This window comes from Ascidiella aspersa, chromosome 2, assembly GCF_963924565.1.
Source record: "Ascidiella aspersa chromosome 2, kaAscAspe10.2, whole genome shotgun sequence".
NCBI lineage: Eukaryota > Metazoa > Chordata > Ascidiacea > Phlebobranchia > Ascidiidae > Ascidiella > Ascidiella aspersa.
In genome coordinates, this window is record NC_139448.1 from 37,678,206 (window position 1) to 37,808,570 (window position 130,365).

Consider the following 130,365-nt stretch of genomic DNA (forward strand, 5'->3'; position numbering starts at 1 on the left):
GATTTAATTATATGCTTAAGAAACTGGTGCTACCTCTCAGGGCTCAGACAAGTGATTCATTCGATATAACTAAGTCTGCAACTCACCTTAATTATCATGTATCAAGAACAGAAAAAAGTAAAGCCGACTGCGCAGTAAAATAAACGTTTTGGGGGCCATGTTAGTTTCACTCACATCTAACCTTTGGTCGATTTTGCTTTGCAGGTGACATTGCCTTATTGATAGTAGCCACTGTGACGTAATAAACATGCAAACGCTTTACGCAATTGTTTTAGTTCTGTTGTTCGCTGGACTCAGTAACTCGCAGTTCAGCGGAGATGGATCACGTGAGTAAATGTTAATATTGTCGGGTTTCAAATACGCACAGAAGCTCTTCCCTTAGGGTTCAAGGCAAAGACAGAATGGTAAAATCAAAAGCTATAGGTCAAGTTGTTCACCATGCTTTTATGATGTATTACAATTTGCAGGGAAAAATCGCTGCGTCTGACCTAAAAGGATGACTGATATTCCGGTATAACTTTTTGTTTTGAATCGGCACCGATCCCAGCCTAGTATCGGACGAGTACCGATACTATAATTTGAAATCGGTTATCAACTTTCATCCGATATCTTCGGACGTTTCTAGTTAAAAGTTATATTTTTTCCTAGTTAAAAGTTATATTTTTTCCTATTTAAAAGTTATATTTTTTCCTAGTTAAAAGTTATATTTTTTCCTATTTAAAAGTGATATTTTTTCCTAGTTAAAAGTGATATTGTGAAAATTTGATGAAGCTATTTGCACATTCATTCATACTTTTACTTCGATTGGTTCATGACCTGTATTGCATGGTGACGTAACAATAACGGTCGCGTGTTATTGCAGCGTTCGGGGGTGACCAGACCCCAGTAGTGGGTGAAACTTACAACGTGGGGTACCCAGAGTGCAGACGATACGAAAGCAACGGAACCCTTACAAGTGTGCTATACGATCAGTGTACTTCATACTGTTGTGGTAAGTAGATAGCAGATGTATGTAAACTGTTAAATAGCTGTACAAAGCTAATCATACGTTCATAAGGAGAAGCTGAACAGTATTTGTTGGTGAAGATGTTAATGCATCTTCTAGTAGTGTGGTTAGTAGACAGAAGGTGTTTTTGATGGCCGCGTATAAAGCGATGGGTTCATAACAAGTGGGCAACAATACATCACTGTTAACCAAGTCTTTTTTATTGACTGTCCCAGTCAATTCATTTGTAATATAGCTTAAGTAAAACTTGCAGTCCAAGTCCTCACTTGCCCAAGTCAAGTATCAGTTAATTTTAGTTTGACCCAACGACTTCAAGTAATTTACCTTAAGTTCAAGCCAAGTAATTTACCTAAACGACTTAAGCCAAGTCAGGTTAGTTGAAAGCAGTGACTTAAGTGCACTTAGGTCAAATCATTAATTTAAGTTAGTGCAACACTGCAATACATTAAGCCCAACTAAATTTTCTGTAGTTTAGATTATCATCGTACTTCATACAGTTGTAGTGGGTAGTTAAAATATGATTTTGACAGTCGAGTAAAATGTGATGTAGTCCACTAAAGTTAGAATTAATAAAGCAAACTTGTTTTTCGTGGTCAGCCAACTGTTGTTGTTTTTTGGGTTATTCAAGCTGTTGAAAGTACTTCCTTTTGCTGTGCCTAGTAGTTATGACATAGCATTGATGCAGGTACTAGGCGATATATCACTCATAGGTGTATTCATGAAGCCCAACTCATTTTTATGTGACTCAAATTCGCAATATACTTTACTGCTGTGGTGATTAGTTAGCAGGATATTTTTGACAATGTGTTCTACCTGGCGATGTAATATTCACAAGTGTGTAACAATGCAAAAAATTGTTTAGCGTGGACGAAAGTCGGTATGTATTTTTTTAGATACGACGTCATAATTTGATGTCACAGCAGTATAATTACTAAACCGGTTTGGTGACAAACTTAAACGTTGCTTTTGTCGAGTCTTCGAGGCCCAGTCCAATTTGTCAAAATCTACTTTTACCAATACTACCTTATTTGATTGATTGCCACTTTGATGTTGATTGACAGGCTTATGTTGATTGACAGGTGGCTACGTGTTTGACAACTCTTCCGCTTCGAAATGCTGTGGATCAGAGCTCTACGGACGTCCTTATAAACCAAAGTACGATCTTGCACTCTGTACATAACTGGTCGCTGGATAGTTTGAACAAACCTTGCATAACTGTTTACGTTAATTTGATATTGTGTATCGTGGATAATTATTTAATTAAATATTACCTAGGTCCTAGGCACAAGTTTACAATTTAGATATATAAACGTATTAGTAATATCTAACTAATATAGAAACTAAGTAGGTTGTTGAAAATTTCAAAACTCTTTAAGCAACCAAAGGTGTCCTACTACGTCCAACTCTAACTCCAAACAATTATGATCCAAGGGTATCGTTAAATAAATACTAACCCAAAAAAAACAAGTACCAGAGAGCCTCAAAATTGTAAGCTAAAGGTTACCATCATAGCAATGAAATTTCGTTGACTTGCTGTTAACTAACTTTTCGGATTCTATGTCTAGTGTTACGTCATAAACGAAAAGCTGGCTTAAATAAAGAAAAGAAAAAGAGAGAAACGTCCATAACTGTACTCTTGGTAGCCTTTACAATTTTTTTGAAATTTTACGAACAGCCACAAAAAACATGCCGGCACTTTGTCCACCCCTGCCATACAAAATTAAAAATAAAAGACATGTCGTACGTGTGATGTATAAACATTTGGAAATTGGAGTGTTGTATTGATGTGACGTAGCAGTGACGTATGTGGCCCAGGTACGAGGTGTGCTGCGAGTGGTGGACCGGACACGGCAAGGCGCACGTCAAGTGGTACAAGTCCCAGACTATTGACTGTTGTGGTGCTGAGAAGATAAGGTGGGGGGCTCAGAGCTGCTGCTACGGACACCCAGACCCACCAGAGGTGTTTAACAGCAGAAGGGAGATATGTTGCAATTCACACAGGGTGAGTATTATCAATTATCTTAAACCTTTTTCAAGTAAGTTTGGTTTTAAAGCTGTACTGTTCTCTTAAGTTTCACCATCAACATAAAAAATATATACACTAACTATGCTGTTGCCAGACATAGCGTATACTGAAACATAAGTTCTGGTATTTATTTGTCCATCTGGGAGGTCCTGATAAAGGCTTTACTTTTTAAGTAAGTTGGGTTTTAAAAGCTGTACTGTTTTCTTAAATTTCGCCAAAAACTTATTCCACTATCAGTGCAAATGACTTTAACCTGTTTGATAAATACTGAGGGCCTTGATTATTTAGTTTCATGTTCAACATATAGGCTTAGGACGGCCACACTATTTGCGCAAAATCTTCGAAATTGGCACGCTAAAAATAAAAGCTTAATTGAACTTCGACGACTACTATCAGTGATTGACTTTACCCTGTTTGCCAACCACTGTGGCTTTTTAATGTTTACTTTTCATCTAACAAACAAATAAAGATCACTCTATGTGCCAGATTTTACAATGCGCCTCTTTATTATTCAACCACTTTTCTTTTAACCCAGATTCGAGTTCCAATGGATGTTAAGTACGCTGAATGTTGTGGCGACTTCAAGGCTTTCGACAAACGACTGGAGTCCTGTCCTTGTGGGGAGGGAACTGTGCTTAAGGTACAATAAGTTTTTTTATTAAAACAGTATCTTTGGTTAGATTTACTTGAGTGCGTTCGTCGTCATTCATCCTGATTAACGCGATTTTGAGTAGGTCGTCGTCTACACCTTGAAGAATAAATACAATTGCCAGCTATTTTGAATAATGTCATGCCTATTAGTATCAGTTTGTATCAAATGAAATACTTGGACCGGAAATTTATTTCTTAAACATCAATAACGACTTGACTTGAACTTTTTTACAAATTTTCTAACTAGTATTTCAAAATGACTTGTTAGCAATGTTGTAATGACTTAAGTCAGTGACTTGTCTTAAGTGCACTTAAGTCACTGGTTTCAAATGACTTGACTTGACTTAAGTCATTTGGGCAAAATTACTTGACTTGACTTAAGTCTTTCGGACAAATGACGTGACTTGACTTAAGTCTTGAGAGACTTGAGTTGAATTGAAGTGTGTTCTATAAGTCTTTTTTTTATAACATTTAGCGATTTATTCACATTTTTCCGCATAAAACAATTTGCTTACTATATGTTACGTTTTTCTTATTTTTTTGTTCATTTTTTCACATATTCATCCAAGTTTAAAAATTCCAATTGTTTATCGTTTTAGTTTTACGACAAGGACATGACTTGAAGTTGACTTGCTCTAACTATGACTTGACTTGGACTTGACTTGTCATTTATTCAAAACGACTTGACTTGGACTTAAGTTATTTTAAAAATGACTTGACTGGGACTTCAGTCATTTTAAAATGACTTGTTAGCGACACTTGCATCTATACTTTTATGTGTATTTTTTATGGTAAGAGAGAACCGAGGGTCAAAGCGCAATTGTAAACAATCGATATTAAATCTAACCATGTAAACCAGTTGTTTTCAAACTTTTTTCTTCGACTTTGGAAATGCATTGTTAGACTTGCGATGCACCCGTAAGAAAATTATTTTCTTTATTTATTGCTGCAAAATTTGGCTTTTGATCGGGCATTAAATTGTTTGTATGTTTTTAAATTTCGTAATTATCGTTGCGGAATGGATTGTTTTGTGTTTCTGACAGGTACCAAAGTCACAAAGCGCATGTTGCGAAACAGTGGATGGATTCAAGACTCCGTATGACACAAAGACCCAATTCTGTTGCAATGGATATGTGCGAGTTGTTTCATTTTTGTAAATATAAGCCTACCTATATATTACTTTACAAGCTCTAAGGCCTATATATACGAATTTTTGTCATTTTGTTATTTAAGAAACTAGCTGAAAGACGCCGATATTTGTTTTTTTGGTGTTTGCTATGCGAAATAATATTTAAAATAGGACGAAACTTAATAATTCAAACGTTTTTTTTAACCCACTGACTTGGAAGTGACTTATTGTATGACTTGGAGTGCATTTCGTTCCTTTAAAAACACTATTCCACTTTTATACGTAAACCTTCTTTGTTTTAGCGGAACTGATGATGTCGTTTTTTCAGTAACTTTTTGACTTTATTCTTGATATGTTTTTACGCCCCTACGCCAAAACAAAAAATTGTGATAAAAATGTGAGGAATTGGGTAAAATTCATTTTGGCTAAAAATTATACTTTTATTGCAAATAGACAAAAGTTATGCTTTCCAAATCGAAATCCACATGTTCTGCTTTATTTCCAAGTCGTAATTTAAATATGGTACGCAAAGCAGTATTCTGAATTTTTATAAACCTTTTTTTGACATTTATGGTTCTTTAAAATTCATCTCCGTTTCTTCTAATTTCCTCCCAGGTTGGTGAACTAAACGTGGATTTCTGCTGCGGATCCAGCGGACTCGGAAAATATGGATCACAGGTTTGCTGTACGGACAAGCTCTTCCCGGTGAATCCCCCGAATGAGAACCTGACAGCATGCTGCAACGGCAAAGCTTACAACCCGAACTTTGACATTTGCTGTAATGTGAGTTATATCTGCTTCATCTTTTCATTCTTCAAGGCAGGAAAATATTTTCTCTGTCAATTTGTTGCTTGTATAATAGGATTTATTCAAAATAATTATATAGTTTGGTACACTATATACACGGATCTGTAATGTAGCTTGATAATGAATTCCAGAGCATAAAATGTTGAGTAAATCGACATCATCTTGGTAAAGACGTTTTTTCGAAAATTATAAACAAGTCTCCCTTTTAAGATAAATAAATAAATAGAAATAAACAAAATAAACTGACCACCTTTTAGCTATAGTCTTCAACATGCCAAAATATGTTTAAAAATAATATTTTCCAGTATTTTATATTTTTAAATTAGCGACTGATAATACAAATTTAAGTGCTAAAAGTCACTCAAGTATAGCGGTTGCGCACAAACATGTTTGATACTTTATTAACATTTAAAACACAGTTAAAGATAGTTTGGTTCTGTTATTGATATTCCATTGATATTCCACAGCTTGTAAGACTTATTGTAAAGTGGAATGACGTGTTAATTTTCTACTAGCTAACATTAGCAACACTAATTTTACTACAGAAAATTCCTTTTTAGTCAAATCTTCATTTTCTCATTTTTTTATCGTTTTTTGTTAGGATGAGATTACCGAGATTATCGAGGGTGCTGACAAGTGCTGTGCGGGATTCCCCTATAGTGAGGAGAAGTCCATTTGCTGCCAGGGAAACTTGCTCAACCGTGAAACGGAAGGAACGGAGTGTTGCACAACATACGCGTTCTTTCCCGATAAAGGTAAACATGAAAACAAAACTATGCGGTAAAATTAGGCATATCTCGATTTAATTTGCTGCGAAATTTCTTCCAAAAAAATTTCCTTTTACGAACAAAATTGGTCTTGTTTTTCTTGTTTTTCACTATATCCGAAAGCACGTTTCTTTACAGTACCTGACCTTCAGCGTATAAAAGCCTAAATTCAAGGTCACTTTTGTTTGGGCGGCGAGATGAGATACATTTCTCGTGGGCTAGGAGTTCGATCGCAAACCGGCTGCAATTAGGTCTAAAGTTTCGCCGCTTTTTCCTTTTTATTTCGTTATCAAACCCCGCTTAACTGCGCTCGGCTCATTATCGAGTGCAATTTGTTATTGTTGTTCGGTTGTTCATTGGCCCAGTTTTGCAACACATCAGTTGTACGATCTGCTCACAGGAAAGGTCCGTTCAAATATTTTAAAATGGGATCTCTGTTGTCATTGTACTTGAATCTAGATTTAGTTTTGGTCAGGCACATAGAGTGTCATTAAAACAAATTAAAAATATGAGCATTGTCTGACTAAACCTGTCAAAATTTTATCAAGAGACTAAATGTTTTTGTCTTAGGTTGAAAATAAAACATGCTTCTTTTAAGGCACAAGTAACTTTGCATATAATTTTCACTGTACGGTGCCATCTTAAAACCCAAAAAGTGTTTTTCAAGTCAGAAGAAAATCCCATTTTACCAAAAACTATTGTCAAAAATTTAATTTTTTAATTTAACACCCAAACTGTAAAATGGGAGCTTTCAAGTCTGCTATTCACTAAAATACTTGGTCAGAAGCGTTACCTATTCAAACCAGTGATCACGTGATACCAACCGCGTCCTGTGATTGGCAGGTTCATTTTGCTGCAACGATGTGGTCTACCAATCAGAGTCCGTTGGAGGTGATTCATGTTGTGGAAGTGGCGCCGTTATTGACTTCTACTATAAGGATGAAAGTGGGCTTCTCTGCTGCGAGTAAGCAATACAAGTACAGTAGCAGTGTTGTAAACAAATCATTTTAAATGACTTAAGTCTCAGTCAATTCATTCGTAAAATATCTTAAGTCCAAGTCAGGTCTTTTCAATAAATAACAAGTCGCAGTCCAAGTCATCGGTTGCCCAAGTTAAGACCCTAGTCATTGTTTAAGCAAGTCAACTTCAAAGTCCTTGTCACAAAAATAAAACTTTAAACTATTAAAAACTGCAAACTCCTCCGATTATGAGCAATAACTCAAGTAAAAATAACATTGACGCAACATATGGCAAGCAAATTGTTTTATGTGCAAAGATTAGGATAAATAACGCAATTTTATAAATAATTGCTTAATGAAAGCAATTTATTTTAACCCAAGTCATTTTTCCAAGTGACTTAAATCAAATCAAGTCATTTGCCCAAAATACATAATTTAGTCAAGTCATTTGAAAACAGTGACTTAAGTGCACTTAAGTCAAGTCATTGACTTAAGTCATTACAACACTGTATAGCAGTGTTTTTTGATATATGCGAACAAGATGTTTACCTGCTGTCATTAAAATAAAACGGCCTAAATCGAACCAAACTCAAAAAAATATTTTTAGCTAAAAATATAACCACCTTTGTAGTTGCAAAATAACCACCTTTTAGCTGAAAAATACCAAATGTTTTTAGCTGAGAAATCCCCACCTTTTAAGGTAAAAAACTAAAGAAATAAAGGATTAAAGTTGTTAACCTAACTGGATTTTACCTCGCAGGGGAGTTTTGCGTCTTCTGGGGCAAGGAGACTCCTGTTGTGGATCCGACGCTTACTTCGTCAACACATCAATCTGCTGCGATCGACAAATATCAGAACGGGCAATGGGTGAGAATTGTTGTACCTCATAACCAGCAGCATTTTGTTAAAGTTTGGTGAACGAAACATAATTTTGCGAACTATATAGATCAGGGGTGGGCAAACTGCGGCTCGCCGGCATGTTTTTTGTGGCTCTTCTAGTCGAATCGTAAAATTTCCAAAAAAATTGAAGGCTACCAAGATACCGTTTAAGAACGTTTCTCTCTTTTTATTTCTTTATTTAGGCCAGTATTTTCGTTTATGTCAACGCAATTTCATTGCTAAGGTTTCAGAGATTAGCAAATCAAACAAAAGACTGATATTGATAAATATTGTGCGTGTTATTTTGTTATAGTACAATTCTATTATTATATGCGGCTGAACTTGCATTATTTACGTTTTTGTATTGGAATAATTTTGAGGCTCTCTGGTACTTGTATTTTCTGCAAATTGCTCTTCGATTGAATACATTTGCCCACCCCTGATATAGTTAATGTACATACTATGTTACATTAAATGCTAATAAACTTTCAATTTTTTTTTTTCACTTTGGCGAAATTTGTTTAAACAATAGAGTTTTGCGAGTCTTTGCTTTATTTACCACTTTGGCATATTACTTCTCTGGTCTCCCTCGGTGCTTCCCCTTAACTCGACATTCTGGATGGAATAGACAACTAAATACAAGCCCAGTAGTCGGCTATCCACAATTATGATATGCCCTACATTCGCTCTCTACAAAACTCACAGGAACAGCTAACTCGTTAGGGATTAACCGGGCTGTAAAAGACATTGGTAGGCAGGGTGCAAACGGGAAAAGGAAATAGCCAGAACGATTTTAAACAGACTCAAGCACACACGTGAAACAAACACGTTAAATAATAAATACAGATGCTCGCTCTCTGCAAAGTCTTAACCCTCCTCTTGTTCCAGGTGATACTTGCTGCAGTACATAACATAATTTTGCGAACTATATAGATAATGCACATACTTTGTCACGCTAAAGATATGCTAATAAAGTTTCAAATTTTCCATACAGCATTTTCGGTAAATCTTAACCCTCTTTTTGTTTCAGGTGATACTTGCTGCAGAGGCCAGCCTTACAGGCCGGAAACAGTTATCGATGGAACCAAGCTGACTTCTATTTGCTGCGGGAATGGCCCTTTTGGCCCCTTTAAGAACCCCAAGTGCTGTGGGGGTGAGGGTTACGATATTGAAGGAGGTACAATCTGTTGTGGGGACAGGGTCTATGGGAAGTACAGGTAAATTACCTTTTTTGGAGTATATTGCGACTATTTCTATTGTTTGGACCACATTTTCATGCACTTCTGTTTTGTTTTTTTGATTTTTTTTTTAATTTTCCATTTTTAAGAAAATAAAAAATGCTGTATTTAATCACATAAATAAGACCTCTGTGTTGCTACATGGGAGTGTTTCTTTTTTTTTCCCAAAAGCGAACCTATGGACCACTGAAAACTTGGCGGTGCACAGGTTTAGCGAAATAAGCTCTAATTATTTTAGCTCAAACGATGTTTCACTTAAAATTTTCTGTTAAAATGCTTGCATGTTAGTATTTATAGATCTCAAAGTTGCTCTACATTTATATAATTGAGGGATGAATGAGCTAAGCCGAACGAAAAAACAATGTGTTATTTATTTGAGAAGATTTTTGTCCACTTTCTCGCGGTGTTTCTTCTTGGCAACATTTGTCCGATAACCGATATTTGACACAAAAAGTGTTGCGGTCCGATGCGGTACGAAATGACGTCATTACATCATTTAACGTTTAAGTAGCGCTAATGTAGTCATTTCCCAAAATTTGCAAAGGATTGCATGTTTTAATTTATTCGAAAAGGGTTTTCATTAGTATTTTAAACTGCACAAAAACTTAATGTTTGAAAATCACGTTTTTTGGCCGATTTGGTAAAATATTCATGTTATTTTGGCGCATCAGTGCCGCTGATCAGTGTCTCAAAGATTCGTTATTCAAATATTTTTATGGTTTTATGGATCACAATCATTGCTCAAAAATGAAAACAAAAACAGTTTAAAATACTGTCATTGAAAAGTAGGTTTGTCAAGCAAAACAACGTTTGCCTCACAAAGCATTGACCCTATCGAATGGCAGAGTACCTGCGATAGTAAATTAAAATTAAACAAGAGACAAGCGCCGCTGTGAGGTATTTGAATCCAAACAACGCGTTTATGTCGTCACAGTTATCCCTCTTGTTGCGTGGACGTGGGTTATGACGCGAAGACCCACTCGTGCTGCGGTTCCACGGTGCTTCCCCTACCCCCGGGAAGCGTACGCGCATCCTGCTGCGGGAGTGTGCCCATCGATGATAACAGCCAGCTGTGCTGTTCCGGAACCAACTTGACCATACCTGAAGGTATTTTAATCTGTTGAAAGTATGTGTAAGTTTATTCCAGTTAGTGAAAAATCTTTCTTTGAATGAATATGATATGATCCCATCCAATGTAGATTACCTTTCTTTTCAACGAAACCTAAAGGTAATTTGTTATGCTGAAACAAAAATCAGATTCTTAAAGATTCTCAAATATTTCTCTGCACCCTTGGGCATTAGAAATGAACCCGGTTGAGAACCACTGGTTTAGACTATAGTAGCATGAAATATACGCACATATATGTGTTCAAAAACTGTGATCTACAGCTCTCCATGACCCTACCCGAAGGTAATTTTTTGTGCTGAAAATATGAGTTTGTTGGTTTAGACCAGTGGTCGGCAACCTTTTTTACACTGCGGACCGGTTTAAAACTAAAATTTCGTCGCGGACCGGCCTTAAAAACAACAAATTTTCAGTAAAGGAACAACTTTTTTCAATGTCCTAATTAAAATGCATGCGTTTTTACTAAAATTTCCTGTCTGAACATCAACATTGTTTGTTTTTATAACATCAACATTGTTTGCATGATTTGATTCTATTGCTCTTTGGGGTGAGTACGCTTGAACATCAAAAAAACATTATATATGGCCCGTTTTCGATATATTGTACGTACGAGGAGTTAGATTTTCATCAAAATATCATTTGGAAACCCTTCTACGGACCGGTAATAAACTCCTCGCGGACCGGCGATTGCCGACCACTGGTTTAGACTAATAGACATCAAAGGTGTAAAAAAACATTTTAACATTCACAAATTAGATAAACACTTTTTTAACATAACGATTCTCGTGCAATCAACGCAAGTGAAAAAGTATGGAGAAATATAATTAATTTATGTTTCGTTGAAACATAATTGATTTTTACCTTTATTTTAACACTCTAAATATCGGTTATAAATTACCTACAAATGTCAAAAAGTTGTGCACTGCCACAAAAAACTGTTAAAAGTATTGTTTTTGGGCGAAAATATTGTTACATTTGTTACAGACCTTAGATATGTTAATTTTGTGTCTCATGGCCAAAAAGTTGCTGAATTTTTTATCACTAGGGCGAATAATTTTTGACCAAAAAAATAGTAAATTTTGACCCGAAAAATTAAAATTTTGACAAATTTTGGCCTGAAAATAATTTATTTTAACAAAATTTTGACCTGTTAGAAATACATTGATTTAAATAACCTAAGCGTCGTTGATCACGCGTTTTTTATACTGTATATTGCTCTAATAAAGATATAATACGGCAAAAATGACTTTGAACTTATATCAAAACTAAATTTTTTTGATAAAATGAAAGATAAATTTCAAAACAACCGAACGACCAATTTCAAAAAGCTGACTTTTATTTTTGACCGAACGTGTAAATTTTGACAAAATTTGGACTTTTTTTGACAAGTCAAAAAATATTCGCCCTACTTATCAGCATTACAAAACGTGGTATGCAGTCATCATTTTTTTCTTCTAATAATGTTAAAACCATCACCCGTTTACCACAGACGTGCCGAAATCAAAGGCGAGGTGCTGCGATGTGACCGGAGTTTACCACGAGGACAAGCAGCTCTGCTGTCTTGGAAAGATCTTCGACAAGACGAACCGCTGGACGAGCAAGTGTTGTGGTGACGTCATGTACGACAGCAACGAGCAGATATGCTGTGACGCAAACGTACGTATTCAACCCGGGTAATACCCTAAAGCAGTGTTTCTTAATCAGGTGAGTGGTTCACCCCAGGGTGAATAAAATTTTTGCAGGGGTGAACCAACCATAAGGACTGAATAAGGGTGAACGTCAGAAACGGATGATAGCTTGCGAGTAGGGCGGATATCCCGGGTGTTCAACCTGTTTACTAAACCCATATCGATATCATGAGACAAGGGTGAATGAAATCTAAAGTATATTTCTGCGAAGCTAGATTGATAGAATTGGAAGACGCTTGAAATATGACCGAGGTTATGAGTTCGAATCTCACCACAGGTTAGTTTTACGAACAGGATGCAGCACGGAATAGTGCGTTGGTTGTTTCTCGATTGCTTTCCTACTCAGCCTGTGTAGCTCAGTTGGTATAAAGCGATCGTCCCGGTATGACCGAGGTCGTGAGTTCGAACATCACCACGGACTAGTTTTACAAACAGGATGCAGCAGGCAACAGTGCATTCATTTTTTTAAAACAGGTCACAGTATGAAACGTTTAGGAAGCTCTCGTTTAGCCTATGTCTCATTTGCCGTTATTGCTCAGTTAAGAGTGTTTAACATTCACTTAAAACAATTCAACCTTATAGATACAGTTGTGAGTTAATCCTTGTGTGGCAACTTCGACTTCTTAACAATCCATTGTGAATATTTTGAGATTACAGTATTGGTGCTTTGCATAGGACGGGTTTAAGGCGGCTTTAAACCAATGACTTGTGTGCATACTTATGTTGAAATGGATTGTTTTTATTGTTTTTTTCATAAAATTGGGTAATTTATCTGAATTTTGGGCACACAAAACAATTTGCTTGTTATATTTTGCGTTTTATTTATTTGTAAGCTAAGTTATTGCTCACAATCGAATAAGTTGCCAATATGACCAGTTTTTACCTAATTTGAACTATTCGACTAATGAAGCAATACAAGAAATAAAATTGTCGACTTAACATACTTACCTTGTCTTTCCGCCCTTCCTGAACATAACTACGCGGGCCAGTAAGATTGTTGTAAAGTATTTTGAAAGAGGGAACCCAAACGTCGCTGTGTTGGTGGCCTTGCGTTATACACGTTTTACATTTTATAACCAGGATTTGACTTGGAATAGATTTTGCTCTAAATATGACTTGACTGGGATATTTATTTAAAAATAATTGACTTGGCTTGAGTAATTAAAAAATGACTTTTTACAACAAATTCCTGTCTGAAAATAAACCAACTCCTGAACAATCGAATGTAAATATTTTTGAGATCACTTCTCACTGTGTCTTGACGTCTTGCCCATAGGACGGGTTCGAGCCGGCTTTAAATGACTTTGAGTACGGGAAGGACAACTCAAAGTGCTGTGGGATCCAGCTCTACAACGCGAGCAGTGAGTTTTGCTGCGAGGGAGTTCTTGCAACCAAAGAAAACGACGAATCTGGATGTTGCGCAGGACTTCCGTTCGATAGGACCAAGCAGATTTGCTGCCAGGATAGACTGCAAGCTGTGAGTCTTTTTTTCTTTCTAAGATAACTAATATCGCATACCGTGATTTAAAAGTGTTGAAATTGATCTCTTTAATTTTAGGTTTTAAACTTAGAAGTTTGGCAATCGAGATTGTAATATTTAGTTTAGCTTTTAGCCGGTTTTACCAACTTGTAAGGTATCACTATTTAGATCAGGAGTCAAATGTAGGCTATCTCATGAAAACCCTAATATTTCTTGATAATGTAATTCTTGTCGCCTACCAAAAGAACATGTAAATGCCATCTTACAGTAACTTTTATGCTGAGCTCCAAACCGTAAACTGTATTTTTCTTTTTTACAAGTGTTTTTTTTAGTTGGGTTGAACATGCTATAGGTAAAAAGTTTTTACAACAGCCATTAAAAAAGTTTTGTGTTTTAGATTGGTTCCCGTGTTCCGTGGAGAAGGGCAGAGTGCTGTGGTGGAAAATGCTTTTTCAGAGGCCCGCAGCGTTGCTGTAATAACAGGATTTACGCAAGGAACAAGCTTTCAGACCTAACTTGCGAAGATTATAAGTGATCCACGAATAAAACGGCTTTTGTATGTTACAAATCGAGCACCAACTTTTACGAAAAACGCTTGTCATACGTTACAAATCTTCCAAAAGTCTACATTTCAACAATACAGCATTGGAACGAAGTATGACTTGTGCTTTTTGTGTGCTCGTTTTGTATATTTTCGTCAATTGTACTTCATTTAATGGCGTATTACATTAAATAAAGCAGTGTGGTAGTAGAATTGAAATAAAAGTAGTCCAAGGGTATTTGAAAGACATTTATAGCAGCTTAAGAAAAAGAAAGGCGTTCTGTAGAATCTTAAAACCTTTTAAAATTTAAATGGTTATAACAGCCTTCTCATGAACCTGACGTTTTGCACCTGACACTAAAATGGTTCCGCTTGATTGGAGCTGAGATGGCAATATTTTGTTTTGACTTTTGGTTTTGTAAAGAATCTTGCAAGAATGACAATGGTGGCTTTTTATCATTTAGAGAACTTTGGCAGTGCTTCTAATTTAAAAAAATCAACAAGTGTGTTTTAAACATTATAGAGTACATTTTTACGTTAAACGTATTGTTTAATTGAAGGAGTATATGTGTCAGTGTCAGTGTCTCTTTTAGGCGTTGTTTTTTAAATTGGTTTGTTTTAGCAATGAAATCGAAATGCAATGGTCTGTTGAAAAAATATTTGTCTAGAAAAACATTTATGAGGTCTTTTTAAAAATATTTTGACTTTTAAAGTTGTTGTGGAGCTTAACAGTTATTTATTACATATTATACAAAAAAAATCGGCGCTGGTCTAGAATCCTACCACAGCGTTAAAACAATTATTAAACCAACGCACAATATTTGGGTTAGGGTGGGGGTTAGCGTTTGGGTGAAGGTGGGTCAAGTGTTATTATCTATATTTAATAAAAATGCTTGACCTACGCAAAGTCAAACGCTAACTCAAATAATAGTGTGCAATTTGGTAGGATTCTAGACCAGCGCCAAAAGTTCTGAAAAATGACTGACCCATTGTGAATAGTATAGTAAGTAAGTAAGTAAGTAATGTTTATTTTTCCGTTAGCGCTTAAATTAAAATACTCAAGTAAGCTATAACAAAAAACAAATTCACGCGCGATACGGCCGGAGCAGCGAAGGGTCCAATGGACCTTCCAGTCAGCTGCACGGTAAAGGTAAAATTAAATTAACTTAAAATAAGGCAAAACTTTTTAACAAATATATAAATAGAGCACATAAAAATATAGCGATTGCACCTGCGAGTTTTTTTTACCAGACCCACCTGCACCCTAAGAAAACCAAATATAATATTTGCTATACATTACACTGGAAGATGCACAATTGCCTTTTGATGCATTCAGCCAATTTTTTCAGCTCGGCACCACAGAGATCTACTATACTTTCTACCTAGTAGAACAAAGGTATTATGCGAAGTAGCAAGAGCTTACACTTAAGCCAGTCTGTTTTCTGTGACAGGTGCACACCTGATTTTTTACCAAAGCTTTTTGTGTGCAGACCTGAATTGATATATTGCGTATTTAAACTTAAAAAAAAGTAAATTGTGATTGGATTTCCAAAAACACATGATTGCACACCTCAAAATAAGGTTTTGCACACCCGACATCTTGGTGTAAAATGTATGAAATGCCAAAGAAGTCAGGGTGACCCAGTGCAACTAAAGTCAAGAAGGTGCACCCGCTACTATAACATAAGATCACATTTATTTTCTAGCGGTACATGTCTAGTTTGTTGAAAAAAATTGCAGGTTAACTTGCCATACTTTTAATAAGGCCAGTCTGTATTCTGTGCCAGGTGCGCATTGAGATGTTTTTGTGTATATTCACGACTAGCCTTTGTCTTGAACGTTGAAATTCGATCATAAATGTAATACATTTGATTGGTAAATCTGTGGACAGTTCTTTGAATAAAAGTTCGATAGCATATATCCAAGAACTGTATGTTATTTATTTTGCCTTCAGAGATTATTTCACGAGTTACTAAAAAACATACTTTTTTGTGATAATTACATTGTATTTTAACTCAATGATTTAATAGGATACTAAATCTTCCGCATACAATATATGTAAAAGAAAGATTCTTTTTACACTTCTGATGAATATTTAGACACAAAATGTATATTTTTTAAATATTGTGTATGTACCTGTTATTCTATTACAATTCTAAATTTTCCCATGCATTTTTAGGCTTGTTTTGTAAGTTATGCTGATCAAATATAAATGACAAAACCTTCAAAATGTCGTCTGCCAATGTGATAGAACTACAGGAAATCACTTTAAACATCCACCAGTTTGTCGAGGAAAATAACCTTGTCGCTCTTCAAAACTTCCTCGTAGATTCAGATCTGGCCGATAAGAGAAACAGTTACCAGCAAACTGCTCTTCATGTCGCTTGCGAGAAAGGAAACCTCGAGATTGTGGAGCTTTTAATCAACAGAGGGGCAAACATTGCGGCAAAAGATGTCGATGATTTCACCCCCCTTATAACCGCTAGTCGCGCCGGCAGCTATGCGGTTGTCGAATATTTGGTGGGAAAGCACCAAAACATTGAAACCGCAGACAAGAACGGATGGACTGCGTTGATGTGGGCTTCGTACAAAGGCCACACTTTGATTGTGAGGTTCTTGCTTGGAGAGGGCGCTAGTATTCACACGAGTGTGGGATACAACATGACCTGCCTCTTGTGGGCAGCAGGGAGGGGGTTCGACTCCATCGTTGAAATGCTCTGCAACCAAGGGGCCAAGGTCAACCACACCGACAAGTTCGGGAACACTCCGCTGCTCTGGGCTTCTCGTTATGGTTGCGTGAAAACCGTGAAGTGCTTGTTAAGTCATCACGCCGACCCGAACGTTGTTGGTGGAAGTGGATCAAGTTGTTTGCTGATGGCCATGAAAGGAAAACATGTTAAATGTGTGACTGCCTTGCTTGAAAATCGACGCTTGAATGTAAATCAGACTGACAGAGATGGACATACTGCATTGAGTTACGCTGCAAAACTTGGTGCTGACCAAATGCTAATTCAACTTCTAGATCGTGAGGCCTTCCTTAACTTGGCTGACCACCATGGTGACACAGCTCTAATTAAAGCAACAAAGCACGGCCATTTTGGTTCTGTTAAGATTCTGTTGTCCAAGTTTGCCGATATTGACATCCGTGGAAAAGACGCCAAAACAGCTTTGCATCACGCCTGCGAGTTGGGACACGTTCCGCTAGTTAAGGAACTTTTAGCTTGCGAACCAAACCTAGAAGCCAAAAACTCTGAGCACGAAACTGCGCTGATAAGGTCAGTGAAGGAAGGCAACTATGGGATCACAAAACTGCTTCTTAACCACGGTGCTGATGTTGCTTCGACCGATAAAAACCATGACACTGCAATTCACTGCGCTGTCCGTTCGCAAAACATACAACTCCTCGAGTTGTTGCTTCGTGACCCGAAGAATGCTCAGCATTTGTACAGACACAACAAATTTGGTGAAACAGCCTATGATATCGACAACCAGCATAAAAAGCACATTTTACCAACCCTGTTTGGCCTTAAAGGTTTCTCAACTGCTGCGATATCTGAATCTTCAAGCTATGATATCTATAGTTCGGCACTCGCTGACATGTTAACCGACCCCGGGTTCGAAACTCCAATTTGTGTTGGTCTGTTTGCAAAATGGGGCAGTTCAGTTTCTTTACTCCTTGATAAAGTTCAGACTCAAATTGGTGTCTTTGTCGGGCATTCACCGTGGAAAAAATACCGCTTTTCTTGGATAACTTTGTTCATTGTGACTTTCTGGTCTATTTTCTTTGGTTTGTTGGTTGGTTTTTTAGAGCCGGAGAATGCTGGAGCTGGTTCAGGTGCGGCTTTCACAGTTTTCCTCTTGCCTTATTGTGGCATATTTTTGATCCTATTTGGTGTGAAGGTTGCCAATTGGAACTGGGCTAAGAGTGCCATATTTCGGCTGCAGCATCAAGAAAATTACATCAAACTACTCAGTCAGATCTGCTTCATGTCGTACAAACATTCAGAACCCTCAAAAATGAAAGTAAAGTTTATCTTTGCCGGCCGTTTTCACATTACATCGACCAGTAAACACCCAGTTGCCGATTTAATTTCCGTAATCCATAATTCTGTTGAAAAAAAGGTTGGAAGAGTTGCCTTTCGCCTGGCTCGCGGATTCAAGGATAAAATCAGAACTGACTCTCCGAGTAGTTGGGTTTTCCGCAAGTTTTGCTGCATCCCATCCATGATCTGGTTTGTCATTTTTCTCGGAGGCTTTACTGCCTTGCTTGCTATTGTAATCGCTTGCTACGGACCAAACCACACAATAGATGTTGAGGATTCTCCAAATCTACTGATAATCATCTACATACTATCATCAGTGTTGGGTGGATTGCTCTTGGTATTTCTTGTCATGTTTTCAGCAGTTCTAGCTTCTCTATTTATGACTCCTAGTGCCATCAAAGACAAGATTAACAAAAGCGCAACAATGGGTCGTACATGTCTCTGGCAAGTGTGCCGTGTTCTGCAGTACATCGACGCCATCAACAAAACCAACACTAGGCTTTGTGTTTTGATCGATTGCCTCGAATGTCGAGATTTAAAGCAGCTACAAACTCTCATGGAAGCACTGAGAATGAGTTTTGCAGTAAAGCCAATCATAACCCTCGTATCGGCGGATCATAATCTCTTGTCATCAACACATGAACCTTCGACAACGACTTTTGAAGAGCCGCATCACATCATTCAACTACCTTTGTTCTTTATCGAGCGAAAACACAAGAATAAAAAGAAGCTCATGATTAAAAATGGAGTTATGTCCTCCGTTCATGAAATGGAAGCTATTGATGAAATTCACTGGAGACAGAAAAAGCATTTTGATCTTACTCGTTGGTTGACCAGCGATGATAGGGTTGAACTTATAGATCCACTTCATGTGAAACGTATTGCCATTATTGTGTCCTACTCTGCCAGATTGATTCGCGCAGAGGGTAAGGATTTTTCCTGGCCTTCTTTATGCTGTTGGATTGTTTTGTCGGAACTGTGGCCGTACACTGCAACCTGCCTTGTGGCTTTGGTCTCAATAAGAAACTATGAAACAAACAAAGCGATAAAGGCTGTTTATTCTGAGGCATCTGGCTTATTTTCTTCAAGTCATTCTTTTGAGAAATCTACCGCCTACGCATTGCAGGCTTTTCTTAAATCAAAAGCTTTTAACTTAACCGTGAAAGACTTGAAGACCTTTGCCGGTTTAACAGTGAACCTTGACCCTAAATTACAAGAGTACGTTCCAAACTTCAACGAACTATCGGCAAACTTGCAGAAATCCGATATGCGTAGCGAAACCATTTCAATGGCAAGTTCGTTTTCAACCAGTGAGTCCCCAGTCACCAATTGGTCGGTGGATGATGTGTGCTACAGGTTTAAAGCAATCCCTGGGCTCAACTCACACAATTTTCCACTTTACGACTCCTTCATCAGAAAAAACAACTTTCACGGCCTGGCGATTGTCTCTTGTGAGCTAGACGAGTTAAAAAAAGAACTCCGTGCTCCGTTCGGAGATTGGTGCCTAATTAGAAAGTTTGTAATGGAGTCAAAATCCCACTCGGCCAAAGCGATATCGATGTCGTCCATTGATGAAAGTGAGCTTAAATCCAGTGATGATAAACCCTACGCGAAAACTCCCCAAAGTCCAGTTTCAAGCATTTTTGGTGGTTTATCGGTCTCTCATCGCGCAGCTTATGATGACGCCTTTAAGGAGTACTTGAAACTGCAAAATCCGAATGCGATATCGACTGAGAATATTCAGACGGCCGATGAAAACGACAATGGTAACTTCCCTTCATCTTCAATGAGAATGGATAACGAGGAATCGCCCTTAATTGCACAGCGTCAATTTGATATTAACGCAAATTAATACTTGTTTAATTAGTAATTATTGTGGAATGTTTTGTGTTTTAAACTGTTAAAAAAAGTATTCAAGACTAGCTGCCGAAATTTTAACAGCTACCCTTATAATTATTCACTTACAAACAACATGTAAATATAAATGGCAAGATAACAATCATATCATTATTTTTTTGCTTAACAACTTGTTCTGTAACCATACTTGCCTCTCGTTAACATTCTTTGAAATGGTAAAATTTGCCTAAAATTATAAATTGCTTACTGCGGATTTCAGTGGTGCTTTGTTTTTTTATTTTAATAAACAATACATTTCTTTATGGTACTTTAAGTGATTTATAATATTAAAGAGTACTGTTCTTTGTCATTTTTCCGTGTTGTTTTCAACCAAATATCCTTTATATGTGCCACCTTTAAGCAAACCAACATTTACAGTCAACAATTTATTTGTGTGTTTTCACTTCTGTATTTTGCATTCTATATTGTTGAGCATTTATTTGCTTATAAATAAATTCAACTATTTCAAGCCTAAATGCTTATGAAAAAACATTTAATAATGCAGAACATTCCCGTGATACAAAAATATATAATTTTATGTCACCAATTTATCATGTGCTAAATCTTCAATGCAAATTATTTTTTTGTTTTTTTTGCTTACTGCCATTTTGGTATTGTTTTTAGCATTGTGCTTTGTGCCTTTTTATGGCAATTTTCTCTAAATGGTCATTTTAAAATGTGCTTTATTTCTTACGCTATACCCTGTTAAGTAGATTTTTATTTAATTTATTTTCAGACTTGTCGTAAGTCAACTTTTTCCAATGGTGTTAAATTTGATATTATTATTTTAAAGATTATTGTATCAAAATGCAAAACTTTTGTCAAAATTGCTTTTTATGTTTATTGCAGGAAGAAAAATAATAATTTGATGGTAAAATAACCTAAATCTTTATAAATGGACCCGCCACCCTGGAAAGATGTAAGTTAAAAAAAGTTATTTAAAGCTTGCATTCTTTTGTATTTTGCATATTTTTGTATAGATAGGGAATTTAAATCCGGCAATTTGCTTTATTGAAACACCCGATTTTAGCAAATTATATAATTGCCTGTTCTATGTTTTTTCATAATAATATGAAGTATTTTAATATTGTTATAATATCCATGTCATTTTCTTTTTTGTCTAAAATAATGCTATCTTCTTTTTTAACTAAAATAGTGCTATCTAGTTGTTTTTTTTGTAGTGTACTATTAAAAAATTCAGTAACAACCTTTAAAAAGTTCTAAACGGAAATCATTGAAATCTAATAAAAAAAAATTTCAATTCTTCATTATATGTAATGCAATAATTTCTGTTCTCATAGGGGCTTTTTTTATTCTGCTTTTGGAGTTTGTACTATTATGCTTGACTTTGGCCACACTTGTGTTGAAATATTGATGTCAATGAATATTTTATGCTCGTAGAATGATGGTGTTGAGTTTACAACAGACCAGAAGGTTAAAGTTCCAAACAGTCGCCCTGCAGCCCATGCATTACTGTACTGCAAAACTGATGTTGTGCTGTTCGAGCGTATTCCAATGAATTATGCGATCATGGTAATTATTCTGATTTCTGTTAAAATTGAGAACCTAAATTTCAAGGTTAATTATTAAATACAGTCATAAATTGGGTGAGTTTTCCTACAACCTTATTGCTTACCCGATCTCCTGTGTTTTTTATCACACTGGTGTCAATTTTGTCATGCTTTTTTAAAACAAGATTTTACCGGTTCTACCAATTTTTTTGATTTTAGTATTACTGTTATCTAAAAATAGATATTATTTCTACAATAAGCTATTTATAAGAATTTGTATTATTGGAAGTGAAAATTTTGTATAACCTAGTCTTAATGAACAAAAGAATGTTTGTTTAATCTATTGCCTCAAAAAAAGTTATACATTTTAGATGCAACTGCGATTTGACGGCACACTAGGTTTTCCTGGTGGGTATGTGAGCAGCTATGAAGACAACACTTTCGGTCTCAACAGAGAACTTGTTGAAGAGATGGGACTCGAAGAAAAGTACGAAACGTTTTCCTATTTCTTATTGTTCCTATCTGGGTCATGGTTAAAAATAATATATATGGTCTTTATACTTATATACAAATAAAGGGTCACTTATTTAAAAGTACTGTACATTTAGTTTTATATTTTGTGTTTTTTTTCCTGAGCAATACTTTATGCAGCAATTACGACCTCATCTGATACTAAAGAACCATTTCAGTCAAAAAATCAAAATAGTTATTTGAACAGAGTTGTTGATATTAAAACATTTATCCAGTCATTTTAGACTTTCTAGTTTTCAACACATGTTATACACAGCGATGCAATGTGTACCAGTATTTAAAAGTTTTAACAACCACTTAGTTTGTCCAGTGTTGTAAACGAGGAGTCACCTAACTACCAACTGGTGCGAGATCCAGCCCGTTCGCTTAATGCTTGCAGCACGCTGCATATTTTATTAATGATTCCAAAATACTGTTATTATTGCTTCATGCAATAAATGTATTTTTGGAAATAAAACTAAGCAATGAATTTTTATATAACTTTAAACTAACTGACAATTTCGCTTTTCTTATGGTTCATACTTGAATTTATTGAGATTGTCGATGCTTAGATTTATTAGGACTGGTTGATGCGAAGTTGTGAAATATGCTGAAGCAATACAAACACATTTTTCTCTTTAATTAAATTATTTTTTTATTAATGGTAATGTCTTATGTTGGTTTGCTCCAAGTTTACAAAAATTCAGGGAAAATAATTGTGTGGATGTTTGATTTGGTTGGGTAGCCCACTGCAGTAGTTCACATAGTGAGATATATTGCGATTGGTTCTGAGCAAGATTTATACAATATTTATAAAATTGTCGAAGCAGTACAAAGAAAGACATGGATTATTTTAAATGAATTTCAACTTAGTTATGTTAATGTCACATGTTTTTTTTGTTTTTTTTTCTAGTTTTACACAATTGCCAGTCTTAGAGTTATTCGGTCCTTTTTTAAATAAGTTTAGTGATTCGTGTTTTAAAGGATGTTTCTAAACATTGTTAACTTTTGCACACACCATAAATTTACTGAGAATAACCGAAGTCGAGAATGACAATTATTTTAATGTACTTTTAGATATTTCTTTCAAGACTCAGATTATTACGGGTCGTGGATTCACAGAAAAATGGCGACTCCATTAATCGACCACTTCTATGTGAAGGAATACTCGGAGAAAGAATACAAGAAAATTGAGCAGCGAATATTGAAAGCACATGATTGGGGTGGAGAGGTGATGTTTTACAATTCATAACCTTTTTTTCTGATTTGTAAGTTTTTGAGGTCTATAGCTTGAATCAACCACACAAAATGTAGACAACTTGTAAAATGTGTTAATTTAGGACTAAAGATAAACAAGTTGCTTCAAAATTTGACATTGGTCATAAAAAGTATAATTTTAATACAGTTTATTCAAAGTTTGTTTGGTGTCAATTTATCAGTATGGGCATTTATGAAGTCTAAATGTTTTTTTAAAATGAATTAAATAACATCTAGAAACTACTTATACAAACTAATAGAACAATATGTTGTCAAACATAACAAAAATATATTGTTGTATGTAATGATTTGGCATAAAAGCGGATATTAATTTCTTTATTGAAAATATTAACCATAGCATTTTTGTAGTCGATGGGAATTCAAATTCTGCTTTTATGCTTGTGTCCCGTTTTTTTATTTGACTTTGAAGTTGCGTCATCTGGATTGCTTTGTCTCCGATTACCTTAATACTGGACGATATAGCACAGGGGTTCTTAAACTGGGGTCCATGGATCCCTTAGGGGTCCGTGAACTAGTTTTAGGGGGTCCGCGAAGGTTAAATTGAAATATTGGTGTATATTTAGGAAGTAATCAGTTTTTCTATGGAAAGAGTTTAATTAAAAATAAAACATTTTTGCACTGAAAGTCTCTATTTCTATTCTCCTTTTAACATTTTGTGGACTGAAAACTGCAGATTTCTACAGTCTATTTGTATTACGACGTCAATTTATGACGTTTACCGTGGTCCACGTGAAGCAAAAAAAAATTTGGGGGGTCCACGGTGAAAAAAGTTTGAGAACCCCTGATGTAGCATGTCGTTTTTTGCATTACAGCCACGTTTATTGAATAAACGTAGAGTTTTCTACTTTAGAAAAGAAATCTGAAAAAAAGCATTACAATAATAGTCAAAGATAAATTAGCTTCCAAATGCCAAAGCAAATTATCGCCCGACTGACAAGCGCAGGTTTTAACTCCATAACATTTCTTTTGTAGACGATGGGAATTATCAGAGTTCCAGTTTCATGTTACCCAGTCACCGATCGCCCGAGTCCATTTTGTGAATTCCTGCTGCAAAACTTTGTCGGCAACGCTCAACAGCAACTAGTTCAAGTCGCATTAAATCGAGAAATATTCACCGAAGAGGATCTGCTTTCGGTGTACAAGGAGAAAGATAGGTTAATTAAAAGGAGGTCACAGTTGAACGGACTTTTTTAGCATGTAGTGGCAAATTTACTGTGTGTGATTTAGTATTCCTTTAATGTAGTGGTCACTAAATTACGGCCTGCGGGCCAGATTGAGTTTAAATTTGTGGCCCGTTGCTCATTTTCTTAATGAATCTAAAAGAATGATTTTTTATGGGTATTAGGAGTTACCTAAAAACCTACCAAAATATTTGTCAAGTGAAAAAAAAAGTTAAATTTTGATGAAACATTAAACCAAAAGACAATTTCAAAAAGTTTGGTACATTAATTTATATGAGGACCGCAATCTCGAGTCCTTGGTATTAAATTGGTCCCCAATGAAAGAGTTTCATTACCTCGAATCTAATGTGATTGATTTAAAAAGAACTCTGCCAGGTTGATTTTTACATGGTTGTTGCTTAATCAAATATACAATTTAATTTATTTTATATAATTTTGGGTTTTCGGCCAATTCCTGCATGCCAAAACTTTCCTCAGTGTTTAAAGGTGTCCGGTTTTATATTGAAAACTCTTGTGTCTTTTGATTTATGTTTTGCCACTAAACACTGTTTGTCTTCAATATGATTTCTTTGTAAAAGTTGGGCCCCTAGTTGAACAAGTCAACACGCACTATGCACCAATTACCACGTTTAAGGGATTTATTGAACAAAAAATAAAACAGGTCTTCCTTCGTATACTGTGTTGTTGTTTTGGTATTTATAAATTGTTTATTTTTCAAGTTCACAAATTTTATTGCCTATTAAATTGATGCATTTTTAAATTTAATTTTTAAAATGATATTTCTGCTTTATTTGTTTTATTTTTTCATCAAATATGTATCCAGTGATTGTTTTTAGATACTGTATTTTCAGCCAAACATTTTGAACAAATATTTTTGTCGTATTATTTGTTTCAAAGATTAGGCAATTTTAACATTGTGCTGTTTCGCCAAAATTTCTATGTTCACTGTTTCATGCAAAGTTTTGTTCCAATACGCACTTTACAGTTATTTAATATAACAATATCTTGAAAATAACAATGTGTTGCTGATTTAGAAAATTTTAGCAAGTTTACTTGATTAAAAAGGAAATTTTGTGGCCCGTTTAAGATTGTAAAATAGTTACTCAATAGACAATAGGGTAAGCACAAAACACTACTAATTTATTATTAGTAAAACAAAAAAAAATTGTTCTTCAGCCTAAAAGTTTTCAGAAAAAACTTTTACCGCATGGAGGAAGTAAAGAGCGCCTACCATGAAAAAATGATTAATGTAATTTTTCAATGAAATCTAAGATGATTTCTAATTTGAAAGCGTCACATTAGGGTAACTCCCGAACTGAAAACAATAACACACATGTTTGTTTTGAAAACGTAGTTATTCGCAACAAAGTCAATGATCTGACTCTTTTAAATCAAGCAAACCGTAATTTGAGATCAAGAATAAAATATGCTTGTGTTTGTCTGTTGTGTTAATTGAATTTGGTGACAAACCTGGCGGAAGGTTGTTAACCTAATGCAAAAGCCCTGAGGCTATGCATTATTGAAAAGAGAAGCTGTCGGTTTGCTGTAAGTTCAGAATGAAGCCTGGTCACCTGAAGTGCTGTAAATAAAACAAGGTAAGTTAATACACAGTAGCCACCGTTACTTCAAATAAAAGCAGACGCTTTTTGTTTCTTGAAATATTTGTGACCTTTCACTAACAATTGATTTAGTTTCAGCTTACCATTGATGAAGCTTACTCAATAATTTAAGTTTGCTTGAAATGGTATTGTGTTAGCAATGTTTAAGTACCGGTATCTTAACAAAACTAACATGGTCAGATAAAGGCTCTGCAGACAACTTTATCAATGAACTCATTCCCGAAGTCTCATCTATGTTTACATAAAGGGATAGTTCTCATTTGGGTTATTTTACTTTGTATGAGTCGAGTAAAGGTCATCTGAGTGTTTTGGGAGAAATTATTTCACTTTATTTCATTTGCCGTGTTTAACTTGTATTTAGTCTTTGTCAAATAATAAACATATGTTTTATGGCAATGGTTAATAAATACTAAAGAACACCCTATGGATTTTTAATATCAATTTAATTTTTTTATATAAGTTGGTTTTAAATAGCTCATTATATCAGTTTGTGTAATTGTTATAAATAAGAATACATTTTGTCATAGAATAGGTTTGGAAAAAGGTATATTGAGCCCCCAAACTTATTAGGCAGGGTCTGTCACAGAGCTGTGTGTTTAGAGGTAAATCATTTATAGTATTGTGCAAACAATGCATTTTCTGGTCTGGCGTCGCAGGTCTGCGTTATATATTAATGAAGAAGGAGACCCTACAAGGTTGAGGAGCAATTAGCTCATTATCTCACTCAGTGATTTGGTGAAGTGTCAGCACATTGACTTGTTTTTCTCAGGTTTTGCTAGGTTAGCTTTTTGCAGCGTTTTTTTAGTTCAGGCCAAGATTACATTAGTGCGATTTTATGTACTAATCTTTTAGAAAGTAGAATAATGTTTTTTTTTTAAAAGATTGTGTCACCAATAATATTTTTTATTTGAATAAATATTAATTTTATTGGAAAGAGTTTATGTAATGATGTATTGTTTAGCCACATAATGATGTTATTATATTTTTGTGCCAATAAATGTTATATATACGTCCTTTATGTTGAACTAACAGAATATGTCAAAATAACATTTTCTGTTATAGCTCTCTCAATTAATAAATCAAAAATATGTACTTTTGTAATACTGGTTTTGTATTAATTAAGTGATTACATTTGTACTATTTCCAAAACTTTAAATAACTTGCGTTAAATTTCCTTTTTTTTTTAAAGATTTTTATATCAAGTGTTTTTAGTCCTTTAAATGAAAGATTATTTAAATATTTTTTTTTAAATATATATGTATTTTTATTTAGTTGCTTTTACAGATTGCTAGCAGTAATGCAAGCTGGGTTTTTGAAATTTAGGCTTTTTTCTCACATAAAATTTGTTTTTTAGGGTAAATGAACAATTATTATCTTTTTGTAAAACTTTTTTTTCTGTATGTCATTGTGATTGTGCTTTTACATCCTTTTACTGTTAGCTCTGTTTGCTTCTCGTTTTCCGGTAACAATCTGTGCCGATCGATTGAAGAGCAAAGCAAACAGAAGTTTGTTTAATTGCTTTCTGTAAACATTCACCCAAATTATCAAGCTGAGAATGGCAGAATAATGGCAAATAAGTTGGCAGAATAAGTTCTAAGTTAACAAAATCGATTTGTTTTCTTTGCAGTACAGCTTCCATTAACTCTTCAAGTGTTTATTTTGATTTGAAAACTGCATTCCTGTGTAAAAATTTTAAATTAATGTTGTGTTGATTTATATTTTCATCTTTTTTAATTAAATAATTTTCTGACAGGTTGAAATATTAATCAGTAGAACTCACCAAGAAATGTTTTAATATGAACTAAAAGAAAAAAACAAAGAAAACCACTATGGCCTTCATTCAACAGGTTTGTTAATTTTTTTACAAAGAATAAATAGTGTGTTTAACATAGTTATATACATTTTATGTCAGCTTATTAATATATAAATGATTTCAAATTTATCTACTTTTAAGGCGTTTTTTTTAAATAATTTTACTTTTAAGAGTAATTCCAAATTCTCTTTGAAGTAGTTACCAGACAGGTTTTGATTTATTGTAAACAACTTGACACTTGCGTTTCAAAATTATGCCTTGATGTATTAGGATAAATCAACAAGGTTATGGATTATTTTTATTTGTTTAAAAAAAATTAATTGTCGCATAAAGGTAAAAGAATTGTATCAATGACCTTTCTTTTTACAATATATATTATTTTTAAAGAGTAATACCATAACAAAATTGGTCAACAAATCATGTCACACTAATTACCAGATTAGTTACAAAATGTTTGCACTATACTTAAACCTGCAAGTTTCACAAAAATAAATTTAGAAGGCAATAATGAAAATCAATGGCTAAAATACATCAGCTTAAATTTAAAACGAAATGTATGATTTGCTTAAAAGTTTATCATTCAATTACTGGGGTTTATCTGATAAGCAAACATTGTCAACTATACATGAAAGGGTGGACCTCTATTTTTAGTTCAAGTTCACTTTATAACCAAAATAAAGGAATCAAACACAATTTGTTTACTAAGATGCGAGTTGGCTGTCACGTTTATCCATAAGCTACTTAAACAAGAAGTGACTGATTCCTTGTTGCCCAGCAACCAACTTGAGGGCTTTTGAAACTTGTAATTTCAAGTGTTTCAAAAGGCACCCATAAGTTTGGTGATGTGGATAGACAGAATAAAGCAGTAACAGGATTAATTTACATTTCAAAGTATTTAGTATAGTTCAGTATTTAGTATAGTTCTATTTAAAAGCCCTGGTTGCAAGAATCTTTAGGCTTTAATGCCATATAACCTTATTTGTCAGGGTTTATTGAAATGTGTACTTGAAAGAAAAGGTTTAGTTTATTCAAGGAAACGACATAAAACCATTGTATTTCTGTCAGCTGTAGAGCTACACATTAACATACTTATCCTTTACTGTCAATAAACAAAGAAAGTTTAATTTTGGTATTTGATATTGTGATATCCATGTATTTCTAATCCAAATATATCTGTAAGAAATATTTATATTTCTAAAGTAGTGAGATAAATTTATGAAGTTCACCCTACGCTAGTTACAAAGCATAATAAAAAATAGCAATGAATATTTCATGAATCATCACTAAATATTTAAAGCATAACAAGACATGTACCAAGACTCACACAGTGGCTGTTGAGCTGTTTTATATGGAACACTTGGAATAAAGTTAGGCGGATAGCGAGACATTTTAACACCATGTCACTTGTTTTATTGTAGACTATGTAAACAGGCTTAGATATTGTTTGCAGAGTCATTTAAGCAGTAGTTTATAACTAGAACTGATTTCAATTAAAGCTGTGTGTAGAATATTTATACTTTTGCTTTGCAAATTTAAGTAATAGTGCTTGCATACCTTTAAGTATAACAAACAATAGGTCCATTATTTTACTACTTTGGAGCAGCTATTAGTAGTGGAAAGTTCCCTTTGTTTACATTTCACCTTCATTGTTTGCTAATAGAAATCATTGTCCAGTCACAAAGAGGTGATCATTGTTAGCAGATTACATTCCAGAAAGCAGGGTTTTCGGTATAGAGGTTAAATTTTATTAGGAAATGTTTTAGCACATTTAAAATTATGAGTGGTTTCATACCAGCTGAATATCTGCGACTCTCAAATACCAATAGCTTCAGAGTGGTAAGACATAATTTTTTTTTGTTAATGTTGTAATATTTAATAATTAGGTTCATACATCATAATGTCAAGGCTGTTAAACAATTTTGATTTAGTCGAAGGAGGTGAAGTAGGAGATGATATATTTCAAAAATGTTTTTACTATTTTAAACTTAAAATTCATTTTCTTTCATTTACAGCAACTACAAATGCCATTTGGACATTCTTTTTTTTTTCTAATATTTTTATTTCAAATTAGCCCTGTATCCCAATTATCATAGATTGTGCAAATTTTGAAAAAATAGTTTGTCAATTTATATAAAACTGTTTTGTTATATATGGTCGACAATGCTCAAGGCATTATGTAGTAAATTTTTAGTTTCCATTTTTGAAATGACATTCTATTTGAATATGCTGTTGCTGCTGGAATTGTTTCAATTGTACAATTGTTCTCCAGCAAAATTTTGTTAAGTACCAACGTTTCAACCACCTATTTGGGCAATCTTCTTCAGGGCAATATAATTGCAACTAATATATGTTTTCGCCTTTAGTTGCAATTATATTGCCCTGAAGAAGATTTCCTGAATAGGTGGTCGAAACGTTGGTACTTTAATAAAATTTTGCCGAAAGAACAGTTGCACAATTGACATCCTATTTGTTTCTTCTATTGCCAAAATGCAGATTGTTATTTTTTTAACATATTATTACTGCACTATGTGTCTGGCTTTTTTACCCTCTTTTATTTTATTTACTACAGGGCGATTACGTTTGGTTGTTGGACAAGGAATACTTGAACGGGTGTGATGTTCCAATTGGAGCCAAGGTCAAATTTTCTGACTCAGGACAGATCAAGGTCATCGATGATGAGGGAAAGGTAAAAATATTGTAAATCCTAAAACTAACTTTTCATTAAGATTTTGAGTAAGATTTGAGTTTTCAGGTTAGTTTACTCACGTTAATAAATAAATATATTTAAAGTTTGAAAATTTTTAATATTTATGTTGTACCTTAAATTAAAAATTTAAATCGTAAAAAAGACTAAAGTTTGAAATAATATAACATGAAACCCAACCTAATTTAAAGTGATAAAGATCATGGATTGAATTAGGCTTAATATATATTATTGAACCTTTTCATAGAATTGCAGCAAACACTGTCCTTAAGAACAAATATAAGACAAGACAAATTATTTAGTGGTAAAATCCTTGCATCTTAAGTGCTTGTTGAAACCCACTTTTAAGTGTTTTACTGAATTGGCTGAGGAGGTACCAAGATGCTTATAGACACTTGTTAACCCGCCTTATATATCTTTGTATTCATTGGACCATGCACCCTCAAATACCAGTTCACTACTGTAGGAATGCAGAAACCTTGTTTTTAGGTTTTTTTTATAAATTTTGTTGTTGTTAAGTCTGATTATATTTGGCTACTGCCATTTAAAAAGTGAATACACAAAAATCTAAAAAAATAAGGGAATGTGACAACACCATGCAGAGTAAGATGACACAAATAGGAGAAATAATTGTGATAACCAACAAACAGAATAAAATGGCTTGTTCCTATTCTTAGGGCTTAAGGTTACATCTAACAGTGTATTTTAATATTTCCAAAAAACCTTTAAAAAAACTGTTGGATAAGATTATATTTCTTTGAAATAACTTTAACAATAACTAGTAGGTAAAGTTGCAAAAGAATCAACTTTCAGTATTTACTGCAAACTCCTACTTCAAACATTCTGTCCACAGTGCCCAGATTAGGGCATATTAGGAAAGTACCTTTTCATGGGATTTTTAACAAATTTTTTGTTGTTTTCTGTGAACAACAGGAGCACTGGTTGAGGCTCCCAGTGAAGAATGTCAAAAGGATGCCTGCATCTTCTGTTGGAGGAGTGGAGGACATGATCAAACTGGGAGACCTCAATGAGGAAGGAATCCTTAGGAATCTCCTCCTCAGATACAGGGAGAAAAAGATCTATGTGAGTTGGTGCCTAAGTATCTCAATATGCGTGAGCATAACAAACATAAAGCAAAATGCTAAGCACTGAATGTTGGTTTATATGTTTATTTTACTTTAAATATAGCTTGAAAATATTTCGATTCGTGTAAGACTTTGATATCATACAATAATATCATCCCATCATGGAATAACTCAATTGAGCATATAGCAATGTTCACCGTAACTAACGATATCGGCCAAACTGGGACAATCATTCTTTAAAATAAGTGGTGAGCAAGACGAGAAACGACCGTAACCTTTTTACCTGCTGCATTCTGATGGTAAAACTAGCCTGCAGTGAGGTTCGAACCCCAACCTCGGTCATACTGGGGACGTCGCTCTACCAACTGAGCTACACAGGCTCAAAGGGGAGCGAGTCGAGAAACAACCATAGCACCGTTGCCTGCTGCATCAAGTTCGTAAAACTAGCTTATGGTGAAATATCAAGAAGATACGCCATAGCATGTTTTTCGTAGCATCATATTTCTGCGACCGTTTTGTTTCCAAAGTATTCTATAACTAAATATTATGCCCAGACAGTCTAATTAGGATCGGTCAGTTTAACATAAAGTACCACAGATATGCTTATCAACAAAACAGATACCCTGGTATTAAATTATGAACTTCAGAACAAAAAACACCGATTTCATAAATAAAATAAAATATTCCCGACTGAACAAATGTTGTCTTCTTCAGACGTACACCGGATCAATCCTGAATAATAAAAATGCCCCCCCAAAAAAAAAAATATTCCCGACTGGACAAATGTTGTCTTCTTTAGACGTACTCTAGATCAATCCTGAATAATAAAAATTCCCAAAAAAAAAATATTCCCGACTGAACAAATGTTGTCTTCTCCAGACCTACACCGGTTCAATCCTGAATAATAAAAATTCAGGAAAAAAATTGAAAAATTAAAATAAAATAAAGCCTACTGACTGAATGTCTTCTTCAGACGTACACGGGTTCCATCCTGGTTGCTGTGAACCCTTACGAGGAACTTCCTTTGTACGAAACCGACTCCATCAAGCGCTACACCGATCGCAAGATAGGGGAACTCCCCCCGCACATCTTCGCCATCGCTGACAACGCGTACAACAACATGTTACGTAACAAAGTCGACCAGTGCGTCATCGTAAGGTAAGGGACGTCATCAAATTAATAGAAAATCAAAAGTATTTTTTGCTCTCTATCCAACCACGTCTTTATAATTAACTTAAAAAAATATATACATATATAAGACAATATTTGTCTACTTCTAATTTTACTGAGGAAAGAAAAATGCCGTTGGTCAAAGTAGCAGTTTTGGTGAAATCCGAATTAGATTATCCAATACCAAATTACGCAATTATTAATATGTTCGAACAAGCGAAATTGAAACTTTCAAACGTAATGTTTTTCGGGTTGTCAAGTAAAATGTTGCTTTGACGCAACACTTTTAGTGAAATCCAAATTAAATTAGAACTACAACTAGCCGCATTTTGCTCTAATTCATTGAACTATCTACTTGTCCAAGTCTGCATTGAGGTCTTAAGTTCCCTTGCTGCAATTCCCGTCCTTATGTTTAGTACCGTGGGACAATGCGAAGCTCCATTGTGATGTAACAACCTACAGCGCTTTACGGCGTTGACTCTGTGTGTGTGTCTTGTTTGCTGAAGTAATAGCCGAAGGGCCGAGTAAGCTACGATTAAGTTCAGGGTTACGACTTTTGTCGAAAACGCCCAAAACTATTTCGTTTAAACGAGCAGTAATTCTGTAAGGCGAATTAGGTCCGCCCATTTTCCTAGGCCAGTGGTTCTGAACCTTTTTAGCTTACGGACCTGTTAAATTTCAAAACATATTTTGCGGACCTGTGGACCTTCAAAACTTAAAATCAACCCAAAATTTAATAACGCAACAGTATGCAACTAAAACACTTCTTAGCTTTCGCATACAACTGGTCTTAAAGACTTAAACAAGTTGTAGTCTACTTTTAAACAGTTGGGCACAATACTTGCAGCATTGTGACGTACAATGAAGTCCAAAGTATACCATTAAATCTATGTTACGTCACAATGCTGCAAATTACGGAGCTGGCCAAGTTCTAAATTGGATGGATAAGCCTTCAACATCTTGAATTTTGCAATTGAGATATCAAATTTTAATAAATTTTGCGGACTGGCAGGAAATTTGACGCGGACCGGCGGTTGAGAACCGCTGATCTAGGCCACCATTGCGTTACTACTTTTGTAAAAATCTTACTCTTTAAAAACCATCAATCTGAGCAGGGATGTCCGATTCTTTGTTTTTCCGTTACCGATAGCCGATATTTTCGGTAAAGTACAACCGATCCAATCGGGTAAAATGACGTCATTACTATGATCCAATGAACTTATTCTTATTGAAATACAATGCGGTCCTATCCGATTTTAAATGACGGCATTACCAAGTTAAAATAAGGAAAATTGATGAAATTGATACTTGCAAACGTAGTGTATTTCGGTTTGTCGTGTAAAATATTGCATTTGCGCCAGGAAAAATACCTTTTTAAAGTCAGAAAACGCTCAGATAGTTGGTGAACGATGCCTAAAGTTCCTACAATAGTTTGGTATCAGATCGACACCGACACTATCAACCAAATATCAAACAAGTATCGATACTACCACTTGGCATCGGGTCCAATATACGATACAATATTATCGGACACAGTCTTAAGTTCGAATTTTGCTAGCCGCTGGCTAAAAATTACGAAAACATTCAAGCAAACTGAGTAATTTACAAAAAATAACAAAAAAAATAGAAAAACAAAACAAAAGTGCAAGTCGTTATCATATGTCAAGTCAAAGTCATTTGCACCAAAATTTGTAAATTAATAAGATTAACGAGAAAGTCATGTCACTACAGCACTGCGCTTTAATGTTCATGTGGGATTTTTTCTCTCCAAAATCTCCACTCATAGCTTTGCCAGGCGAAACCAAGCTCCGTTGTTCTAATGTTTACTTTTGGCAAACATTGCCGGTCAAACTTAACTGCTCCTCTAACTAAAAGCATACAGTGATCATTGCACACTGCCACCCTTTGTAAGGCTTCCCTGAGCGAATTGTGGAGTGATCAATTGATATCAGTGGTTATTTGTTTAGTCTTGCTTCTGGAATGTGCTTTGGTAAAGTTACTATCAAAAAAGTAATATGTTGGCCACATATCTGTATGATATCCCTATAGGGTTAATTTAAAGGTAAAATCATGTAACAATTTTGTCAAATTTAGTATATATTGCAAACGCATATCATATTTATGTTTTTCGGCAAATTGTGTTGCGAAAAAGCGAATCGAGGGGCCACCAGTTCATGCCCCCAGCTATACTTTTTGCCAGCTATGTAAACACAAACATTTTTCGTGCTTTCCCCAAACTTTTTTATTATGTTATTGTACGTTTCAAGCGGTTTATTCAACCCAAAGGATCTTCGCATACATGTTGCTACTCATGAGCACGAAGTGCAATTTCTCTTAAATGAGACTGTAAATACCGTTATTTAGGCCAAAATACGAATTTGTTTTATGTGGCTAGGCGTCAAGGGTTTGTTCGATTAAAGGTTTTGCCAGTTTTACCCAAATAAAATAATTATTTTGCGTTTTGTGCGATTAGACTAGATTTCAGCGTTTGACATCTAAGGATTAGGGCTTAAAAAATCAAATACTCTTTCCAAACATAATTACTCTTTAATTTGTGACTCAAAGGTAGAATCTCTGTAGTGGAGCGCAATCTTGGCTAAAATTCCTTTATCAATTTATTCACCGGATCGGCACCGATACTGCCCTGGTAACGGACGAGTACCGATACTAACACTTTGTATCGGTTATCGACTACGATCCGATACTATCGGTCATTCCCAGCCAGGGACCTTAACGATTAATCACGTAACCGGCGTTCACCCGGCTTGCAGACTGTGACGTCACAAAGTTAATGATTGCCCAACAATGGCGAGGCGTCATATTAATTGTTACGTAATCGCTTTTACAGTGTTACGTCGGTGCCAGCGCGAGAGCTCCTTTCGATTGCTTTTTACGATTTTGCGGCATTTACGTTTTAATGTATGTGGACCTTGCGCTAAAGCTTACGGGTCGTCACACCTCACGCTTTAAAGTTTTTTCAATAAAAGTTTAATTTTTGAAAAACAAATAAATATGAAACCGGTAATTGTACTATTGTATCCACACATATATGAAGCCCTACATAGAAGCGATAGCAGGCCACATATTCATAATACACCGGATGTTTTCTGTAAAAAAAACTCAGTTAAATTAGTCGGCTTATCTTTGAAATAATAAGAGTGTCAATTTACGTTTATTTTTTCAATTTTGATTTGCTTAATTTTTTTATTAGTTACAACTGACAGCACAAAAATAAACAAGTTCGTTTACCGTCGTTATCAGACAAGATTATAAACAAGTCATTTTCAAATAACTGAAATCCAAGTCAAGTTATTTTAAACCAATAGCAAGCCAAGTCCTCACGCAAGTCAATTTCAAGTCACAGCATTGACATCACAAATTTATGTTAAACTTTTAAAACTGGTGAACACGTTTCATTCTGGTCAATGTTTTGCGACAACACACAAACAACGAATCAACTAGCTGTTTAACATTTATTACATTATATAATTGGCTTATTACATCCAATTTTTACTAAAAGTATTCAATTAAAGCACCTCAACATGCGTCATTGGTGTAAGTAACTTAAGTCATTTGTCCTAAACTGGAGTCAAGACCTTTTTTACCCGAAAGACTTGAGTCAATTGAAGACATTTAAAAACAGTGCACTTAAGTCAAAGTCAAGACATTAACTTAAGTCATTACAACACTGTTATTAGGCTCAAGAAATTTTCAATTCAAAGAAGTCTGTTCTTGGGCTAGAACAGTGGTCGGCAAACTTTTTTGTCGCGGCCCAAAGTACTCTTTTCAGAGCTTTTAAAGGCCCACTACATAAAACCAGTACGGAAACAGTGGCGGATTCAGGATATTTGTTTTTAAGGTGAAGTATTACACGGCGCCTTGATGGCCAAAACACTGCCACGCCATAATGCAAAACATATTATAAAAGGAATACTATACGCGCAAAGCGCAAAAAATTTTGCGTTTCCTTATATTTAAATGTGGCAAAAAATAAATTACATGTACTTTTAAAACAAAGTGCAATGAATGTACGGCTATCACGCGGCCCACAACTACATGTTAACACTAAACTATACTCAAAAGTAACTCGCGGCGCACTAAAAATGGCTCTGCGGCCCACATTTAGGCCGCGGTCCACAGTTTGCCGACCACTGGGTTAGAACGTGAGAAGTGTGTTTCTACAACATTTCTCGACCACATTAGGTTCGAAAACATTTTAAGCTCAAGGACATTTTTTTAATCTTAATTTTTTGTGCAGTGGCGAATCAGGAGCAGGAAAAACTGAATCCACCAAGCTGGTTCTGCAATACTTGGCTTCGAAGTCCGGACAGCATTCCTGGATCGAACAACAGATTCTTGAAGCTAATCCCATTCTAGAAGGTAGAAGGAAATATTAACTCACTGAGTAGCTTGTAAACTATATTGCAGGGGTGGGCAACCAGTCGTAGACTAGTAGCCTCATTCTTACTCTCTTAACTCACTGTATTAACTGCTTGAGCTATAAACAGGGCTGTATTAACCATTAGGCAAAATCAGCACTTGCTTAGGGCAACAAGGAAAGGGGGCACCGCAGAAATTTTCATGGCCGATTTTCTTTAATGATAAATCCGCCTTAGATAACCTTGTGTAAGTTATGTATATATGGATTTTAATTTTTGAAACCTAAGGATATAAATTATTTACCGATATATATATACAGAAGTAGGTAATATTGTGTTTTAAATCAATTCTAATAACCTCATAACATAGAGGTGAATGCATTGTTCTAAAATACGTACTGCTGCTACATGAACAAAAAAACAACTCAAAAAAGCGTTATAGCGACTAGTTAAAATGTGGACAGTCCTTTCGTCCACTGTTGTTTGCATATATTCTTGACTTGGCGCTGAGTGTTTTACCGAGAAGATATTAATGGACCAATCCCATAAAACTGTGTTTGCTTAGCACTTGGTATGCCCGGTCATTACTTTTATTTTACGCCCATGCCCAACAACTATAGGTGCTACTTTAACTATACGTGCTACTTTAACTATACGTTGATGACACTTGTGTCAAATATAGTAATTGTGATTGCCGCACTTTCTTAGGGCGCAAGTTCGAATCTGACTGACCACTTGTTTTTAGAATAACTTATGTTTTGTTATGTTATGTAGAATTTTGAAGAGAAATCTAAAAGCGCTGTTAACAGAAGATCTGATTAATATATACAACACATTATGTTTTCATTTTACTTTTTTGTTTCTACCGGCCTCGCCTTAAATCTTTTACTGTTACAGTAAAATATGATTTCCAAGTGGTACATATTCACTAGGGATGCCCGGTACTTGACTTTTTATAACCGACCCTCTAATTGCGATTGCAAAGCAATTTCTCTTCAATCAAAATTGCTTTTTCAGCTTTTGGAAACGCGAAGACAATACGAAATGACAATTCCAGTCGATTCGGCAAGTTCATTGACATTCAGTTCAGCGAGAAAGGAATCATTCAAAGTGCGAAGATCGACCAATACCTGCTCGAGAAGTCAAGGTACAAGCTTATTCAATAAATGCACAATTAAACAAAATTTTACAAATCTATTATTACACCGGGAACGTTTTGGGGCTCACTAACACCTAACAAGTCAGTTGATCATTATGGGATCTTTATACTAAAGGGAGTCTTCTGTAAGTTTCGAATCCAAGCCCATAATAAAGATGTGCTAGTATTGTGTGAAATGGGGCGATTAGACTTATTATCATGTTTATGAAGGCTATAGATTATTCAATCTTCGATAATAAATATCTATTAACATAAGTTGGGTATAGCTTTTGTTGCGGCTACATAGTTTATTGTTTAAGGCTATTCTTTCAAACAAAAAATACCCCGACAGAGAGCCAAATAGTTGTTATATATTTTGATTTTTGAATCTGAAACTAAACTTGTTTTAAAACCCCAGTATCGGCCATTCAAGTGATTTCAACCAAACAACATTGTTTTATATAGATTGGTTCATCAAGCACAGGACGAACGAAACTACCACATATTCTACTGCCTGCTTGCTGGGATGCCTCAGGATAAAAAGCAGGTTTTGGGACTTGGGAAACCTTCTGAGTACTTCAACCTTACCCAGGTACGGTAGCAAAAAACTGTTAGTGCTATTGCTTAGGTCTAAAGGTATTGTTTTTTGTGAAACCCTTCCGGGTAATAATTTAAGTAACTTAAACTTTTACTATTATGTGCTAGATTTACTGATTTGTACTGGATTTGTAAATAATATAGGCAAAACTGTCGGTAATAAAGAAAAAAGAGATTTTCTTTAATAATGTTTTAGTATTTGTTGTCATTGGTTTTAAAACATCCAGAAAGTAATGAAATTTCTTAAAGTGATTTTCAATTATAGTTTAATCCGGTATTGAATTTTTAGCCTCTCAATTTTTCTTAATAATTAACTCGGACACCGTTAAACTAGAAATGATTGTTCATTGGCTTTCTACTTTAATGATGGGTCGATTAACAGTCTTTAGACAAAATTAATGTGCTTTTTTCCAAAAGTCTATTGTTCAAGATGTTGTTCGTTAAAGTATGTTGGAGTTCGACCAACAGTACTTTGGGAATCCGTGTCTTGTTAGCTTTGTATCCTGTAAAGCATATTTATGATGCTTTAGGGTTAAAAAGTAAAGAATGTTTTACAATACCTGCAAATGACAGGTTGAAGGCAAAATCACTGGAACGTGATTTAGGCGTTATTAAGAACATTAGGTAGCTTTTTGCACGGGATTGCATAATATTTATATAAAACGTTTACAAATACGTAATCCAACTCTTTTAAGAAAACCCACAGCAGTTCAATTCAAGCATTCCAGGGCCATGTTCGTTTGCTAAAGCTTAATGCTCAATAAATACCAATAAATCACAAATAAAACGTGTTAACCGTTCGACGACTTCGACAAAGTGTAAAGGTTGTGCCACCATTTGCCTTTTTCTCTTCCCGCCCAAGCTATAAAAGGCAAGCGACCCTAAATACCTGATCAAACATTTGCTTAAACTCTCAAGGGCGTTGCTACTTTGGCAAAGGTTTTGCTGACTTAAAAAGAAGTAAAAAAATAAATGACATTAAATGTGAATTGACGTGGAGATTCTTTCTTACTTGACAAACTTTTTTTATGTTTTTTTTTTCTGAACAACTTTTGCAAAGTAAAACTTTTTGGAATTTTACACACTTTTCATGAAAACTATTATAACCTCTTTGTTAAGTTTTACACCTAACCTTGGGATTTTATTCTTCATTTTCATGAGATGTTCTTTTATTATTGTATTCACATGACATGTGTTTTTTCTATAAATTGGAACAGAATTAGTAACTCTGATAGCTTCAGGTTTGTCGCCAAATTTTCTAATAGAACTAAACAGGGAAAGTGCAATATTTTACAGTTGGTTTTATTATACATTCAAAGGTTCTACAATATAAGTATCTACAATATAAGTAAGTAGCAGTATGTTATGGAGCTTTAAAGTTTGCCATTTAGTCCATGTTATCCGGGTTAAGTAAAATGTTATCACATCTATGAGCTAATAGCACTAGTATTAAATGACCTACCCAACAACAGGATTATGAACACCAAGTCGCGTCCAATAGCTGTTTTCTCATGGGTTTGGTAAGTCAATACACATGAAGCGGTGTGAACTTAACCCTGAACCGGTGTGAACGGAATGCCAGGTGCAACGCAAAACTTTCCACGTGGTATTTAAGGTTATTGCTATTCTATCACAAAAATAACACTTGTTTCATATCCTACACCAGTGGCAGCAAAATAATCTAGCAAAGCTAGCAATTCAGGTCAGACACATTAACCAGATCTTAAAAAGATATATATATATTTCGCCAACTAAGGCATCGTCAGTATATCTGAATAAAAACAAACGCAACAGTATAAGAAAGAGTCAGAAAACATTATTATACTGTTGCGTTTGTTTTTATTCAGATATACTGACGATGCCTTAGTTGGCGAAATATATATATATCTTTTTAAGATCTGGTTAATGTGTCTGACCTGAATTGCTAGCTTTGCTAGATTATTTTGCTGTTACTGATCAGGAATTAAGGTCGACATTTATCTTGCAAGGGTCAAGGTGATTTCTATTATTCACATATTCAGTGCAACTACACCAGTGGTTTTTAAGTTTTTGTCCCCTTGGACCTTTTCTATCTCGAAATAATAAAGACCAAAGCGATTTTTAAAAGCAAGAAAAACTGTAAAATAATTACTGTAACATTCTGAACAGTACACATAAAGGCTATCGACTGTAGAGAGGCTTACAAATAGTTTATTTACAATAAAAATCAATTGAATAATGTTCTTTGGTTAAGATAATTTGTCAGTCAAAGTATTTAAAACACGTTACGCAGACGGCCCTAGAACTTTTTCACATACCCGGGTTGACCACTGTCCTACAAAGACCAAACATTTGCTAAACTAAACAAGGCTAGCTATATTACTAGTTGTCTGAAGTCTTCAGACAATCTTTAACTACCACTGGCCCAGTATGCAATTTGGCTAAACGCACCGTTCTATTTCATAGCTTACCAAAGAATTACAAAACATTAATATATTGAAATAAAACTAACTAGTTTTTTTTCTAAATTCAATCAAATAATAAAAAAGCCCTATAAGTTTGATGGCCTTGTTTTGCTGTTTTATTACTGTACTGTTCTATTTCATCGCTTCCAAAGGATCACAAAACAATGGTACATTTGTTGCAGCGTTCGTGATCCTTGTTGTCGTTGTGACGTCATAATAATGGTGAACAATGCATGGAGCATGTCTTTATTTACCTTTTTGTTCGGTAACTGCCAGTGCTTTTTTGTTTCAGCATGTCACCTCTAACATTTTTGGTTTATTTTTCTAACAAACCTTTCGGGTGTTGTTTTGTTTCACCTTGTTTTTATTGAACTGTTTGGTTTGCCCGGCTGATATGTGGTGTGACGTAACAATGTTCTTATGACGTCATACAGGGCTCGTGTCTCCAGTGCGCGGGAAGGGACGACAAAGCGGAATACGCGGAAATACTTCGAGGAATGCAGGTGCGTTTTTTCTCACGGTCTCAGGGTTTATTACGAGACTTCATACCATGTTCGATATTTGCTTGTATCTTAAGCCAACCCTGTATGTGTTTCACTACTGTTTAACGTGTTGATAAACACGTAACAACTACTGTGTTTGGCACTATTTACGTGTTATACGAGTCCAGTGTTTCTCAACCTTTTTTGGCTAGCGGCATCCTTCCGATATAATAAATAGATTGTGGCACCCCTATAAGGTTTTCCCGTAGGTAATTCACTAGAATGTCACAATAAATGGAACAACACACATCAACTCCACACAACGTAGGAAGTTACAATAGGATTTATTCCTCTCTAATCTTACACAAAAAGTTGTAAGAGTTGAGAAAAAGTCAGATTCTTGAAGATTGCCAAATATGTTGCGGCACCCTTGAGGATTGGAACCACTGTGCTAGTCCTTATACGACCAGTTTCTAATATTAGCTTATAATGTTAATATTCTGTGTCAAGTTGAATTTACTGAACCTTTATGAAATGTGTAACGATGATGTTATCATTTCCAACCACTATAACCAGATGTAATTCACATTTAAACAATTCCGTATTAAAGCGTAAATTGTTAACAAATTAATCCACACCAAATTGCGTTTTATACTGCATATAATGTGGCTGGATTGGAAAGAGCACTTATTTTTATTTTTTAGTGGCATTTTCATTTCTGTTTGACGAGAATTACTGCTATATTTTGTTATTTTGAGAATTTTGAACAAATTTTATTATTTTGTGCAAGTTTGATTGTTGCCCTAACTTTTTAAAGACCATTTATTGCAAATCAGAGCATTTTTCTTTAAAAGTTTTGTTCTAGCCTTATCTTCATGTTTTTTATTTGAAATTGTAAAAATAGAAACTTTACCGACTACTTTGGCTCGATTTTGTATCCTGAAGAATAATTATTATAATTATAATTATTAGCCGGTATAATCTCATGCTAAATGTAAACCGAACGCAGCACCAAAGAACAATTTTCTTTCGAACTTTAAAAATTTTAACTTGCCGATTTAATTTTAAGGTCCTCGGATTTAAAGAACCAGAGTCAGCTGAAATCAATCGCCTTCTCGCCGCCATTCTTCATATAGGTATGACGTCACAAACATGACTTCACACGTGCTTTCATGTATAATTGATTTTAATCCTTTAGCTAGACAAAACAATTCACAAAGAACAATTAAGAAGACAGGGTGTGTAATAAATACAAATTAAATTTTTCTTATTGTCGGCATCACTATGGTTAGACATTATTTTTTATTAATGTATTTTAGGAAATATTAGTGTATTTTAGGAAGAAATCAATTGAAAAAAATAAGTTTAATTTAAAGAAAAACGGTTTTGCACTAAGTGTATTCAGAGTCCATTTCACTTTCACCTTTTTTTGACCGAAATCAGCAGATTTATGACGTCCGTTTTTGAAATTTTCTTGCCTACCGTGGGTACACGCGAAGTAAAAAAAAAACATTAGTGTTCCGCGGTAAAACAGTTTAACCCCTGTTCTACGACTTATTAGAACCACAGACAATTTTGTTATTTTACGACTAATTTACAAAATTGTTTGACAAAATGATTATCTAATTAACTTTAAATGCTTAGTTTATTCAGTAAAGGGAAAATTGAAAAACATTTACTGCAAAAACTTAACCTTGCTTAATTCTAAGTCGAGATATACTTTTGTGTTGCTGGCTTCATATTTTACCAGACACGTTATAGCCGTATCTCCTTACTGCCAGATCTGGCTCACAGAGTTATTTATTTTTTTAATGAAGATTAAATATATTACAAGTGTTGTCGATTGCAATTTCAAAAATAAATTTCGATAAAATATTAAAATAAACGACAATTTATTAAAGCTCGCTACAATATTTGTACAGAGTTATTTAAATTTCCTTTGTTTAGCATCAAATTAATAACGTTTAAAACTGAATTTTGTACTCGGCCTGCGATCGTCAGGCTTTACAGTTATCCCGCCCTTGATGAAAAAGTTTGGCGACGCCTGGTTATTTAGATGGTAGCTTAACACGCTGATCGCCACATTTCACCTGATATTACAGTATAGATGTCGCACACAAGCGGAACATTATAATGACCAATTGTTGACTGGACAAGCCTAATAAAGCGTTCGTTGACGTAACAAATTAACCTCCATTCCTGGCTTGAAATGCAATCAACACTTAAAATGTTTAATAAGTGTTTTTGTGACTTTTTACCGAACCAGTCGATCGAGAGTCTCTGAAAGAATATTCCAGTCAATCGCAATCAAACATAAGTTAGGTTTAGATTAAAGTGGAGGCTCTTTTTTACTTGAAAAAACGTTTTTCTGGTTTATTTCTGAACAACTTTTGCCAAAAAAAAAATTTACACACTTTTCTATTATCACTAACATTACGATTTTATTCTTCGTTTTCATCAGCTTTTATTATTGTATTCATAAGACATATGGTTTACTATAATTTGGAATAGATTTAGTATTTCTGATAGCCTCAAATTTACCACCAAATTCTTAGACAGAACTAAACATAAAATACAAAATATTCAGCAGTTAGTTTTATTATACATTCCAAGGTTATAACTTATACGTAGCTTTTACAGCAGAAGGATTAAAAGTTTCCGGGTTAAGCAAAATTTTGTCACATCTAGAGTTAATAGCAAAATGTTTACCTGGCCGCGATCGTCAGGCCTTAGATGACCAGTGACTTCCCGCACAGAATCACACTAAAGCACCGCATTTCAATTCACAGGAAACTTCAGGTTTAAGGAACGATTGATCGAGAACTTGGACGCGGTCGAGCTCGTTCATAACTCGGGCTTGAAACTCACCGCACAGCTGTTCGGGGTAGGTAACAATGGATTACGTCACAATAGGCATTCATATGCGCTTCATTTAAACTGTGAAGCTCTACACTTGGTAAGCGAAGTGGATACGCCCTACAAAACACACAGTTTAAATATAAGGTACTGTATAAGGTTTGAAACCAAAACACTGTTAACCGAAAAAGTTTTTAGGCCAGGGGTGTCCAACAAGCAGCACCACATTTGGCACGCGAACTAATAAAAATGGCACGCAAGCCCACCAAAAAAACAAAATTGTTATTTAGCCAATTGTAAAAGAAAATGCAATTTGTTATTCAGCCAATTGTTAAAAAATACCAATTTGTTATAAAGCCAATTGCCATTTTTTGTTCACAATATAAAACAATGGCGGAAATTACGACATCTAATAATTACATCTGATAGTATAACATTGTACTGAAGTAAAGGGCTGGAGGCTAGCATTAACATATTATATAGCTTGGTGTGAAGTTACAATAGTTAGCTCACCGACGGACACTTAGATGCAGTAATGCGCATTTCTACTACACAGTGTTTCAAGTTTAAACAAACGTTTTTGATTTTGGTAAAAAAGCGATTTTATGATTAAAAAGTATTGGTTTGGTTACGAAACTTTGGCACGGCAAGAAGTTATAAGATAAAAATTGGCTCGCCGGCATGTTTGAGTTGGACACCCCTGTTTTAGGCAAACAAAAAACGTGTAATAAGAACATCAAAGCCCATACAGAAGTAGGTATCATCTTGAACGTTTCGAATAACTCTTTATTCGTTTTCAACATGAATTTTCGCATACTCTCGTTTAGCTTTGTACAAGCGTATTTATTTATACTCACAAAAAGACCCTCTGACTAAACTTATATATATGTTTTTTTGTTTTAAAACGCCAAATCATTAATACGAGAAACAAGTTAAATAAAACAAAGTAAAAGTGCTGTGTTTTTTGCATTGTAATTCGCTAGAAAATGAATTGAGGATGTTAAGATAAACAAAACAATTCCGTACCATGCAACTTTGTTGTTATCAATATATTGCTACGTTTTCATGTTTTACTCCTATTATGAAATATGAATTATGTTTTTCGCTTAATGTAGTTTGAAGATTATTTTTAATATTATTGGGAAGAAAAACTTTTAAAGCTTCAAATGTCAGTTTATTTTTGCTGCGTCATACAGGTTCACGACCAAGCGTTCACCCGCGTGCTGACTCAGCGAACTTTGACCACTGGGGGCGAAACTGTGACGTCACCAATGAACCTGGACCAAGCGAATGACGTCAAAGATGCTTTCATCAAGGTAAGTTTAGTTAAATTCATTTAGTCTTTGAAGTTTAAACCCTTAAACATCAAACCAAACAAAACTTTTTTTTTAGAAACTTCTGGAACCTTAAACCCTGCCACATTATTGTTTGTTTTTTTGTAAAAAAAAACTATATATTTTTTAAGTTTATTTGTCCAAACTTAACGGAAGAATCACTAATTATGGCCGAACTGATTTTGTAACTGATATTATTTAAAATGTGCGAGAACCACAAACATCTCTATTTAATAACCCTTATGTACAAAACTACTCTAAATATTATTAAACAAAATACCCAGAACAAAATATATTGCTTTGTATGGACAAAACTCGATTTTTGTCGATTTTGCTTTGAGTACTTAGGACGATTTGGATTCGAGTTTGTTGCACAAATGCTGCTATCTCTGGATTAAAATAAGCCAATTACATCACGAATTGATATATTTAAATGTCATAATGTGGTATACAAAAGTATTTTGGGTATGAATATCAGAGAGCCAGTAGTGCAATACAGCACAACAGCTGTGTGTTTCAAATTAGCCAAACCAGGGTAACGCTAAGCTAATTAACTCGTTCGGAACAAGCTGGTTGAAAGGTCAACATGGTTTCAGGTTTCAAGCAAGTAATGAATAATAAATATGTACAAGGATTAAGTCTGACAAGAATATGACAATTCGTGTTTCTCGACAAACACTTTAGATTAGGTTTCGCAAAACCCTGGTACATATTCAACATGGCGGCCACTAAGTCTTTGAATGTTTATAAGGCTTTGAATATCTTTGAATTTGTTTTATGTCCAGCTTGAGTTATGTGTTTCTTGACGTGTCGTTATAAAAACACACCGATAAATGTTAATGAACTGTGTTGACCATAGCATTTGTACTTTTTTCTTTCCAATTATATTCAAAAATGGCCAGCGATCCAATTCTAGATCTTTCAAAAGCTATAAAATTTCTTTGAAAAGTCTTGAATGATTTTTTTGTAACTGTGAAAAACTGTGTGGCAAACCTGTTTTACCAAGCCAATCAAAACGTTATTTATTTTACTGATTAATCGGGATACTTAAGTTATTATAAAACTTAGTTTTCCCCAAAAACTGTTTTGCAAACAATAAAATAGTCGAATATTAAAACCGCTTTGTTAATTGGGTAGGTTCATCTGAAAAAAACAAGAAACCAAAAAAAAACAAGAAAAGAGATTTCTTTTCAATGGTTTAGCATTATTAAAAGTTTACAAAACTAAATGTTATTTATATTTTATAACTAGTAAAGTTAAAATCTACGTCGTACATAAGGCCAAACGTTAACTTTGTTTAAACATTTATTATAAAGAAATACGATTTGTCGATTAAGGTTCGGTTGTTAATTAGTCAATTATTGTCCAGGGCGTCTACGGTCGGTTGTTTGTCTGGATTGTGGCCAAGATCAACAACGCGATCTCGATGGATTTCAAGAAAGAGAAGAAGAAAAAGATCCACTCGATCGGTCTGCTCGATATTTTCGGATTCGAAAACTTCGGAAACAACAGGTGAGTCGTCACCTGGAGAAACTAGCTTTTGAGCCGTTTGTGTTGGCTATTTTCAAAAATTACTTTAAGTTACATAATCGCCTTTTCCGGTTACTTGGTCACCCAGTTACCTTCCATCGTTTTTCTAAGTTCTTTGTCACTTACTCTTCTTGTCAATTTGTCACATTTATCTCCTTTGGAATATATATTCCATTTCCAATATACATTCCATTCTAGTAAGATTTTCTTTGGTCACTGAACTTAGCGTTTCAACTAGCGTTCTAATTTTTTTATGGGAGTTTGTCACCAGCTAGCTCGCTTACTGATCTGTCGTCTGTGTTGGTTATTTCCAATTCTTTCATTTACATAATCGCATTTACCGGCTACTCGGTGTTCAGTTACCTTACACCGTTTAATTAAATGTGTTCTAGTCAGCTTTATTTGGTCACTGAACTTAGCGTTTCAACTAGTCATATTGTTCTAATTTTTTATGGAACCCAATAATAAATCAAATTGTATTACAGCCTCTGCAACCCACACTCTAATTAAACTTGTTTACCACAAACACTTCAAATAGACACATATTCGCTTGCGAAATAGTCACTTGACATGTAGTTCACCTTACCCAATGTCACATTTACGCTTCTTTAACCTGTAACAATTCACTTTACCTAATTGCTAGCTTTCTAAATGGTCGCTTTTACACATTGTAACTTCGCCAAATAGTCCCCTTGGCACATAGTCATCTTGCCACATAGTCAGCTTGGTATTTAGTCACCTTTAAATTTAGTCACATTGACGTACAGTCACCTTGCCACATAGTCACCTTGCCATATAGTCACCTTCTAATACAGTCACCTTGGCATTTAGTCACCTTTTCAAAAAGTCCCTTGCCACATAGTCACCTTGACGTATAGTCACCTTGCAAAATAATCATCTTCCTTGTGTCCCTGCAGTTTCGAGCAGCTTTGCATCAACTTCGCCAACGAGAACCTTCAGCAGTTCTTTGTGCGTCACGTGTTCAAACTCGAGCAGGAAGAATACAACAAGGAAGAGATCGACTGGAAGCACATCACATTCAAGGACAACCAGGTCATTGCTAGGTCTGATGGTTACTGTGTGTGTCAGGTTACTAGGGCCATACTTACTAGGGCCCTTGGTCTCTGTGCTGCCGGTTGCTACGGCGACTGCTGGTTGCTAAGGCGACTGGTTGCTAAGGCGAAATGCTGCTGTTTGTTAAGGCGACTGGTTGCCAGAGCTGTCTGTTGCTAGGACTGCATGTTGTTGCAATAGCTTTCTATGGCATTGAAATTCCTATGATAAATTAATTAGTTCACCTAACATCGAATTAGGTGTAATGATGTGCAAATAGAGGACTAGCTGATAGCTATACCGCAAAACTGCTTCTATCCTTAACTTTATCACCCCGAAAAGGCACCTATTGTTTGGCAAAATAGCTTAAAATATGTCAAAAACATTTTGTTTTACTTTTTCATTGATTTTCCAGGATGTTCTTGATATGATCGCGGTGAAAAAGATGAACTTGATCGCTCTCATTAACGAGGAGGCTGTTTTCCCAAGGGTAAGATCGTGTGTGTTGATAAGAGGATGAAATAGTCTAGAACGCTATGAATGATACAGTATCATAATGGCGGTGACAAAAAGTTGTGGATTTTTTTGTTTTACCTGATAAGAATTTTTTTAGTTATTTGCAGTATTTCTAAATTATGTCTAATACAGCCAAAACAAAACTAAACTCAACACCAATAAGGCTTAATTTAAAAGAATACGTGGGTGGTTTAAACGAAAATCATAGTCTACTTATTAATCATTGTTTTAGTTAAGTTATTTTACCTAGTAAAGTTTAAAATATGTGTGTTTTATGGATTTGTCTTGTTGCTTTTTAATTGGTCTTGCTGAATGAAAAGCATATTGATTACCGAACTATTACTCAAATTTATCGTAGGTTATAGTTTACCGGGCAAATATATGCAGCTTTGTTTGCTTTCTCAAGGATATTTCTTTACTGGTCTATTTTCCTTACTTTTTTCAGGGTACGGACCGCACGCTGCTTGACAAAATGATGATGAACCACAGCAAGAACCACCTTTTTCTCAAGCCTAAAAGCAAGTTTGATGAGACATTTGGAATCGAGCATTTCGCCGGCCCCGTCCGCTACAACTGCAACGGTAAGTCTTCGCCAACAAGACAACAGGAAATGTTTGGAGGGGTTTTTGTTGACTCTCAGAAATCGCCAAAATATGTCACAGTAAACATTTTCAAAACTGATGTATATCTACGCGATGGGAAGGGGAGAAAATACTGGAATTTTTGATTTAGTCAACCGCCTAGATTTATAGAAAACAAACGGTGAACTATCCTGCGGTGAAATTAACTTGACCGTCCCTCTACCAACAGAGCTACACAGGCTTAGAGGGAAGCACGGCGAGAAACGACCATAGCACCATTGCCTTCATTCTGTTTCTAAAACTATCGGGACCGTCGCTTTACCGACTGAGCTATAATAATTAATTTAGCTTTAACAATGAGCCAAGATGAACTTTATTGCGACGGTCGCGGTATGTCAAGTAGATTTGCTTTACATTTGTGTTAATTGATAACCAAGGTTCGCCAAAGTACTTTAAACGGAAAATTTACATATTAAAATACGAGTACACAGTTCACTACAAACAAGCTCACGAAATGCTTGTATGTACTCATTTTGAGCGGCACAAAAGGTATACGTTACCTGTCGATATATTTCATTTTTAGTGTTATATGTGTTTTATTAGTTTAGATTCATTTGGAGCTTTAATCTTGGTAAATGTGAAATCCCACTCATTCTAACAAATATCGGAAGACTTATGCTTGCTGCTTGAATCTACTGTATGTGGACAATATTATAGTGTCTGATGAGATATCGTGTAGGTCTATATTTGCTAGTTGTTACCTGCTAACTCACTTGCAAAACTTTTATTAAAAACAAAAAAACGCATACAACGAATAACTGTGTTGAATGCTGGTGTGTATAATTAATTAGGAATGAAGTGTTCGGAACATCTTTGACTCGTGCTCATAGATAGCCGGTATATTTACACAACTTTACACTTATTTTACTTCCACCCAGGGTTTCTTGAAAGGAACAGAGACACTTTCCACTCCGATCTGATCAATCTTATCCGAGGATCAAAAAACAAGTTTCTTAAAGAACTGTTTGCCGAAGGTTGGTGCCTTGGGTCATAAGGTCCCGTATTTTACCTTTACTTTATATATACTTGGCAAAAGACTAAAGTAATTGTTTTTATTCGGCCAGCGATGGTCAGGATTTACAGTTTTTCAAGATGGGGGGGGGGATTTTTGTAGATTTAAAATTCGAAATTATTTTGATAAATTTTGGTAATAGTTGTTAAATATGTCACTTGCTTAGCACAACTTTTGGCAGCATAGCAATAAGTTACCCATTTACCATCAATGAATTACTCAGCGAAAAGCAATATGCTGCGCAGTTTGCAAAGTTGATTATATAACGGAATGTAAAGAACGCGCACAAAACTTCAATATTTTGGCCATTTTGATTTATTTTAAGCAGAACTATCTTAGTTGTTGTTAAAATCTTGAAATATTTCCCAAAAGTGCGATTATACAACACTAAGAGTTTATTATAACACAAAAATACATTTTCGAAATGTATAGTTTAATTTAACCAGAATTGCCCAATTTACTGTTAAACAATAAGTTTTAATTATTTTCATAAATACTTTATTTTGGTAATACCACGTGGCCTATGAGGGTTTAATTACCAAATCCCCACAATAAAGGTTTTGTTCCTTGTAGATTTATTTTTATAATTGCGTCCTAGCTTACAAGGTACTCTTACGTCACAACCGGATTTGTCATCTACGTCACAGACACTTAACTTTGTTACGTCATAGATCTTAAGAACATGTCTTCCCGCAAGCGGAACCAGTCTTTATGTGAGCAGTTCAAGAGATCCTTGGATATGTTGATGAGAACCTTGTCTTCATGTCAACCTTTCTTCGTCAGATGCGTCAAGCCGAACGAGTCAAAGAAACCACAGGTACCGGGTTCGAATCCCGCGTAATGTCAAACGTTTATCGACTGTGTTGCTGCTAAGATTACCATATACACATTGTGTACTGTGATCAATTGATCAACGATAACGTCACACATAAAAAGAACACAGCATCCCAAAACTCATCGAAATCATTCAGGCTAATCGGGCATGAAGTGAAAACAAGGCCAGGACCATATCACCGTTGTACTTTTTCTGTTTCAGATTTAACCGTTTTACTCAATTGTTTCAGATAGTAATTTAACATCCAGATAATAAAAACTTGGATATATAATTGAATGCCGCAGGTTCCGGGTTCGAATCCCACACTAAAATTTACGTTTATTCACTATACGTCTTCTGGTTAATTTAGCGATCCTTTTGCGTATGTTAAATTGTTTCAATTGCCTTAACGTGCTCAATTTTCGTCCTAAAAAAATGCTTTAAGTCGTTTCTTATTTGTTAACCCCTTTGCGATTAACACGTTGTTATTGAAAGCCTGGTGACAACTGTTTTTAAACATATAATGAAGTGTGTGCGAGGTCGTTTTTGTTATGTTTGGTTACCTGGTTTTGTTTAGATTTTCGACCGTGAGTTGGTGGCCAGACAACTGCGTTACTCAGGAATGATGGAGACGATCAAGATCAGGAGAGCTGGTTACCCGATCAGATACGCATTCCTCGAGTTCATCAACAGGTAGTTCGAACGTAGTTTTATTGGATATGTTATTACCAACGTTTCAGGCGGAAAACGCCAAACAATTTTTTTTTGTGATATTCAGAAGCACTGTTTCCACTAAACATTATAGTAAAACTTACAGTAAAACTTACAGTTTTGTCTAGTTATAACTTATCTAGGCCATCTTGAGATTACTACCAGCTATGCTACACAAGCTTCTCACTTAAAATAAGTGTTGTTCTTTCTTATCTGGCGTTAAACTGATTTCATCTTACAGTAATGATTAAACAACTTGTTAAAAATATGGATTAGATGTACACTATTTACACTTTTACAACGTTTGCACGATTTTGCAATTCTTTCGAATATATCCCTACGAAATATAATGATGTCATTGTGACGTAGGTATCGTGTGATTGTGGGAGGGATCCCGCCCGCCAAATCCGTCAGGGACCCGATCGGTAAGTTCAAGTGTAAAGTTGTTGATTTTCAAACCTACAAGAAAGTGACGTCACAATGCTCATTGTAGAAACGTGCCAGCGAATAATCGACCACGCGATCGGGGAGAACTCTGCGTGTCAAGTTGGAAAGACGAAGATTTTCCTCAAGGATTCTCACGACGCCACTTTGGAACTTCGCAGGGAAGCAGCCATCAAGCAGTGAGTGACCAATTACTGTTGATAACTGACCAACTAATGACCAATAAACACTGCCTAATGACTAACCAGTAAGCGACCACTAAACAACCAGTGACTGACCACTTACTATTTACCTTACTATTAAGTAACCACTGGACTTTGATTGACCACTGGTTGCTTACTTTGAGAACTGGCTATTTAATGACATTGACCATAGACCTGTTACCACTAACCGGTGACGTAAAAGTTACGATTAACAACTGACCACTCAACATTGACCAAAGAGAGGCATTTAGTGGTCATTGATCTTTTGATTAATAAGTTAAACTTAGCGATGAGTGACCAATGAGTAACACGCAAAATTACGTGTCCAAAAAATGAAAAAAAATCTTAAAATGTAAGAAATTAGACAATTTGCACCAAAATCTTCATCGGTTTGATAAATTCTTACTTGGAATAAATCAGCCTTTAATTTCAGTTACTAATTATCACTACTAATAACCTAATTGCAGTATACAGCTGATAAAAAAAAATTGTCGAGATATTTACAAACACCCATGTGCACCGTTTTTTATTATTGCGCAACTCACCCTTGTTACGTCACAGTGCGGTGATCACGATCCAGCGCGCGGTCCGCGGTTGGTTCTGGCGTCACAGGTTCCTCTTGATGAAGAGGAGCGCTGTGATGATCCAGAAGACTTGGAAGGCTTTCTACGTCAGGACGAGATACAACATCGTGAGTGGCATATAACTAAGCTTATTCGACTAAGTTTGGAACTCAAGTTAAAAATAGGTTGTTGTTGCCAGACTTGGATAACTAGATTTATTTTAGCTTTTTAAGATTAGATTAGAATTAAAATTAGAGCATTTTAGTTTTTCCGAATTAGATTATAATTAGATCGTTTTGAGTTTTCTCAAATTAGAGTAGAATTAGAATTACCAAATTCCTAAAAAATCAAATTTCAATTAGAATTTGAACTAGAATCACATTTATTTTTTACGAATAATTTAATTTAATCGCAAAGTATTCTTATAAGACCGTGAATGGTAAAAATGTGTGCGCTATTTTTTATACGTTTTTATGCTTTTTAGACTGTAAAAATTACATACAAGTCGTTCCAACCTAAAATTCGAATTGAAATTCTGTTTTGAACTGAGAGACTAAAAATGCCGTTGGACAAAGTAGCATTTTTGGTAAAATCCGAATTATATTAGAACTAGAATTAGAGCAAACAAGCAATTCACAAATTAGATTAGAATTAGAATTAGCCGCATTTTGCTCTAATTCATTGAATTAGAAAACTAGAATTATCTAGTTGTCCAAGTCTGGTTGCTGCCTGTATGGATGCGATTATATCAACGTTGGGTTGATTATATCAACGTTGCTTTGCAAATGTTTAGGATGAGATTTAAAAGTTTAACTTTAAACTCACAGTGAGGGGCGAACAACTATGCCTATTGGACTAAGTTTCGAATTTAAAATTAATGTATTATGGCGTATTTGAATTTGATTATAACATCGTGAACTAATCTCGTTAATTTGACTAGGTCTGAAACTTAAGTTATTATATGTTGTTATTATACGTATGCGTTATAACAACTTTTGTTGCCTTGCAAACGTTCAGGATTAGATTCAAAATTTTGATTTATAACTAAATTTAGAACCCGTTAAATAAGAGCTTTATTTTAGGACACATAGCACACAGTTAGTGGAATGAAACTACGCCTATTGGACTAAGTTGAGAACTTCAAAATAATGTATTGTGTCATATTTGAATAGGATTATACAATCCTGCACTAAGCTCGTTAATTGCACCAAGTTTGGAATTTTAGAAAACAATGGTTGTTGTTCAACATTTAGATGTGGTTACAACATCGTTTCCAATTTTTACCCAAGTTTAATCTAAAACCAGTAAATCAGGACTTTATTCACTTGACATAATAAGAACTTCATTTTATTCAAAACTTAAAACTCTATTTTTGCTTATTTGCCTTAAATAGGAGTAAATTGTGCCTAAAACTTGAATTCCCAAAGAAAATTAGTTCCTTTGCACCTACCCCACCAAACACATCCTGTTGAAAGTAAACTAAACTTTGGAAATCTTAGAAATTGTTTTCCATTTACAAATAATAAATAAAGTTTTACCTTTGAACGCCCTTCAGTATGTGCGTGTGCATCTGGTAAAAGTTCAAATTTTAACTTGACTCCTCCAAAGGTTCCTTTTAATGCACAATACACATATGATCGGATTAAAATATGATGTCTGTAATATACCTGATGCAATATCGCTCGAGCAAACAAGACAACATTCAGGGTTAAAGTACTTGAACTACCGATGAATTTCAACAGTGATTGATTAGTGTGGCCGTAAACCTTCAAACGCGGAAAGTTTAATTTTTAATCAACTTACTGAAACATACACTCCCTGTAAGTCAATAAGTGTGGAATCAACACCAAAAAACGCGGTGGCTTACCCGTCGTTCTTAACCTTTAGTGTTGCCATCCTAAGTACCTAATGGCTTTCAATCCTCATTTAAAAAGTAGGGTTTGCACAAAAAATATTATTTAACTTTAAAACTAAACTTACAAGTATAGAAGTATTAAAATCAAAGTTCTCTTAATAATATAGTTTTTCATTTTAAATGTGTATTTATATAGTAATCTTGTTACTTACATGTTATTTTAATTATGCGCCAACAAATTACTTAAAAATTACACGATGTCCGCCAACAAAATTATTTTTTTCGACCCACTCTTGTAAGTTATTCCTAATTCCCTGCTGTTGTTGTCATTTAAATCTCAAACAACAATCGCCTTGTTTCGTCACACAGATGCGCAAGGGTTACTTGAGGTTACAAGCGCTGTGGAAAGCCCAGCGTCTCCAGTTCCAGTACGAGTTCGCCCGTAAAAGGATCATCAGGTTCCAGGTGCAATGCAGGGGATTCCTGGCCCGCAGAAACATACGTCAGAGATTGGCGGCCATTATCAAGATTCAGGCTTACATTAGAGGTATGGAGATAACGCCTGGAGTAAAATAACGATTTATATTAAAGAATATTTTTTAATCCATTAATTTTATTCAATGCACAAGGGGTAATGGAAAAAAGCATAATATTGGTCTAAAATAAAGTATAGATTCCGTTTAGTATTTGTACATTGCTTTGGTCCTGTTCTTTGCTTTTTTAAATTTGTATTCAAACCTTTTTTTTTTCTTTTTTTTCGATGTACTATACTAAAAAGTAACTGTAAGTTTAATTACTTTTTAGGTATTAAGTTAATTGTTGTACATGTTTACAAACTTCTTGTTTAGAGAGTCATAAGAAATCTTTTAACTAGATCGCATCGCCATTTTTTTCTAAATTTTTTTTAAGCGTAATCGCAAATCACATATAAAAATATACTCACACAAAATTAAAAATAAATGTAAAGAGAAGCTGGTTACAAGTATGCAACGTTTAAATGAAAAGTTGCAATTTATTGATTAGTTTAACGGCATTGCTTTGCAGGTTACAACGCCAGGCAAGTTTACAAACGTGAAAGACAACTCAAGAGAATTAGGAAGATGCCAAAGAGCCAACAAAAGGTGACAATACTGTTTCCCTTTAAATAGTATAAAGCTTGCAAAGAGCAAAAACAAGAGCAAAACAGCGAACACCTCACCCCAACATTTTAACCATCATCGCTCTTATTCAGCCCATCATATTTATTGATCGCGGTAATTCGTGTGCGACCACTTATCAGCCATTTAAAGTCACTTGAAATTCTAGAACATTTAATTCAGTTTATAATTCTTATCCCTTACAAAGACAGTTAACAGTTATCGGTTCTGTCTATTGTCTATAAGCAACCTGGTTCTATTGTGGCATTGTCATTTTCGTTTTGTTCTGGATTCTATTCATTGTTTGTGCATTGTTTCGTCACACAGGCGGCATTGGTTAAGCTGCAGCAAGAAGAAATTGAGGCGAAACGAAGATTGAAGCAAATCAACCAAAATATCGACGTGAGTTTTTGTTTTGTTTATGTTACAAATCTGAATAGGGAGCATATCATGTTTTTAATAGGAACACGTGACTTTTAAATAGATATATCTGTTTATTGTTTGGGAAACGGGAGCGAGTAAAGACCGCTAGGTAATCAAAGTCAGCTGCTCACAACAGAAAAACGTGACTTTTTAAGTGTGTCCATATTTCCTTTAAATCTCACCAAAACGAAAATATTAAGCTCTGTTAACAAAAGTACATTCTAATGCCTAAAACCACATTCACGGATAAGAACCCATGTTTTAAATCCTCCACATTTTAAGAAAAAAAATTCCACAAGAAGTTATAGAAATTGCTTTATTACAAAGTATAACCTTTATAAAAAATATTCACTGATACGAACCCATGTGTTAAATCCTTTTCTTTCGTCCCAGGAGTCTGCCCGTCGTGTATCCCAGGTGGTGGATCCAGGCATGATGGTGGACGAGATGTTCGGGTACCTGGACAAGGTGGACGGAGGAAGCGAGAACTTTGACTCCTCAATCCCACAATTGGAAGATGAAGAGGATTTGTCCGAGTTCAAGTTCACAAAGTTCGCAGCAACTTATTTCCAGGTAAAGAAAGACCTTACTGGAGTTATAAGATCTAGTTAAACTTTGCGACCTATTTTCTGTGTTTTAAAAGTTTCATCTTCAGTCAAGATAAAACTAAGCTCTGGCTCCCCGTATTTTGAACATGATTTTTTTCCGTTTTACAGTTAATATGATACTGGTGGTTTTAGCTTTTTTGTGATTTTTTATGTTTATTTTATCCTATATTTGTCAATATATTTTGTCTAATTTGTCAAAATAACTGGCGCAACACGAAGTCATGTTAACATTATCAACTGAAGAATAGCTTTGCCATCTTTGATGAGAAACGAAATCTCAAACGCTTTTCTGCGAATAACAAAAACAATCGTTTTTTTTTTTGCTCTGACTTAACGTTTCATCCCACAGGCCACAGCCACCTCGTCCCACATCAAACGTCCACTAAAGTCTCCACTTCTACAACACGACCACGAAGGAGATAGACTCGCCTCACTTGCTGTCTGGATCACAATACTAAGGTGGGTTGTCAGTTGTTATGCTTGGTTTAAAACAATATTACAATAAAAGGCTGGCGATTAAGGCGATTTTAACCATCTAGCACAGCGTGGTCCAAATGCAGGCCAGCGGGCCAATGTTGGCCCGCGAGTTCAGCTTTATTGGCCCGCGAACTGATAGTCAGCTTTGGTTCAATGTGGCAATATCACTTTAATTTTTGTTTTTTAATTTTTTGTTGTTGAAATTATTTCATAAGTACTGTAACTGAACAAAGGTATACATTCCACATAGTTAGTATATATGCCATAGACTATGTATAATTTGCCGGTAATAAGGCTTAGAATCGCAATTTAAAAACATTGGCTCGCAAGATAAAAAAAAACCTTGTTTTTGGCCCGCGATGAAAAGAAGTTGGACCACCCTGGTCTAGCAATTGGAATTTGCTTTGCGGTCAAAATGGCGGCAATTTAAGATGAATCTCTTCCTTCCTCCTAATGTGTTTATTCTGATAAACTAATGAGTGGCGGTTTAAACGCAAGCAATCCATAGACCTAAAATGAATCCTGGACCACTAAGATAATTATAGTAACACCTTATAGTACTTCTTCAAATCATCCATTAGAATTATTCTTTTGATCACCCGTTAGATTTTTATTTTTTTTTTTGTGTACTCTGTGTCTAGGTCATAGTTGTCACAATGTCGAGACTCAAAATGTTGTAATGAATCTGTAAAAATCCCTTAAAGTTGATGTTCGAAATTAAGATATACCCAAAAATTGTTGGCAACATTTTGGGCTTCTTCAGCTAAAGTTAGTATATTGGACCTAGAAAAATAGTGAGCAGTTACGTAATTCACTCCGAAATGGATGCTTTCAATTCCTGCCAAAAAAAATGTTGGTTTAAATCATATCCTACATCCAGGTTTATGGGTGATCTCCCCGAACCAAAATACAAGGACGACAGTGCTTCTTCCAACAAACCGGTGATGGCGACAATATACGACACATTAAGTAAAGGATCAGGACAGAACAAATCAAGACCTGCCCTGGATGGAATGGCAGGATCACAGGTTTGTTGGTTTAATATTGTTGGTATAATGTTCAGAATACTTAACGTTAAGGTCATGAAATAAACTGAACTGAAGATTTCGTGATTTGTGCATTGTGCATAATTGCGGTTATCTTGTTAATTTGTACAAAATTAATGGAATTTGCCATACTACACCATAGTATATCTAAAATGCAAAAAGGAAATATAATAAACGCAACGACGTTACGTAATAACTTGTACAGTTAATATCGTGTCGCAACAAAGTTAAATGTACCTTAATAAAACGGAAACAAACAAATAAACAACGTAATATGTGGTCAAGCCCGTATGGGGTCTTACTGGCCAACGGTAACCTGCATATAGTACACAAAGGCCTGTCAAAAATCAGTCGGCCTAATCAGGAATTTTTATGCAAGAAAGGTCAGAAAGGTCAGGCTGGAAAACAACGACTGATTTCGATTAGCCTTTCCGGTACGACAATTACGTTTATTACGTCACACGCATCACGCGTATTGTTTAAACAGATTAACCAACAGCGCAACTAAAGGTGCCGGGGCCTACATTATAACATGACTACGGACCTGTTAGTTTGCATTGTAAACTTTTTCGCACCAAGATCATTTTGCTTGGATTTTTATTTACAAAATATAACCTGTTAAAATAAAAACTGTTAAGGTCTGTCATCTACAATGCTATTTAGTGAATGGTAACATTACGAACGGTTTTCGGTAAAGTTTAGCTAAAACATTTCAGCGATAGAATTAATTAAAAAAATATATAAATATAAATTTTTTGATTTTATTTTTTTTAATATCAACAAAATAGCATTTGACTTAATTTTAAAAAGTTTATTTAAATATCAACATATTTATTAATTTTTTTTTTTTTCTAGAAACGTCGTCGTTCAGGAGGAAAGTTGATCTCGATGACGCTCAAGAAGAAGTCCAAGATCACCGGGGATGTCGCAGATCGACTTAAGAGCGGCGCTGATGACGTAGACGTGAGTGTGACGTAATAATGAGTATTATTAATCGATGATAGTTTAAGTTTTTTTGATCGACCTTGGTGCCAACTTCATTGACAAGCTTGACATTTTTAAATAAAAATTGAGAAGCGTTATCTTTGATAATGGCCTGATGTTATATTGATATTTAATGTTTTATCAAAGTTGCTCATTCATTTAAGTTGTTCCGTATAACAAATTGTGTAAAGCAGATTAACTGTTCTAGAATACCTTTTTGGTCTTAAAGAAATAACCTGATAACAAAAAGTTAAAAACGAAGATGTTTACGTTTGTTGTGTACGGTACGAAATATCGGGCACTTTATAGCATTTTTAACTAACTTAAATACGCCGTATTTTAAAAATGACCATTTTTCTTACTTGTGCCCGTAATTCTACCACTTTTTTACCCAGTCTGCTGATCTGCTTTATGAATAAGTTCTAGACAAAACCAAGTCGTAAGTTGGTTTACTGTTCGTTATTTGCAGGGCACCGATTTCCAAATGGTGATCAACCGACCAACAACTAACCTGGAGAAACTTCACTTTATCATCGGAAACGGAATCTTAAGACCCAACATAAGGTTAGCGGTTTTTCAGGTTGACTCTATGTCACTCCATACTTCTTTTAAACGTAAATAAATCAATTTGAATAGGTTAGATTTTTACTAATAGTTTGCCTTTTTCTCGGGCGATTCATGATAATGGCAAATCAAAACGTACTTTGCGTATATATGTTTAAAATGTTATACTAACTTTAGTATATGCATTTCCATTGTTTCATCTAAAATTAAAAGTCTTTCATCTCGTAATAATCGCAACAAATAACTTATTTTCACTTAGTTTTACTTAACGGAACTCAATAAGGTAATCTCAGATGCTCATTTTCACTCGCCTAATAGGTAGCCAATCAAATTATTTTCAGAAACGAGGTTTTACTTCTAGATAATATGTCTTGTCCATGTTTGAAAATCCAATTCGCCTATTAATCAAAAAATTTGCTTAAATTCTTGATTTGATTAGTAAGTGTTCAAATTCTCTCCAGGAACGAAATCTACTGTCAGATCTGCAAGCAGCTAAGCATGAACGTGCACAAATCATCCCATGCGCGAGGGTGGATTCTAATGTCTCTCTGTGTGGGCTGCTTCGCTCCGGATGAGAGTTTCGTCAAATACCTGCAGAATTTCATCAGGGACGGCCCCCGAAATTACGCCCCCTATTGTGAGAGCCGGTTGAGACGTACTTTTGTGAATGGAGCGAGAAATCAACCTCCGAGCTGGCTTGAACTACAGGTCAGAGTCCCTAATTGCATTATGGAAGTTTTTGTAGTTATTCAGAAGAAAACCATTAGGGTAAATCACGCGTTTTTTAGTAGGGAGAATTAACAAATCAATATTTCAGCAGTAGACTTTCATAGCCTTATCATTTCAGAAAACAAACTGTAATTTACTAATTGAAGACAAAATCGATATTTTTCGGGATAGATTGAAATATTAAAGAGCAAGCTGCATTGTTTTTTCCTTAATTAATTCTTTGGAACACACCAAATTGCGCAAGACGACATAATTTTTAATGGTGGAAATGATCGTGGGAAAATGATTCGCAATTTCCTTCGAAATTCCATATTTCCTCAAACCAATTGTGACGTAATGCATTCGCGTCTCGCGTTTTATTGTTAAGGTCGCGCGAAGCTAGTTCAATGTTAAGAGTATCGGCAGCCCTTTGATTGGATGTTTTACTTCATCGTGTGACTTTTTGACCAAAACATAAGAAATAGTGCGAGCGCTTGCGTAGGCAACGATGGAAGAAAATTATGGAAGAAATGACTTTCACAATTGTCTATTCTCTCAGGCGACAAAATCGAAGAAGCCGATAATGTTGCCGATCACATTCATGGACGGGAACACGAAGACATTGCTGGCAGATTCGGCCACAACCGCCAAGGAACTCTGCGACGTATTGGCCGAAAAAATCGAGCTTTCCGACAAATTCGGCTTCTCTGTGTTCGTTGCACTGTACGACAAGGTGTGGACAAGATTGGATTAATTATCTGTTTTTTATAAGTATATTATGCAACGCTTTTTGCACTACAGGAATATTCTAATTCTGGGTGATAATATTAGCAAAACACAATATGCTGTAAAATCCTTTCTTGAGAAAGTGTTAACATTTGGCTTAATAGTCTAATTTATAGAAATCCGGCTGTTAAAAGTTTCGTATCATTTTTATTTTTTATTTCGAATCGAAAAATTTTACAAATTGCCACTTTATTCCAAATGAAAAACAGAATAAACTTATTTTTCTAACTGCAGGTTTTAACTCAGTAGAGTGCTCTTTATCACTTTTCAACATATTCACAAATACAAAGCTAAAACTAACGGATGTGGAAATGAATAAAGAGACTAAAATCTTCAAAATAAACCCCTTAGAGCTAAATAATGAACAAATCATTTTCCAAACTATTTTGTCCACTTTATGTTCACAATTATATTTGAGCTAAGGATTTTTTTAAGTTTAACTAAATTCCCCATACTGTGACGTAACATCTCACCTTTGTGACGTAACAGGTGTCGTCTCTGGGCAGCGGCAGCGATCACGTGATGGACGCGATCTCGCAGTGCGAGCAATACACGAAGGAACAGGGAGGACAGGAGAAGAATGCTCCCTGGAGGCTCTTCTACCGCAAGGAGATATTCACTCCCTGGCACGAACCAACCAACGACAAGGTAGGCACGTGACCGGGTGTCTAGGCCAATCATGTGGCTGGTTGGTCGGTTTGAATTTGACGCGTTTTTGTTTCTTGTCTGCTAAGTTGAAAGTGAAATTACGGTGTTGCTTTCTACCTCCATTTCATTTTCAAGTATGTTCGTATATAAAAAGATTTTAAAAGAGTTAAAAATTCTACCCGTAATTTTAAGTAAGTAAAATCTTTAAACCCTTATAACAATAAACGCATTACTAAATCATTAAAATAGATAGGAAAACGTGGTTTACTGAATTTACCATTTCTAAGTGGTGATTTATCTATTTTTATTAGGCTATGATTTCAATTTTAAACCACAATTAAAATTAAAAGCGCATTGTAAACTTTGAGTAATAGTATTTACCCGTCTGAATCTTTTTTTGTCTCACATAGACCAGCACCAACCTGATATACCAGCAAATAGTTCGTGGAGTGAAGTTCGGTGAATATAAGTGCGACAACGATATGGAACTTTCACAAATCGCTTCGAAGCAGCATTACGTCGAACATGGATCAAACATTCAGGTAAAACTTGTAACGAAAATTTAAGCTTTTATTACAAATTTCAACAGTTTATTTGGCTGTTTGTTATTATTGCGCTGCCGAAAACAGGTTTAAATAGGAAAATGGCGCAACAGATTTCAATAAATGTTTTGCTGACATAGACCTCAATTACAAAGCGTTTTTTCTCTTGCGTCAAAAAAGAATTGGTTACATTTAAATCAAGTCAAACCCATTCAAGTTGTTTATGTACAAAACTTAAGATAAATAACCTAATTTTATGATGACAAATGTCGAATAAAAACACTTCATTTTAACCCAAGTAATTGTCCAAACGACTAAAGTCAAGTCAAGTCATTTAAAAATAGTAACTTAAGTCAAGTCATTGTCATGTCATTGGCATAAGTCATTACAACCCTGTGGCTTAGATTTATGGATAAAAGTGGTATTCTCCATAATTTTACGAATCTGCTAACAGTCAAGATCATGGCAAATTAAACATTGAGATATTATTGGTGGCAGAAATAAAAGCGGAGTCATTTCAACAGTAACAAAAAGTTTGTTGTTTATTTCTGCTTTAACTTCGCCACGTGTTTTCAGCCTTCTCTTCTCGCTTCACTGATCAGAAGCTACATACCGGAACGCAATATGACGCCACAAAAGAACGTCGACTATTGGGTGAAGATGATAACCAATCAGCATCGAGAGGTTGGTGTAAATGTTTTACTGATATTTCTCTTCTTTAAACGAAATCCGATCAAAACTGTCTTTCCTGAATTGTGTATAAATATGTCATTTAATTACAATATTTTTCTTTCTTTGGTTTGATTCAAATCATTAAATATCAAAATGCGATTGATTTCCGTTTAAATAAATTTGGCATACAAATAAAAAAAAAGTCACGTCATCAGTATTGACGTCACCACTCATCGCGTGACGTAGCCTCTCTCCACTTCATCAGTTCCTTCTCGTGGTTGGATTAATTATTGTTGTTAGCCTTAAAACATTCTCTTCTTTAAACAAAATCCGATCAAAGCTTTCTTACCTGAATTGTATATAAATATATCCAACAAGATTTCAACTAAATCAAATACGTTTCAATCCATGGTGGTCTATGCTGTCCATAATAATTGTTTTGCAGCTAATGTAGATATCCTACATTACAGAAAATTGTTAAACATCATTTAAACTGTTTGAATTTCAGTTTCTTTCAAAAGTTTCGCTCAATTGCGTACTGTTATTCGTTTTCGATTCCTAAATAATTCAACAAACACAGCAACACGGTATCTTAAGTAACTAGTCCTGGAAGAAAGTCTTGGGGTTGAGAACAAGCCAATGTACTGACTCTTTTGTTCAACGCTTTGAAACTTTGTATAGGGAAAAAACTTTTAATACACGAAGGCTGCAAAACAAATTTACTAAGCTATCGTCAACAAGCGAAATAAATTAAGTACCACTGGTGTTACGACTTTACTAGTAATTCTAGAAAATCACCTAGGCCTCCTGTAAAGTCGCTGTGAGTTCTTATTTTCGGGCAATAAATAACCTACCAAAGAGAACTTATATTAAAGACCACAACAAGAAAACCCAATGTACAGATGTATTGGTTGCAAGAGTAGAATATTACCACACCACAAACAGTAATAACACTTAGACACATACAATTACTTACAAAGGCGACAGACAGAGCAAAATGAAACTTAAAGTTTTACTCGCTAATTTCACAAGGCTACACCCAGACGTCTCTCTTCGCTGTAGGCGGTGAGCCGCTCGTAATATACGCTAAAACAAAACTCCTTTTCACGGGAACCGACGCGCTCCCGGAAACCCCAGGCCTTCCTTACAGGGCGGCCGTTTCGTGGAAAGATAACATTGGGCGGACCTTTTAGTGAGAAGTTAAACCGCGCCGAAAAACAAGCGATAAATGATTGTGAGATTTGCAGAAATGTTTGGAGACAGGAAAAAAACATGTCTAAAGTCCAATTAACGGCGAACACCACAGCGCACAAGAATATTACGTTAATATTCAATTATACATGTCTCGAAATGCGAAAACCTAATTCCTAGCCCTACATTTAAGAACAAAGGCGCAAAATTAATAATGAATGTTAGAATTTACAGTCGGCGTAATTAGCAACCGGTGATAATTTTGTAGTGCTAATTAAGCACGTAACACTGGGCTAGTACCTTTGTATCAAAAAATATTATAATTAAAGCTTCTATACCTTCTTTAATGTATTATAAAACAGGATGTATATATATAATATATAATATCTATTGTAATTATAAAATTTACTTTTGAAAAAAATTAGGGAATGCTATCCGTTTTCGATCCCTGTATAGTTGTAAGTCCACGGGAATACATTTCTAGAACTAGTGCTAGAATAAATATAACAGCTCTTTAAATTGAGAACATGTAGTTTACAAGATACTCTTATATCATAAAGATTTGAAACTTTCTTCTAAAACGATATAGAGCGCCATCCACGACCGACAGAATAAAAGAAAAACGAAATAAAACTTAACTTAAAATGTTCCATTCAGGCGATATACTGTCGTGAACGTTGGGAACCTCATCGTATCCGTGATGACGTAGTAACCCAAGCACGCTTCAGTTGGCCTCTGTTGTTCTCGCGCTTTTACGAGACTTACAGACTATCTGGGATACAACTGCCTAAGAACGAGCTCATTATGGCAGTTAACTGGACTGGTGAGATTTGATGTTGAACTTTATTTGTCGTTACGGTACTTACTTTATCATACCCTTGAGTTACTGTACGGTACATTACGATGATTTAGGTTACTGTATTAAACGATACAATAATGTAAGATGTTTAGATGTTCTGGTATGATCAGATGTTTGTACGTTTGCTACAGTAAATTTTGGAATATTACTATACGTTGCTTCATTTTACATAATACCACGATACATTGCGGTCGTTCAAGTTAATTTTATGTACGTTGCGTTACGTAACATTTTAGCACGATATGAAATGGTACTTCACGTTCTGCACGGTACGTTACCGAATGGTACTTTCTTATACCTTGTAATACGTTGCGGTTTATTTTTGCTCGTTAAAAGTTGTTGTAGAAAATTTACGTTGTAGCACGTTACGGTACGTTGACGTTTTTTTGCAAAAAGTTACACTTTTTTACATTTATAGTTACGCTACAATAGGTGTATAACAGTAAATTACAAATGGTGGTACTTTTGTTTCTTTGATGGTACGTTGTTTGCAAATGTTTCGTTACCTTTCGTTGCCAAAAAAATAACTTTTTTCTCACTTTGGAATTCAAGTTTGGTAATTTTTACCTGACCCTCCCTTCTGTTGTTTTGTAGGTGTTTATCTCGTTGACGACCAAGAAGAAGTTTTGCTCGAATTATCGTTTTCTGAAATCACCGGAGTTTCTGCAAACAAGTGAGTAAATCACAACGAAAATCGTTAAATAGATATATAGTGAGTTTATGCAAGGCAAGGCTGAAAGTAGCCAAATGTAAGACGATATAAATACGAAAAATACGTTCGTTGCGAAACTATTTATGAATGTTCAAAGTACTTTAATGAAAGCTATTATTTTTTCCTGTACTCCATAAGTGTTACTAAATAAAAAGAAGTAATGCACTTTGTAAATCAACGGGTAAATGTCGGTCAAATTACGTAACAAATTAGAAATCAACGTTTTAATTTTATGTATGTGCACAACAACTGTGATCTTGCCCTTCTAAAGTGGTTGTTCATCAAAGATAACGGCTTTCATACCATAGTACACCGTAAGTCTCCAACAGACTAACAGAGTCAGTCGATTAATTAAGGATATTTATGCAAGATAGGCTAGAAAAGTAACTATCCTGTGGTGAGGTTCGAACTCACGACCTCCGGTATTAAAATATATTGATTTTTAAATACGCTATAAATTGCTAACTATAGCAATACGTCATCCAATTTGTATAAGTAGAAAAAAAACTAAAATCAACATTTTCATTAAGAACTGGAAAACTGAAAGGCGCCAGTTTCGTCATCAACACAGTTCGCGGCGATGAGGTCACATTTACGTCACCAAACACTGATGACATCACCGAGCTGATCAACCACTTCATCGATGGACTTAAGGAGCGATCCCGACACGTGGTGGCGCTGCAGACAAACGTCAACAAACGTAAGACATTGGTTTTGTGTGACGTAACAAAAGCTTTGGTAAAGTAAGCAAAAACAGTTGTTAAAAGACATTATTTTGCGCGTTTCACTAAAAATTTTATAAAGTTAAATTGAGAATGGTGATTTAAAAAGCATTTGCTTTCAGAAACACTCTTAAACTGGAAGTATTTCATGTTTTTGTTGTATACCATTATTTCGCAACTAAATTAAACAGTGCGTAACATCCTACCTACTTGCAGAAAAACATGAAACCATGAAACCAATTGCGGTCAATTCAAAGTCTTGTGAAGCTTAAAATGAATTACCAACCGTAAACAACAATATAACAATCCTGTTAAAAGCAAGCAATTTATTTTTTGTCTTTGTGTCGTTTAAACTTACCAAATTGGAATATAAAGTTGAACATTCAAAGTAGTTCGTTTTATCAAGCAAAAGTATTAACAAAAATGCTCAACAGAAACACAGACTAAAATCAACATCGCCAATTTAAGCAAACTATATTTTGTTTCCATAGCAACTGACGAGGAACCGACCATTATGCGCTTCAAGAAGGGCGACCTCATATCCATGGAACAAGTGGCAGGGCCTAACTTTTCTGCCGGCGGGTGGCGCACAGGAGTCAACGACAGGAGCGGCAAAACAGGGGATTTCCCTACCGACAGTGTGTACGTTCTGCCGACCTTGTCGAAACCGCCCCAGGATATTGTGGTACGTAGATGCTTTATATTTTAACAAAGATTTGGTCAAATAAAAAATTGTATAAAGTTAAACGATGATTTTTTTTCACAAATACGTATTGGGTTCTTTAATACTTAGCATTAAACAAGAAAATTTAATAACTAGCTGCTTAGTTGAGAATATACCTTTTTTATAAATGTCTACTGTTTCTACTGGGCATATTTATTGTAGATTGTACCTCATTACATAAAGTGTAATTTAATTAACAATTTTCTCACCTTACCGAGGTATAAAATAGCGAAATACAGATATGTCATGTAAGTTCAATCCGCGTATTTTCTGTTTATTTTAGAACTTTTGTTTTGATAATCCCTAGTAACATGAAAACACTTGATATTAAAAAAAGTGTTTATAAACCTGAACAAATATATTCTAATTTTATAGGAGTAAATAAATAACAAAAACAAATAAAATCTTGTGCTAAAATGATATAAAAGTGTTATAGACTTTTAGAACCTTAAATCCCACTGGGCTCAAAACAAGTTCTTTCGAAACAAAAGAAACAGTTTCTTAACTTACTGAGGCGCCTAAAAAGCAAAATAGAGAAACCTTATGTTGTGTAAGCCCAATTCAGGTTTTTCTTGTTTAAGATCGTAACAGAACAATGTTTTTACAAATGTACGTATAAAAACATGTTGAATAACTTTATCCGGCTTTTTGCTCGTTTCAGAACCTGTACAGTTTGAGCCCTACAGAGCTACAGGAACACGTGAGGAGAACAAGTAGGGTAGTGAACCCAGACTTTTCGCTGGATGAAAAACCTTACACACTGGAGGAATATGCAGAGGACTTCTTCAGGTTTCTAGTATACTGGTTGTTGTAGTAAGAGCATAATGGTTGGAGGCTGGAGTAACATAATAAAAATATCAAAGCCCATAAAGAAGTAGGTACGATTTTAAACGTTTGGAATAAATCATTATTCATTTTCAACATATTTTTCAAAAAAAAATCATGCAAAGAACCAAAATACTTTTGTATGGTCTTTTGCATGATAAGAAGTTTTGTAGATTACTAGGAATATGTTATTGCAGGAAAAAAAACTTGAAAATATAACTAACATTAGCTAATGCCTTGAAATTTTCTTATTTCAATACTTTTTGTTCTTTAATCCGCAGAGCCGTCATTAAAGTCACAAACAGCAGAGTTGCGCCCTCTACCGCCAACGCGCGGAGATTGTGGTCGAATGCGCGGGAACCGATAAAACAACCTCTGCTCAAGAAACTGGAATCGAACCACGACATGGCTCAAGAAGCTGTGGCCATTTTCATGGATATCCTTTGTATTGTTATTTTATTTTGTTTAGGGTTAAATGCAAATTTAGCTTAGGACTGTGAATGCTTTTCGGATACTAAGTAATAACCGGGTTATGCCGTGTAGTATTTGATAAAGAAAGTCTTCATAAGAACAAAGCAATATGAACTAAAAGTTTAGTAGCATAGAAGGAGCAAAAGCAACCGCCAGTCTAACATTTGTGTTTATGTGGCTTTTGCTGCGGTGAACCAGTCGTGTTTATGACGTCACCATTACACTTTTTAATTAATGAATCAAGCGTAGCTTCAGTCAAACAATGTCGAATAAAAATGAATCGACGCTCAAGCTTGTTGTACATATTTAAATCCGAACATTTTAGTCAAATTTTGATACCATCGTCTAGATTTTTTCCCGATTTGAATTTTGAAATATGTTTTTTATTGACTCTGGTTTATGTATCATAAACACTAATTGAGGATCGCACAAGTTATCGAAAACCTAAAAGGGTTCACTAGAACAAAAAATTTGGAAACATTTCTAAGAAGGTTTAAAGTATTTTTAACGTTTTTATATATTTTACTAATTATTGCCCGTGCTTCAATTATGAATCACACTCCTTGACTCCGTCTTACCTGTAATGAAATATATGGGGGATTACCCTTTCCGTAAACAGCGCCAGAGCAACGAGCTAACTGACCAAATATTCGAACCAGCTCTAAAGTACGAACAACTAAAGGACGAGGTTTACTGCCAGATCATGAAGCAACTTACAAACAATAAGCAGAGGTAATAAGCCTAACTTATAATTAGTTATACGGCCCAATGAAAGACACACAAACATATGTGTATAATAACATCTGTGATCTAGCCCCTCGGAAGCTGCTTTATGACCAACGATTACGGCTTCCGTATCAATAGCTGTAGTATTATACGGCCCAACTAATTGTTAGAGTCATACATTTAGTATTTTGTAATATATTTGTTCTGCAATTAAGACATTCAATTCTTAAGACATCCCATTGTCATAGGTTATTTTCTTTTTGCCTTTTAGCTACAGCGAAGAGCGCGGTTGGGAGCTGATGTGGTTAGCAACGGGCATCTTCGCCCCGAGCAACCAACTTCTCCCCCACCTCCAGAAGTTCCTGAGCACCCGGAGATCGAATCCCGTCGCCAACGATTGTTTCGCGAGGTTCGTACCCGGGACCCTCGGAATTCTTGAACCAGCTACTTTCTTTATCGATTTGCTTAGGCCAATGAGCATAGTTTGTTTTGAGCGTAGTTTGTTTTGGTTTGAAAAGTAAACAATATTACTAATTTAAAATTCCGAGCAAGTCATTTACTTCGATTAAGAAAAACATCAAAGAAAAAATTTTTTTTACAGAAAAAGTAGTTAGGTCTTCAAGTCCTATGAAGCAAGTTAAAATAATGCACTTTGAGTCACGATTTTAAAGTTTGTTTGTCTATGTAGGAACAATGTGCTTGTGATGGATGGTTTTTGGAACTCCGTGTTATTTCATATTAAAATTTTCACCATTCAAACTTAATTTTTAATGTTAGAAAGTTTTTCTTGAACATTTTAGTAAAAATATGTATATAGTTTTTTTTGTATTTTTTAACAAATTGAAATATAAAAACTTTCCACTGGTAAAGTTTACGTTAAAAATCGCCCTAAAGTTTCAGAACTCGCCGTTATTTTTTACATCCTTAACGCTTTAAACTTGGAATCGAAATTGTATTATTTTATAAACGCCAGAATTTGGGAACTTTAAGCTCTCTCATCACGCAAACAAACAAACAACATTGTCCTTCAGATACCAGCGTCCGATAAGGAACGGACACCGCAAATATCCTCCTCATCTTGTTGAAGTTGAGGCGATCCAGCACAAAACAACAGAAATCTTTCACAAGGTTTACTTCCCGGACGACACAAACGAGGTGGGACTCGAACCGACAACCCTCAGAATTTTTTACCATTGCTGATATCTAACTGTTTTTATAAAAAATGCGATCGCTATTACCTTTTGTGACGTCCGCATGATAACAAAATTTGATAAATGAAGTTTGTTAGTTCCCAATGTAAATTAAACGACAAAAATTTCATAAAAAACAGTTAACAAGTGACATTGTAGCTTTTTAATCTTTTTGAAAAAAAAGAAAAAAAATACTATAAAAAAATATTATTTTCCAATTTGTTTTTCGTTTCAATGGACCGGATGTCGGATGTTATTTAGCAGAACACCTATTTCAACATTTTTATCTGTTTTATGATCAATTATGTGTTAATTTATATTACTGTTATCTTTAGGCGCTCAAGGTGGAATCGAAAAGTTGTAGATACCGAATTATTGAAAAATTATCCTTTATTATGTCACAAAGCACATCTATCTACATTTTTATGTGCTTTATGAACAACTCAGTGTTAATTTCGATCATCATTATCTTTAGGCATAGAGGTAAAATCGAAAAGTTGTAGAGACCAAATTTTTGAATAATTGTTCTGCATTGTGGCAGTAAACACCTCTATCCACATTTGTATCTATTTTATGAACAATTAGTTGTTAATTTCAATCAGTATTATCTTAAAGGCGTTCGAGGTGGAATCGAGCACCCGGGCCAAGGACTTCTGTCAGAATATCAGCAACAGATTGAGGTTGAAGAGTTCAGATGGATTCAGTTTGTTCGTCAAGATCGCAGACAAAGTGATCAGCGTTCCTCAGGACGACTTCTTCTTCGACTTCGTCAGGCATCTCACTGATTGGCTAAAAAAGGCGCGACCAACACGTGACGGTACGTGATTGGTTTAAAATTGGAGCTACTGACATGTGATTGGCTGAAAAATTGCAAAAATACGAGACTGTATGTGATTGGTAAAAATTAACCCAGTTAGTAAGTGACGGTACGTGATTGGATAAAAACTGCGTAGTTAAAACGTTGTGGTATTTGCTTGGTTGAATAGGGCGCAACTGGTACTTGCTTCTTTGTAAACAGCGCAACTTCTACGCTGTAGTACTAATGAAACTTCGTTCTTTCAAATCACGCTTTGGTAGTTTTTTTTATGGTTTGAGAAAAGCATACATAGTATGTAGTTTTCACTAGAGTCTAGAAAATTTAAATCTATTGGGCGAGTGTGTTTTTTAACTATTCTGATAATGTTTTCAAATAATTTAGTAACCAATTCAATAGACTTTTAAAAACAGCAAATTGCTAAATTAAAAAAAACATGTTTCTTGGTATTTATAAAAATAGAATACAGATCAATTTTACAACGATTGTATAGTATCAACTTAAACATTTACACTTTTAAATACGCCATTTAAAAGCAAACTTGTGCAGAGTTTTAATCGATGCTTAGTTTGTAATGTTTTAACTTGAATTTGTATGAAAAGTTTCACTAGTATACTAACAACAACTATTGCATTGAAACACACTCGTGCGAAATAAAGTTGTCACACGCCTTAATGATAACCCCTTGTAAATAATGTTACCTTTTATACATCATCGCCTCATATTACTTACCAAGTGTTTTTTACCTTCCAAATTTTTCAATTATTGTTTTCCCAACCCACATTTATAATAAAAAATAAACAACCGTAACATCGATGCCATAATTGCAATTCTTCGATAAAGACCGTTTTTGAATACTCTATTCACAGGTACATCACCTCACCTTACCTACCAAGTCTTCTTCATGAAGAAGTTATGGGCGACCACGGTCCCCGGTAGAGATCCACAAGCTGACAGCATCTTCCATTTCTACCAGGAGAAACCAAAGTACTTGAGAGGTTACCACAAGTGCGCCAAAGAAGAAGGCTTCAACCTGGCAGCTCTACTCTATAGGTTGAGTGCTCTTTTATCGTAATACGTGTTGTTGTTAAAATATTTATAATTATTAAAAACTTTTTTAAATCATAATTTTATTTATTACTATATTTTATTTTAAATAATTCGTTATTGGAATTAGTTTAATTTTAAAGAGATTTCTATTTATTATTAGATAATTTGTTATTGAATTGATTTTTTACGACGTTACATGGTCAGTCAATAGATCTTCTGTCAATATTACATCTTTTTATTGGAATGGTTGATGTTGAAAAGATGCTTTTATTTATTATTAGATTGAATGTTTAGTCTTGCAATGACTGTTTGTTACGAGAACAGATTTTTTTATAAATTATGTTTGTATCATTGGATTATATATTTTATTATTTTAAAAAGACTGGTACGATCAGATTGTTGTTTTTCCAAACACATTATCTTAAAAATAAAGTTTCTTATCTAATTTCTTCTATTTAAACAAAAGATCCATTTTTTATGACAAAATTGTTTGAACAAAATGTTTGGACGAATGTTTTTGCTGATTTTTAGTCGGTTTTTCTTTATTTCCCACATGTAAACCGTTACAGTGATAGATGTTGAGCCAACCATAAAATACTAGTTCTTACAATGCTTTAATTCATGCAGAGTAAAGTTTGGCGACGATAGAAGTCAGTTCACCAACATTCTGCGAATTCTCAAAGAATTGGCGCCAATTTATTTGTTACGCCAGGCGGCGCCAGACGAATGGAAGAGGGTGTGTATTATTACGTCATAATTGCTCTTGCTTTTGTATTTGCATGGGTGTAACCACTATGACAAACAACGTACAATGGAATTTTTAATTTACTTTAAGGAATTCTTGAAATTGAATGATAAGAAGTCTTGTTGCATCTAAGACAAAATAATTAGAAATAAAAAAAATGATTGTATTTGGTAAAATATGATATGCTGTAGAAAATGAACTGGATTAAGCCACGTGACGATCTTAATGTGTGTTTTTTATCTGAATTGTAATCTAGAAAAAAACTAAATAATATTGTTTAACTTTTAAATGTCACAGGTACACAGTTTTACACATTTGTTAGCATTTTATTTATTAATGTTTTACTGAAGCCGTCTATATAAACTTAAAAGCTAGTATAGAGTTACAAATTCAAGCCTGCTTTTTATGTTTAGAAATGTAAAATGGAAAGACTGCAGGGCACGCTTTGAAAGACGTTTAATCTAAATACTTTGCATCATAATTGTTAATAGGTTTTCTAATTTTTTTGTGTGTGTTTAGCAAATAGTGTTCCACTTTAACAAGAGCCCAATCCGAACCAAAGACGAAGCAAAGCTTGCTTTCCTCAAAATCATCTACAAATGGCCAACTTTTGGATCGGCTTTCTTCGATGTTCGGGTAAGTTCAAGGGTCTAGGGTTCAAAACCCGGTTAGGCGAACTGACCAATGCGACCTTACGATTTGTATACAACACATTTTCACGTTAGTAAAACGTTGCAAAAAATATATAGGTGTTATTTATAGAAAAAACTGCGGTTTATAAGCTTGTAAATCATTGCGTTAGTTGAGAATTTATGCATTGAAGCCAACTAAAGCATGTAAAAACAAGATCAGTGTGAAAACGTGAAAAAAACATATTGATTTCGTGCAGCAAACGACTGAACTAAGCCACCCTAAGAACCATTTGTAGATTGCCATTAAAATGCATTAAATCACAAAAATGAATCTAAAAAACAAACAAGATCAGTTTAAAAACCGTGAATACCAATACAATATTTTTTGCAGCAAACGACCGAACCAAGCTACCTTGAAAACCGTTTGTTGACCGACGTATAAAAGCCTAAAATCACTATCATAAATCTAAAAAACCAACAAGATCAGTTTAAAAACCGTAAAAAATAATTATTTTCTTGCAGCAAACAACTGAACCAAGCTACCCTGAGAACCTCGTGATCGCCATTAACAAGCTTGGAGTAAGCCTGATTGAAAACAAGGGAAAGAACGTGAGTGTTTCTCCCATCTGCTTTGTATAGCTGCTATAAAGATCCATCATACCGTTTAAACGTTAATTTATTAATGACACCGTGAAGATACATACACGTCATTTATTCGACTTAGTACCATTATCATTTGTTTAGCTTTGTTTTTTATACAGTTACACCCTGCGCCGTAGGCCAAAATAAGATTAGAGTGCACATGCCGACAACAAATTGTCAAATGTTGTTAATATTTATCAGAGGGCGACCTTATATAATTTTATTAGGTAATAATTTAAGTTAATAATTCATAAAGAGCTTCACCGAAAGCCTTAATTTTTAAAACACTTTTACAAATTTGTGTAAATTAAAAGTTAACAGCACCGTTAAAAAGTGTTATTTAAACACGTTGATAATAAAAATGGTGCATTCAAAAATATTTTCGAGATATAAGATATTGTTCGAAGCCCATACAGAAGTAGGTATCATTTTGGACGTTTCGAATAACTCTTTATTCATTTTCAACATCATTTTTTAACGATGTTAAAAATGAATAAAGAGTTATTAAAACCATACAAAATGATTCCTACTTCTGTATGGGCTTTGATATTCTTATTAAGTCTTACTACGACCTCCAACCATTATGCTCCAAATATATTGTTCGTTGCATTACTTTAACACTGAATGAGCTGAAATATTTTAAAATGCTGTTTTGTTTTTCTTGATCCTGGTAATATTCCCTTTAACAAAGATAATTTAGTTTAAGCAATTAAATCAATAATAAAATCACCTAAATCTTACGTAAGAATCCTTTACCCAAAACTTTAAAACGATGACAAACCTGGAATGCTTAATGCTTATGTAACTTAATATTACTTTATATAATGTATTTTGTCTTGTTGTTAAGATCTTGGCAACATTCCCGTTCACAAAGATCAGCAACTGGAGCAGCGGGAACACTTACTTCCACATGACGATCGGAAACCTTGTGAAGGGAAACAAGCTGCTTTGCGAAACATCCCTGGTAAGACGTTATGTGTGTGGGCTACATTAACTATTTTTGATGTCTTGTATTTTACTGTATTCTGCTAACGTAAGTCAAACCTAAACAACGCTTTATAAACAAACGCTATAAACAAACGTTTTAACTTTATTATGTGTATATTTTTAGTCGTTGGTTTTAAGATATTTAAATTAACTCTTCAATTTTTTTTTTGTTAAGCAAAAAACTGAACAAATTAAATGAAGTGTTTTAGTTTTTTAACATCTGTTCTGGAATATTTTTGCCAGTTTCAATCTTTTTATCAGCCAAGCGCGCACTGTACTGGTCACTATGAATAATTTAATCGAATCTTCAAGTTTTTATTTATAGGTTGTTTTTGTTCGGCAAAAAAACGAATGATTAACTAGTAGCTTAGTAATTTGTTATTTTAACTTCATAAATGAAGATTTTTTGTCCATTTTGCCAATAGTTATTATCTAATCAATCGCGTAATTTACAGGGTTACAAAATGGATGACCTTTTGACGTCTTACATCAGCCTGTTGCTAAGCACTATGACGAAAAGAAGACAAAGGAAGTTGTGACGTCACAAGAGCAATCGCGATATATTTATGTTAGAATCACTTTGTGTATAGCAAGTTAAATTGAGCTGTGAATAATAATCGCTTTTTCTTCTTGTACATTTTTAAATTTTCTTTAATCAAATTGTCGGGAGGTTCTCTGCTCGTTTTACTTGAAGATTATTTTGTAAATATTCGAGATTTGTGTTAGTTTAATTTAGTTGCGCAATTTCATTGAAACACCGATATCTCGTCCCAAAATCGCGCCAGTCTTTTTTTGCGAAACTGAGCTTGTGTGTGTTGTATGTTTCGCCCTGCTTGTGATTAAATTCACAATAATTCCGAATACCCCCGACAAATCGCGGTTACGTGTTGCAATTTTTCCGCGCAATTTTTCTCCGCTCGTTAATAAACAAATGCCAATTGAGTGTTGTTGTTACCTCTCATAAAAAATGTTTATATTTGTCATTAGAACTGATTTAAGGAAAAGCAGACCTGTGAAGAAAAATGAGTTAAATAAATGTAAAAAAAAAGAAGAATTCAGTGCTTATTTTATCAAAAATTTAACGATTTGTAAAATTGTTTTATACTTTTAAACAAATTGGTAAAGTTTACCTCCTTTGCCAAGTTTTTTAATTATACGCAAAAGTTTTAATCCTAAAAGTCTGGCCTGAACAAAGAAGGGAATTGTTTTTAAAAAACAAGAAAACGGAAGACTGTAAACTTGCCACATTTTTTTGAGGTTGTTCTAAAGGTTTTTGAAAAAAATTTCGGCAGACAACAAAAGGCAAGCCTTGCTGAACTGAAATAACTTTAAAACCGGTTTTTGATAAAAAATCCGGGAAATTCCCATGAAAATTGAATTTTATAGAAATCGTCAAAAATAGGAAAAACACCAAGGCTATTACCTTGCCAAATTTTTATTTTTAACCGAAAAACTTTTTTGTTTCGTATTTTCCAAAATTCTGGATTAAACCAGTTTAAAGCGGTTCTAACCGGTTTCTGTTAAAAAATCCGGGAAATTCCCATGAAAATTATTTTTTTCTAGAAATCGTCAAAAATAGGAAAAACACCAAGGCTATTGCCTTGCCAAATTTTCATTTTTAATTGAAAAACTTTTTTGTTTCATATTGCTCAAAATTCTAGATTAAACCAGTTTGAAGCGGTTTTAACCGGTTTTTGATAAAAAATCCGGGAAATTCCCATGAAAATGAAATTCTTCTAGATTTCGTCAAAAATAGGAAAAACACCAAGGCTACAGCCTTGTCAAATTTTCATTTTTAACCGAAAAACTTTTTAGTTTCGTATTGCTCAAAATTCTGGATTAAACCAGTTTAAGGCGGTTCTAACCGGTTTCTGTTAAAAAATCCGGGAAATTCCCATCAAAATTGAATTTTATAGAAATCGTCAAAAATAGGAAAAACACCAAGGCTAGCCAAATTTTTATTTTTAACCGAAAAACTTTTTTGTTTCGTATTGCTCAAAATTCGTGAAGTAGCCAGTTTAAGGCGGTTCTAACCGGTTTCTGTTAAAAAATCCGGGAAATTCCCATGAAAATTGAATTTTATAGAAATCGTCAACAATAGGAAAAACACCAAGGCTATAGCCTTGCCAAATTTTCATTTTTAAACAAAAAACTTTTTTGCTTCGTATTGCTCAAAATTCTGGATTAAACCAGCTTAAGGCGGTTCTAACTGGTTTCTGCTAAAAAATCCGGGAAATTCCCATGGAAATGAAATTTTTCTAGATTTCGTCGAAAATAGGAAAAACACCAAGGCTATATAGCCTTGCCAAATTTTTATTTTTAACCGAAAAATTTTTTGTTTCGTATTGCTCAAAATTCGTGAAGTAACCAGTTTAAGGCGGTTCTAACCGGTTTCTGTTCAAAAATCTGGGAAATTCCCATGAAAATTGAATTTTATAGAAATCGTCAAAAATAGGAAAAACACCAAGGCTGTAGCCTTGCCAAATTTTCATTTTTAAACAAAAAACTTTTTTGCTTCGTATTGCTCAAAATTCTGCATTAAACCACTTTAAGGCGGTTCTAACCATTTTTTGATAAAAAATCCGGGAAATTCCCTTCAAAATTGAATTTGATAGAAATCGTCAAAAATAGGAAAAACACCAAGGCTATAACCTTGCCAAATTTTTATTTTTAACCAAAAAACTTTTTTTGTTTCGTATTTTCAAAAATTCTGGATTAAACCAGTTTAAAGCAGTTCTAACCGGTTTCTGTTAAAAAATCCGGGAAATTCCCATGAAAATTATTTTTTTCTAGAAATCGTCAAAAATAGGAAAAACACCAAGGCTATTGCCTTGCCAAATTTTCATTTTTAATTGAAAAACTTTTTTGTTTCATATTGCTCAAAATTCTAGATTAAACCAGTTTGAAGCGGTTCTAACCGGTTTTTGATAAAAAATCCGGGAAATTCCCATGAAAATGAATTTTTTCTAGATTTCGTCAAAAATAGGAAAAACACCAAGGCTAATTGCCTTGCCAAATTTTCATTTTTAACCAAAAAACTTTTTTGTTTCGTATTGCTCAAAATTCTAAATTAAACCAGTTTAAGGCGGTTCTAACCGGTTTCTGTTAAAAAATCCGGGAAATTCCCATGGAAATGAAATTTTTCTAGATTTCGTCAAAAATAGGAAAAACACCAAGCTATGGCCTTGCCAAATTTTTATTTTTAACCAAAAAACTTTTTTGTTTCGTATTGCTCAAAATTCTGGATTAAACCAGTTTAAGGCGGTTCTAACCGGTTTCTGTTAAAAAATCCCGGAAATTCCCATCAAAATTGAATTTTATAGAAATCGTCAAAAATAGGAAAAACACCAGGCTATTACCTTGCTATTACCTATTACCTTGCCAAATTTTTATTTTTAACTGAAAAACTTTTTTGTTTCGTATTGCTCAAAATTCGTGAAGTAACCAGTTTAAAGCGGTTCTAACTGGTTTCTGTTAAAAAATCCGGGAAATTCCCATGAAAATTGAATTTTTTCTAGAAATCGTCAAAATTAGGAAAAACGTCAAGGCTATGGCCTTGCCAAATTTTCATTTTTAACTGAATAACTTTTTTGCTTCTAATTGTAAAAACTTCGTTAAATTCCTCATGAAAAATGAATTTTATAGATATCGTCAAAAATAGAAAAAACGTCAAGGCTATCGCCTTAGAATTTTAACCTAGTTTATTTACAGTAGTTTGATGCAAATTTAGTGCGTGCCAAAAGTATTAAGTTAGTGCTTGTCAAATTGTAAGCACTTGGTTTCAATTTCCTGGTTAAGCTGGGTTCCCATTTTCTATGCTCATCACGTAAAGCTGTGAGACGTCGCTCATAAACGCAACATATTCTGTTCTGAATCCAATTGGTTTTGTGATGTTTTCATTAGATGCCATGACCTAATGTTACACTTGTTTAAATTCCATCCTTACTAAAAACAAATAATGACTTAGGGCTTATCCTTAAGGCTTATAACTAGGGCTTATAAGCGTTTAAAACAAGGTCAAATAAAACAACTTGCAGCCATCTACTTGTGATATATATTGGGTGTCAGTACGGCGCATACGAAAACCACAGTAAACAAATCAATTTACGCAAACTCAAAGATTTCAAAGCAAAGGTTAGCACAATATTTGGAAAGAAACGCATTTAAATAGGTTAGTACTCGTGTGTTTTGTGTTGATAAAAGCTTGTCTTCTTATATATTTAATGGAAAATTCGTTACAATTATAATGTACAATAGTCTGAAACGAGTTCTCAAGAAACAATGCGAACATATATATAGTAATAATAAATAATAAACAAATACTATTAAAACACAAAATGCAGAAGGAAAAACAACTTGCGATGATTTGACAAGTGTGTTGTGTAAATTACTTAACAATCAAACGAATTAGAATGAAGCGGAATTAGATTCCAGTAGTTTGAAAGGTCGTTACTCTCAGCAATAAACCTCCATTCCTTCTTCTCAAAGTTGTATGAATGCACCTTCACCATCTGATGACTGCGTGAAAAGATGTTTACTGTATAAAATTAATTTTAATTTAAAGTATTTAGGTTCTTCGTAATGCATTGCTCACAACACACGTTACACTTTTCACAGTGTGTTCTATTTTTTTTAGTTAGTGACTCAAGTACAATCCACAGAGTAGCTTCATAAATAAGCATATCGAAGTTTTTAATTTGCCAATGATGCAAAAAGTTTCACAAAAAAATTAACATCACGAAATAATCACGAAATTTCCCACCTTTTAAATGAAACCACAATTTCCCCATAAGCTATGCAAGCGTCACGGAATTCATCTACGTCATCTTTTTTAGTGACGTCACTCAAATCACCTCTCTCTGGTTCGTACTTCTTCAAGGTCAACTTGGTGTCAGCTGAAAAGTAATTAAGCTTAAAAGTTTAACAAACCCCACTAAATTATCTTCACATATTGATACGCATGCCTTAATCACTAATAAGTTCTTTAGAATGTTGAAACGCCAAATTTACCGTGGGCTATTCGACATTATTTGTCAACCTAAGTTTTATTGTTTCTAAGATTTAAGTTACGTAAATAATTTGAATGATTCGAAAATAAGAAGAGGTTCTACGTTTCTAACGTTTTCTGATTTAATTTTTGGAGCATAATGGTTGGAGGTTGTAGTAAGACGTAATAAGAATATCAAAGCCCATACAGAAGTAGGTAGCATTTTGAACGTTTCGAATAACTCTTTATTCATTTTCAACATCATTTTCAAATGTATAAAGAGTTTTTCGAAACATTCAAAATGATACCTACTTCTGTATGGGCTTTGATTTAATTTGGTTTTTAATATCTTTTCAGCGTTATAATTAGTTGTGTAAGACCTATAAACAATCATCGCGGTGTGTGATAATGTTCTACAACTTGCAAAGTTTTAGAACCGATACGTTTGGGTTAAACTGTATTAAACACACCGAGCTTTGTCTTCGGAGGCAATAAATGTAGAAAAAATAAACTCACCCTTACAAATCACGTACAACTGATCCTCCGTTGCCAGAAGCTTAACACAATCATCGGGTAGATTGTGCATCACTGTTGGTGTTTCAGTAGCAGGGTCGTATTTTTCGCATGTCTGATTACCATAATGCAGAGCGTATAACATGTCTGAAAAAGCGTTGGATGTTATAAGGACAGAACTTAGTAGACACCATTATGATCGTTCCTATTTCCACAGTTCAAATGAAATCAGGTAATTTGTGCAATCTTGTTATAATTTACGTGGATAAACTACTTTTTACATGTTAAGATTCATTGAAGTTAGATTGCGTATATAAAGTCTCAGGTGGATCATAAAGACGAAACTAGTACAACTCCAGCACACACAAAATTACTCAGAAGACCTGATACTTTGTTTAAATTCACTTAAACATTGAAGTCAATTAAGGTTAGAATATATGTGGTTTAACGCAGAACCCAGCATTAAGGAAAAATCAGATTCTCAAGCGAGATCCTAGAATACATTGTATGTAACGTGTATGTAAGTTAATACACGGGTTTCACCGGGTAAAAGTGTTAGTAGGATCTAGATTTTCTAGTTCTCAATAACAGTCGGTCAGCAAAAAAACAGCAAGTAATAACACTTGTTCGATAAATTATCAAGAAACAAAAATTACATCACTGTTTACCTTTGTAGGTGACAAGGTCTGTGGAGCCCTTTCTACAATCTTTTAATATTATCCATTCACTTCCCTCTTCGTCAAGTTTGAGATTATAGGGTGTCGCCCAAGTATTACTTCCATCATCCTGTGAATATCCACCGAACACAAACAACACTCCTGCAGAGAAAACGTTTACTAGTCAAATAGTTTCATTGAATAGTCAATTCCGATACATTACATATAAATATTTGCACATAATTCGTGTATTAAGATTTTCTTGAATCACAGAACTTAACTAACGCCACAGAGTGCGACTTTTTTTCGCTGTGCATTTATTATTGCTCCTATTGAGTAAATTCTGGTTTTGGTCTGGAATCAGAAGTTCCACAAATTTAATCGAAAAGGTAACGCGATTTTTGTTAAGCAATTGTATAGACCAGGGGCCGGCAACTTCTAATCGGTGGGCCTGATATGGGAAAATAAAGTACTTAGCGGGCCGGATTCCCGATATATTAATTGTACTGCATAGCCTACATGTTTTGTCGCATAATGACGGCTAATGTTGTACTCTTTAAACACGGCAACACTTTCATTGCACAGCGAACATATTGCTTTCTTGCCGACTTGATTGAAAAAGCACTTTGGCAACCAATCATTGTTAAATCTACAACTTTCCGTTTCTTGGCAAAATCCAAAGGAAAATATTGGTCCAAAATTCTATATTTAATTGGGGATCAAAATAACTTCTTAAACTGTAGGGATAGTGTGTGTGACGAACGGGGGCCATCGGATAATCAGCTGTTTTGGTGTCGAATTTTGGGCGCCCTAGTTCCGTTATGGCGCCGCTGTTTTGGCACCTGGTTTTCTGGCCTGAGGTTATTGGTGGGTAATAGATGGGGTTATAAAATGGGTTAGTGTGAAATTATTAGGGAAGTTAGTGATGTACTTTTATGTGGGGTTTGGGGTTAGGTAAAATGTTTTAAAGGCCTGATTCTGATCATTTAGGTCTTATTCCGACGGGTGTATGACTTAGGTATTAGTCCCATTTTGGTCTTATTCCGAACTGTGTGTTATTTCAACGTTGATGTTTTTCTTATTTCGATCTTATGGCTGGATTCCTATAATTTTAACCCAAAACAAAGAACTGTAGAATAACTAACAATCACTATTATTTAACGTAGTAAGCAAGTAGTGGGGGACTGCGGCAGTCTGTTGCCGCGGGCCACATTATCATGTAAGACCGGAAACTGTCTGCGGGCCGCTCAAAATCCCGTCGCGGGCCGTACGTTGCCCGCCCCTGGTATAGACCATTGTCATTCACTTGTTTCTTTATTTTGGGCAAAAAGCAAATATCTCAGTCGACTTTTATGTTGATATATTTGAATTTATTTTAGTTCAACTTTGTTTTAATCTCTTTAGTAACGTATTAAATAAAAGTTATGATCATTGTTTACCGTTAAGAACAGCCACTCCAGCATTTTTCTGTTTTGTAAGAGTTGAAGGTTGTTTCTCCCAACCCTTATTTGGTGATCTTACATCCAGTCTGAACGATGAGTTAGTTCTGTTTTCCTCATCGCTAGAACCACCGATCATATATAAGTAGTTCTTGTACATTACAAAGCTGGCTTGTCGTCGTGGTCCGTTAAGTAACTGTAAAGCAATAAAACTAAAAAAAAAAGAAAAAAAATGCAATGTTCTAACTTACAGCAATTTCTTTTTCAACTTTTGCATTTACGTCCAACATTTTTAAGTTAGTTGAATTTTGATTCATGATCAAAATACTCCATTCTGGACCTAAGGTGTCAATTGTCAAATATTATTAACATATAGTTTATAAAATTCATCCAGATCATATTGATACGCAATATCCAAAAAGTCATTGACTGGTAATAATCAGCTAAGAGTTTCTTTTTTATATGAGCAATATTTAGGTAGTCTAGGACTGTAGGTTACTTACGAGGTCCATGTAAATGCTTCATATGATTCGCCAATCGAAGTAGACATTCCTGAAACGACTGAACCAGACTCTGTAAAAATTTAAGGTTTCAATAGAACTATCAGTTTTTAAATTAAATGGATTTTTGTTTAAACCACATACTTTACATAATTCGTATCAAATTACCTCGCAAGCCAAGTTGAAGCAAAAATACTCGAAATCTATGAGGTTCAAGTTGATCATTTCAAAAAGTTGTGGAAATAGTAACTTTCTCTCTTCCAAATCATGTTCGACCCAGCCTACTGTCATTTGAAAAGCTTTTTTTTCTCCTTCACCCTAAAGTTTTGCAGTGGTTATCTTTAATTTTCAAAATTATATTCACAAACATATTTACATCATTTGATTTAGCGCATAGAAATTCCTCAAATGTTGTTCTATCCATTGCATTAATGGCCTCAACATCAGTTAACATTGTGAAGTTATCAGTGATAAATCGTTGAGCTGTTTTTTGCAATGTCTCTATGCATAATCGTTTTCCAGTTTTCCAATATTGCACGACGTTGTTGCAATCCAATGTTTCCAGAAGAAATGTGCAACAAATATTGAGTAAATCTTTTAAAGAAACAAACCATATCAGTAAGTATAATTAATATCATAATACCAACCTAAGCGTTGTAAATAAACTGACCAGTTAATACGTTTTTAAAATCTCTTAAGTGCTGCTTGTTTAAGGCGTTCGCAAAATAAAGTCTATGTGGAACTTCCGAGTTTTTAAATAAATATATAAACACGATTTTATTGACTTACCTTCAACCAAAAAATAGTTTGCTGCATTCAGTAAATCGTCCACATTTTCACTATTTATTTTAGTTTTTCCAGTGTAGGCGAAATTCAATATTTGTTCAAATGTAGCCGAGTTTACCGCAGTAATTTCAATCACATCTTGGAACTTTTCTTGCATCTAAACTTTAAAAATAATTAAAATTGCAAAGATTTACGAGAAAAATATATTTAGAAGTTTACCTCAGAGAAGAATAGTCTGTTAAAGTATTCCGACAAATTTGCCAGAATATTTTTGTGCGCGCAAAAATCCATTCCTTCACATTTCAATCGAATGTCACAAGTTTCGTCGCCATTTTGTCTTTGTCTAAAGAGAAAGCCAAATTTACACATTTCTCAAGATTTTTTACGATGTACTAGTTGTTCAGCAACTAACATGTTGAGTTTTTTCATTAGGTTACTAACATGACCAGAATCAAAGTCCCTTTCCATTTTTATGCTTTTCTTCTCAAACTTTTTGAATATTATAATCAGCAGGTTATCTGGACTAGAACATTTACACAAACTCGACCGCCGAATCGTAGACAAAACATTTGCGACTACAGATTTACAAAACACTAGTTTAAAGCCACTTTCACTTCTTGAGCTTTATCAATATTTATGTGCGCGTCAAAATCCCTTTAATTACATTTCAACTGAATGTCACAAGTTTCGTCGCCATTTTGTATTTGTCTGTAGAGACAGCGTGAAACTTTTTTAGCGTTTTTCAATGTACAATTCGGAGGCTATATATATATATATATATATATACATGTTGAGCTTTTGTATAAGGTCGCTGACGTGACTTATAGAAACATTTTTAAGCTTTCGTATTGAAATAATAATTGAACACTTCAAATGCTTGTCTTAAGCTAATCCACGCTAAGTGCTGCTTAATGTTCGTTTATATCGTATGTATTAAGAAAATTTTGACAAATAAACACTTCCGTTCAACGCATATTAAGACCAAGCAAACTGGCGAGCAGTAACCATCATTTTTCTATATCGTGACGTCACAAAATAGTAGCGCGTCAAATAATAACTTTCACAAGGGCGTGTTTATATTTAGTCGGCGTCTTTAAAATATATTTCAACAGGTGGATATGACCGCCGTGCTATCTCTATTCCATTAAATCGAAACTAAAACAAACTGACATTGCATTTCAAAGGGTATACTGTCAGTTTGCTTATAAATTTATTGCACATTCTAAACTCCGCTTTATATAAAACAGCTTACAGCGCAGTAAAAACATGTCTCGCAAGTAAGGCGCGCACTGTGTTGTGGTTTGCAGTAGAATTCGAATAAAACTAACGTCCAGGAAAAGCGTCACGGATTAACTGGCCAGTTAACCGATGCATGATACCGGAAAAGGAAATAGCCAGAACGATTTTAAACAGACTTTTCGAATACACACGCGAAACGAACACGTTAAATAACAAAAACAGATGCTCGGTATCTATACAAACTCCAATATTTGTCATGACGTTTCCCTTAATGGACATTTTTTAAGCGACACAATAAATGTTAAAAATTTCTAAAAACTATATTTGCATTCCAACCCAGGTGCGAAAGTAAAAAATAGCGAAGGTTAAGTCGAAAAATAGCAAAGCATGAAATATAGGTCTCAAACATTGATATATTGCTTTGGATAAATATTTGTGAATAGCAGGGGCGTTTTCAGGATATTGTTTGAGGGGCATGGAAAAGTTTTCAGGAATACCATCACAAAATCACGCCAATCCGTCACGTAGTTTTGATTTTAACAAGACGAAAAAGACTCACGCGAAGCGTAATAAATGACTTATACCACACAATTTATGGCGTTAAGAGGGATACAAATAACATATTCACACAACAATCAATCAGTTGGTTAATCTTTCATCTATAACAAAACAATAAGGCATTTCCATATTTTATTAGCCTTCCTTAACGACTCAGAGCCTACAAGTTGTACTTTTAAATTAGTAGAGAGTGCGGGATTTAAACAAGTCAGTAATATCAGTCGATATCGTATAAGGAGAAAACCACTTCTCCAAAACATCGATATTAACTCGTGTGCATTCCAACGTATTGTCAACACTTGTAACGTGCTTACATTGTACGTTTATAGTAGATACTTTTTTCGATTTAAATTCGCTTTGTGATCGTTTGTTATGGGGTTCTACTTTTATATTAAAATATTCTTAAGAACAGCGAATATGACTAAATGTGTGCCGTGTGCTTACTAATATAGAATTAGTAAATGCATATCACAGAAATTATGTTAAGCAAAATCTTTAAACTTAAATATTCCAAAACAAGGCGAGAAAAACGTTAAAAAAGAAACGCATTCGAAAAATGTATCAAAACGCTAAACTACACGACACAATTACTTCTTGAAACAATATTAGGTTAAAGTAAAGTATATAACAACTGAATAATATGACATTAACATTTATTTTTTTTTAAATAAAAATACCTCATTGGTTTTTAGTGTTCTAGACATCGAATTAATCCTACAGAAATAGATTTTAGAAATAGTCAAGGGCAGAAAATATTGTAAGTGGCTTTAATAATTGTTTCAACGCTGTTAGCTAAGGTGTATTGCAAGGAGGTATTTCCTAGTTGCAAACTAAAGCTATAGACCAGGGGTGTCCAACTCAGACATGCCGACGTGCCAATTTTTATCTTATAACTGCTTCCCGTGCCAAAGTTTAGCAACTTTTTTTCTAATATTAAAGGCTTGTATTTCATAAGTACATCTACTTTCAAAGGCATTAAAGTGTAGCTATTGACAACCAGGACTGCGGTGTCGGAGTCGAAACTTGGAGTTCGTTCATTTTGACGATGTCGGTTCATTTTGTTGAACTCGGGACTCGATTAAGACCACGTAAAACTACCCGAGTCCCGAATCCGACGTACGCATGCGCAGTATCAAATTTTGAAACCGATGTGGCCGCTAACTGTAAATTATAAAGGTAGAATAGCATATGGTGGAAAAACGTTCCATTCTTGTATTTAGGGCGGATGATATAGGTGACACCCTTATAAGTGGATTGCTTAATATCCACCGTATTTTGGCTACCTAAAGTGGTGAAATACAGGATATAGTCGGAGCCGAAGTCCGAGCCGAAGTCGGAACTCGGGTTAATGTTTTGGCCGGAGTCGGACTCGGGTCATTTTTAACCGACTCCGCAGCCGCCTTGCTTAAAACAAAAATACAATAACGCTACAAAAAAACACAAAATACAAAAGAAAAACATCATTAAGTGATTTATATATGTACAAATGGGTTATGGATACAAGGTGTTCTTTGTAGATCACTTAACAGTCAAACGGATTAGAATGAAGCGGAATTAGATTCCAGTAGTTTGAAAGGTCGTTACTCTCAGCAATAAACCTCCATTCCTTCTTCTCAAAGTTGTATGAATACACTTTCACCATCTGATGACTGCGCGAAAAGATGAAAATATTAGATAAAGAAACATCAAAAACATAAGCGAACACAAGATGAATCATCTATTACAGTGGTTCTGTAATCCCAACCAGTAAATTATACCTTTTTGTATTTTCGACAGTGGAATATAATCGTTCAAATTTTCGGCCTTTATGGCAAACGATATTATTAACCTTACAATATTTAAGTTTTTGGACATTCGTCTGCATATTATGCTATCATATTGGTGTAGTTTATGAATTGACTGAAGTTTATACTCAGTAATATTTTCAAAGAGAACAATAAGACGCCATAAAGTTTTTGAAGGCTTAGCGTGCGACAACAAAACACATGGTACGAAATTAGTACAATGGTTGAACTCCACGACAGTAGTTTCCCCCCTATAATAAGTGAACATTGCACAGAAACAACTTTTTATAAATTTGTAGTTTTATGTATTAGTTGTGACCCAAGTAGCAAAAGAACAGCAGAGTAAATCACTTAATGGAATAACATGCATCACATTATTTAACTTTTTACGCTGAATCCGTTCAATTTAACCAACACAAATATCACTATAATCACGAAGTTTTTCACCTTTCATATGAAACCACAAACTCCCCATGACCTATGTAAGCGTCACGAAACTCATCTACGTCATCTTTTTCAGTGATGTCACTCGAATCACCGCTCTCTGGTTCGTACTTCTTCAAGGTCAACTTGGTGACCTCTACAAAGTAAAATAAGTTAAATATTGCAAAACGAACAAATTAAATGTTCACCAAGATACGTAAGCGGAAAAAAATAGAGTTTTATTTAAATAAGATTGTGATTACAAACATTTGTGTTTCTGCTTGTTGCGTAGTAAAATAGCATGATATTTTATTCACAGTTTTATGTCGTACGACTTGTTTAAGAAACTTAGGAAATCTAAACGAGCAGGGCCGGATTAACCATTAGGCTAATAAGGCTATAGCCTTAGGCCATGAAAAATTCGGCCCTCAGTTAGTGTTTTTTTCAAAAGTTGGAACTCAATAGAGTTGCTGCGTGACTGGCGTCTATTGTCACCATTATTAAGCAATTTCTGCGAACTAGGTTTGGCGACGTATCATGTTATACGTGGTTCTATTGTTGTACGTGGTTTCTAAGTTTTTTTACATGTTATACGTGGTTTCTAAGTTTTTCACATAAACTGGTCTTAAAGTTTAAGACTTAAACAAGTTGTAGCCAACTTTTAAACAGTTGGGCACTTGCAGCATTGTGACGTACGATAAACTGATAAAGTCACACTTTTAGCATCTTGCGTTTTGCAATTGAGATAAAAATTGTAATATATTTGGCGGACCGGCAGGATAATTGACGCGGACTGGCCATTAAGAACCACTGAGTTAGTGTTTTTTAAATTAGGTCTAGGGCTCTAGACTGATGGAAGTTATGGTAATTATGCCCTTCTCTGGTAAATTAGGCCCTTCTCAAGTAAACAGAGTACCCTTAATCCTGCCCTGTAAACGGGGTATGGCTTAATCTTAGTGCTGGACATACCGAGCTTTGTCGTCGAGAGTAATAAATGTAGTAAACACAAACTCACCCTTACAAATCACGTACAATTGATCCTCCATTGCCACAAGCTTTACACAACCCTTTGGTAATTGATGCATCAATGTTGATGTTTCAGTAGCAGGGTCGTACTTTTGACATGTTAGCTTGTTATAATGCAGAGCGAATAACATGTCTAAAAATGTGTTGAATATAATAAGAACAGAGCTTAAGAGACCCCAATAGTATCGCCACTATTTTCACAGTTAGAATAAAATCAGGCAATTGGTAGACCAAGTCACAAAACACCAACAGCATTGTTTACCTTTGCAGGCGACAAGGTCAACGGAGCCCTTTGTACAATTTGTCATTCTTATCCATTTACTTCCCTCTTCGTTAGGTTTGAGTTTAAAGGGTGTCACCCAGGTCCAACTTTCATCGTCCTGTGAATAACCACCGAACACAAACAACTCTGCATCTACAGAGAAAAAGTTGGTCAATCCACTTGTTTTTATTTTCGATTCTCTGGATAAGACATTGAATAGCTTTTTCTGATAAGTTAAAAACAATTATTTTAAGATAATTCTGTGCTAAGCTTATGGTTGATTTATAAAACTTGCCATTGAAAAACTTTACACAGAGTGTGGCATTTTTTTGGGCTGTGCTTTTTTCGTGTATCGCTCCCGTTAAGTAAATAATGGTTCCGCACCGGAATCCAAAATGCTAGAAATTAATCGAATTTGTAATGTTAAGGTTTGTTTATTTAACACAGGTTGGTGCGACCTTTTACAAATGCATTTCTTATCGACCGATTCAGCAAAACTATTGACAAAATAAAGTTTATTCTCTAGGCGTTTATCACTCAATCAATGAGGCTAATCTTATACTCTATAGTTTAGAAAAATGTCCACCCATGTTCGTTAAACAAATGTTAATTTTAAAGCCATGGGAGTTGCAATGAACTAATTGAATTTTATAGTCTGGGACAACATATCAAAAAGAATTAGTGCCAAAATTCTCGGTAAAACTAAAGATATAAGCTTGACAAAATGAATGAGCGATAAACATGAGTTATTTAAACGGCTGTAATCGTCAGAATAAACTAAAGCTTTACAGAGGGCCCATATGCTATTTGCGTTCTGCGGACCACAGGTTGACCACCCCTGATTTAACATATAGAAAGTGCTCATTCTCTTATATATCTACTGTACATGTTTCGAAGTAAATACCCTACTCTATTGTCATAATTGGTTCATTTATTTTACTTTGATTCTTTGTTTTAATCTGAGAAGTTTATAAGCGATGATCATTGTTTACCGTTAAAAACAGCCACTCCATCATTTCGCCGTTTACCTATATTAGAAGTTTGTTTCTCCCAACCCTTATTTGGTGATCTTACATCCAGTCTGAACACTGAGTTAGTTCTGTTTTCCTTATCGCTAGAACCACCGATCATATATAAGTAGTTCTTGTACATTGCAAAGCTGGCTTGTCGTCGTGGTTCGTTTAATATCTACAAAGCAATTATACATAAACAGGAAAAGTGTAAAAACACTTTTTTTTAACTTACTGCCATTTCTTTTTCAACTTTTGCATTGACGTCCAACATTTTTAGGATGGTTGAATTTTCATTCATGATCAAAATGCTCCATTCCGGACCTATTTGAAAGGTTTTATTTGTCAGATATTATTAACATTAACTGTATGAGATTCAACTCGATATTATTGAATTATAATATTAGAAAAATCATTAACTAATTCAGCCGCAAGCTATGAGGGATATTAAAGTAATCTAGGTTACTTACGAGGTCCATGTAAATGCCTTAAGTGTTTTGCTATTCACAGTAGACATTCCTGAAACGACTGAACCAGATTCTTAAAATGTTAAAAGTTAAATTAATTTGGGCGATTTTCGAATAATTAAATCATTTATTGTTGCAAACTTGTATTAAGTTACCTCGCCAGACAATTCAAAGCAAAAAAACGAATGGCTTAGTAACTCAAAATCAATCAATTCAAAAAGTTGTGGAAACAAATGCTTCCTTTCTTCCAAATCGTATTTGACCCAAGCAACTGTGAATTAAAAAGCTGTTTCTTCACTTTTTACCTGAAAAATTTACAATGTAAGTCACAGTCAGTGTCATTCAAATAAATATATAAATCAATTATTACAAAATGTTTACATCCATTGATTTAGCTCGTAGAAATTCCTCAAATGTTGTTCTATCCATTGCATTAATAGCCTCAACATCAGTTAACATTGCAAAGTGATCGGTGATAATTCGTTGAGCAGTTTCTTTTAAAACTTCTATGTCGAGTAGTTTTCCACTTTTCCAACATTGTACGGCGTTGCTACAATCCAATGTTTCCACAAGAAATGCGCAACAAAAATTGAGTAAATCTTTTAAAGAAACATGTAATATCAGTAAATAGGTACAATTTATATTATAATAAAAGCCCAAGCTTTGTAAATAAACTGAACGGTTATTAAGAAAAAAATTTAACCTGCTTTACAGCCATTGCTTATTTAAGGCGTTCGCAAAATGAAGTCTAATAAGAAACTTTAAAGCTTTTAAATCAAAATATTAACCACGATTTAATTGACTTACCTTTAACCAAAAAATAATTTGCTGCATTCAGTAAATCGTCCACATTTTCACTATTTATTTTGATTTTTCCAGTGTAGGCGAAATTCAATATTCGCTCTAATGTAGCGGAATTTACCGCAGTAATTTCAATCACGTCTTGGAACTTTTCGTGCATCTAAGTTTGTATAATAAAGTACATTTCGAAATCTTTAGAAAAATATATTTTGAGAAATTTACCTCAGCAAAGAATAGCCTGTTAAAGTATTCTGACAAATTGGCAAGAATATTTTTGTGCGCGTAAAAATCCTTTCCATCACAATTCAATCGAATGTCACAAGTTTCGTCGCCATTTCGCCTTTGTCTGTAAATACAAATAAAAACGTTTTTAACAAACTATTACAATGTTGTGGGTGTAGGTCAACTTACATATTGAGCTTTATCATTAGATCGCTAACATGACCACAATCAAAATTCTCTTCCATTGCGCCTTCGTAGGCTGCTCAAACTACTATTAAAATACGGAAGTCAATTATATCGAATATTCGTAGAGATTCAGCTCCCGAATCTTCTAGCAACCACACCAGCACCAAACTGAAGTCAAACTGAAAAGGAGTGTAGTTCCTCTGCGAACCGTGCTTTTATTGCCCTTTACAAATCCCGCTGAAAAGCGTTGATCAAATACATAGCGTGACGTAAAAAAAACGTCGTGTGTCAAATATTAACTCCTATAACTTTGTCTTGACGTTTGTTTTATGAACATTTTTAAAGCCAGTATAACTTTGTCTTGACGTTTGTTTTATGGACATTTTTAAAGCCAGTATAACTTTGTCTTGACGTTTGTTTTATGAACATTTTTAAAGCCAGTATAACTTTGTCTTGACGTTTGTTTTATGAACATTTTTAAAGCCAGTATAACTTTGTCCAGACGTTTGTTTTATGGACATTTTTAAAGCCAGCATAACTTTGTCTTGACGTTTGCTTCAAGTATTTTCAAAGCCACACACAAAAAGTTTGAAGCACATTTTACCATAAACTACCTAAACACCATTTGCATTCCAACCCATGTTCATTTACTAACACCAAGTCTAACTGGAGTGGAATTACAAATATTTTTTTCCAAATTACGTTTTATTTCAAATGTTAAGTGAGTTGTTCGTTCTTAGGTTCGCAAAACACCAACTATTGAGAAAAATATTGATATATTGGTTGGGATAAATATTTGTAGTTAGTACCCGTTGTTCGTCTAAATAACCAGCTGATAAACTACTTGAAGCGCTTATGTCATTACAGGTGAACGCTCTCAACGCTTTTAATTAAACAAGATCTGCTAAATTTTGACTATATACCGAAAATGCGACTGAATCAGCCACACCCTTAAATATAGCGGGTTAGTTAATTGAGATTTGATCTATAGAACACCTGTACTCTACAATATTTGTGTTTATTGTATTTTCCTATTATATAAGTTATGACGGTCAATATGGATGCGAATAATAAATCTACAAACAAATCAAGTAAATTGTTTAGTTGGTTACCTATTCATTACAATATAATTTTCCCATTTCTCATTGGCCTTAACGAATCAGAGCCTGCAAATTGTACATTGAAATCAGCAGAGAGCGTGAGATTTAAACAAGTCAGTGGCATCAGCTGATTGTGTAAGGAGAAAAGCACCTCTCCAACCCACTGGTGTGCATTTCATCCATTGTACACACTTTATTACGCGCATGCATTGTGTGTTTTTAGCGACTGGCATAACGTTTTAGTGTGAAATGCATCAGTTTTCCATGCGATTGACGGGCGATTTTATCAACTTATGTTTTGATGTAATTTGAAAGTCGGTCCTAAACGCATAAACTTTTCTTATTTAAATTGGCTTGGTGATCGTTATATTAGGTATTATTACATAGTGATATAATTGTTTTAACCTTTGCAAAGCATTTATGTTATGAGATTCCACTTTTATATAAAAATAGTCTTAGGAATCGCAAATATGACTAAATGTTTGACAAGTGCTCACTGATGTATAATTGGTAAATGCATATAACAAAAAATATGTTAAGAAAGCAAAATAATAAATATTCCGAAATAAGGCGAGAAAAACTAGAAAGAACTGCATTAAAAAAAACGTACGATAGCGCTAGATTACCTAACACAGTTGCTTCTTCAAATCAATATTTAGTTTAAAGTAGAGTATATGCCAAGTCTAGTCAATTTGGTCAAAATACTTGAGTCAAGTCAAGTTATTTGAAAACAGTGACTTAAGTCAAGTCAATGCCAATGGCATAAGACGTTACATCAAATATTGCAATTGGGTTGAGATGTGTCTTTAAAGTTTTGGGAGTAGTTTGGTAGGTTACTAATTATCAAAACTAATTTAAAAAACATATTTACATATTTGATTTTCCACTTTTCCAATATTGCACAGCGTTATGGTAATTCAATGTTTCCAGAAGAAATGTGCAACAAATATTGAGTAAATCTTTTAAAGAAACAAAAATATTAATATCATTTTTATCTTAATAAAGCCTAAGCTTTTTAAATAAACACACAAGTTGTTACGAAAACTTTTTTAACCTTTTAAAATGAAGCAATTGTTTGTTAAACGCGTTCGCAAAATGTCTTATGAGGAACAGCCAAGTTTGAAATTAAAAATATAAACCACGATTTAATGACTTACCTTTAAATAAATAATAATTTGCTGCATTGTAAATCGTCCACATTTTCACGATTTATTGGGATTTTTCCAGTGTAGGCGAAATTCAATATTCGTTCAAATGTAGCGGAGTTTACCGCCATAATTTTAATCACATCTTGGAACTTTTCCTGCATCTAAATTTGGAAAATAATTAATATTACAAAGATTTACGAGAAAAATGTATTTAGAAATTTACCTTAGCGAAGAATAGCCTGTTGAAGTATTCCGACAAATTGGCAAGAATACTTTTGTGCGCGCAAAAATCCTTTCCATCACATTTCAATGTCACAAGTTCCGTCGCCATTTTGCCTTTGTCTGTAAAAACAGCGTAAAAACTGAAATATTTCTAAGGATTTTTCACGATGTACTAGTTGCAAAGTTACTTACATGTTAAGTTTTTTCATTAGGTCAATAACATGACCAGAATCTAACTCCGTTTCTTGCTTTTTTTATGCTTTCGTTCTCAAAGTTTTTTAATAATATAATCAGCAGTTTATTTTGACAAGACCACAAAAACTTGGCTGCTTCGCGGCCATGGGTGCCCGCAGGCGGGGGCAAGGGGGGGCAATGATATTATGGTTTTTGGTTCGTTTTTGTCATGGTTTAGCACACTGTTCGAAGCGGCGTGCTTTTTTTAAGTAATTGGGTCACGCGTCTTAATCTAATGCGAAGCCAAAATCGAGAGCAAAACTCTGTTTTTCGTCTTTAGTTTGGCCGGCCGTAAACACTGGATAGTTTTTCTCTTTCGTTATTTGTTTAGGTCAGTGGTTAAACCTTTTTTCTTTCGCAGAACATATTTCAAAACAGATTATTTAATCAACTGTGCATTAGTGAGATACTTAACAATAAATTTAAATTCCTTTTTAATTCCTTCCCGAGCCATTATTCCTTTAAAATTAAATATAATGACATAAATGAAACTAAATCTAGCTTTTTGAATTGGTGTGTGGCCCACCTCAAATGTTTTTATGGCCCCGACTGGTTGAGAAGCGCTGGTTTAGGTTGACTGATTAGCAAGTGTGTATTCGACAATTGACAACGCTAAGTCAAACCTTATTTTTTTTCTCGCTAAAAACGTCAAGTTATATACGCAGTATGTTCCTCGCTGTTCGGTCTCTGCGCTAATATCCGATGTTGGTGTAACATCGACATTTGTTTAAATGAAGCACATTCTTAAAAGGAGATATAATGGTGACTGTCGTGCGCGTTTTAAAGTATAAATTTTTAAGTAATGATAGTTAACGCAAAATTTTGCTCTTTAAGCATACTCTAAGACCACGTGCTAAGTGTGCAATGGACATGACTTATTTCCCTCAGCCACAGTTGTAATTTAGCTGACTTGGTACACAGCTCGGCGCAGATGTTGCGCCAATCGTGGCATAACAAAACCTGGTAAAAACGTTCTTCGTTTAGTATTGCACGTGGTGAAAGACTTGCTTGTAATTTAGCGCTAGTTCCGTTCATGGAACTTGAAAACTGCGCTGCTGATAGTTGAATTATGTATGATTCTACCACAATTAAACACACATATTTTAAGGTCTTGGTTTGTTTTTGTCCCTAAAGTTAACGATTGCACACTGTGGTTTTGCAGCTGGCGCCTGACAGGATTGTCGACGACGCACTTGCTCGCTTTTGCTGGACGTATTTGGCTTATTCTGTTTTTTTTCTATCTCTTCTTGCAATCACTATTCTATGACGTCATACAGTCACTGTTTTATTGACGTCATTATTCATTAACATCAGGCGAAAAATAGGGGAATTCCCTAAGTTGAAAATTCAGGACCTCTTTTTTGATTTTCTGGTTACGCCTCTGATTGCCCCCCCTGGAAAATTTTCTGCGTGCGCCCCTGTTCGCGGCCAAGGGTTTACAATGTAGTAGTTTAAAGCTACTCACATGTTGAGCTTTATCATAAGGTCACTGACATTACTAGACTTCTTAAAATTACAAGCGTTTTTGAACTACATTTAAAACAACAAATTGCCTATTTTAGGCTTTCGCTGCTAAAAGGCCTTATAATCCTGCTATACCAAGTCAAACTGGTAGGCATGGGCGCCCACAGGGGGGGCAAGGGGGGGCTCTTGTCCCCCCCCTGGAAGTTCAAAATGCGATTATTAGTATTATTTATAAGTGTAATATGTATTACTTATGAAGGTTAAAAATATTATACATTATCCGACGTTTTTGTCATGGTTTAACAAACTGTTCGAAGCGGCGTAATTGGGTCACGCGTCTTAAGAATACCTCAAGAAATACTTTGAAATGCAAGAATACTTTTGTGCGCGCAAAATTCACATTTCTAATCGACTGACAGCAGGAAACTTTTTTTTTAGCGTTTTGCAATGTACAATTTTTGGACCAATTACATGTTGAGATTTACCATTAGATCGCTGACGTGACTAGAATCAACATTTGTTCTCATTATGTCTTCGCATTTAATAAAACACTTCAAATGCTTGTCTTAGACCAATACACACCCATTGCTGCTTAATGTTCGTATATATCGTATTTATCCCGTTACTCTTTCAATAACGCATTCTACAATAACAAACGAATAGCGTTGCAAAAGCGTGACGTCACCAAATAGAAATTCAACACTTCCGTTCAACGTATATTAAGACCAAGCAAACTGGCGAGCAGTTCAATCATTTTTCCTATAGCGTTACGTCGCAAAATAGTAGCGTGTCAAATAATAACTTAAAAATAGTAGCGTGTCAAATAATAAGGGTTTAATTGCGTGTTTATATCTAGTTTGTGTCTCCAATGTATATTTTAACAGGATGACATGACCACCGTGCTATCTGAACGGCACAATAAATCCTTCACATTTCGACATATACTAATTAACTATACATTTCAACCCAGGTTCATTTAATAACGCCAAGGCAAACTCGCAATCAGTTATATCCTTTTTCTGATTTATGGTTTCATAACAAACGGTATTTTCTAAGAACTTATTTCTCTTGGGTTAAGTCGAAGAATAGCAAAGCATGAAATATTGACCTCACACATTGATAAATTGCTTCTGATGAATATTTGTGAATAACAGTGGCGGATCCAGGACATTTTTGAGGGGTCATGAAAAAATTTTCAGTCATACACAAAATAACGTCAAAACAAAACGTCATAAAGTTACGTCAATACGTCACGTAGTTTTGATTTTAACAAGACGAAAGAGATTCGCGCGAAGCGTAATAAATGTCTTCTGTCGCATAAGTTATAGCGTCAATAGTGATACAAATAACATAATCACACAATAAACAATCAACTTTTTGTTATCTTTCTTCTATAACCAAAAAGTATTTGCCATATTTTATCAGTCTTTTTTAACGACTCAGAGCCTGTAAATTGTACTTATAATTTAGAAGAGAGCGCGAGATTTGATAAAGTCAGTAACATCAGCTGATGTCTATAAGGAGAAAAGCACTTCTCCCAAACATCTTTACCCACTCGTGTGCATTTTATCGCATTCTAAACACTTGTTTATAGTGAGCGGAACTGTTAGTATGAAAGTGCGCAAAAAGTCAATTTTACTGCACAAATTGTGTCGTTCAGCTGCGCAATTAGAGAGAACATTGCTTTGGAGAGTCCTGACACCAGAAAAACCACAGAAAGATGTGTTACAATGCCACTAGTTATCAGAGTTGGACTCGGGACTCGAGTAAAACTATATGAGACCGCCCGAGTCCGACGCACGCATGCGCAGTACGGAATTTCGAAATTGATAAGGCCGCAAACTGTAAATTATAAAGGTGGAGCAGCACAATAAACTTTTATATTATTAAAAAATACAAAACACAAAAAAAACTAAAAATGGTTTATAGATCCAAGCTGTTCTATGCAAATCAGTTAATAGTCAAACGGATTAGAGTGAAGAGGAATTAGATTCCAGTAGTTTGAAAGGTCGTTACTCTCAGCAATAAACCTCCATTCCTTCTTCTCAAAGTTGTATGAATACACTTTCACCATCTGGTGACTGCGCGAAAAGATAAAAATGTTGATAAAAAGGGTAAAGAAGAAGAAACGTCAAAAAATATGAACGAACACAAGATGTCACTGTCGCGCTAATAATAACCATCACTCTATCCCTGATTTCTTCTGAGGCCCAACCTGTCTATACACAACTTCAATAACTTCCGAGTTATGACTAAAGGTAGTGATTTTTAATTAAATGTAGCGGTTATGGTCAACTATTGCAGTGATAATTCAAGCTCGTAAATTATCTGTTATGTGGAATATTTTTGACAATAAAATGAGAGGTATATTTTCGGGATTAATGGTCAACGAAATTAATAGCCTTACTTGAATTAATTTTTCGGACATTTTGTGCGAATTAAGTTATCATCTGGGTTTAATTATTGATTGACTGCAGTTAATATTCAGTTATATTTTCAAAGAGAACAATAAGACTCCATAAAGCTCATTTGAAGGCTTAGAGTGCAAACAAAAACAAAACACAGAGTAAGAAATTAGTACATAACAAATTTTTCCGACCCTATAGTAATTGAAACGCACCGTTTAGCAATTACTTTTTATAAATATGTAGTTTACGTATTAATATTGACCGAAGTACCAAAAGAACACTAGAGTAAATCACTTAATATAACAACATGCAGTGTTCTTTTTTAGGTGTTTTGGGGGACCGAAACGGTCCCCCAAATTTCTCGAGCGGTTTCCCAAATTTTGGACTTGCAACTTTTTGGTATTTAAATGAAACACTTGCGGTCTCTTAAAACTACTTAGCGGTCACCCAAACCAAACCTTAAAAAAAACCTGACAACGTGCATCACTTTGTTTCACTTTTTACGCTGGATTCGTTTTAATTAAAAAACAGAAATATCACAAAATAATCACGAAGTTTCTGACCTTTCATATGAAACCACAAACTCCCCATGAGCTATGCAAGCGTCACGGAATTCATCTACGTCATCTTTTGTAGTGACGTAAATCGAATTACCGCTCTTCGGTTCGTACTTTCTCAAGGTCAACCTGGTGACCTCTGCAAAGTAAAAAAGGTAAATATTGGAAAACAAGCAAACTAGTTTTTTACAAAGATACGCAAGCAAAAAATGGAGTTTATTTTAATAATATTGTAATTGTTGGCGCGCAAGGGGTAATAAGCCCAAACCCAAGACAAAGCCAGTAATGATAATAGGCATAAACAAGTTCATAAGACCTCTGGAAAGTAAAATATGTTTTGCAAAACAATTTACATTTTTAAAAAGATACGTATAAGCGGAAACAAATAGAGTATTATTCAAATAATATTGTGATTACAAACGTTTTGTGTTTCTGCTTGTTGTGTAATTTAAATACTATCAACATTTATTTACGCTTTAATGTTGTATGACTTGTTTAAGAAATTAGGAAATCTAAACGGGGTATGACCTAATCATAATGATGTATTAACATCATTTTCAAATGTATAAAGAGTTATTCGAAACATTCAAAATGCTACCTACTTCTGTATGGGATTTGATTTAATTTGGTTTTTAATATCTTTTCAGCGTTATAATTAGTTGTGTGAGAAATATAAACAATCATCGCGGTGTGTGATAATGTTCTACAACTTGTTAAGTTATAAAACCGATACGGTGTTTGAGTTAAACTGTATTAAACACACCGAGCTTTGTCTTCGAGGGTAATGTAGAAAACACAAACTCACCCTTACAAATCACGTACAACTGATCCTCCATTGCCACAAGCTTAATACAACCCTTTGGTAATTGATGCATCAATGTTGATGTTTCAGTAGCAGGATTGTACTTTTCACATGTTAAGTTGTCATAATCCAGAGCGTATAACATGTCTGAAAATGTGTTGAATATGATAAGGGCAGAATTTAAAAGACTCCAATAGTATCGCCACTTTTCCCAAACAAACTCTGGCCATTGGCAGACCTTGTTTCGATTGGTACACCTTGTTACTCTGCCGTTCCACATTTTAATGTTACTTAAAGGTACAAACATGCAAAATGGTTAATTTTCATTGAGGGAAAACGAACTCTACACGAGAAACCTTTGACAAGCTTTGTTTGTATCGTGCGTGAAAGCGATTGAATTTGCGTTCAGTCGGTTAAAAGAATTGAAATCGGGGAAAACTAGGATTCTAGATTTTGCTAGTTTTCAGTGAAAGTCCTTCATCGAGAAAAGCAAATAGGCTACTAACACTTGTCCGATAAAAATCGAGAGACCAACACTTCAACTTAATTAACCTTTGCAGACGACAAGGTCAAGGGAGGTATTTCTACAATCTTTCATTATTGTCCATTCACTTCCCTCTTCGTCAAGTTTGAGTTTTATGGGTGTCGCCCAGGTCCCACTTCCATCATCCTCTGCATAACCACCGAACACAAATAACTCTGCTTCTGCAGGGAAAACATTTAGTCAATACATTTATGGCAAGTGCGAATATCTAGATAAATCATTGTCTCTTGCTAAACGTTAAAAATAAGTATTTGCAGTTTGTGTATTAAGCCTCTGGTTGCATTATAGAACCTGGATTTGAAGAACTTTCCACAGGGTGCGACATTTTTTTGTGCTGTGCGTTTTTGTGTATCGCTCCCATTAAGTGAATACTGGTTTCGTAGTGGAATCAGAAATGTTAGAAATTTAATTGAACATGCTCGTTAGTATTGCAAATATAAGCCTGACAAAATAACTGAGCAATAAACAGAAGTAATTTAAATATGCAATATAACTGTAGTGGGCAGAGCAAACTAAAACCTCCCACAAGTCACATAGGCCATTTACGCTTTGCGGACCGCTGGTTGCACACCTCTGTGTTTAACATATACACAGTGCTCATTCTCTTACATATCTACTATATAAGTTTCGAGGTAAATACACTAATCTGTTTTTATAATTATATTGGGTCATAATTTTACTTTAATTTCCTTGTTTTAATCTAAAAAAAAGTGATGGTCATTGTTACCGTTAAGAACAGCCACTCCAGCATTTCGTCGTTTATCATCAATGGAAAGTTGTTTCTCCCAACCCTTATTTGGTGATCTTACATCCAGTCTAAACACTGAGTCAGTTCTGTTTTCCTCATCGCTAGAACCACCGATCATATATAAGTAGTTCTTGTACATTGCAAAGCTGGCTTGTCGTCGTGGTTCGTTTAATATCTACAAAGCATTGAAACATAATCTGGAAAAGTAAAATAAACCTGCAGTTTTAACTTACTGCCATTTCTTTTTCAACTTTTGCATTTACGTCCAACATTTTTAGGATTGTTGAATTTTCATTGAGGGCCAAAATGCTCCATTTTAAACCTGTTTGAAAAGTGTCTTTTGTCAGATATTACCAACAACTACTGTACAAAATTCATCTGGATATAATTGATACACAATGTCAAAAAAGTGTTTCACTGGTAATAATCAGCAAAGTAATTTTCTATGACGTTATTAAAAGTATTCTAGGCTACTTACGAGGTCCATGTAAATGCTTCATATGATTTGCCAATCGAAGTAGACAATCCTGAAACGACTGAACCAGATTCTGTAAAAATGTAAGGTTTAAATTGAACTGTCATTTCTCGATCACATACTTTAAGTAATTTGTATTAGATTACCTCGCAAGCCAAGTCAAAACAAAAATACTCGAAATCTATGAGGTTCAAGTTGATTATTTCAAAAAGTTGTGGAAATAATAACTTTCTCTCTTCCAAATCATGTTTGACCCAGCCTACTGTCATTTGAAAAGCTCTTTTTTCTCCTTCTCTCTAAAATTTGGGGAGAAGTTCAGTAGCTTTAATTATCAAAATAGAAAAAACATATTTACATCTTTTGGTTTAGCTCGTAGAAATTCCTCAAATGTTGTTCTATCCATTGCATTAATAGCCTCAACGTGAGTTAACATGGCAAAGTTATCGGTGATAAATTGTTGAGCAGTTTTTTGCAATGTTTCTATGCACAATTTTTCTCCAGTTTTCCAATATTGCACGGCGTTGTTGTAATCCAATGTTTCCACAAGAAATGTGCAACAAAAATTGAGTAAATCTTTCCAAGAACAAGGCAATAGTATTGGTAATCATAATTTCATATTATAAATCTAAGCATATATATACTTTTTAAATTGACTGCATTTATTACTGTGAAAAAAAAACAATTACCCATTTAAATGTAGATATTGCTTGTTAATTAAATCAAATGTAAATATAATCTAATTACGGACAAGTTTTAGGGAATTTTTTAAATTCATATGTTTATCACGGTTTTATTGACTAACTTTTCAGTAAAAAATAGTTTGCTGCATTCAGTACATCATCCACATTTTCACGGTTTATTGTAATTTTTCCAGTGTAGGCGAAATTCAATATTTGTTCAAATGTAGCGGAATTTACCGCAGTAATTTCAATCACATCTTGATACTTTTCTTGCATCTAAATTAAAAAATTAAGCAACTTGAAAATTTCAAAACACCTCAGTATAATATATTTATGAATTCACCTCTGTGAAGAATAACCTGTTGAAGTATTCGGACAAATTTGCAAGAATATTTTTGTGCACGTAAAAATCCTTTCCATCACATTTCAATCGAACGTCACATGTTTCGTCGCCATTTTGCCTTTGTCTAAAGAGACAGCCAAATTTGCATATTTCTAAAGATTTTTCACGATGTACTAGTTGCAAAGTTACTTACATGTTAAGCTTTTTCATTAGGTCACCAATATGACCAGAATCAAAGTCCTTTTCCATTTTTATTCTTTCGAAACTTTTCAAATAATATAGTTTGCAGATTGTCTAGAATCTAGATCATTAGAAGGAAAATCAATGCAAAAATTTGTCGAGAAACAATAAACACGTAGATTCCCCATAGAGTATTTACATTATCAATAGGCATACACGCCAAGCATTTTCAACTTAAACACGCACTACCATTACAAATAATCATATTGAGACATTTACATATAGTTTGTCGTGTGTTAAGGGCGATTGTAGAATGATTCGATTGTTGTTCTGTTAAAAGTGTGCCGCGAATAATTTAAGATAACTTTAGTGTGCCACCAGCCAAAAAAGTTTGGGAACCAATGCTTAAAACCAATAAACGGATAGATTCTATCTCAACCAGCATTCACAGAAGTCGTTACTTTTAAAGTGTCAAAGCCTCTGCGGCCATGGGCGCCCACACGGAGGGGCAAGGGGGGGCACTTGCTTGCCCCCCCCCCTGGAATTTCAAAATGCGATTATTAGTATTATTTGTAAGTGTAATACGTATCACTAATGAAGGTTAAAAATATTATACATTATCCATCACCTCCAGTGGCGTATCCAGGGGAGGGGGAGTTATTACCCCCTCTTTTTGTAAGTGATATTATCGTTTTTTGTTCGTCTTTGTCATGGTTTAACAAACTGCTAGAAGCAGTGCGCCGCTACGCTAATATACGATGTTTGTGTAACATCGACATTTGTTTAACTAAAGCAGATTCTTAAAAGGAGGTATAATGGTGACTTTCGTGCGCGTTTCAAAGTCTCCATTTCTAAGTAATGATGGTTAACGCAAAATTATACTCTTTAAGCATATTTTGAGACCACGTGCTAAGTGTGCAATGGACACAACTTTTTTCCCCTCAACCACAACTTGTAATTTAGCTGACTTGGCACACAGCTCGGCGCAATTGTTGCGCTAAACGTGGCATGATAACACCCGGGAAAACCGATCTTCGTTTAGTATTGCACGTGGTGAAAGGCGTGCTTGTAATCTAGCGCTAGTTCAGTTCATGGAACTTGAAAACTGCGCTGCTGATAGTCGAATTATGTATGATTCTACCACAATTAATCACACATATTTCACGGTCTTAGTTTATTTTTTAGCCTGAAGTTAACGATTGCACACTGTGGTTTCGCAGCTGGCGCCTGATAGGATTGTTAACGACGCACGTGGTCGCTTTGCTGGACGTATTTGGCTGTTTCTGATTAGTTTTTTTATGACGTCTTGCAATCACCATTCTATGACGTCATACTGTCACTGTTTGATGACGTCATTATTAATCAACGTCAGACGAAAAATTGGGGAATTCCCAAAGTTGAAAATTCTTGACCCTCCTTTTTGATTTTCTGGTTACGCCCCTGATTGCCCCCCCCTGGAAAATTTTCTGCGGGCGCCCCTGTCTGCGGCTATTGTCCCTAGTCACGTGTTATGTTGATCGATGTTATATATGTCGTAACTTTACCAGCGAAATTTTAGCCTATGCGGTGCTGTCGTGGGTTCGCTTAGGAATGTTATTCCATGCTGTTCACCAACGTATAGTTGACGGGGTAAAAATGAAGGCGCTAATAGTTTAACGTAGGAAGTAATCCCAATCAACATTTCCACAATTCACTAATGGCGTCTTGCCGCTGTGTAGTTTACTGGATAAAATTATTATTTAAAACAAAGTTCTATCTAAAGTCAGCGTAGAGGCGCACTTCTGCAGTGACTAATGCGTATAGCAGTTAACTTGGATTCCAGCTTCTATTTTTTACGCTTTCCTGCGACACTTCACTTTTAAACCAACGTCTAGTACTATTATTAAACCAGCACTGTAGAGAATCAACATAAAAGTAGTTTTCTTTGAGATTCGGGGAGTTGTTAATATACAGATGATAACTTTGCTAACTTAAAAGTCTAAACACCTATATAATTGCCCAGTAATTGTTTTTCTTTAAACTCCTTGCCTTGCAAGTCAACCCTTTAAACAACAAAGCGTTGTATTACAAAGGCTATACATTCACACAAGGTTGAAACGAAACTGAAGTTTTGCCAGACGTTTTCACTCAACCGTGAAACGTGTGTTGACTAGTAATCACTCAAGCGAGACGAGGCAACAAGCTTAAAATCAGCTGATCGAGGCGGTTTGTTTAAAACAGTGATTCTCAATCTATCTTTGCAAAAACCAAGCGTAAGTTTATCAGCAAAGCTTTTGCGGCCTACTTCTATTCAGTTAATTTTTAATGTATTGCGAACAGGAAATAAGCACAAAGAAGACAATAGTAAAATAAGTTCAAATGTGAATTAAAAGTGGTATTTATTAGTATTGCATTCGCAGTTTAGTCAAAATTTAAAGAAATCTTGCTCATCACTAATTTTGCTTTGTATTACCAGCCTTCAGCAACACTGAGTGAAAAACGAACCCGTTTGGTTTTATTGGTCACAAATATTGGTCACAATAAAACGATTTACATAAATAATAAGTTCTGGCACGGACTGTTCAAGTTATAACTTCGCATGCAATGGTCAATACAGAAGTCTGTCACAAATTCAACATTTAAATGGAATATAGTTTTTACATGAGCCACTTTGTACATGGGTAAAACACAACTATTGTTTTATATTGACATGTTATTTTAAACCTTTTTCAAAGTATATCTATAGGATTATTAGATATCATTCTGTAGTTCAGGTCTCAACGCAATAACACTTAAATAATTTTTTTTTCGATGGAGCATACCGACATTACGATATATGTAAAAGTCGCAGTATAACACAAGTAACAGCAAATCAAGATGTTCACGGATAATTCCTCCATAGTCAATGTAATAAAAAACCTTGTAAAACTACTTAAAATAATATTACTGAAGCTCTGTTAAACTCTGCGATGCACAATTGAAAAGGCAGGTAAGACCGCCTTCATGTTTTGATTGTGACGTAATCCTATGTCACAAGGAAATAACGCTTCAAATGTCGAGTTCAACCAATACCAATCTACTTATGATTATGCTAGTTTTATTAACTGGGTAATTTAAAAAGCAAATTCAAATAGGCTTTAATATTCAGATGTTCACCATTTACTTAACGTGTTTATTAAAAGTTTGTAATCTCGCGAAAAAACTACAAACGGTCGAATGTGAATAACTTGTGTATTTGTCATGTAGCCTACACCGTGTAATTTTAATCTACATTCCGATTTTCAGTGTTGTAAACAAGTCATTTTAAAAAGACTTAAGGCCCAGTCAAGTTATTTGTAAAATAACTTAAGCCAAGTCAAGTCTTTTTGAATAAATAACAAGTCAAGTCCCAGTCCAAGTCATCATTTGCGCAAGTCAAGTCATAATTAGAGCAAGTCATGTCCCTGTCATAAAAATAAAACGTTAAACCCATTAGAATTTTAACTCGTATGATTATGAACAATAACTGAACTAAAATACTTAAAGAAATGCTTTATTTCAACCCAAGTCATTTGTTCAAAAGACTTCAGTCAAGTCAAGTCATTCGTCCGAAAGACTTTTTGACTTTCATTGAGTCATTACAACACTGCTGATTTTGTTTTGAACACACGACAAAAGATTGACATTATATCAAAATATTAAACACTTGTGTTGTGTAACTCAAATAATAGTGGAGGCTCATAACTACGCTAAAACTACAGCGGAGCCTTCTACTGAACTGCAAGATAGTACACAAAAAATAAACGTATTCATATAACCAAGCTAGCTGTAGTGCACTGCATGATTAATGAAGGTGCTACACAGCATTTTCTGTCAGTGCATACACTTTTATTTCCACTGACGTCGTTTCTATACAATATAGATAGCAAACACTTAGAAATGATACTAGCAGACATATGCAAGTCAACCAACCCTTTTGCCATTTGCATTTTTGCTTTGACATACCGTATGAAACGTTTAGATTATCAGGCGCGTTTCAATAGTGGGTTTAACGCCATTACAATCCTAGAAGGCGACCTGTACAGTAGGAGTGCCAAAAGTTGGGAGCAAAGCATTTAAAAATGACAATGTTGTTTTAGAAAGACTCAATGTAGTTCAGTTCTTAACAAACAAGTTTTAAAAAGACACTGGTGTGTAACCACTCGAGCGTAGCGAACAACAATATTATTATTTTACGGAGTTAATTCATGTGACAAACAGACACAGGTGGCGAAAAATATCGTTAAACCAACTAGCTTTTTCATTACGAGCGGTACAGCCTATACTGTAAGATTTGAAATCTATAGAAGCTCCTAAAGCAGGGGTTCCTAACCTTTTCTACACCGTGGCCCCTTTTAAAATTTTTGTGAAATGCACGGCGTCCTATATTTTTCAACCTTTTGAAACTTATTGCTGGTTTGGTGGTGGAAAGAGCCAGTCACATAGACATTGAATATCCAAGGCACTGCGCTGCTTTGTCATCAGAAGTAACATTGTGGAAAACCAAAATTCACAATATGTTTATGTGAAAGGCAACTGTAATGGCATTGGAAACCCCTGCCCTAAACCATAGCTGCTGCCTACCCATCGACAATATAACACTAGAATGCTGTTCTGCTGTTATAAGTACGCAATAAAACCCTATTCTTCCGCTGATTATATGCGGCCATTCAGCACAACATTAAACTTAAAGGCAGTTAAATTTTATTTAAATCGCCATCGCAAAGAACGAAGATAAAAGAACATGAAAATATGACAAGTATCGCCGATTTTTAACACCTGTAAACTGCAACATTAAAAACCATGTATTATCAGCTATTGGACAGAGGCGACATTGAAACTAATTTAAACGGCACAAAAACGAAAGAAAGAGAACAAGTATTGTAAACACTAAAAGGGAGTTCACGAAAAAACGGTAAATGCAAGCAGTTTGAGAGAGGAGAAATACAAAAAGTTATGTAATTACCTTATCATACAGTGTGGTTCACGATAAAGGGGACACGACACGACGTCTTAACGCACACGAAGGCTGTTTCATATTGGTTTATTCCTGGCAGCAACACTTACAAACCTAAAAACCGAACATATACTCGACGCATGGCAAAAAGAAATCCCACAGTAAACCTACAATTATGTAAAATAGAAGTGTTTGACGGAACAGCAAAGCAAAAATATGGCGAAATATTCAATAAACAATATGGCCATTATAAATAAAACGCGGCGTTTGAAAAGGCGAAGCTCGTGAAACCAAACCAATGTTTTTCGAAGTTTTAGTTTAACAAGTTTTCCCACAATGGAAAAATCAATGTTGGAGTTGACATTTTGAAGCTTTAAAGATACTACATAGCACAGGGCGGTGTTGATGGTTATATTTTTTACATTTTTTTTTTCAAGACTCTGCTGTGTATAGGACACGCTTCTCCGGCAGACAACAATTAAGTTTTGGTTGAAACATTTCCTATTGTTACATGCAAAGAAAATAAACTATGCGAGGTGTTTTATTTTAGTTAAAATAAACCTGGTGCTACTCCTAAGGCTATGGGTCAATGTATTTGAATTACCAGAATGAGTTTTGTCATACTGCAAAAGTTCGAAAGGTATTAAATTTCGGATTGCAGTGTTTCTAGGAGAAACAAAACAGATCTAAAAAAATTAAAATATCCACCCTATAAACTTTAATTAATAGGATTTTTACGTTTATCTTGGAGACCTATTCATCTCAGTTCTTAAATACCTTCACAACAATCCAAGTAGTGAAATGAAATTCAACAAGGCGGCACAAAAAGCCGTAAATTGTGAAACTGGCCAACTCGATTAAGTTACAATTCAGAAACATTGGACAAGCCGAAAATATAAACTGTCGAGTAAAAATTATACGAGAACAAGAACTAATAAAACGCAAATTAGTTATTATAAGATTCATCGATATTAATTAGGCGCTATTTTAAGTAGAGATGTCTAAGATATGCTCTTTACGGCATACAAAGGTAATGGTCACGCAAGCTTTAAATATTTTTAACTTTGATGTTGGTGTTGATGGTTCAGTGTTGGTACTAAATTCTTGAATTTTCTGCATACCCTAAATTACCTATTTTAATAAACGACGATGGAGTAACCCTGTTGGTAATACTCAAAATAACCGAGCTGTCCAATAGCAGAATACTGGATAAAGCTGCTGTGGTTGTATAAGTTTTTGCAAACGCGAGCCAATCCCCCAAAAACATAATCGTGCTTATGTGCAAAGTTAGATCTGTCGTGCCAAATGATTTATTCACTTTAGGGCTTTAACATTAAAATGAAACATATTTTATTTAGGGTAAAGTATTTTAGAACGTGTCTATTCATTTTGATTGTTTTTTCAATATTTTCAGCACGCCATAATGCGGTTGAAATTAGATGCCTAAATTGCCTTCCAAGTGGTTTTTTTAAACGCAAAAAAGCCAAAATACCTCGCTTTACAAACCTATAAATGTGATATGAAAGTACAGCTAAGCTTTACTAAGGATTATATTAAAATGCCTCGGTCTAGATAAACTTAATAATTATATTTGTAAAGTGTGCTTAATCTAGCCTTATAATTTACAAACCGTGTATGTGTCAGCCATCATGATTGGCTGCCTGAAGTGGACACAAAGTTAATTAGGCCTAAATGTGAACGCTAAATTTCCTAAAATTTTACGCTAAACATATGTTTTATGCAATGATGCAATTCGCAAAAAACAAGAGAACAGAATTGCATCCAATTACGGCAGAAATGATGGTTGACAAAGCAGTCTGGAAATGCATTCCACTGGCTATGGAGTTCATTACCAAATCACAATTTTACACCAACTTAAAAAATCTTAACAACTACTAACTAGGATCGAAAGAGTATATTATGGTTAATGAAAACTCAGATGCTAACGACTATATATGAAAAATCATCCCTAAGAAAATTGCCTCTTTGTTACAGCAACCAACAAGCTTTTTTGCAGCCTAACAGTAATTCATATTCGCAGATCGCGGAGGTTTTGCCTCAAGACACCATCCATGCAGGTTGCGTCGCCGGTAGCAAGATGCCAAACATTAGGAGTATAGCAATTACGGCATACATCAGCAGTAAACGTTTTTGAAAGAAATGCGACAAATAAATAGAGGATATTCTAGTTGTTTACAAAACTTATGGTTAGGTTTTCGTTAAAATACAGAGAGACCTTCATTGCGACCTATCAACGTTGCACTACCCGCCGCCTCACAAAGTCCCTTACGAAATCTATTTTATTTTAAGAAAATTAAAACTTAGAGAACTTTGCCTCTGAGCAGAAACGCGTCTCCTTCGTTTCCGTCATTTTAGACGCGACTTTGCAAGTTTACTTTTGTACATCTGTTATGTTTTGTTTAGTGTTATTTGAAATAAGGAACAAAGTTTTTCGCATCAACTATCAAAACAAAAAGAAAAATAAGTACAAATTAAAAAAAGGCTGAACACAAATTTTAAACTAGACAACTGATATGAACAACGCGGACCCCTTTGTAAGGACAGTCGTTAGCCACCAACAGAACTGCTAGATGACTCCTGTTGGAAAATATTTTCTTGTCTTCACACAAATTAAAAAATATGGATCAAAAATAAAGATGTAGTTAAAAACCTAAATAAAATATAAGTTAATTTTATCAATGGCCAAAATAATTCCGAAAGTTAAGCGAGTGAAAAATTTCACAATCCTGCAAACAAATCAAAAATGATTATTAACGGCTGAAAAGCAATATTCGATTGGAATTTTCTACAAATTATCGTCGATTATTCACATAAAAAACCTATATTTTATGAAAAAATTAGAGCTAAAAATAAAATGAGATTGCAACCAAAACTAACATTTGTTAAGTCTGCAGTTACCGTAAAAGGATGTAAGAAACGAAAATTATAACCACTTCAATGAACACAGTAGCAGATTAAATGCAATTTCTGTTTTGTGGTTGATCGCGCAAAGCCAGATGTCATTCTCCAAAACCTTTAACCAGACAACGTTATATTATAGCATAAGATAAGTGATTATAATCGAACCTGACAATAAGCGATCACCTTCTAAACCTGTTTCACAGGCCGCATTACAGACATCTATTACTTTTAACCATGAGAGGGCGATTTGAATGGGTTGCCGAAACGTTGGTTAACTACATATTTTATATCTTCAAACTGGTGTGTGAAACAGTTAGAAACTGGTCAAAAAAAGTTATCAATTTTCTAATGTTTTATTGTAAATGAAATGTATTTTGCAACCAAATTTCTCTGAAATGCAAGGATTTTATGTTGGTTGTTGTTTTCTATTTGGTATTTTCGAGGGTAGAAACCTTCTTGGCATTATAAATGTTTCACACCAATGATGCTTTCCTACCAGAAATTCAATTTCAGGGGTGTAAGAACTTTTTTTTCTCTTTATTGGTCAATCCTCAACATTTCAAAAAACAAAATATCTTCACTTATGCGACCCCAGTTATTTGAAACGCCCTCATTGTTACAGCAACCAACAAGCTTTTGCAGCTTAACAGGAATGTATATATTTGTAGATAATTATCGCAGAGATTTTGCCTCAAGACACGGCCCATGCAGGTTGCGTAACAACAGTGTTTTGAGGTCCGTACCAAGATGTGAACACGCAGTTTGCAATTGAGAATGGTGTTGAATGTTCAGAGGAACAGGATTTTTGTCACTCGCCGGCCTACGGCAATACTCAAGCATTTAGAGGTTTTTGGAAGAAATGCGACATTAAACTACACTATAGTTTGGCTTTTTGAACTAAAATAAGGTAGCGACTCATAAATACCAAAGTATTTTAGCAAAGAATATTGCCCCCAACAGTACCTTTTTATTTGTACAAAGACCGATGATAGCACAGAACCCTGCCGACTGATTATATCTTTTGAAGTGGTCCGCAATAGGCTTGAGCAACGAAGAATTTTTCTTGAAATTTGTTAAGTATCACAAAACACCGCAAGATGTTGAACGATGAGCAACGATTGATATCATTTAAAAAATAATTTTAACGTCACACCGTGACATGGTTTCAGGCTATCTACTCATCCCTGTAACTAAGCGACAATTACGTTAAGTTCGCCACAGTGATACTTATGTAAATCGGTATCGTTGCAACATTAATTGCGGTGTTAAAATTTTAAGCGAAAAAAACAGCAGTTAAGGTCGATGACCACGAAAATCAATGTTCAAAAACATGTTCAAACAGAACTCACTGAATACGCAAATTAGAAGTCTTATTAGACCCACTGCAATGGAAATCGTACCAGTTTAAAAGCATTTTTAGAGTTCAAATATTTTTCTTAAAGATCAGCCGGGTTTGCCGCGGTAATGCAACAGTACTAGGTTGGTTGTTAAAATACTAAAGCTGCATTTTATGACAATTCTTACCGATGACGGGAAAGCTGTTACAAATACTCCGCCTAGTTTTTTGGAATATTCAAAATAAAGGTGCTCTGTAAGAAGCCGGTTGTATTCAATCGTGCAAAGCCAGATGTCATTCTCCAAAACGTTTTACCAGGCGGAAAAGAGAAGGTGAAGAACAACGAACGAAAAAAATGTTCTCGTGCTTAAACCCGCTTAGGGCTATTAATTAATTTACTGTGGAACACCACCTGTTTCACAACAAGTCTCTAAATACACGAAACCAAAAAAAACCTGGGAACCTAGCTATATAGCTATACGCCAATAAACAATAAACGTCTGCTTTCGTCTGCTTTAAGTACTAACAAATTATGTTATGTCTCTAAACATACGAAATAAACCTAATAAAAAAAGCCATTAGAAAAATAACTAGAAATGTTGCCCAGTGAAAGCAAATTATATTTGTAAAATTACGGCGACGAAGAAAAACCTTTTTGCAACAGATAAAATAATTTTACACCAGACAATCCAATTTTATCATAATTAGTTTTAATTGTTTTACAGCGGGCAACATATGTCAAAAATAACCAAACGCCGGATTACTCCCCAGAATGTGACTACAAAAGTACAAATTAGTTTTAGTTTTGCAAATATCTTCAAATCTCTTCGCAAACGACCGGGATAAAAACTCCTCTGTATAAGATAAAATATCACAAAGTTGATAATGAGAGTGCTGGTGCAATATCTGCTCCAATCCACAATATTGAGGAGATGAAACCTCGCTTAAGTACAAACTCCATCTTAAATTTAAAAAGATAATTACAACAGCGATGGGATCGCCGGTTTCGGGAACTGTGGGGAACTTGGTAATGGAGGACATCGAATGCGCTCTGAATCATTCAACAGATACCCATTTAACAGAACGAAGAAGTTGAAAGCAGGACGTGCATCAATTGTGTGTATGAAGTAATTAAATTAGAAATCGTTCTCAGCGTTTACCCAAACATTTATGCAACTGCCTTTGGACTTTTCTTCGAAACCTAGCAGGCCACGACCGGAAAGATATTTCCTAAAGAGGTTTTTCCTGTGGATGCCGCACGCCATGTGGATTGTTGGAAGGTCAACTCAAGTACATTGGTTGCAAGGATCCACGGAACCTCACCTCCAAGGGCCTCTACAAGACCGTCCGTATGATATTCGACGTCAAGGATTACTACAACATTGGCTTAAGAACCTCTTGGCTTAAGAATAGCGACCAAGCTGCGACGGCCTACAAAGAAGCCGCACCTCCCAAGAATTTACCGAAAGCCGGCTGGTTCGTGACGGCGCACGCCTTGGACGTCTACGACCGGCTCGACATCGTCAAGGCCAGTGTCACGTCGGTGTACGGCTGCGTGCTTAAGGTGGATTCTACTGAAAAGGTGCTTCGAAAACTCCAAGGAAAATTTGCCGGTAAGCATTTGTTTTATTTAGCTAGCATCGGGTTTTGTAGACGTACAATGGCTTGTTTTCTTTATTGGGCACGGCCAATTGAGGAAAGGCCCAACAACCAATAGCAATTGTGTTAAACAAAAGTATGTTAACCAAGGTCCCTGCCAACCGTGGATCTTTGGAGATTGCTATGTTAAGCCGTACAAGCCTTCCCTGGTGATTCGAGCGTCATCAACGCAACCTCACCATCTGGTCCCCCGCCGTTAACTCTTCTGAGGAGCTGCTTAAACGGCAAGGACCTGACTGACCGGGACTTTTACACAACAAATGAAACTTGTAATGGAATTTCTCGCGTGCTTTGCCAAGGAATTGAAAACCCTTTCAGTGATGATAAGGGTACGCATTTAAAGGTGTTGCATGACAAAACACAATCACTTGGTAAAACACTGGAGGCATTTAGAATGTAATCTGTTTGGCAGAAACAGGGATGCCGAAAAGCAACAACTTTTTATTAGGCTATCGACGGCATTCAGTATCAAGGCCGACCAGAGGCGGCGGAGTAACTATGTACGTGAAAGCTTTTTTTACAGTTATGGATCCAGATATGGAAGTGGTTTGTATTAGGGTTAAATCTTACATCGTTTGTACTATTAGTTTTGGGCGACATAAATTAAAATCTTCTGTCTGAATCAGATTCACGTCGATTTATATAAATTATTTATTGATTTATGGATTCAAGCAACACATAAATCGACCAACCCTAACAATTGCAGATGGCTTGATCATATTTACACTTACAATATTGTACGGTTACATAGTGGTGTGGTATCCTGTTTCTACAGTTACCATAATCCAGTACGTGAGGAAAACTGTACGCAGAAAGGTATCAACGCTTTTTGAATAACTGACTGCTTTTTGAAGATTGACAAACGTAAGTAATGTGATATTTCATCAAATAGAATACCGTATGATAAATAATTAATTAAACGCAGTACCCAACATACATTGCATCTGTTAAAACAACCTCTTATTAAAGAACTTCCTGCTCAAACAAGGGTTTGAAGTGGAATGCAACATTCACTAATACTTACATGATACCTTCCTAGCTGCATTGTTGTTGCACGAATCTACAATTAAAACACCGTCGTTCGAGGGTAATCGTCGCCACAGAGTTCTCGCCTGATCTCAAGCCACCGAAAGCAGAGTGGAAAGCTGGCGAAATGGTCGACCGTGATGGCACGGTTCTATCGCAAGGATTTCCAAGCGAACCACTCGTGCCCGGGCGGTCCCCGCGACAATCGTTGACGCTGACCGAAATCCGTGTTCCGCACTTTCAAATCCAACGCTAGAGCAACCGTATCGGCCCCTACCACGCCCGATCTTACTTTTAACAATCTGAGAGCTCGCCTGGCGCACGAAATCAACGCCCACTCTTCCCCCGACATTCTGCAGGCTCGAGCGCGCCTCGATACAACCGTGCTACCACCAACCGCGAGCGCGGCCACCCCAACAAGACAAGCATACCAGTTAGACAAGCATACCAGTTAGACAAGCATACCAGTTAGACAAGCATACCAGTTAGACAAGCATACCAGTTAAGGGGGTGGGGTGGCGCCAAAGGGGAGTGCTTGCGCTGCGTTCTGGTGAGAACAGCGCATCACGGATATGGGTTAAAAAGGAGAGGTCAAATATTAGATAGCTTTGAGTGATTGAGAAGTTGTCAAAAGTCACTTTGATGCGTCAAACCATTCGGACTTTGCGGACGTCAGTGTCCCAGGTGGAACCTTGTCACAGTTAATAAAACTCACTATTTTTCGGCAGGTGGTTTCATCCACCATGGATGATGCAACAGGACTTATTTGAAAGAAGGCCACGGGTTACCGATTAATTGCTTTTAAGGTTGCCACAAAGTCTTTGAATTGTACAAAAAACTGGTGCTTGCTATTTTTGCAGTAGCCGCGGTAGCAACCATTCTGGTTCTGTAGTGTGGTTGTTGTTTGTGGAGACACTTTCATGCTAGGAACGATACCGCATGTTTACGTGGAATGCCAAGTATAACACGAATTTGTTTAGGGGGAGAATATATTACGTGTTTATTTAACATTGAAACACTTTTATCGATTGCTAAATATGCGACTATAGATTCTCGCTTTTACCTTTTTTTGGGGGCGGACCTTGTGGTGGTTTGTTTAAAATAAAGACTTAAGTTTTTCGCATCAACTATCAAAAACCTCAAAAAAAATGAAAAGTACCGATTAAAAGAGAAAATCAAAAGCTGAACACAACTTCTAAACTAGACAACTGACACTCACACCACGGACCCCTTCTTTGTATATGGGCAGTCCTTACCAACGGAACTACTAGCTGGTTCTTGTTGAAAGATCTGTTTTCGTTTCCATACAAATTAAAAAATATAGACCGAAAATAAAGACGCAGTTTCTTCGTTTCATTAAGAAGGTCATTTTATTATTTCTTATCTCGCCACTTTATTTCTTATCTTATCACGTTTTCTGTTGGCACTTAATAATTATTTATGTTTGGCACTTATACCATTTTTTCTCTTCGTTGTGGTGATTCGGGAAAACGAAAACCAATGTGGCAGTAGTGTTTTGTGCGAGCTTGACCTTGGTAATTGACGTTTCTGCCACGTTTTTAGGCTTTAAAAAATATCGCTCTTTTTAATACAGTTGAAAGACACGCTATGTGGCGCTCGGCAGCCCCACAGGCCGTAAAGTAGAGATCCTGCAGTATGGTAACAAATTGGCGAGCACGCCAGGACCTGCCGTCTGCATAATGTGTTCGCAAAAAACTGCAATCAAGTTGCCATAAAGAAAATTAAAATGAGCGACAAAATTGAGTAAAACATTCCTTGAAAACTAAAAAATGAACTTTTCTAAATAGTAATACAAGATTGTTGATTTAACGAGGGGACAATACAATGACTAAACAAAATAAGATGAACATTACGAATAGAACCTTCCTAAAGCTCTGGTGGTAATATATCTCTACTGTTTGACCCAGATACATAAACCCGAAACCCTACATTTGTTATATTGTTATGTTTGTAGGAATAACCCACCTAAAAATTGGGCGATAAAGGTCTGAAAAAGAAGACGTCTACCAGCTAAAAACTGAAATACCAAAGTTGATAATGAGAGTGCTCGTACAATGGCTGCTGCCATCCACAATTTTTAATACAGCAACGGCAACGGGTTTCGGTAAATGTGGCGAACCTGGTAATGGAGAATCAAGCAAAGCGCCCCGAATTCATTCCATACCCACACAGAAAGAAACTAGGCTTAAAACAAATGAGGTAAGCCAACATTATTCCTCTGGTGTTAAAGGCATTAAGGGGTTGTGGTGTTACCTTAAGTTTGTCGCGATGTTTTGTGAAGATTTAAATTACAGTGCTGATTAAGTTAGATCTACCTAAATTGTCTATCGAAAAGTAAGCATTTTTAATCACCCCGGCTGTTCATTCGTTTGCAAAACACACCAAGTTAATCGCCACACCATTCGGATTCCGAAGTTAGCATTCCGTTAAACAAATGCGCCGAAAAAACGCTTAAACTGTCTGTATGAAATAAACATTTTCATAACTACGGTAACACACAACCTTTTTACAGTAGACAATATAATTTAAACAAACGCCGATTAGGCCTACTGCCTAGTCTAAGCACACGAGATTTAGTTTTGCAAATATCTTCAAATGTCTTCGCAAATGACCGGGATAAAAACTGCTGTAATTAAACAAAATAAAACAAGTTGATGATCAGAGTGCTCGTGCAATAGCTGTTGCCATCCACAATATTGAGGAGCTGAAACTTAAATTTAGAAAACATACAAACCGATATTTGGAACAGCAATGGGGCAACCGTTTCGGAACTGTAGCGAACTTTACAAACGGGTTTCATTTATCATACTATTAATATCCACAAAATAACTTTGTGTGTAACTTTAGAATGCATCGTATTTAGTTGGAGAGAAAGAAAGATTGGATGATAGATGCTTAGTCTTGATTAAGCTACACATATGCAAAAAACTTGTCTCCGGTAGAACAATGGCATCACAGAGCTCTATAACAGTGGAATATTTGTTGGGGTTTCTTCCTTCTAAGGTTAAAGTTTGCAAGGCCTTGTGGGTCCAAAGATCTTCAGAAAAATATCCAACTGTTGTTTCAAACAAACAGGCCAGGCGGTTTATTACTACAGCCTGAAAATGTGGTTGTGTGCTGTTCGTGTCCGACAGAAATGGAAGAGATCTGGTTTGTCCATCCGTTGTCAAACTATCCGGCCAAATTTCCCCTAGACTTAAGAGCGATTTAGAATCGATTGACCCGGTCGGAACAAGTTCATGATGCTCATTGCGTTATCGCACGACAAAATTAGTTGAAACTGAGGGAGAGTGCTTGCCCACTCTTTTTCCAGATGGTAGCAACACATTTTCAGAAAATAGGAACGCAAGACTAACATTCGGACATTACGTTAACAACCGCCTGATGTCCGCGGCTTGCTTGTTCGGCCGGACATCTGGCATTTCATGCGACGGCTGACAATGGGCTGTACCACGGAGTCTCATCCTCTGGGACGGCAAGCCAATCATCGAGTCGCAAAAGCAACGTCACTGCTCAGAAAAAAACTAGAGGCGAAGAGTAGATTGCGCCAGTTTTCGCGAAGATGTAAACCAATAATATGTTTACTTGAAAGGGTACCGACGTCCAGCAAAGCAGTATGGTAGAGGCAGTTGCGGGAATCAAGTGAACTGGAAAGCTCCTGTATAGAGCTCCCGCAAACGGCCCCTCTGTTTCGGACAGCAATGCTCGAAACTTAGTCGAGCCCTGCCATCTAAGGCCTTCGCCGAACTTTGCGTTCGACGTGTGTGGCCTCAGTATTCCGGGGGGTACCACCAGACATGGTATTACCGAGCTGTTAAACAGTCGAATACTGGATGGAGTTGTAACGACGTGGTCAACAGCAGCCCGGAGGAAGCATCAGCCTATCCTTCAAGGTATTGACAAATAGTGTTTTGTTATTGTCTTTTGGACTTATTTCTAAGATCTTGGAGGACACAAGAACGCTGATCCGCCTCACTACCCTGGATCGAAGGTTGCTATATGCCATTTTGTGTGTAGGACACGTTTTGGTTTGAAAACTAATCATTGTAAATTGCTGTATTTAGATCTTCCACACCGGGGTACTGCCCCAGTTGACTCCACAGGGTTGCGCGGTGGAGCAACTGAACAAGGCATTAAAGGCCAGCGTCGAGTTAAATAATTTCATTTACACAATTCTGTTCACTAATAAACTTAGCTTCAACATTATAACCTAAATGAAATAGATCTTGACACAGACTATAGACTAGAGTTGATAAAACCAAAAACTACAAGCCTTCCACGCCACAGAAGATCCAACATTTCTATCAAGTTTAGTGCAATGTAGTTGCAATTTTAACTGACTAACACCAACAACAAAACAAAGACAGCAAAAATATCCCAGTAACTGGACAACTTCCACAACACATGAAAAAATAAGTATTAATCTAACAACTGCTGGACAGTGGACACCTTACATCATCAAGTAAAGGTACTAAACACAAATGAGCATAAATAATAATAAAATGAGCCCAGGTAAATCACAAAGAAAGACAAAAAGTTTAAAACATGCCAAGCGAATAAACTATTACCCATTAAAAAAACCTAAGGTACAAGCTGAACTGTACTCCTTATACTAATTCACCAAACCGCAGCCTTACAACAGTCATGGGTGTACAGATAGACCTGTTGTGGAAAAACTTATTTTGCAGAACACTCTTAAAACAAAGCATGAATTTTTTCAGATTTCCCCAACTCTAAAAACTATATTATATTCACACTCTAAATCAAGTGCAAAAGACATCAAGACGTTAATTAGCTAACTGTATCACCAAGTGGTATTGTGAATATTGGCAGAACTACACCTGGTAAGCTACTTAATAACGCAATACCTCTGGGTTATGTGAGCTACTTTTAAGCTGTGAAGGCACTATTTATTAAACACTTAAAATGTCCAAACATTTAGTGATCTACAGAGATTATTGATAACTACTAGAAAAATAGTCTCACCCCTATTCTGGATTACACATGAGTAGCAAAGTTTTTTAGACATTTAACAAAATTACAGTATTACTGTTTAGAAAAGTGTCTGGTTACTTTGCATGGAACCCTAACAAAAATTGCAACCATTACTGAATAATTGTCATCCAGTATGCATTTAATGAGGTAAAGACCTGATTGTGCTCCTTTAAGATCCAATGTCAATGAGAAATTAAAGTTTTACGCCAGCATAAATGAACAAAACATAACTTACATCATATCATATTATCAAGCTAAACAAAATGTGAAAAATTAGACTGAAATCATAATCAAAACAATTTTTTTTCAAATATGAGTATTCAAAACTTGCCACAAACTTCAACATGTAATCAGTAGCATTAAATAAAGACAGTTTTCCCATTCAGATATCATGCAGATGACTTATCTGATACCATAGAAGCTTAAGTGGAAATTTCCTCCTTTCCACAGTGAACAGGGCGAATCTTGACAGTTATCCCAGCATTGTGTATCTTGGGAGGTACTCGAAAGTTACTTTCCAGAAGTACATCAAAGTTCCAAGATAATGGTTCTGACATAATGGGGAAATTTAAACACATTTGAAAAACAACTTTTCTAATATATACAAACAAGAAATAAAATTACCTGGTATTAAGCAGTCTATATTTATGTTTCTTCAATCATCTTAACTCCCGGTTGCTGAAGATTTGAAGTGAGGTAAATCAATGTCCATTATAACTCTGGATAAAATCATGGCAAAGATTTTCAAACATAATTAGTTGCTCAAGTAAATTAAAAAAGCAAAACAATTTTATTTACCAGCATTGTATCTTTGAAGGTGTTCAAATGATCGCTGTTTCCAAGAAGTATTGCAAATCAAGTGCACTAAAGAAGGTGCTGACAAAATGGTGAATATTTAAATCCGGGGTTCTTAAACTGGTTCTGTAGACCCCTTTGGCAGCATATGGACTACTTTTAGAGACCATAAACCTGTTGGAAAACTTGGTGAATAATTTAATAAACAAATGTTCTAAAATAAAAAGGTTATTTGGAAAAACACATTTTAACGCCTTTAATTGGCTCCGCTTAAAAATGTATAATAATTCATCTAAATCTATTTCTGAAAGTACACAGAACTTATTTCTATTAAACACGAACAACAAACGTGAAATTACCTGTAGCCCATGAGACTGCCAGCCTGTCTTTACACATGACTTTTATATTGAAAGGATCTCGAGTTCTGAAACCAAACATTTCAATAAAAAATAAATTCAACGTCAAGTTTAGTTCATGGTTTGAAAGACACAATACCAGTTATTAGGAAGCTTCACTATTTCAGACAAGCCGGTATAGCAAACAAAAAAAGTTTGGTCTACGGATATCAGTTTTTATATCGAAAAATAGTTGACAAAATGGTCTACAATCCTAACACTTTTATTTCAGTAATGCAAAAAAGTTATCAAAATGGAGATTGCAAGGAAGAGATAATTATAATGATAATATTTGACCGAAACATCAAAACCAAACTTGCACGCCCAGCCCAAAAATGTTCCGCAATAAACACCCAGATAAAAATGTGGTACGATGAACAAACAGTTATTTGGGCGCTGATCTAGAGAATCGTGCCACATTTTCGTCAGTAAGTTTGTATTGCTGACAAGATTTGGCTTAGGATTTTTTCAGATTTATGCATTCCTTGAAAATTCAACTTGTTGCGTTACTGTTAGAATGTGGTAAGATTCTAGACCAGCACCCACAACACTACTACACTCGTACTAAGTAGACTTTAAAAATTACCTGGAATATCTATTCTTCATTATGTAAGCTGCTAGGAGCACTAGTCAAGAATGTAGAGAAAGGCAATACAGAATAGTTGATATGTTCAAACACTGCCTTTATTGCATTTTATAATAAGCCTGTAAAGGGTGAAAATAAAATATTTTACGCTGAATTAAGGAAATTAAAAAATAACAAATGTTTTTTTAAGCTCAACGGGAAGTGAACAAGTCTCGTTAAATATCGTCTTGCGAAGGCAAAAAGACAAACCAGCATTTTATTTCCCGCCCATAATTTCCAGGTAAATTAAGACATAAAATGGCGTCAATTTTATTTAAAAAATTCTAAACAACTTGAGGTAACTTTCGCGGCCTGTATTTTTTAAGGTAATAAACGTAAACACAATAACTTTTTATAAAGACAAACTAAAAATTGATAAGTTAACTACCGGGAATACTCTTAGTTGGGAATAAAATTTTCTCATCAATGAGCCTTTCATCCAAATGGTGCACCTTGATTTTTCTTGGTAATCGACTAACATTCAACTTGGAAAATTATTCTTTAAGTGAACGATTTGCAATTGAGAATTTTAATTTTACATTTCACGCAAGAAATGAATCTGCTTTTCTCTAGCAAGTCCACCTCATAAATACTTCGAATGCACTAAAAACGCAACACTTGTGGTGAGAAGTTTTAAACAGCCAAGAATGCGGCGTTGATTGCTGATTATTATTTTCCCGCGTGCCGCAAACGTGATTGCAGATTTGCAGCAATCAATTGCACGCTCAACGCTCATACACGTCAACGTACACACACACACACACACACACACACACACACACACACACGCACACTCGCACACAGTCACACACACGCGCGCGTAAACAAGAAACAGAAAACGTTTCCAAATAGGGCATTGTTGGCTTCCTATAGCGAGGTACTTATTAGAATAAAATGATTACATGGTGGGTAACACTAGACGAATGGCCGTTTGGGCGTGGTTCTCAAACGTTTTGAGCTCGCGGAACGCTATGAAATTCAAAAAGTCCAAGGCATCTTTACTACAAAGCAAATAACCAAGTTTATTACGAATAGCCAAGTCCCATTAATATTGTTAATGCGAGTGGATAGATTAAATTCAAGCCTTACTTGCTTTCAAATTTGGTAGCGCAACACATTTAACATTACCTCGAAGCACACAATTGAAAAATATGGCTGGACCCTTCAATTACAACAGTGTAAGCCCAAATAAATCATTTGGAATGGCACCTGGCTGCGTAACTGATTTTGGGGAACCACAAATAAAATACAAACACGTTCGACTAAAAATATATAATTTTATAAAAACAATAAATTTAACATTAAACTATTCCTCATAACGTGATTTAAGTCTTTTGGACAAATTATTTTACTTGACTTAAGTCTTTGGGATAATTGACTTGAAGTGTAGCCTATTATGCATTCTTTTTTTACAAAATTGTGTTATTTATGTTAAGTTTTGCACATAAAGCAGTTATGCTTGATATATGTTTAATTTTGTGTTATTTTTTGGTTGAGTAATGGCTCATAATAATCGGATTGGAACCAAGGTTTAAATTTTTTAAGACAAGGACTTGACTTGGAGTCGACTTGCTCTAATTACGACCTGACTTATTATTTTTGACTTGCACTGCAGATGACGAAGCGTACGATTCTCTTTTTTTCCGTAAGTTTTTGCCTCGTGTGCATGTGTTTTACACACTTATTTGAGCGCTTCGAACAAGTTTAATTGCGATAACATCGTTATGTAGCATTCGTATTGAAATTAATAAGGCTACTTCTTTATGATGTCAAGAGTAGATGAAACTTTATGACGTCACGTTTACCTTTTGACGTTACATTTACCTTGTGACGTCACGTTTCATACACCCCCAACAAAAACAAAAATCCTGGATCTACGCCTGGTTGTACGTTACTTATTTGTACTTACTTTTCCACCACAAAATATGTTGAAAATTGTTTATCTATTATATATTGGTTGTTCTACAGTTGTTTTTGCAAATACATTTTATTACCGGCCGTTGTTTTAAGGTTACACGATTGATCACAAAGCGTATCAAAGCGGAACATTACTTATTCAAAGTAACACAGTAACATAGCCACAACTTTATGGTTAACAAATACTTAAAAAGAAACAATCACATGTTTTAAATATATATTTTAGTATAATTTTTGTTGATTGCTTAAATAGTGAAATATTACTTTGTTTATAATTAGTGTTTTAAAAGAGGTTCACAGCTTTATTTCTGATTTATATATATAGATGATTTATATTATGTATAAAAGGTTTATATAAGTACAAATGGTTTATATAGATACAAGTTGTTCTATGTAGATCACTTAATAGTCAACCGAATTAGAAAGAGGTGGAATTAGTTTCCAGTAGTTTGAAAGGTCGTTACTCTCAGCAATAAACCTCCATTCCTTCTTCTCAAAGTTGTATGAATACACTTTCACCATCTGATGACTGCGTGAAAAGATTAAAATATTTGGTAAAGAAGATACGTCAAAAACATAAACAAACACAAGATGAATTTATTACAATGCTTCTGTAATCCCAAGTAGTAAAGTATACGTTTTTTTTGAGTATTTTCGACATTGGAATAAACGGTTAAATTTTGGCATTAATGGCAAACGATATTATTAGCCTTACAATACTTAAGTTTTGGACATTTGTATGCAAATTATGTTATTATCTTGGTGTTACGAATGTATTAATTGACTGCAGTTTAAGAGAACAGTAAGATTTCATAAAGCACTTTTTAAGGCTTTGAGTGCGACAACAAAGCACAGGGTACCAAATAAGTACAACGGTCGAACTACATAACAGTGGTTTTTCAACCACTATAGTAAGTGAAAGTTGCATAATTTAGGAACAGCTCTTCATATAAATGTAGTATATGTATAAGTAATGACTTAATATAAAAAAAACAACAACATTGGAGTAAATCACTTAATTGAACAACATCCGTCACCTTATTTAACTTTGTAGGCTGAATTCGTTCAAATTAACCAACACGAATATCACAAAATAATCACGAAGTTTTTCACCTTTCATATGAAACCACAAACTCCCCATGAGCTATGCAAGCGTCACGAAATTCTTCTACGTCATCTTTTTCAGTGACGTCACTCGAATCACCGCTCTCTGGTTCGTACTTTCTCAAGGTCAACTTGGTGGCTTCTATAAATTCACATCAGTTAAAAATTGCAAACAGAAATAGAGTTTAATTAAATAATATTGCGATTACAAACGTTTTGTGTTTGTGCTTGTTGCTTAGTGTTAATACTATCATCGTTTATTTACGGTTTTATATTGCACAACTTGTTTAAGAAATTAGGAAATCTAAATGGGGTATGGCTTAATCGTAGTAATGTACATACCAAGCTTTGTCTTCGAGGATAATAAATGTAGAAAAAATAACTTACCCTTACAAACGACGTACAACTGATCCTCCATTGCCACAAGCTTAACACAACCCTTTGGTAATTGATGCATCAATGTTGATGTTTCAGTAGAAGGGTCGTACTTCTCACATAACAGGTATATATCGTAATACAAAGCGTATAAAATGTCTGAAAAAGTCGGATATATGAAGGACTGAGTTTAATAGATCCTGTTGCTATCGCCACTATTTCCATCAGTTGAAAAAAAAAGGCTTAAGTCGGGTAAAAGTGTTCAAATCGCGTAAAACGCAGACTTCTAGATTTTGCTAGTTCTCAGTAAAAGTTGGCCATCAAGCAAGTAATTACACTTGTTCGATAAGTTACACATAAGGAGCAAAACAAAAACTTATATTTATTTCACCTTTGCAGACGACAAGGTCAAGGGAGACCTTTGTGCAATTTTTCATTCTTATCCATTCACTCTCCTCTTCGTTAGGTTTGAGTTTAAAGGGTGTCACCCAGGTCCAACTTTCATCGTCCTGTGAATAACCACCGAACACAAGCAACTCCCCTGCAGAGAAACGGTTGTACATTCATTTATTGTCAAATGCTTCTTTAGGTGAATCATTGAAAAGCCTCTTCCAATATGTTACAAATCATGCTTTTTCAGATAATTCTGTGCTAAGCTTCTGGTTGCATTATAAAACCTGCCATTGAAGAACTTCACACAGAGTGTGGTATTTTTTTGTGCTGTGCGTTTTTGTGTATCGTTTTAGGAAATAATAGTTTCGTACTGGAATCAGAAATTTCGAATTTTTAGAGAATATGTCTAGTGTGTAGGTTTTGTGTATTCAATACAGGGGTGTGTAAACTTTTAAACCGACGTGTTAAATGTTGTTAGTTTTTTGCCTTTCGCTATTGCTCCATTTCTCGTTTTTGCGCGCGCATAATGGCGCGACGCATCGCATAAGCACACTCACGCAAAGAATGCAATTAGCTTCTAGCTTTTGGGGCCAATTTTTGTTGCTATATAAAGCTTTTGTTTTGCGGTGCTTGGTACAGTCATCACCAGCATCATTACTAAAGACACTATACACGCCAGACATCAAACTTTGAAAATCTATACTGATATTGCAAGTGCCGAGTATTACAAAGCTTGATTTCTACAAAATTTTATAAATGCACAAAAGCTTAAATGTAGCGCGAATAATCTCAAAACGCTTTTTGTAATCATTTCATACAACCACAAGATTTGGTTTTAAACAAACACAGAAAAACTAAAACGTCAAGGTTGGCAAAAATATGCATTAATTTTCCAACTAGTGTTATGTTTCTCAATTTGCGGCTAGTGTTATGTTTCTAAGAGAGCCGTACATGAAATTAATCGAAAAATAACTCATCTGAAATTATATTTTTCTCAAACGTTTCGAAGTTTTAAACAAGTCTCCACTTGGGGTAAATGCACCTTATGCTTGACAACAACCGTTTAATGCAAAATATTTATAACGTTTTCGTTTGTAAGCTGTGGTCAACTTATTATAGTAACTATTGACGCTAGACCAAAAATAACCTCAGATTCATATCAGGGGCCCAAAATACATCTAAATCAACTAGAAAATTCAGATAAACAAAAATTTGTTGTCTAGTGTTATAGTAATTAATTCATTCGCATTATGTAGTTTATAGTGTTGTAATGACTTAAAGGACTTGATTTAAGTCACTGTTTTCAAATGATTCGACTTGACTTAAGTAGTTTGACCAAAATGACTTGACTTACCTCTTGGATCAAGTCATTGTGTCAAATAACTTGGGTTAAAATTAAGTGATTTCATTAAATATTTATTGATAAAATTGGAATATCAACCTGAAATTTTGCGCATATAAAATAAGGGGAGTTGACTTGTAAGCTCTAATTATGACTTGGACTGGGACTTGTTATTTCCTGCAAGAGGCTTGACTTGGACTTAAATTATTTTCAAAATGACTTGTTTTTAAATTGCCTTTAAAAGCTATTCTCCCGCCTGTCGCTTTTGAGGAATATGATAGGCGTCACTATTTTTTTTTAAACCAATAGGGTAACAAACTGTTGCAAAGGTGAAATAGCACATTAAATGTTTCCATTCTTATATTTAGGGTGGATAAGATAGGTGACAACCTTATGAGTGGATTGCTGAATATCCACCTTATTTTGGTTTAGTAAAGCGGTGAAATACAGGATATAGTTGGAGCCGGAATCGGGACTCGACAGAGTTGGTTCGTTTCGTTGGACTCGGGACTCGAGTAAGACTACATAAAACTACCCGAGTCCCAAGTCCGACGGAAATTTTGAAACTAATAAGGCCGCAAAATGTAAATTATAACGATGGAATAGCACATTGTGAAAACATTTCCATATTTATATTTGGTAGATGAGATAGGTGAATCCCTTACGAGTGGATTGCTGAAGATCCAACTTATTTTGGTTACTTAAAGGGTTGAAATAAAGGATATAGTCGGAGCCGGACTCGGGACTCGGTGATCGCATATTTGGCCAGGATAGGAATCGGGACTTTGGTAAATTAGTTTGACCGGAGTTGGAGTCGGTTAATTTTTGGGTCGGAGTTCGATTGGGGTTAGTTTCAACCGACTCCGCAGCCGCTAACAACAATGATACAACAACGTTACAAACACAAAATACAAAAAACATGTTTAAATGATTTTTGTTTGTACAAATCGTTTATGGATACAAGTTGTTCTTTGTAAATCACTTAATAGTCAAACGGATTAGAGTGAAGCGGAATTAGATTCCAGTAGTTTGAAAGGTCGTTACTCTCAGCAATAAACCTCCATTCCTTCTTCTCAAAGTTGTATGAATACACTTTCACCATCTGAAGACTGCGTGAAAAGAGGAAAATATTAGATAAAGATACGTCAAAAACATAAGCGAACATAAGATGAATCATCATTACAGTGCTTCTGTAATCCTAGTAAATTATACGTTTTTGTTGAGTATTTTCGACATTGGAATAAACGGTTAAATTTGTTTTGCCTTCATGGCAAACGATATTATTAGCGTTACAATGTGTAAGTTTTGAACATTTGTATGCAAATTAAGTTATTATCTTGGTGTTAGAAATGGTATTAATTAACTGCAGTTTATAGTTATATTTTCAAAGAGAACAATAAGACTCTATAAAGGTCATTTTAAGGCTTAGAGTGCGACAACAAAACACAGGGTACGAAATGAGTACAATGATCGAACTCCATGACTGTAGGTTTCACTCCCCTTTTCCCACCCACCCATTAGTACTGAGTAGGTTTTCCGACCCTAGTAAGTGAACGTTGCACAGTTTAGGAATTATTCTTCATAAATATGCAGTTTTATGAATTAGTATTGACCGAAGTACCAAACGAACAGTAGACGTAAATATTTAATCGAACATCATCCATCACATTGTTTAACTTTTCACGCTGGATTCGTTCTAATTAACAAACAAAAATATCACAAGATAATCACGAAGTTTCTCACCTTTCATAGGAAATCAGAAACTCCCCATGAGCTATGCAAGCGTCACGGAATTCATCTACGTCATCTTTTTCAGTGACGTCACTCGAATCACCGCTCTCTGGTTCGTACTTCTTCAAGGTCAACTTGGTGACCTCTCCAAAGTAAAATAAGCTAAAAATTACAAAACAAACAAATAAATTTTTACCACGATACGTAAGCGGAAAAAATAAAATTTTAATTAAATAATATTGTGATTAAAAACATTTTGTGTTTCTGCTTATTGCTTAGTGTAAATACTATGAACATTTATTTGCGTTTTAATGTTGTACGACTTGTTTAAGAAACTTAGGAAATCTAAACATGGTATGATTTAATCGCAGTAATCAAAAATAAACTCACCCTTACAAATCACGTACAACTGATCCTCCATTGCCACAAGCTTACAACAACCCTTTGG

The 130,365-nt window shown here is 35.0% G+C and overlaps 6 protein-coding genes across 6 annotated transcripts; 4 read left to right on the forward strand and 2 right to left on the reverse strand.

The window, feature by feature from the left end:
* The first annotated feature begins 208 nt into the window (after positions 1-208).
* LOC146165609 (uncharacterized) lies at positions 209-14,923 on the forward strand. The gene is made up of 15 exons (XM_083382771.1): positions 209-326; positions 863-991; positions 2,086-2,161; positions 2,822-3,008; positions 3,568-3,672; positions 4,727-4,816; positions 5,428-5,595; positions 6,221-6,374; positions 7,230-7,350; positions 8,106-8,212; positions 9,255-9,441; positions 10,397-10,569; positions 12,078-12,244; positions 13,553-13,753; positions 14,154-14,923. Exons 1-15 carry the CDS (start codon positions 248-250, stop codon positions 14,289-14,291), a joined length of 2,082 nt encoding a protein of 693 aa, XP_083238897.1. The 5' UTR covers positions 209-247; the 3' UTR covers positions 14,292-14,923.
* Positions 14,924-16,513: 1,590 nt separating this feature from the next.
* Positions 16,514-21,084, forward strand: LOC146165610 (kinase D-interacting substrate of 220 kDa B-like). Its single transcript, XM_083382770.1, has one exon. It carries the CDS (start codon positions 16,527-16,529, stop codon positions 20,190-20,192), a length of 3,666 nt encoding a protein of 1,221 aa, XP_083238896.1. The 5' UTR covers positions 16,514-16,526; the 3' UTR covers positions 20,193-21,084.
* On the forward strand, positions 20,999-25,719 carry LOC146165611 (U8 snoRNA-decapping enzyme-like). Its single transcript, XM_083382772.1, has 5 exons — positions 20,999-21,155; positions 21,638-21,769; positions 22,119-22,234; positions 23,335-23,488; positions 24,508-25,719. Exons 1-5 carry the CDS (start codon positions 21,132-21,134, stop codon positions 24,727-24,729), a joined length of 648 nt encoding a protein of 215 aa, XP_083238898.1. The 5' UTR covers positions 20,999-21,131; the 3' UTR covers positions 24,730-25,719.
* Positions 25,720-30,705: 4,986 nt separating this feature from the next.
* Positions 30,706-77,471, forward strand: LOC146165612 (unconventional myosin-VIIa-like; the record flags this gene model as incomplete). The annotated part of the gene is made up of 50 exons (XM_083381242.1): positions 30,706-30,834; positions 31,786-31,935; positions 32,911-33,095; positions 37,366-37,487; positions 38,504-38,633; positions 39,090-39,216; positions 40,694-40,741; positions 42,100-42,168; positions 43,217-43,283; positions 44,937-45,031; positions 46,200-46,319; positions 47,707-47,849; positions 48,785-48,920; positions 49,336-49,410; positions 49,882-50,017; positions 50,956-51,051; positions 51,761-51,906; positions 52,481-52,596; positions 52,984-53,039; positions 53,108-53,237; positions 53,823-53,952; positions 56,049-56,226; positions 56,724-56,800; positions 57,143-57,232; positions 57,632-57,811; positions 58,196-58,305; positions 59,204-59,351; positions 60,225-60,332; positions 60,823-60,917; positions 61,379-61,625; positions 62,185-62,358; positions 62,901-63,059; positions 63,470-63,601; positions 64,178-64,285; positions 66,122-66,287; positions 66,918-66,996; positions 67,566-67,735; positions 68,249-68,442; positions 69,143-69,270; positions 69,588-69,742; positions 70,356-70,509; positions 70,775-70,912; positions 71,535-71,658; positions 72,309-72,510; positions 73,377-73,560; positions 74,185-74,293; positions 74,822-74,938; positions 75,457-75,543; positions 76,424-76,540; positions 77,019-77,471. Coding segments are annotated over 50 exons (6,420 nt in total), but the record flags the coding sequence as incomplete, so codon positions are not given.
* A 10,204-nt stretch (positions 77,472-87,675) lies between these two features.
* LOC146165613 (uncharacterized) lies at positions 87,676-91,874 on the reverse strand. Its single transcript, XM_083382691.1, has 5 exons — positions 91,765-91,874; positions 90,737-90,889; positions 90,464-90,607; positions 89,473-89,605; positions 87,676-88,890 (listed from the first exon to the last, which is right to left on the reverse strand). Exons 1-5 carry the CDS (start codon positions 91,865-91,867, stop codon positions 88,764-88,766), a joined length of 660 nt encoding a protein of 219 aa, XP_083238817.1. The 5' UTR covers positions 91,868-91,874; the 3' UTR covers positions 87,676-88,763.
* Positions 91,875-98,275: 6,401 nt separating this feature from the next.
* On the reverse strand, positions 98,276-104,723 carry LOC146165614 (kelch-like protein 12). The gene is made up of 12 exons (XM_083382480.1): positions 104,341-104,723; positions 104,148-104,271; positions 103,927-104,080; positions 103,480-103,697; positions 103,271-103,420; positions 103,128-103,197; positions 102,883-102,971; positions 102,629-102,824; positions 101,910-102,062; positions 101,361-101,504; positions 100,562-100,694; positions 98,276-99,671 (listed from the first exon to the last, which is right to left on the reverse strand). The coding sequence occupies exons 1-12, from the start codon at positions 104,394-104,396 to the stop codon at positions 99,545-99,547; spliced, it is 1,614 nt and encodes a 537-aa protein (XP_083238606.1). The 5' UTR covers positions 104,397-104,723; the 3' UTR covers positions 98,276-99,544.
* Positions 104,724-130,365: the final 25,642 nt, after the last annotated feature.

Bases quoted from the DNA above. Each gene is read 5' to 3' on its own strand.
- LOC146165609 (XM_083382771.1), top strand. From the start codon at position 248: ATGCAAACGCTTTACGCAATTGTTTTAGTTCTGTTGTTCGCTGGACTC. The intron at 327-862 runs GTGAGTAAATGT...GTGTTATTGCAG, and splicing joins GTTCAGCGGAGATGGATCAC to CGTTCGGGGGTGACCAGACC. The intron at 6,375-7,229 runs GTAAACATGAAA...TGTGATTGGCAG, and splicing joins CGCGTTCTTTCCCGATAAAG to GTTCATTTTGCTGCAACGAT.
- LOC146165610 (XM_083382770.1), top strand. From the start codon at position 16,527: ATGTCGTCTGCCAATGTGATAGAACTACAGGAAATCACTTTAAACATC.
- LOC146165611 (XM_083382772.1), top strand. From the start codon at position 21,132: ATGGACCCGCCACCCTGGAAAGAT. The intron at 21,156-21,637 runs GTAAGTTAAAAA...TTATGCTCGTAG, and splicing joins ACCCGCCACCCTGGAAAGAT to AATGATGGTGTTGAGTTTAC. The intron at 22,235-23,334 runs GTACGAAACGTT...ATGTACTTTTAG, and splicing joins GAGATGGGACTCGAAGAAAA to ATATTTCTTTCAAGACTCAG.
- LOC146165613 (XM_083382691.1), bottom strand. From the start codon at position 91,867: ATGATCGGTGGTTCTAGCGATAAGGAAAACAGAACTAACTCAGTGTTC. The intron at 90,890-91,764 runs GTAAACGGCGAA...TTTTCTCTGTAG, and splicing joins GAAACAAACTTCTAATATAG to ATGCAGAGTTGTTTGTGTTC. The intron at 90,608-90,736 runs GTAAACAATGCT...ACACATTTTTAG, and splicing joins TGACCTTGTCGCCTGCAAAG to ACATGTTATTCGCTCTGCAT.
- LOC146165614 (XM_083382480.1), bottom strand. From the start codon at position 104,396: ATGGAAAAGGACTTTGATTCTGGTCATATTGGTGACCTAATGAAAAAG. The intron at 101,505-101,909 runs GTTAATTAAGTT...ACACATTTTCAG, and splicing joins TGACCTTGTCGTCTGCAAAG to ACATGTTATACGCTCTGGAT. The intron at 100,695-101,360 runs GTGAGTTTGTGT...TTTACTTTGCAG, and splicing joins GTTGTACGTGATTTGTAAGG to AGGTCACCAGGTTGACCTTG.